The 143,798-nt window shown below is 41.8% G+C and overlaps 5 protein-coding genes and 3 long non-coding RNA genes across 10 annotated transcripts; 2 read left to right on the plus strand and 6 right to left on the minus strand.

Moving 5' to 3' along the window:
* The first annotated feature begins 386 nt into the window (after positions 1-386).
* Positions 387-16,079, plus strand: LOC309340845 (uncharacterized protein). The gene is made up of 10 exons (XM_081859936.1): positions 387-714; positions 1,997-2,251; positions 3,969-4,081; positions 6,021-6,240; positions 7,035-7,172; positions 8,119-8,253; positions 9,720-9,800; positions 10,566-10,678; positions 11,742-11,940; positions 14,352-16,079. Exons 1-10 carry the CDS (start codon positions 495-497, stop codon positions 14,564-14,566), a joined length of 1,689 nt encoding a protein of 562 aa, XP_081716062.1. The 5' UTR covers positions 387-494; the 3' UTR covers positions 14,567-16,079.
* A 15,141-nt stretch (positions 16,080-31,220) lies between these two features.
* ABCG1 (ATP binding cassette subfamily G member 1) lies at positions 31,221-79,871 on the plus strand. Of its 2 annotated transcripts, none has more exons than XM_081859208.1 (15): positions 31,221-31,463; positions 34,510-34,753; positions 57,810-57,927; positions 59,478-59,610; positions 62,196-62,246; positions 63,307-63,452; positions 64,586-64,709; positions 65,927-66,041; positions 68,075-68,223; positions 69,383-69,484; positions 69,711-69,879; positions 70,737-70,837; positions 71,655-71,813; positions 72,317-72,435; positions 73,668-79,871. In XM_081859208.1, the coding sequence occupies exons 1-15, from the start codon at positions 31,422-31,424 to the stop codon at positions 73,894-73,896; spliced, it is 2,001 nt and encodes a 666-aa protein (XP_081715334.1). In that variant the 5' UTR covers positions 31,221-31,421; the 3' UTR covers positions 73,897-79,871. The 2 variants fall into 2 exon arrangements, with proteins under 2 accessions (XP_081715334.1, XP_081715335.1); XM_081859209.1 differs by lacking the exon at positions 31,221-31,463 and adding an exon at positions 31,739-32,222.
* Positions 79,872-83,927: 4,056 nt separating this feature from the next.
* Positions 83,928-87,883, minus strand: LOC309340208 (trefoil factor 3-like). Its single transcript, XM_081858824.1, has 4 exons — positions 87,722-87,883; positions 85,661-85,807; positions 84,559-84,641; positions 83,928-84,124 (listed from the first exon to the last, which is right to left on the minus strand). The coding sequence occupies exons 1-3, from the start codon at positions 87,804-87,806 to the stop codon at positions 84,601-84,603; spliced, it is 273 nt and encodes a 90-aa protein (XP_081714950.1). The 5' UTR covers positions 87,807-87,883; the 3' UTR covers positions 83,928-84,124; positions 84,559-84,600.
* A 3,739-nt stretch (positions 87,884-91,622) lies between these two features.
* Positions 91,623-94,728, minus strand: LOC309340442. Its single transcript, XR_014155994.1, has 3 exons — positions 94,705-94,728; positions 93,288-93,488; positions 91,623-92,076 (listed from the first exon to the last, which is right to left on the minus strand). It is a non-coding gene; the product is annotated as an uncharacterized lncRNA (long non-coding RNA).
* A 4,034-nt stretch (positions 94,729-98,762) lies between these two features.
* On the minus strand, positions 98,763-101,302 carry LOC309340441. The gene is made up of 3 exons (XR_014155993.1): positions 101,267-101,302; positions 100,448-100,654; positions 98,763-99,097 (listed from the first exon to the last, which is right to left on the minus strand). It is a non-coding gene; the product is annotated as an uncharacterized lncRNA (long non-coding RNA).
* Positions 101,303-107,549: 6,247 nt separating this feature from the next.
* On the minus strand, positions 107,550-111,100 carry LOC309340440. Of its 2 annotated transcripts, none has more exons than XR_014155991.1 (4): positions 111,073-111,100; positions 109,964-110,098; positions 108,464-108,589; positions 107,550-107,885 (listed from the first exon to the last, which is right to left on the minus strand). It is a non-coding gene; the product is annotated as an uncharacterized lncRNA (long non-coding RNA). The 2 variants fall into 2 exon arrangements; XR_014155992.1 differs by having other exon boundaries at positions 111,068-111,100.
* A 14,661-nt stretch (positions 111,101-125,761) lies between these two features.
* On the minus strand, positions 125,762-129,925 carry LOC309340108 (trefoil factor 3-like). Its single transcript, XM_081858645.1, has 4 exons — positions 129,780-129,925; positions 128,094-128,240; positions 126,804-126,953; positions 125,762-126,005 (listed from the first exon to the last, which is right to left on the minus strand). Exons 1-4 carry the CDS (start codon positions 129,859-129,861, stop codon positions 125,998-126,000), a joined length of 387 nt encoding a protein of 128 aa, XP_081714771.1. The 5' UTR covers positions 129,862-129,925; the 3' UTR covers positions 125,762-125,997.
* Positions 129,926-133,336: 3,411 nt separating this feature from the next.
* Positions 133,337-141,445, minus strand: LOC309340102 (uncharacterized protein). The gene is made up of 6 exons (XM_081858636.1): positions 141,271-141,445; positions 138,400-138,527; positions 137,509-137,661; positions 136,799-136,954; positions 135,135-135,281; positions 133,337-133,680 (listed from the first exon to the last, which is right to left on the minus strand). The coding sequence occupies exons 2-6, from the start codon at positions 138,479-138,481 to the stop codon at positions 133,508-133,510; spliced, it is 711 nt and encodes a 236-aa protein (XP_081714762.1). The 5' UTR covers positions 138,482-138,527; positions 141,271-141,445; the 3' UTR covers positions 133,337-133,507.
* Positions 141,446-143,798: the final 2,353 nt, after the last annotated feature.

Genomic DNA, 143,798 nt, shown 5'->3' on the forward strand with positions numbered 1-143,798 from the left:
TGGAAGTCTCCTCTTCTTCCACGACAGAGTCTGCCATATCATCTGGACCCTCCGGGAGCACGGCACCCTCCAGCTCTGAAGCGCTACCTCAGGTGACCACCACGGAGCAAGTTTCTTCAGAAACATCTCCCGGGATCTCAGGGACAAGCGTGTTCTCGGCCACAACCCACACTGCTGACAACAGCTCCGCAGCTCCAGTGGCAACAGAGAGCCCGGCTACCACTTGGACGGCAGGCCCAGCATCCAGTGCCTCCATCATGGCTTCATCCAGCGCGTCTTCGGAAAGCAGGCAGACCTCTCCTAGCGGAGTGCGGGACACCTCCGTGGAATCCAGCTCAGCCGCCACAGCTCACGTCACCTCTCCACTAGCACCAACGCCTGCTGCATCGTTGAGGAGCACCACCCACACTGCTGACAACAGCTCTGCAACACCAGTGGCAACAGGGAGCCCGGCTACCACTTGGCCCGGAGGCCCAGCATCCATTTCTTCTGTTATGGCTTCATCCAGCACATCTTTGGGAAGTGCACAGACCTCCTCTGCATCCTCTCCGCACACTATTAGTAATGATTCTCTCATAGAAAGTACAGCAGTTTCCAGAACTTTGGCCAGAACTTCTCTAAGTGACTTTTCAGTGACAACCCATAAGCCAGAGGCATTCTCTTCTGTGATAACACCCCACCCAGTACCCTCTACCAAAATGCCTGAAGAATGCTGTGAGTGTAATTAGATTTCTTTATAATATTTGATGTTCTTTCTAACTGTGTATCAAATTTGCACTACCATTTTTTGTCTTTACAAATTATATTTTAATTTACAGTTCCCCTTAATTTCTTGTCTTTGCCCAATTAGAATATGCATTTAACATTCTTCCCCCCCCCCTTTCATATATAGAAAGATCACTCTTTTTTTCTGCCCCCAGCCCTTATATGGGTCAGACTGCACCATCCTCAGGGATGCTCAATTTCTTGTCTCACTTTGTTTAATCTCCTAATTTGCATATGCTGTGGAATAGAAGATCCCCAGAGCACAATATTAAATTGGGTGAAGAATGCTTCCTGGTCATGGAATGCTTACTTACTTTCATAGGTGGATGGTAGAAAAATAGTGAAGGAGGGAATGCAATGCACTGGAATGGAATAGTCTACAAGGCTCTATTCCATACCATAATATTTTGTTGTAAGTCCCACCTGGTTATGCTATGCTATTTTGTTATTTTACATTGTGAGTGCAGTGTGACATATTGAGTAACTTCTATCCAAGAGGAGCAGTACATGTGGTCAACAGTGGGTTCGGCCGCCTTACAATCCTAAACACACCCACCCACCCACCCACCCATATTTTTGCATGCCCTTATAAGAAAAGCCAGAAGCGCGCACACACACACACACACACACACACATACATACATGCACACACAGACTCACTCAGGTGTGCACACATACATGGACACAAATGGCTTCTCTTTTCTCCAATCCATGAAAATCCTCTGAGGAGTGGGTTTATCAATCCCTCCCTGCTCCTCAGATGATTGATGTGATGTGTGAAGTTTTAGGGACATCTTTGCAAATCTATCATGGCATTGGCAGACTGGGTTAAATCTCTACATTCACCTGAGCAGTATGTCACTTTGATATTTATAGCAACAAAACCAGGGGTTTTTAGAAAAAGTTGTTTGAGGGCTTGATTATACCCTGTTGCTGCAAATTTCCCACCCTCTCATATACATATTGTGCTATGGCGCCCCAGAATCTCTTTATATTCCTTATTTTTTTCCTTCTTGTTTATGTTGTTTTTGGAAGGCTTATTAAAGCTAGAATTTACCATTTATTCACTGAATTTACTTTTATGAAGTGGGAGTAAGAATTCAACCATAGCAGAAACTCAGCAAACTAACATATTCTCCCCCCATCATATTTAACATTTTGTGAATATTTCCAGAGTTGTTGAAATGCACCTTTGACATCAGATGTGTATTTTTGTTTTTGTTTTGTTTAGCTGTAGATGCTTTCTACATTCAACTTGAAAAAGTAACTAGCCAAGTGATACAATTCCGTTGGTTTCTTCAGAGTGTGAGAAGGGACAGCCCTTATACTGTGTCTCTCATGGCAGATAACACAGTTATAAATAACACTGTCACAAATGACACCAGGATGGTATTTGGAAACCTTTCTCCAGGTGGTTTGTATACAGTAACTGTGGAGGTGTGGAGTTGCAGTAAGAAGTTCAGTTCCTCCGTGATGGTTCGGACAGGTATTATCTCAATCATCCATCTACACTTGCTTTATTGTAGTAATGCATACAGTACCAGACAGTATTCTGATAAATTTTGCTCAGCGCTGGCCTTCATTCAAACGGTGTCCCCAAAGGAAAACCCAAAATATGTATAGGGAATTAATCTCCAGCCATTTGTGAATTTCCCTTTTCTGTCTCTTTGGTGCATTAGGTGGGTTAGCTCATGTAATGGGACAACCCAGGATATCTCTCATTGCTCACCGCTTTCTTCATGGGAATCCCTGACATCCCAATGTTGCACACAGCTTTTGCAAGAAGACTGAGCCTAGTGAGCAAGTTGATGGCTTTTTGGCTGCTGTGTGAAGCAGTCCTATGCACATAAAGATGCATCATGAGGTGGACTCATAACTAGCCCTAGATTTTCCCCTGTGAGAAGGAATCTTGTGCATGTACATCAGAATTTTAAATTTTTTTATTTACATTTTTCTTCCAAGAAGTTTAGAGAGACATAAAGGGTAGGGGTTTGAACTCTGGTCTCCCAGGTCCTAGTTCAACACTCTAAGTACTACACCACCCTGGCTCTCACATTGGACCACTTCCTATGGCTTCTGAATGTATGGCCAACAGGGGGCTGGGGAGGATGGTCTGAAGTTTTCCATATAAGTTTTCTATTTGCAAAATCCTTGATCTATGTGGATGTCCATGTACTTTTATATGATGATGATGATGATGATGATTAGTAGTTTTATTATTATTATTATTATTATTATTATTATTATTATTATTATTAAAATTTGTATGCCACCCTTCATTCAAAGATCACAGGACAGTTCACAACATAAAAATACAAAACAAAAACATAAAATACATAACAAAACAAAAACAATAGCCCCCTTCCACAATTATATCCCTGTAGTATGGGGATTAACGACAGGACAACAAAAGAGGATTTTGCAAGCCTTCAGTCACCAAGAGACTCATACTTTGATCCTGGAAGGATAAACATAAGCCTATTATGAAATGCTCTGCAGAGCTTACCCCCCCCCTTGCTATATTTGAATATGCTTCTTATCAACTCCATGTGAATATCTGGACATTTGGATGGCACACACTGATTTCTATGTTTAAATTAAGATGGATGCATTAATGGTTAATGTATTTTAATGTTGTTTCTTAATTAAATGTGTTATAAAAATCAGTTTAAAAAATCCAATGGAGTTTTATGGATAAGGCTTATTCCTAGGTAAGTGGAATAGGGCTGCAGCCTTAAGAAACTAATGTCCCATTACCTTCTGGGCAGACATTTGGCTTTCCTGGCATATGGAATCTTTTAAAAAGCTATTTTATATGCCATTTCTGTCCTTTTTGGTGCTTTTAATTTATTTGTATTTTCATATTTTAATCAGCCTTGAACATTTTGTTGGGAAGGTGGAATATGAATATTTTAAATAAGTAAGTAAACAGACAAATAATACATCCTATGCATGTTTATTTGGACATAAGTCCCACTATGTTCAATGGGATTTGCTCTCAAGTAAATGTGCATTTTCAGTCTAAATAAGAAAAGATCGTTTCATTTGTTTCACATTGTTCTTAAGGACCTCAAACTAATAAATATTAGTTTATCTATCTGGAACAGCAGCAGCAGCAACAACAGCATAAGTATTCTAAACTAAACTAAAAACTAAAAATGTTACCTATACTATTAACTAAATGGTTCTCTTATTCCTTATAGAAGCCACAGCCTATCGTGGAACAGCCAGGATTACAAATAAAAAGTACATACCTCAGTTCAGCAACAAATCAAGTACAGAGTTTCAGGAGCTTCAAAAAAATGTCACCGAAGAGGTATCATCTACAGCATTTTAAAAAATGAAAAGTAATTAGTTAAAAGCACTGAGCATAACCCAAGACAAGCATTTTTAAGCCCCATTGATTTCAGTGAAACTGACTTCAAAATGAGCTTAGAATCCAGTGGGACTTAAAATGTTCACATTTGCCTCGGCCAGGGTTTGTGCAGGCCAGATAGTGAATTTAGGCCCCATTTCAATAATTGTTACCAACGGGCAGGCCCCCTCAAAATTGCAGGCCCTCTGTTCTGTTCTGGCCTGGGCTGGAGTATGCCCATATTTTCAGTGCTCTCTTACTTATCCTCAGCAGAGTAACGTTAAGTCCCCCTTTCCATGGCACAGCTATGACTATGTGCTTCCCTGAGTCAAAGACCGACGACAGATTGGGCAGACTTGATCCCTTTCGGCCACTTCCCACCACACCCTTGCAATTGCATGGAAGGCAAACTGGGCCCTGCTAGCCTCGCCTCTTCACATGCAAAGTTGGGGTGAGCTTGCACATATTCAGCCGGCACCCCTTTACATAAGTTATCTCCAGCAGGGCTGGCAGGGACAACATTAACAGACATGGCTCCTCCCCGCCACATGATTACCATTTCATGGAAGAGAATGTTTGAAACAAGGTGATACTTTCTGTCAGCTTCCCAACCTTCTGTCAATCACAATCCTGAGGTACTTCTAGCAGTATAACAGACCCAGGGAATCGCCACACACCTCTTAACTGGTTTGGCAGTCTTCTCTTTCTAGATCTCTCCCCTCCTGACTGAAATGAGACCCAAACAGACTGTATCGTCACAGCTTCTCCCTCTCCTTGCTCAAACTCAGCCCTCCAGTTAACTCGTGTCTGAATATTCTCACAAGACACTAAGCACTGTCTTTCTATCTTTAGCTCAGAGGCTCCCTTCTCTTGCTGTAGATAATTTCCTCAGAGTGGATGTTATACACACAGAACCAACTCCCCTCTCTCCCCTTCCTGTTCTCTCTATCACCACACTCTCTTAGAAACGGCTCTTTTTATTTTCCCTCCCAAAGTAGTGTCTCCACCCACTTCTGGCTCGCTGTCTTGGTAGCCAATCAGAGAAAGGGTCCAGCACTCTGGTAGAGTTCTGGGGTACTGCATCACCAGATCGGTCCGGTCTAGCTCAGCGGTCTGTCACAGCTGTCAATAATAGTTTGTGGCTTTTGGAGGTTGGCTTGGTTTTGTAATGTTATAATGTTTGTTATTTATGGTTATTGTTTTCAATTTTTGGATGTGTAGTAAGTTACCTAGATGCCATTTGGTATTAGATGGCTAATAAAACAATTATTATTATTATTATTAGTAGTAGTAGTAGTAGTAGTAGTAGTAGTAGTAATAACAGCAACAACATAATGTCTAATCAGAAGTGAGGGCCAGGAAGCTTGATTTTATGTTTGCTGCCTGAGATAAGGAAGCCTCAGACAACAGGAAAGAAAAAGACGCTTGGGAGGAGTCTAGTGGGCTGTGAGAGATGTGGTGCGGGACTCACGAGAACAAAAGTCAGCAGCTCCTTAGATTCAAGGATGTTGCACCAAACTGGAGCATCCAGCAGAATCTGGATAATTTTTCAAAAAGTAGAGTGGTAGGGAACTTGCAAATTTTAGGCCTGTGTTGAATTTTGGCCCTTCAGACAGTGTTCACATTCAGCCCCCATCACCCCTTACCATGGCCATGCCGTCTGGGGATGATGGAAATTGAAGTCCAACAAACTCCAGAGGCCCACCTGTGCAATCCATTCTCCGTTGTGAGGCCAGAAAGAATGCTTTTATTTTCTGTTCTCTGGTACAAACCTGCCTAAGGCCAGACTTTTGGCTGTTGACAGTCTGAGATCCAACATTTATTGGAAGAAATGATAAACAAATTATTCTGAATATTATGCAAAACAAAGAAAATAATCTCAAATCTGCCACTTTTACAGATAATAAACAACTTGCCGCCTTCGTTGAGAGCATTAATAGATTCTGGGAAAATGCGTATAACCATAACTGAGATTACAAGCGGCAGTGTGATTGTGACCTTCATCATCGAGATGGTTCCAGATAGAAATATAGCACACAGTGAGGTTGAAAGGGCTGTAATCGAAGCCTTAAACAAAAGCAGACATCTGGATGTAGACCTCACTCGGACTTCCATAGAAGGTATGGTCTTTCTATTATATGGTAGGAACATAGGAAGCTTCCTCGTATCAAGTCATAATATTGGTTCACCTTACTCTGTAGTATCCATACTGACTGACAGGGGCTCTCTAGGGTTCAGACGGGAGCCTATTCCAGGGAGATGCCAGAGACTAAACCTGGGACTGTCTAAACGCAAACGTGTGCTGCCTATCCCCACTTAGCCATGGCTCTTCAGTCAGTTTATGTGTGATTCAGCCAGTGCAGATAGGCCAAGTCTGCATTGCCTTTCCTGGCCTTCTTCACAATTAATCTGTGCTCATACAGTGGACAAGACGTGCCTATTTGAACATTTATATTCTGCCTTTTTAAGCAAATAAAACATCCTATGTGGTTAACAACAGTGAGAAAATAGTAGCAAAAATAGTGATAAAATCATGATGCTACTCCAGAAGCAACTGTTAAGTGGGGCTGGGGGACCTGTGGTCCTGCAGATCCTCCTAGACACTAGCTCCCATCAGCCCTAGCAAGTGACAGACATTAAAGGATCCATTTGGTAGCATAGTTATGTGCGTAGCTGTCAACTTTTCCCTTTTCTTGCGAGGAATCCTATTCGGAATAAGAGAATTTCCCTTTAAAAAAAAGGGAAACGTTGACAGCTATGGTTCTGTGTGTGTAAATAAATTACGGATTATATTGTATGCCAATGAAAGTGCTTTCTCTTTAAAAATGACAGCATGCATATAAGCGCTTGTGGTGCCTTTTATGTTGACCTTCGTGCATTAATTTTGTTGCTCTTTTATTGAAATTTGTCATAGTAATCCCTGCCTGTCAGCCAGACAACAATGGCTGTTCTGAATTTGCCTACTGCATCCCCCAGAGCACAAATTATTCATGTAAATGTAAGCCGGGATTTTTTGATCTGAGTCCCCAGGTGCCAGGAAGACAATGCGAAGGTAAGAACGGGGGTTTCTTCAGAGGGTCTGCTTATTCAGCATTCATCCTGATTTGCTTGCCCAAAGATTACACAATGGCTAGGCTATATCCGGTCTATACTGTCATTTTCATTTGCTTATGGCACAGCTGTATGCTAATGAACATTCATCCTAATTTGTTTGCAGGGTGTTTATATGTCCCCCATTCAACCTTCATTCACCGCATACTTTTCAATGCATCTCCCTGTCACTTTCCAAACTGGAAAAAGTCCAGATTTTTAAAAAAGTGGATTTGTTGCTCTAGGGGTACAGAGTGCTTTAATTCATTTTAAATGCATAAACCTATGAATCCCTCCTACAAAATTCTGACTGTCTGGAGGTGTTTTAAAAAAAATAAATGACAAAGAGGGAAGAAAGTGATGCTGGTCTGCCTTGATTCAATAGTAAAGAGATGAGAGAAGTGCAATTTTAGTGTTGTTGGGCTGAAGATGGGACTAAAGTTTGTCTAGCATCCAGTTTTATTGTGGGCTGGTAGGCTCACTGGGCTGTAAAACTGTGTCTCTGGATAGTCTGCATGTGTACAAACTATACAGATTTTAATGAGAATTGCCTCTAAATACCAATAAACCATCCTGTGTTTTAATCTGTAAAAGCGCTGATTCCCAACCCACTTGTTCTGCATACTTCTTACTTCAAGAGAGCTTTCCCAAAAACAAGTGCTTTGAGGGTCTCCAGTGAAGAGGAAACTGAAGTCTCACTGTGTCCCAACTGCAGAGGGAAAGGTGTCTTTCACAGTCAGGCCCATCTAAAGATAGGGAAGGGTTGCAAGAGTTTTGAAAGTTTCCCCAGGAGGATTACGACTACTTTTCCACATGTATAGAACATGAAATTCCTTATTTGCTTCAATACTAGAATTTATTACTATAGCAGAATATTGCAATTGTATCTCACACCATCCCTCTTCCAGATATAAATGAATGCAAGGAAAATAACGCCTGTTCCAAGTTGGCTGCATGCGAGAACACTATTGGCAGCTATAAATGTCAATGTTATCCAGGCATAATGGATCCGAATACAAGTAATCCTGGAACAGAGTGTCAAGGTTAGTGAATATGACCTTCCCATGATATGATAATTAAAATTATAAAGCTGTAGGGCTAATTAAATGATTAAGGTTTAAGCTTCGCCGCTTCGTCATGGGATGCACATGTGCACATCTCACTGCTGTCAGGAATCCCTTTTTTCAAAAGCCCTTCTATTCCTGATTTTAGCACAATGCAGGCTAAATTTCTCCAGCTGCAGTGGTTCATTCAAGGCACATTAGAGTTACATGAAGTGTAATGGAGCGCACGGTGAGTTTGTTGTGCAACAGTTTTAGTAGGTAGAGCCATGACTTTACAGTGGTGCCCCGCAAGACGAATGCCTCGCAAGACGAAAAACTCGCTAGATGAAAGGGTTTTCCGTTTTTCGAGGTGCTTCGCAAGACGAATTTCCCTATGGGCTTGCTTCGCAAGACGAAAACGTCTTGCGAGTTCTTGCGAGTTTTTTCCCTTTTTCCAAGCCGCTAAGCCGCTAATAGCTGCTAAGCCGCTAAGCCGCTAATAGCCGCTAAGCCGCTAATAGCGCTAATCCGCTAAACTGCTAATAGCCGTGCTTCGCAAGACGAAAAACCCGCAAGACGAAGAGACTCGCAGAACGAATTAATTTCGTCTTGCAAGGCACCACTGTATTTAAAGCTAGTTCAAGGAAGGTCTGTTTGATAGAAAAATCACCCCTGGTGTTGACCTTCATAATGCCAGATAAATGATAGGAGGTACTTCCAAAAGCATACTGTACTCCCTTGCGAATTTAATCCAGATTCCAGCACTGCTTCTGAATCACTAGCACTACTTAGATTTTTCCTGAGTTGGTGCCAAGAGGCTATAGCCCCCACTTCACATGTTGCTCAGCCGAAAGGGGTTTCCTGAGTTGAAGTGGCTGGGGGACCATGCTGCTGCCCCTACCCCGTATGTCCTCTGAAGGGAAACCTATGCATGTAAAGGTTGACAAGTTTAGGCTTTTCTTTTGCAGATGTCCTCACTTAATGTGTGGACATTGGCGTAGGGAAGCTGTACAACGCCAGAGGGAAGGCATTCCTTGGTGTCTCTTCAATTAGTATAGCCGATTTTGCATGAGTAATATGTGAGGGTGGCTATATAGGATTTGTTACGTCAGTACAAACTACTGTCAATGTGGGTTTGGGCTAGTGTGCTAAAAGCATATTCCTGTAAGCAGTGATGCTTAGGGCTATTGCACATGGATTTCCAGTGACTGCCATGTGTCCGATGTACATACACATCATCTCTAAATTGCTATTTCCAAAAATGGGTGTATTTGGGACTGAAATTAGGATATGCAACAAACCTTTTGGTATTATTCTTCAAAATCAGGCAGGGAGTACAACTTTCATAAGCTGCATTTCATATTTTGAAGTTTATATTTCAGTTACATAAATGGCAGTTCAGCAAGAGGAGGAATCTTATCTTTCACATGTCTACTGATTAATTTGGTTTTGTGCTTCTTTTATAGACCCCATCTTGTGTCTGAACACGCCTGATATTTGCTTGCAATCCACTGTATGTCTTTCCTTACAACATGACATTTGTTCAAGTATGTTGTAAATATGTATTATGAATTTTGTTAGCCACTGTAAGATTAGATTGCTGAAATACCTAACTACAAATGACGTTTTGTAGAGCAGGACTGGGAAACCTGTGAACTTCTAGATGCCATTGGACACCAACTCCCATCAGCCCCAGCCAGCGTGGCCAATGGCCAGGGAGGCTGGCAGTTATAGACCAACATCCTTTGGAGGGCCATGGGTTCACCATCCCTCCTGAATAAGTTGGGTGCTCTTCTGACAGTTTTACAATGATTTTTTTTCTTAGCGAGTGTTAAGACCATATTTCTTTGAGCACACCAACATTTTTTAGCACATGAGCAAAAATAAAATGTTTATTTATCATTGTTAAGCATATAAACAAAGAGCTCACTTTTCAGTCCTTTTAGCTGGTTCACAACCATCATTTAAAAAAATCTAATAAAAGCATAAGAATGTATTCTGGAGTTGCATATCCAGTCGTAATATATCTAGACTGGAAGGCTGTTCATGCTGACCTAATAAGCAAGTAACACTAAGTCAAGCCATGGCTTAGTGTCGGTATTGAGGGGTTCTCATAGAGATGATTGTAGCTGCTGCACTCCCCTGAACCTGCTGATTCTGCCCCAACACAGTTTGGCACAGAGTTACATCCAAACCTGGGGTTGTGGTTTGTCTTGTTCCAGACAGGCAGGAGCTGTAACCAATGAAATATGGAAAACGAGTTCTGAGATGGAACTGATTGAGGTGTTAATTATGTTGCATTTCTTTTTCAGGCAGACAAGCATTTGCTTGCAGAATTTTATTCAAAAACCAGAGTTTTACACCTGACCTTTATAATCCAGAAAGTGAGATCTATAAGAATATGTCTAACAAAATCAGAACAACTGTGAGTTCTTTAACATTATCCCTTGTTGCAGTCATTATCTTTTGAAGAAGCATTCTCAACACAATGTGCAAATCTATTTCAAACCAGTATACACAATTGCAGCAATAGAATGTGCCCCCCTATCTGAGAGTATCAGATTGGGAATATTTAAAATCATACCCTAAAAGCATAACAAACAACATGCTGCAATATTTAGAACCTTTGGGGATCAGTAAAAAGCACCATGGAATAAAAGTCTCAAATTAGAAAAGCCATAGTAATAATAAAAAAATGGATGTCTATGCCTTTATGCTTCTTGCCCAAGGGTACCCAACCCAAAATCAGCAACATACCCTAATATTTCCAGTCCAGATAGCAAATCCTTATACTTCCACACATGTTGTGTGTCTTTCATCAGTGTTGACCTATCCCACAGGACAGTGGTAACTGGGGCTCACTGAGTTCTGTGAACTGGGGTGGGATGGGGGGTGCATGAGCAAAATGTGACAGGAGTCCAGCAGGAGACCTGGAACCAACAGCAGGAGTGGAGTTCTTGGATATCTATGGGAAGAAGCCTAGAACAAGGTCAGCTTTTAGACTGCTAGATGATTTGCAGTCAGACAAGGGTTTCTGACTCCCAATTGTTTAATCATAGTAATAACAAAAAGGCCCTGCCACTCCACAAACTATTAGGCTATTAGAAACTCTGTTCAGTAGTAACTCAATATAGATTTGTTCTTGTATATGTAGATAATATATACCTGCATATATATGTATATGCAGGAGTGCAGTAGGAAATTGACTACAGTCCCTGAGCCACTATTTCCCATCTGACTTTGGGGAGCAGACCTTGGTACAGTATGGCAAAGAACTGCTGTCACATATGAAACTTTAGGCTATTTATTGCACAACATTTTGGAAATGCTAAATACATTTTGTTTAGACCAATCTCATGGTGTCTTTTATTTATTCTTTTAAAAGAAGTCCGGTAAAAGTGAAAAGAGTTAAAGTTTGGGGGAATGGTGATGGTGTCTTGCCCGTTTCTTACGTATTGACAGTTTGGAACAAATATAAATGTTTTCAGGTTTCTAAAGGAATGATAATGAAGCTCGGAGATGACAACTTTAATATCAAAATGGTGGGATACCAAGCTGGAAGTGTGGGTGCATATTTTGCATTTCTCCTGCAAGGACAACAGTGGATTGGAACAAAAAATTTTACAGACTATTTAACAGAAGTAGTAACAAAAATGCTTGATAACAAGACTGCTGTAACAGTAACAGGTAATCTTCTTGTTCATGGCACTACAAATATCTCTTGATCTAGTCAAAAATTGTCCATTGTGACAAGTTCCATCATGACTTTCCTCCCAAAGGACTGGAAGTTGAATTCCCAGATCAAAGGATGTATTCCCTTGGAGGCTTCCTTCAGATCAGTTCAGCAGCAAGGAGGGAAAGCTTTTCCTGTTTAAAAGATTATTTGGGAAGCGTGACTGAGGCTTGGAGGACACATACTACAAAACATATCTTATCGGGGGCTAGTTTGCCCTATACTTTCAGTGGTGAAGGGGCAATCCCCCCCTCACCCAAGAATCCTTTAAGTGGTGAAGAGGGAGCCCGTCTCACCACAGAAAGGAACCTTTGTATCCTTTCATGGGTGTCCTTCAAGGTCAATTCCACCCAAGCTTTCCGCAGCAGAGGGGGAGTCCTCCTTGCCATGGAGTGAATCTTCAACGGGGATGTAACCAGAACTGGAGGACACACTCCCTTGTGTCCTCTGAACCTAGTTCCTCTCCATCCTTTCAGTACAAAGAATAATTCACCCTCTGTTTCCAACTGGATTGTTTGTGGTGTGGCTGTGTTAAGAAAACCAAACGTTGAGGATGCATCCACAGGGCATAGGTCCCTCTTCCTTTTAGGCTCCAAACAGGACATAAATAAATGCCTCTTAAGCCCTAACTAAAGGGAAGATTCTAAAACTGCCCAGCTCCAGTTGGCCAACAGGTTATACGTGCAAATATTTGCTGGCAACCTGAGAGGGGCATACAGGAAGCACTGCTGTCATCCTCACCTGGTTTGGGGAGTGTTGAGGAAAAGTGGAATGTTGCTGCACTCTCAGGTTGCCTGCATACATCACTCCTGCTTTACCAACAGAAGGAGTGGTCTTTGCATTGTTTGATACTACACAAACTGCTGTTTCTAAGAAGCAATGGGAAATCCAGGGACTGTAGCTTTCCATGGCTACTTGGATTTTAGTCCATCATTCTCATATGTACTTGCATTCTTTCTCTATTAGCAGTGAGTCCAGTCATGTGAAGGATCCATCCTTTGTTCAGGGAGATTAGGCAAGAAATAATATCCCATTTTTTGTACTGCTTCAAATGTCTGGGCTTTGTCTTGCTTGCATATTCAAAATCACAAGGTATGCAGGAAGTGGGTTTCCCTCCCCCTTTGGGCAGGATGTCCAGTTGAAGCCAAAGTAAATGTTCAGACCTTTTGAAACCTCAGTACATAAGACAGATTCAGACTTGCACAGGTGTTTACCTAGATAACAGACTGATGACGTTAGAATTCCTCATGCAAAACCAGCTTTGGCCATTTGCCACATTATGCTGTGCATGTAATTAACAAATGTGGTCCTTCTTTTTCTGTGCTAAATAGGAGGTGAATGGGAGGGAAGAAGATCCCAAGTGGTGGATTTTAATCTTTTGACCCTACTGCAATCCTGATCCAGATCAGGCCATCCTACCTGGGCAAACAGTAGGTGCAGGAATGGGGCAGAAATCTAGATCAGGACTGTAGCAAGAGCAGTCACCTACTGTTTAGCAAAGAAAATACTGGCAAAAGTGGATAATTGCATGCTCACTGTAAAATGAAGGACGTGCTGGCAGGGAGGGCCAGTGTGTCAGTTGCACTGGCAAATGTAATGCAAAACAACCCAAACCTCCCTCCTCACCATCCCAGTTCACAGCAGCAGTGCCACTTGCTGGGGCCGGGGGCAGGTCTGCAGTGGAACATCTCCTTACCACCCACTCCTGGTCACATGTAGCTTAGTTTGGCTGTTTCATGGCAAATTAATTTCCAGAGACTTTGCCAGCTCTGTAGCTTTTCAAGAATCCACCAGCTTAGAAAAACCTTCCCCAAACATAGGGCCTAAACGTTGTGCTATCTTTTCCATATTCATTGTAGCATGTTCAGTCTGATTGAAAGCTGATTACTCTTGTCTATAAGTAGTTAAAAATATCTGCCTGCAGGCCTAATAAAATAAAGTAACACTTGAGGTGTCACGAGTAAAAAGTTAGTATTAACAAGGCCTAGTGCTCCCTGAGAAAATTTCCTATGATGCTGTGGAAAAAATAGTATCCAGTGACTTGTGCTAATTTGGGCCAGCCCTACCATGAAGTAATGTGTGGCAGCCACCTATGACAGCTGACTTTTACGAAAGAGCAGCCAACTGTTATTTATTTATTATTGCTTCAAGGGAGAGGCACATGTAGGATTGAATGCCTCAAGTACCAAAAGGACTTGACTGCCTTAGATTCCATACACCTTGACTTTTTGGTGGTGGGGCACCGTTTACTGTTTGGCCTCAGGCAGCAAAATGTCTTGGACCCGCTCTGCTAGTTTCAGCACTTTTTAAAGGTTGCAGTACTTTAAGCTAAGCTAATTTTTTTGTTTCCACAATATACTTTCAGCAATTGCCACATCCCAGCAAGTGGAAGATCTGAAGCCAATGGAAGACAATTCAACCTGGAAAACAGGAGTCATTGTCCTTGCAGTGCTCTTTAGCATTGCGTTGATATCAATTGTGGTGATGGTCACAGTATGGCTTTATATGAAGAAAAAAATGGGCAAATATATTATTGAACCTCAAGGACCCATGGGAAAGTTTGCCTTTCAGAACTTGTGAGTGTCTCAGTTGCCTCCCAACTGTGGCATATTTTAACTCTGAAGTTTGCATAGTTATTAGAAAACAGACTAACCAGAACAGAAGAGGAATGCCAGTAGAATCTGTAGGTTATTTACATAAGTCTGAGTAGAACTTAGAACTGATGTGACTCAGTGGAATTCCCCTGTTTGTTTGAGGGAATAGGGCAAGACATGAAGAAACAGAACTCAGCATTGCATCAAAGGGACACTTCATCAGGACTAGAAATCTCACAGGGGACTTCAAGATAAAAGATATTGGATATTTTCAAGCATTTCTTTTCAGCTTACTTTTGCATGCAACGGAATCTTCGAGAAATGGTTTTGGACTCCAGAATGCCTTTCAGTGTTTGCATTGAAAAACTTGCCTTGTACTTTCATTTCTTCTTTCTAGTTCTGCAAAGCAGGAGCAATTCTGTTGTGACATGTTGGTGCAAAACCTTGCCATTGTAAACCAAGCGTTAAGCTTAAGGGAAAAGTACTAGAACAATGAGAAGGGCTTTTGATTCATATTCTATAGGGCTATGCTGTGATTGCTTCTGTGAAAAATCTATGGACCCATATTTGCTGGACCCCATATTTGCTGGAAAATCATGTCATCCTTATGCTCAGCTGTGGGCTGCATGCATACCTTGCATGTGAAGGTTTTTCCAGACTGTCACTATTTTCAGGTGGCATCCAGTCACACACTGGAAAATTTGGATTGCAAATTATAATTGATTGGGATGCCTTGCCCAACAAACTTGCTTCCCCCCAAAACCGGAAAGTGACAGGAAAATGCACTGGGAACACTTGCTTTGATGCAGTGTCATGTAGCCCACTGGTCAGGACCCACTCATGAGGCATGGCCTGATCGAAGGTGGGTTGCAAGAGGAGCACTACCACCATGCAAATATATGGTAAATATAAGAAATAGGTCTGTAGATGCATGTTGGGGTTAAAAGTGAAAGGTTGAAGATAGCCAATTCAAACAAATCAGAATGAATGCTCGTTAAATAGCTGATACAACCTAGCCTCCCCTGAAAATAATCAGAATGAATGCTCAGTAAACATGTTCCCTGGAAGTGCCCCCCCCCCCCCGATTCCCTTCTAGGACGGTTGGTAAATACTGTCAGCTTGGGCAGGATTGATCAGATGGAAGGGTATGGCTGGGGTCACCCACTGTGTGAGAGAGAATGTGCCAACTTCGTTCCCCTACCTGCAAAACAAGGCAGTCAGAGTGGACAGCTCCAGCTAGCAGCTTGGTGAGTTCCTGCATGGCTCCAGCCCAGCAGAAGGGCACTGCGAGTCATGGATGTGGGCATTCCCATTTCATATGGCATCCTTTGTCATGCATGAACCCCAGTCAGGAATAAGTTGCCAATATCTCCATGGAAGCCTGTGCAGCTAATGAAACTTGAAAATAGGTAAGCAATAGTCCCGATATTCAAATAAACTTAATTATTCGACAATAAATGGAATTAGCACAGGCAAACAGGCAATATTAATATGCTTGCATTATACATTTTTAATCATTTGAACTTTTGAACATGGTTAAATTAGCTCAGTGAACACAGACTTAATTATTGTACACTGCATATGAAGATTAATAGTAATTTATATGGAGGCTGCTTTTTAATGGGATTTGAAAATAGATTGAAGTAAAATAAGCAATGTGCTGCTATATATGCTGCATCAGACTTGAATTTGTATAATAATATTTATTTTGAGCCTACCTTAGACACATTTCTTTTACATGTTTCTCCAAAAAAATAAAAAAGTTTAGTAAATATAGACTTGCTTGAAACCTGCATATTGCACATGGAGATTAAAATGTAATGTTAATAGCAATGTCAATGGCTGTTGCTTGTTAAGTGTTCTTTGAAACCAGATTGAGGTTAAATTCAGCAAAATACCCTATTTTATAATATACCAAACTTGAATTTGTATAATAATATTTATTTTAAGGCTGCTAGAGACATATTTCTTTTCATGAAACTGTGGCAAATAAATATATTATTTTTACTATAGTGTTTAGTCGGGACTTAATTTTTGACTGTGTAAATGTACATACAAAGACCCATGGTTTTACTATCCTACCTCTATGCCTGAAGTATATGGCAGCCTCATTACAGGTTCTTTTTTTTAGTAGGAACTCGGGGAAATTTAGTAGGAACTCGGGGAATTCCCTTACCTCTTTTAAATTAAATAATTGGGTTGTTTTTTTGTCTGGTAATGAACAAAGTTGTGGCCACTTCTGATCCAGATCATTGTTTGCTTGAGTTTATTAATCACACCTCACATTTAGCCACTGCCCATGTGGCGTGTGTGTGTGTGTGTGTGTGTGTGTGTGTGTGTTTGGCACTGCAACTGGGCTCTCAACAAACAAATAAACAAAAAACTTTGTTGTGAGTTCCCCCACCTTCCCCCCCCAGAAAAAACACTGCTCTTTATCTACCTATAGTAACCAAACAATTAAACCCCTGTGTTGCAAACAATTATCAGAAATATCCAAGACAACATAATGACCAAGTACAAACAATGCAATGTCACTATAAACTCTTTATATAATCTATACAGAACCTTGAACAGTATGAAATATATGAAATATGCACTCTCTGCAAAACCAAATTAAAAAAATCTTATAAATCTCTGAAAGTTGCAAAATATGCACTCTTGATGGATTCTCTTGAAAAAATAGAACCAAATAAACATAAGTCTTATAAGTCTCTTAAAGTCTTTGTAGACTATGCAAGTCTCTTTTAAGTCTCTGAAAGAAGCAATGGGTCAGATTCTTATCTGGTGAAAACAAGCTGTAAAGCTTTGTTTTATGACGTCCAACGCTGCCGAAGTGGTCCGCAAACAGACGTAGTGAACAGTGATTCCAGATATACCCACTGTTTCGTGGAATTCTTCTTCAGCACAGCAGAGGGATACAGAAATGCTTCATAAACCCATCTAAATGGTGAATGAAATTGTATAACAACAATTGCTATGGAGCAGTGGTCATAAAGTTATCTACCTATGGCTTGGTTCACATGACACAGGAAGACAAACTATACATTGTTTTTATTCAGTTTGCTTAGTAAAGTGTTATCAGGACTTTTTTCTCTGGATTCCATCTGTGTTATTTAAGCGACTTTGAAAACAATAATAGGATTGGAAACCAGAGATATTCAGGCATACAGCTATTTGGCCAATGGTGACTCATAGTAGCCATTATCCTATATGGATCATATTCTGCACTTGCAAGATATGATGTAAAGAACTAAGATCATCATATCTTTTAATTTATTTTCATTATTTCAATTTGTATACTGCATTTCCCCATAAATGTGCCCTAGTGGCTCAGAACACGACAGCAATAAATTCAAATTGATGCACCATTACAGTAACAGTCTAAATACTAATTCATTTCAAAACATAACAGCTGAAATACATATTTCATTTTGCTAATATGGCCATTATAACATTTTAAATGCATTATAAAATAAACTCAATTTAAAACATATCAATTTACATAGCTGTCAACGTTTCCCTTTTTTTAAGGGAAATTCCCTTATTCCAAATAGGATTCCTTGCAAGAAAAGTTGACAGCTATGTCAATTTATAACAGTTGGTTAAAATATGATATCTTCATTCAGCACACACACTTGTATTCCTTATCCCACACACTCTGTTTAGTGCTCATTTTTAAAGCTTTTTAAAAATCATAGTTCATTACATTTCGTTGTCATATTTTTAAGCAGAGATAGTAGCATTCCGATGTCATAGGTTTGGCGGCAATAATGTGAACTATTCGCCACTAGGTGTCTCTGTTTGCACTCCTTTTATAGACAATGTATAAGCGGTTGAGTCATTAGAGCAGTGTTTTTCAACCTTTTTTGGGCAAAGGCACACTTGTTTCATGAAAAAAATCACGAGGCACACCACCATTAGAAAATGTTTAATATTTTTTTCTTTAATGGCAAACAAAAACGTTGCGGACCGTTCTCTGCTCAGCGGGGATCGATCCGCTGATCCCCGCTGAGCCGGCGGATGACAGCTCCGTCTCTGCACTATGTGCGGAGAGGGAGATGTCAGAGCCCCGCTGCTCTCTATGGGGAATCAGATGAGAGCGGACCGCCTGTCCACTCCCATCCGATCTGATCCCCACCCAGGACGGATGGAAAATAGGGTGGACACAGTCCGGCGCCCGCCTAGTGGGCGAAAATTTGACATTTTTTTAAAAAAAAATCTTTCGAATTTTTCAATTTTTCCCACAGCACACCAGGCAACATCTAGTGTGCCGCGGAACAGTGGTTGAAAAACACTGCATTAGAGACTTAGCATGGCAGGCAGGCTTTGTTTGTCGCAACACGTGAAGAAACTCTGGCAGGGAAAGGCAAAACCTGCCTTGCTCACCTAAAATTAATTCCTTGAGCCAATGCAAAGCTTATCTTACATGTAAAGCTAAAGAGGATTAGCCGGGATTAATTGCTATGTACAAAAGGTGTGCATTTAGATCCATTTTTTAAATACCCCCCCCCTTTGAAAAACCCTATTCCCATTTACAACCATTGTAAAAAAGCAGAGTTGTCCAACATGGTTCCCTCCAGGTGCTCGTGCCCAACAACTCCCAGCAGATTTAGCCATCACGGTGACTGGAAGAGGGTGAAGGGAGCTGCAGGCACCTGTTTTGGCTACCTGCATTGTAAAGCTAAGCAGCCAACAGCTTGGAAGATCAAAATTAAAGTAAGGGAAACTCTGTGCCTCTACAAGTATATCTCCTTTGGTGTGTTCTGAAATAAAAGATAGCCTATGGAGCTATGAAATTTCAGAATAAGGAGAGGCGGAAATGAAAAGTAAGAGCAGGGAATGTATCGTAACACATGTACGTTTCTTTAAAACAAAGGGTAGCTGGCAAATCAATGTACTTTTTTGGCACAGCAAGCCAGGACATGAACAGAATGTAAAGGATGAGAGCCAGAGAGAGGGAGGTCTGGACAGGATCAGGTGTTAATATAGTTGGGAGCCAGGAAGACTGTGAACATAATAGCACACAGGCAAGTGGACAAGTTGGGTGGGGAAGCAGGGGGAGGCCAGAGATTCACATTACCCCAGTTCATGCATTTTTATGGACGTTACTTGCATGGCGTGCAGAAAGTGGACAGAAAAGAGGCTCTCCCCCCCCCCCCTCATAACACTAGAACTCAGGGACAATCAATGAAGCTGAATGTTGGAAGATTTGGGACAGATAAAAGAAAGTACCTCTTTGCACAGCACACAGTTACTCGCACAAGAGGCAGCAATGGCCACCAACTCAGACGGCTCTAAAAGAGGGTTTGGTAAATTCATGGACCATCAGGCTATCTTTGGCTTCTGAATGCCAGTTACTGGAAGCCACAGGAGGATAGAGTGCTGTTGTGCTCATGTCCAGCTTGCAGGCTTCCCACAGGCATCTGGCTGGCCTTGTGAGAACAGGACATTGGTCTACTTAGGCCCAGCAGACTCTTCTCATGTTCTTACAATCTAGGCTGCAGAATCGTATTGCGAAATTCGGAGAAATTTGGTGAATTTCAAGGATGCCTGTGTTTCCATCTGTGTCATGTTTTGGAAAGTGAAAATTAGGTATGTTCACTGCTAAATGCGGGACGCGGGTGGCGCTGTGGGTTAAACCACAGAGCCTAGGACTTGCCGATCAGAAGGTCGGCGGTTCAAATCCCCGCGACGGGGTGAGCTCCCGTTGCTCGGTCCCTGCTCCTGCCAACCTAGCAGTTCAAAAGCACGTCAAAGTGCAAGTAGATAAATAGGTACCACTCCAGCGGAAAGGTAAACGGCATTTCCGTGCGCTGCTCTGGTTTGCCAGAAGTGGCTTAGTCATGCTGGCCACATGACCTGAAAGCTGTCTGCGGACAAATGCCGGCTCCCTCGGCCAATAAATCGAGATGTGCGCCGCAACCCCAGAGTCGGTCACGACTGGACCTAATGGTCAGGGGTCCCTTTACCTTTACCTTTTTACCGCTAAATGCATGCTGAATTGAATTTCTTCCCCATCCTGACCACCAAGGCTTCTGAGAAGACTGAGGAAAAGGGTGGTGGTGAAGCAGGAGGCCAAGTCTGGAGTTCCCTGCACACCCTGTTTATGAGAGTTCTGAGCAAAACTCTAGCAGGATTCCAAAACTGATAACTTGGTGACTCTGGTAAATGTATTAATTACTGGTATTCCTTCCTTTTAAGTTGCAGGCAGCTGTGTTAACTACTGGAGTCACACAATTTCCAATGGATGGCTGTGCCAGATCTTCACTGCTGTTTTCCAATAATTTTAAACATCATACGACTTTTCGCAGACACCTGAAGGCTGTTTCAGGAAGCTTTCAATGTTTGATGTTTTGATGTTAATACTTTGTTGGATGTGGGTTGTTTACACTCCTGAATCATCAGCCCACTTGCCTTGCCGTGTCTCGAATCTGGTGAACTGGGTTCGCGTCTCTGCTCCTCCACATGCAGCTGCTGGGTGACCTTGGGCTAGTCACACTTCTTTGAAGTCTCTCAGCCTCACTCACCTCACAGAGTGTTTGTTGTGGGGGAAGAGGGGAAAGGAGATTGTTAGCCGCTTTGAGACTCCTTCAGGTAGTGATAAAGCAGGACATCAAATCCAAACTCCTCCTCCTCCTCCTCTTCTTCTTCTTCTTTGTTGGAAGCCATCCAGAGTGGCTGGGGCAACCCGATCAGATGAGCAGGATGCCAGAAATTGATGATGATGGTTTTATGGCTCGATTTGGATGTAGCACTGTAGCTGGTGCTGCCTTCTCCAATCTTTGGCCTTCAGATGTTTTGTACTACAAACATTCCTTCTAATAGCGAACTCAGGTGGTGAGTACTGCCAAGACTGTAACTAAAATAGGACAAATCAGCAGAAGTATAAAGGGGGGGGGGATTGGGAGGGGACTAAGGGAATGTGTCCCAAAACATCTCAAGAGGACTGAGCGTGATCAGTGGTCACAGAATGATAAATGCCTGTTGACAGGCGTAGAATGAAAAAGGGGTTGGGGTGAGGCAATGGAATGCTGGGACATGGGAAGCTGCCTCATATCATGTCAGACCAATGGTCCATCTACACTGACTTGCAGGGGCTCTCCAGGGATTCAGGCAGGGGACATTCTCAGCCTGATCTGGAGATTCCAGGGATTGAACCTTGTACCTTCTGCATGCAAAGCAGAGGCTCTGCCACTGGGCATGGTTGTCTGTCTGCCTGGCACACAGAAAAGGAAGTCCTCTACACTACAACATTCTGATGCAAGTCTCATCTGTCTGTTTAAAGTGCTGAACTGTTAAAGAGCGTCAGGAGCACAGGGAAAGAGGAGGCAATCAATGGATGTAAGGAAATTCACAAGAAGATCAAGCAAAGATCATTAGAGGGCCAGGAGTCTGTTATAAAATGTGTGTCTTCATTTTAAGTGGTGGTGGTCCATGCAGAACATGGGTGGGTGCAGCGTTCTCACAGAACTATTTACAAACGGCTGAACCCATCCTTAGTTTATATGGAGGATGGTGGATTGGATGACAATGTGAACCTATTTAGGTAGGTTCATTTGGGAACTCGCAGTATTTCCACTGCTGTGTTAGGAAAGCTCCATAAATAACATGCTGCTGCTGCTATATCCTAATAGCGTGCCTCTTGAAGACTGAGCTATATTTCTTTTCCAAACTCTTTGCATCATGTATCACGCAGAGAAAGTTGCTTTCAACTGCTTTGAGAAGTTTCCATTGTATTGTTTTAGTATTGACATGCTGGTTGCCTTGGGTGCCTTTGGAGGAACGGTGGAATATAAATAATATTCATTAAAGTACTCTTGTATGAGGTATATTTGAACTGATATGCTTCTGTCTGATTTACATTGTAAATAAGCTTTACTTGGATAAATGGTAGTGTTAAGGGGGGAGGGGCTGAACCAGTCGCAAAATAGAATCTGAACACTTTAGCATATTGTTCTTCTCCAAGGACCTGCTTTTCACTTGTTAAATAAGGAAAGAAGTGGTACTTTCAAAAGCATAATCCCCTCCATTTTGGCCTGGAGTCTTGCTCTCACCCTGACTCAGAAGAAAGCATGCTGCCTCCTGAATCATCAGCCCACTCGCCTTGCCGTGTCTCGAATCAAAAGCCAGGCCATCTGGTTTGCATTGTTCTCACAAACTTTTATTCAACTCATTTCAACAATCAGCACTGCACACTTGAGGTTGGCAGGTCAATACAGTGGTACCTCTGTTTACATACTTAATTCGTTCCGGAGGTCCGTTCTTAACCTGAAACACCACTTTAGCTAATGGGGCCTCCCACTGCTGCCACTGCACGATTTCTGTTTTCATCCTGAAGCAAAGTTCTTAACCCAAGGTACTATTTCTGGGTTAGCTGTGTCTGTAACCTGAAGTGTATGTAACCCGAGGAACCACTGTATTATACAAAACAGTATTAGTGATACATCATTAAAATTATTGATGTGCTTAAAATGTTAATTTATCTTTATGTTCTTATAGGCATTATACAAATATTTGGATTGCTGATCATTATTACAGTAGCTTGTGGTCATTTCTTACTTGGAGATATTGAATCAGCAACTAGTGATGATGATAGATGTTGCAGAGCCTTTTTTTAAAAAAATTAGCCTGATTTATTGAAAATACTCAATAATTTAAAAAAGTATTTTAAATGCATTCTCTATGTTAATTAGACTGCTTGATTTTTGTCATTCCCTTTTATCATTCAAGAAATCTTATGTTGAATTATTTCCCTGTTGTGCATCTCTACTCATTATTAGCTCTACTGATCTCTGGGAGAATCCTGTGGGTTTTAGTCAGAGTCATCCATCTTCTGTGCCTTTATGACGTATGAAGGAAAAATTAGAGTTGAGCCACTCTGCTCAATAGTGCAGCCTAGTTATTGTGCATTAAGCTTTGCATTCCGACTACTTCTTAAGAGGAGAATGGTGAAGTCTGAAATACACTGCATTTGGCTCTAACAATATCAGTAACTTCAGAAAAGTCAATAATACTCAGAAAGGGCTTCCAAAATATCCGAAGTCCAAAGCTTCCTTTATGAAAACAAAATCAATCACACACCTCTTAACCCAACCTTTTAGTTTTTAAATTAGAAGTCACTTGGCGTGGGCAGGAAAAATCCTTGGAAGGTTCCCATGCCTTTTATCTTACTTGGACAGCAAAACAGTAGACTATGTATGCAGTTAGTGTCCTCATTGGCTTGTCTCGGTGGAGGGCAGAATTCTCCCTATTTTCTGGACCTATATTTGCAGGGCTGGCCCAATTATTTAGTTGCCTGAGGCAAAAGGCAACACCAGCAATGGGACAGTATCTTTCACAAAAGCCAGCAGGCTGACTTAGTGGATACAGAGCAGATTGCATGGCCCTCATAGCTCTGTCCTTCAGCACCTTCTCATTGCTTCACAACTCCAAGTAATTTCTGCCTGAGGCAGCTGCCTCACTGCCTAATGATAGAGCCGACCATACACACCGAAAATCTCCCCTGAGCACAGCTTTGAGGCTTCTAGATCTAGGAGGACTTTAACTAGACTGTGAGTGGATAATTCTGAACAACAAAACATTGTTCAGCAATAGAGCTCATCCTTTATATGTATAAGGTCTGAGGTTATCTCTCTGGCATATCCAGTTAAACATTTTCAGGCAACAGGTCTAGAGTCCTTGGCCCTAGACCTTTAAGAGCTGCTGCCACTCACTGTACATTGTACTGGACTAGACAGGCCAAAGATCTGATACTCTGTAAGGAAGCTTCTAATGGGCTGGCCCAAAAATTCACCACATCTGAGCCAATCCCATTGAATAGCCTTGATTTACCCATCCACTTTCTCTTGATTGACTGCTATGGTCCTATGCAGTGCTGATTTGAACACGGGGAATGTTGGACTCCCATTAAGCTCATACCCATCATTTGACCGACTTGTAGAATGGAAATTAAACTATAAGTAGTTTATGACCACTTCTAAAGCTTTCTTCTTCACAAAAGTGGTGTCATGTTAAGAGCGGTAGTCTCGTAATCTGGTGAACCGGGTTCGCATCTCTGCTCCTCCACATGCAGCTGCTGGGTGACCTTGGGCGAGTCACACTTCTTTGAAGTCTCTCAGCACCACTCACCTCACAGAGTGTTTGTTGTGGGGGAGGAAGGGAAAGGAGATTGTTAGCCGCTTTGAGACTCCTGAAGGGGAGTGAAAGGCGGGATCAAATCCAAACTCCTCCTCTTCTTCTTCTTTGTCTACACCAGGGTTCCCCAAACTTCAGTCTCTGACTGCTGTTCGACTACAACACCCATTATCGCTAGCTAGCAGGACTAATGGTCAGGGAAGATGGGAATTGTAGTCCAAAACAGCTGGAGACCCAAGTTTGGGAAACTCTGGTCTACACCATTGAACTTGTCTATCGTTTTCTCTAATGGGCTTGTTTGTCTGCTTGACTGATCAGCTGATCATTTTAATGAGCAAAAGCTATTTTCCCTTCCTCTGCTGGCAAAGATGAGGCATATATACATAAAACAATACATTTTGCATCTTGCCAGCTAAGGAAAAGAAAAAAGTCTTTGCTCCTTATGAGACTTCTCTCTCTACTTGAAAGGTTTTCTCTCCTCTTGATAGCTAAGCTAAATCAATGTCTTAATTAGAATGCTATTTTATTATTCTTTTTGATACCACAGACTTCGTGTGGTGATGCTAAATAAATCTAACTTTTATTTAACACTGCCTTCTTGTTATTAGATCCCAGATGATTCCGCTGTTTTCAGGCTGTGATGACACCTCATTTCAGTGGGAGAATCTAGCCTAATTTATCACAGGAATCAGGAACCTGCGACCTTTCAGATCTGCGGGACTCAAACTCCCATTAGTCCCAGTCAACACAGGGATGATGGGAGTTATAGTCAAATTTCTGAGGGGTCAGTTTCCCACCGCTTCCTTATAACTAGAAATGCTTAAATATAAATAGAATTGTAAAGAAATTATTTTCTTATTTGAAAAAATAGCACAGCAATGTGAAAACTGTTAGCAGGACTACATCCTTATAAATGCACAAACCTGAATTTCATTAATTTCATAGCCCTTTTTTGTACACTGATTTGACATTTCAAGTGTGATAAGGCATTGTTACATCCATACCTTAGTGGTTCTATGGAAAACACTGCCTAGACAGATAAACCAGAAGTGAAAATATAGTGTAAAAAAGAAATGGACAGAGTTCATGGTTGACCTAAGATATTTCACTTCCTGAGGTGGACAAGATTCTTCTCCTGCCCATTTGATGCACAGAAACTAAGGAGGCTGGAGGTGGATAAATCTTACTTCAATGCTGGAACAAGGGAGGCATTTACTGTGAGTTTCGGCACCTCTTTTTCTTGAAAAACAGCACTGATCATGACGGCAGTCTTAAACACACAGACTAGGGACTGAGAGCCATTGGACACAGTGGAATTTACATCTGAGTAAATATGCATAGGATTGCCCTTCATGAGACCAAATCAAACCCGGCCCTGTTATGTCTATGAATTTCAATGGATAAGTTAAACAAATTTTCAAGTGTGAAACAGATTCATTATTTTGAACAAGAACCTGGGAGTAGAAAGAATAATCTAAGAATTGGAAATAATAAAAAATGTGTTTCCCCCCAGAAATGTGTTGCCATGGTAGTTAATTTATTTGTATTTTCCCCAAGCCTTTACCCCCTTTTCACTTTTGGCAATATATTATGCACTCTGCACTTCTTTCATAATGGCTTAAGTAATTACTTTCCCTATGTTTTCATTGTTAAAATATCAAAGCATCGTTTACAATACTCACTTGGAACACAAATTGTAAAAAGCATTTAGACCTTGGAAGAGAAATGGGTGCAGATTCACTTTAGAAGCCTAAACTGCCATGCAATTATCAGAAGCATAGAGAGGAGCTTTTAGCTTTCTATCTTTTTCTATTGCTGCTTTTTGGAAGGGGTACTCAAGAAGTTTGTGATTTATTTTTTTAAATGAAATTCAGTGAAAACATAAACAACAAACATTAAAATGTGTGGTTTTTTTTAAAAAAAACAACAACACTGAGAACAATCTCAGATGTCCCCTCAAAAAAATGGCTTGTGTGAGGATCCAGATGTATAATATTTTAAATGTGCAAATAAATGCCTCTGAAGAACAAGGAACAAAATGAAATAAAAAAATTCCTTCCAGTAGCACCTTAAAGACCAACTGAGTTAGTTCTAGGTATGAGCTTTCGTGTGCATGCACACTTCTTCAGATACACTGAAACAGAAGTCACCGGACCTTTCTATATAGTGAGAAGGTGGGGAGGGGTATTACTCAGAAGGGTGGTGGGAATGGGTGATTGGCAGATAGCTGCGATGAGCCTGTTGACGACTCTTAACGACTGCAATAGGTCTAACAGGAAAAAGCAAGGGGTGAGAAGGTGAAAAATGGCTTTGTCATGTATAATGAGATAAGAATCCAATGTCTTTATTCAAACCAGGTCTCTCCATAGTTTTAAGTTTGGTGATAAGTTGCAATTCAGCAGCTTCTCTTTCCAGTCTATTTCTGAAATTCCTTTGTAATAGAACAGCTACTTTGAGATCTTGTATAGAATGTCCTGGGAGATTGAAGTGTTCTCCTACTGGTTTTTCTGTCTTGTGGTTCCTGATGTCGGATTTATGTCCATTAATTCTTTGGCGTAAGGTCTGGCCTGTTTGTCCAATATAGAGAGCTGAAGGACACTGTTGGCATTTTATGGCATACACAATGTTAGACGATGAGCAATTAAATAGTCCCGAGATGGTATGTGTGATGTTGTTGGGGCCAGTAATGGTGTTGTCCGGGTGTATGTGGCAGCAAAGTTGGCATCTGGGTTTATTGCAGGCTCTGGTGCCAGTGTCCGTGTTAAGTCTGGTTATAGTATTATTGTGGGTTAGGAGTTGTTTAAGATTGGGGGGCTGTCTGGAGGATGGTAAGATGGGTAGATAATCCTCCTAATCGCTTACCTGAAATCCATAGCCCCAACAAACAGAACTTACTGCAAGAGATGTCCTTTCACAATGGTAACTGTCATATCCATTGCTTCATCCACTTTTTGCCTCTTGCCCCACCCACCTGCATACAGTCCCACTGGGCTTGCCCATCAGCTCCATCCCTGCTTCCTTTGTAATTAGTTGTTTCCTGTTCATTTGCATGTCGAGGGCATTCCTGAACTAGCCTCTACTTAGTTGCTGTGTGTGCTGTGTAGGAAATGGGATAACCTATCAATTTTTGTCCTCTCTGTTTCCCGTTTTCCAAAACTTAAATTAAGCTCTCCAAGTTTATTCAGCAATTTGCAAATTTCTTTTTACAGGTCCTCTTAAAATTGCTGTGGCCAATTACTCCTAATAAACACACAATCCTCTGCATCCCCCATTGACAAGATCTTGGGTGGTAAAGACGGGGGGGGGGGGTTCTTTTGGAGAACATATAACAGCTGGAATAGACATACTGGGCTAGACAATGTTCTGACCTGGTGTGAGGCAGTTCCATATGTTTACATTTCAGGTGGATATGGCACAACAAGGGTGAAGAACCATTTTTAGCCCACAGGCTGAATTCCTATGTGGACAATCTCCCAAGTGTCACATGGGTATGGGTCAGAGCTAAAAGTGGGTGGAACAATGAGTGCAAACATTACCTTTGTAGGATACTTCCTACAGACACTCTCTTACACCCCTCTATCCAGGCAAGCAGGAGGCATTCTGAGAGTTGAAGGACACATTCATTTCTAAAAATTCCTTCCAGTAGCACCTTAAAGACCAACTAAGTTAACTTGCTAAGTTAACTTAGTTGGTCTTTAAGGTGCTACTGGAAGGAATTTTTTGTTTTTTGTTTTGACTATGGCAGACCAACACGGCTACCTATCTGTAACATTCATTTCTGCTAGGCAAAAGCATTCAGAGTGCAAAGCAGCGCCAGTTAGAGGGTGGGTGCTGCAGAGAGATCCAAAGGTGTGAGAAGCATGGAAGACTTCATTTGGCCCTTGGGTCTGAAGTTCCCCAACCCTGTGGCAGAAAATGATTTGAAGTTGCTTCTTGTAGTTTCCTCTCTAGCTCAAGCCAGGAGGCTGCATATTATTGCAGTGGTGATGGGGCAGAACAAACAGGTATCAAATGAATATATGCAAGCACACAGGAACATGCAAGGGTAAAAGATTAAATGGTAATTGTAATACTGTAGCAATAAGAACATGTCACTTGCTAGCATCACAGGGAGAGCATACACCAGGGCTGTATGCAACTTTTGCACCTATTCACTGCCAGACCAATATTTTAAGGGCAGCATGCCAGCTTTAATTTTTCATTATGGTAATGTCTACTAATTGTCCCATATCCCATTTGCAAAGTTAATGCAAGAGTTGGAACGCAGGAGAGTCTTTGCTATTTTTAGGTTGTGGATTACGTAATTTCATTGCAATATCCCTAAGTGCAGTTTGGTAGCAGTTAGCATCCTTGACACTTCACAGGGGTTTACACAGAGATGAATCACTTATCGATCTGTCAGAGGTTCTGTGGAAAAGTGAATCATCTAATAGGAACCCCAAATTCTGTTGTCAAGGAAATCCTTTTGAAACTTAAAGGGACTTTTGAGATCACATGTTTCGAAGGAGTGCTGGGAAAATAGGGAAGTGAGAATTTCCTGAGATTCTGCAGGAGATGAGTTGTGAAGGGCAGTTGCACTCCTATTGTCTTTTAAACACCAGTCTTCCTTTGGAACGCAATAGGGAAATTTAGATTATTCAGGCAGATAAAAGAGAGGGGGGAACTTCCTTTCTTGCTAAGGCTTGCATTGCTTCTAAACATGGTTTTAATGGATTTTTTAAAAAAGCAAACTGAGTTAAATACTATCCAACCACCACCACCAACCCCAGATAAAGGAAGTTAGGTTTAACAGCAATTCCCTTCAATCAGTATATTGTGATGGTACCATAATTCTTTATTCAGTAGATTCAAGAAATGGCAGAAAGGCAAATCAGGTATTAACACTTTTTTCATTCTTTGTTTCACCTGCCTGACAAGTGAGTTTGTGCCTTATCTCTCAAACTTTCTTGTCCACACACACTGTACAAGGCATGATGCTTTGATTTGAAAGCCTGTGTTATTTTTAACTGCTAAAAGCAGAAGCAAAATAAATAAAAAATAATAATTTTCATACTTTAGTGGGCTGAGTAATTGTTATCCAAAATGTGTAAGAGAAGTGATTCAGGATATTTTTCTATAGCGCAATGGAAAGCTTTGTCACATTTGGATAGTTGTGCTATGAGTTTGTGTGTGTGGCGGTGGGCAGGCTGTATGCCTGAACTCCCTTCTAATTCCTGGATCCAGCACAGATTCCATCCTGGGAATAACCAGGTTATGGGAATAACCAGGTTAGTTTCCTGGTAACGGCCCATGGGCTGTTAAGATAACAAAGGAAGTGGATTGGCTCCAGAGGGCAACTGGTGGCCCCCCTCCCTCAACTCACTGGTAGTCAGAAAGACAAAGGCCAGAGCTGAGAGAGGCAGAAGCTGGAAGCAAAGCTGCAATCTGGGCAGCTGAGAGACAGAGCCATGCCTGATTTCTGCTGGAATCAAAGGCGGTGGCTATGAGAGAAGCAAGACCCTCTTGCTGCTGTGAACCCCTCCAGCATAGGCTTAGGTTGTAAATAAACCATATCTCACAAACACACCACAATCTCCACTGGCTTCATTCCATTGGAAACACAAACGCTGGGTTAAAGTGCCTAGAACTCCTGGAATCTTGCACTGCTCAGAGATTAGGGTGGCATCCAACAGTACAGTATCAATATATTTTCCAGAAGCTTGAACTACAGAACAATCACACCAAGCACCAGTCCATCCCAGTCACAAAGTGCGAATGGGGAGCAGGGACAAGCTTCTACCTGTGAATGCATTCAGAAGATATAGGGCTGCTTCTTTATTGTTAACGAAGCTTGGCACGATAGGAAAGTGTGCTTCTGAGCATCTGCAAAGTGCCCTTTAGTACTGGGTAACCGCAGCACAACCTCTGGCACTGGAGTCAGTAACACTGAGGGGATAGACAGCAGAAATCTCTTTGAGCCCCAGCACCTTTTCTTCTGGAATCTAAGCCCCAGCAGCAGAGAGAGCTTCCTTGCTCCATTAGACTTGACATCAGGAATAACTTTCTGACAGTAGGACCTGTTCCAACAGTGCAGTGGACTCCCTTGGGAGGTTCTGGACTCTCCTTCCTTGGAGGTTTTGAAGCAGAGGTTGCATCCAAGACAGATGTCTTGGATACTTTCGCTGAGAATCCTGCATTGCAGGGGGTTGGACTAGATGGCCCTTGAGGGTCCCTTGCCACTCTCTAGTTCTATTATCCTTCTGTCCACCCCAAGTGCCCGTGTCTCTCTGGTCTGGAAACGGCAGTAAGGGGGCACCAGAAGCCCGTCAGGGCCCCTCCAACGCCACGCAACGCCGCTCAGGGCAGAAGGAAAACAAGAGCACGTTTACGGGCAAGAGGCAAGCCACGCCCCCGGCTGCCCCTCAGCCAATCGGGAACGAGGGAGAGCCGAGGGAGAGCCAGTGGGACGCCGAGAGAGGGCAGGCTAAGTAAACAAGCAGCCGGTACCCAGAGAGGCCCCGCCTCCTCTCTCTCTCTTTCGTGCTTTCCCCCTTTCTTTTAGGTGCTGCTTCCAGTCGATCTTGCCCCAGCCGCGACGCCTCCCTCTCAGGCTGCTGCAGCTGCTCTGGATCTCCTTCTCTCTCCTTTTTTTTGCGGTTTGTTTTGTGTGTGCTTCTCCTCCTGCTGCTGATCTTTTCTCCTGCGCTGGTTGCAGCCTCCGGGGGCACATGGCATGCCTGATGGCCGCTTTCTCAGTGGGCACCGCTTTGGTAAGTTGGGCGCCCCTTCGCTTCCGTAGGAGTGGGACAAGCACAGCTGCGCAGAGCGATCTTGACCCTGCGCCCCTTCCCCGGTCATGACAGGACCTTTGACTTGCTTGCATATACCATCTGCTCTGAATGACCCACGGACAAGACGGCGAGAGGGAGAGTCCTGGGTGGGCATTTGTGTGTGTGTGTGAAGGCAAGGAGGTGGAATCGGAGAACCTGAGCTTAGTATGCGACTTTGAAGGGACAGCACCCCCCCCCCAAATCCCCCACACTTGAACTGTTACAGTATGTCTGTCTTTGACGTCGCTCTCGCCTTGTCCTCTTTGGGGGCTGGTGGCTTGCTCTCTGTGTTGTTGTGTGTTGTGTTGAAAACAAACGAAACGGGGGTCAAGAGCAACCCATTATCTAGATCAAACGTAGCCCAGCTGTTGGCCGGCTCCTCCTAAGCAGAAACGCTTAAAGAGCGAAAGAGATAATACCAAGCGGGTCAAAAGCGACGAGTTAATTCATTACAGCTAGAGCGGCGGGGGCGGGGGGACGAGGAGGAGGAGGGACACTTCTGCAAAAGTGACCCAGAGCCGGCGCTAAAGCTGGGTCAGTGGTTGCCTCTTTTAATCGGAGCTTTGCTGGGGTGGATCAACCCTCGCTTTAATTAGTTGCGTGTTGATCCACCGAATGGGAAGGAAAAGGGGACCCGGAGTTTGGTTTCTCAGGAATTAATCAATCTTGATTGGCAGCCTCAGCATTTCCTTTGCTTTGGTAAGGAATCTCTCTGTTGTTTTATTGCTTTCCGTTTCGAATGGATGCCTCTGGTGGGGTTTATTTCTATATTTATAGACAGCTGACCTGCAGAGGTTGTTTTTCATATAGCGTGGCAACTTACTTGTATGCATCTTTCCCCGCAAGCTTCAGTGACAATTTCTCTTCCCTTTGGGGGCTGTTAGTTGCTGTGGCTTCAATGTTGTCATCTTGCAGGTACAGGCTGGTTAGAACTGCGGGGTTTATTTTGTTTTTGTCATGTACATCATTCTGGATTTGAAGTCATCTGGGTTTGACCGAAAGTTACCTCTCTGCCTCGAGCTTATAAAAAAAGATGGAGCTGGAGGAGGGGAGGGGGGAAATGAGATGGGTTTTCTGAGCATGCTCAGACTTTTCGCGACTGCATCCTATGATTTGGAAACAGATTTACTGAGGCACAGGTAACCTTTCGAGCTCATTATATAATGGATTTTGTGTAAACTTGGAGCCAAATAGTGGGTTTTCTCAAAAGTAAGTTTCATGGGTAAAGGATGCAAATTGTTCCCCCACCCCCACGGCCAGTGTCCTTCTTTTTTTGCAAGGGAACGCAACAAATTTATTTCTCAGCTCCTGGTTGTGTAACATGATGTAATTAAAAATCTTCAAAAGTGAAATGGGAATGTAGAACCCCACAGGAAAAGGATGCAGCTTTACAGCAGAGGAAATAGGTTACATAAACTGGATTTCAGAACCTAAGTCTGCTGCAAGGCATCAGTACTAGACATACATTATTTGCAATTTGTTGTAAATATTAATTGTTATAAAATATTAAGTGACTTGGCTCATTCAGAAAGAGAAGCATATCTGAGATTTAGGTATTTGTTTTCCTCTATGCATTTCCACTCTCCACCAAATTATAAACCTCTTGACTTAACTAGGACAGTCTTGAATCTTACCGGGATAAGATCAACTATTATTTCATATCATGTGATGCCATTTCTCATCTTACCAAATTCCAAAAAAGTTGGCAGTGGTGGGAAGATGTTTGCTCACAGGAAATAATCCCCACAGGAAGAATCCCTGAGTCAACGTCATCATCTGACATTTTTAAATCTCAGGTCTGGTGTTTATCTTGCCTATTGGGAGACCTCGGGTCTCAAATTTTGGTGGTGCCCTGTGCAACACCAAATTTGGGTGTACCCCCCGCCTTCCATTCTACACCATAGTTGCGTTACCCCCCAAAGCTCAACACCCTGTGTGACTGAACCGCTTGCGCTCCCCTAAATCTGCCTCTGTCTTGGCCCCCATGCATATCTTTTTGTACCACAATGCCAGATGAACATGTAAACAAGAGAAAATATCAAAAGTGTCTTGTGTGTGTAAATTCTCAATACTTTTAAAGTAAAATCAGTTGAAATCAGTTCAGGGCTTGGACCATGAGGGTGAATGGAGCCCTATCCAGCTAACCTCAGCCAGCACCCCATCTGCCTGCTTTCTTACATCCATCCAGTCCAGGGGATAGTACAAGCTGTTTGCTTCCTCCTCCTTAGTCTCAGTGTTGCCATTGTGGAACATAGTAGAGAGGAGGATGGGAAAAAACGATAATCAGCTGTCTCTGTGTCATCCTCTCTGGCACCTCGTCTTCTGCACTACCAGTTCCAGTGGTCATCACTCACCATCTCTTGAAGCTACACCATGCAGAGTATTCAAACACTATGACACCCAATTTTTTGCATCGTTCTGCAAAGTCCATGCCTTTTAAAGCCAATTGCAGAAGCAGCACTAGGTGGATTTCCTTACCAGATCTACTGCCTTTGCCTCACCAGCTGGCACTGGGTGCTTTACTTGTTAATGTTTGTCCACACGGATGTAGCACAGGAATCCCCTGGGCTGCTTGGGAAGAGGAAGAACATGTCGTGTGAGCCACTTCTTATAGCATAGCTTCTCAGGGGCGGGGGAGTGGTTAATGTAGTCATCGCTGGGTTGCCCTAGTCAAATATTGGAGTGTGAACATTTCTCCCTATATGCTGTTTTATCATGCAGTTGTGTAGATCAGCCTTTTCTAGCCTGGTGCCTTCTAGATGTTTTGGACTACAACTCCCATGAGCCCCAGCCTGCATGTGCTGATAGGAGTTGTAGTTAAAAACATCTGGAGGGCAGAAGGTTGGTGAAGGCTGGTGAAGATGTAACATGAACAGAGCTGAACCTAGGTTTGTTTCTTCTTCTTCTTTGACATTACAGTGGGAACAAATGACTAGCAGATGCATTTTCCTGTGTGGAAACTATTTTCTCCCTTTTTGTATTCCAGAATGCCAGCAATTCTGCATCTGCTATGCCTGAACCAAAGTCTGTATGCGTTTCAGTAGATGAAGTGGTCTCCAATGGAACCGACACCCAAGAAGTCCACCTACTCAATGGCCATTTAAAAAAGGTGGACAATGCATTGACAGAAGCCCATCGCTTCTCCTACCTTCCGCGGAGACCGGCTGTGAACATTGAGTTTAAAGAACTCTCTTACTCGATCCAAGAAGGACCATGGTGGAGGAAGAAGGGTAAGTCTGTGAGAAAGTTTCCTGTTCTGTTCTTGTTGGAAGGGAAGCAAATGTTCTCATCCTGACATGGTTCTGAAGGGGAACAATGGAAATTAGATGATAGCAAAGGCAGTCAGTGATATGTACTGAAGTTAAAGATTTCTATTTTTGTCTTGCTGAGGCATTGTGATAATCTTCTGCTGTAGTCATGCTTTCTTTCTTGTTTGTCTACATGGACTTAATGTATACTAAATATAAATGATTTTTAAAAAAGGACTAATGGGCAAGTTGTGCCCCTCTTCTTGGTTGTCAGTATGACAACCACTGCCCCCAGTGTCTTGCTGAATATTGGGTTCAGTTTCTAGAGGAGCTAAGCTCATTGTCCACCTTTGGTGATGAATCTTGCCAAGAGAGAAGACATTATGTATTGGATTCCTTTGGTTAGTTGTGAAAGTGTGCTTGAAGAAGGAGAAACAAGAAGACAAAGTTCAATCAGGTGGCTCAATAAATTGGGATGGATCCTTTGATAAAGGATGGATTGAATTTAGATGGTCACCACTTCCAAATAAGTCCTTGTTCATAGAATTGTAGAGTTGGAAGGGATCCAAGGGTCATCTAGTCCAACCCTTTTGCAATGCAGGAATTTCAGCTAAAGCATCCATGACAGATGGCCATCTAACCTTTGGTCAAAAACCTCCAAGGAAGGAGGTGCCTTAGCAGAGCCTGCCCTATCATCATCATCATCATCACCACCACCACATTTATTTATACTTCACTAGGTAGTTCCATGGTGGGTTACAACAATTTACAATGCAGTATTTAAAACAGTTAAAGCTAAATTACAATTTTAGGAACAGGGTGGCTACTGAACAGAAACATCACCAAAAGTTGTATTGAGTAGGTGGCCAGAACCAGGTGGGCAATTTAGGGGCTGCCTTGGAGAATGCTCCCTTCCAGGTCACTTCCATGAACTTCTGAGGACAGCAGAACTACTCATAGATTCCCTGCTCTGCTGCTCTTAACACCCAATAGGTTCTGTAGGAAAGGAGGCAGCCTCTCAGAAATTTGGGGCCCAAGTCACTTTAGGGCTTTAAACACCAGTGTGAGCATCTTTTAATTGGGCCCAGAAACAAACTGGCTGCCACTGTAGCTGTTTTATATGAGTGCTATATGCGGGGTTATATGAGTGCTAAAGGCAACCCCAGCTAATAATCTGGCCATTGCATTTTTGACCAGTTGAAGTTTCTGAGTCAACAAGGGCAACTCCATGTGTTGAGCACATTGCAGTGATCGAAACTGGAAGTTGACAGAGCATGAAGGTACCATGGCACATTAGTACACATTAGGCAGAGACAGCTGTCTTAGGCACCAGAAGCTCAGGGCAGCAAGTGATGGTGAGATGTTGGAGGTATTGAAGCTGGCCAAGCCAACTGTTTGCCTTCATGTGTGTTGGAGGGTGCTATCTCTTCATGAGTGATTCATCTGTCAGTCCAGTTGGCAGGGGAAGGGGGGTGCCATCTTGCTTGTTTTGCACAGCAAAATGCCTTACTGAGCTGTAGTTCCAACAATGTGAAATGTGTGATCTTGTTTTAAAGGAATTAATATGCATCTTAGATAGCATAACACTCCTTGGCCTTCAGAGAGACTGTAGTGTGTGTTTCTATGCCCAAACTGCTTACTCCTGAATAAATCTAATGAAGTCAAGGGCAAACATTGGTTCTCTTGGTTGTCTTCAGTGTGCTGATTCCCTTCAAAGCCTATAGGTTCAGCATGTGCAATAGGTGCTCATGTCTCCAAATTCAAGCCAAACATGTCAAACATGAGACTTGGATCAAATGAGGCTCCTGTGTTTGTTTCAAGTTCCTTTCTCAATAAAAGAATCAAGAAAACATAAACATAACAGGGTTTACAGAGTTCTTGATCTGTGTGGGTGGATTTATTGCTCCATAGCAGTCCCTTATTGGCAGCAGGATGCAGTGCAAGATGAACCACAATGGTCTGACTCTGTATAAGGCAGCTTTCTATGTTCCTAAGCTCATTTCATGTGGGTTTACTGGTAGAGGACCATTCTTTATTACATTTTAAACACTGTCATAAGAAAAACTCTAATGAATCTGATTCATAATTTGGGGGGGATTTTCTATTTTACTGTATCTTTTTATATCTAAAATGGATAGTGTTCATATCTGCTGAAATGATAAAATTGGGGGCAACTTGTACTTAAAGGTGAGGGGAAACAAAGGCTCACAGATGAGTATGATAAATAAAACAGCTGTCTCCCAACCAGAAACGGGTCTCGTGAACCAGGAGGAAAGAAAGAAATAGTATCTGGGCCCAACTGTGAATGACTGAGTGCTGCTACTAGTTATATAACATAACTGAATGTGTTTATTGCTGTGACAAACAAACAGACCCCAGAAATGTAAAGTTGTAAGTCATAAGGCTTAGCTATGCTATTTCAGAAATAAAATATAAATATTTTGCTCATTACTTGCCATGTTTCTTTGAATGGAATGAGCTATGATCTGCATTAGGGCCTGATAACCTATAGAAATGTTACATTTGTCTATAACTGCTGCACTTTAAGTATTGTTTAAATATCATCTAATAATGTCACATTTGTGAAGATTTGTTTTAAGAAGAAGGTTGTTGCAGTCTATAAAATAGCCCCAACCCCCAATAAACTAGTAATGTCTTCTTAATTTGGGGACTTTGCAGTTCTATGGAGGTGTCTGAGAAAGCTTCTAGCGAAAGATCAACAGGACTTGTAATCGGTCTTTAACACCCGGAAGGCACTCAGGGACCGGGAGTTCTTATCAAAGTTGCCCAGAGCACTTTTTTTCTTTTCTTACTATGACCAAGTTTATGAAGAAAACTTTTTCAGACTATTGGAAAAAACCAGTGTTGATTGTTAAAAAGTCTTTTTGTGCTGATTGTGACTTTTCCTTTCCTCAGTCTATGCAAAACTAAAATCCCATCAGAAGATCAGTTCTGGCTTGGGGTAATACTGACTCAAAACACTCCCTTAATTAGAGCATGGACAGAGGAGCATTTTCTGCTTGATCCATAACCTAGAACCTGTAACAATGGATATAATAGTTTGGGCCCAGATCCAGGGTGCTCCCTCTGCATACAACAAAGATGGAGGAGCACTGTCCCATCTGTTCCATAATTCAAGATCTGTAGTAAGTTACATGGCTTCTAACAACATTGACTTGTGTGCGAGTATTTTGTCAACACAGAATGAAAAATGCTGTCAGTCAGAATGATAACATTTGGCAGATACCATTATGGTTTTCTGCAAGCACCAACAGCAGAATAAGTCAAGTATACACTTAGTTTGAAGTCTTGTTTTCTTCAAGTGACGTGTGTCCTCCATGAAAGGACTAGAGGACGTATGTGGGATTCCCAGCAGCAAATACTTCCGAAGAGAAAATTACCCAAGAGAGAAATGCAGCTCTTGAGGCTGGTGTCACATGTTTTAATGAAGTAATTACAGTTCCACGTGGGATTGTCTTCTATTGTCTAAACTGCCATGACTGCATGTTGCCAATTGTGTTACCTTTGACTCGATCTATTTTAGATGTGTAATTACCAATGTTTGTTTGAATGTGCACAGAAAATTCTGCCCTTGATTCACCAACTGCTACTTTGTGGGAAAATAAAAGTAGAAATTCTTCTAGTTTGTTTTAAGTACTGTTCCCTGCTCCCTTTTCCACACACAGCTAGTTAAGAGAAACTCAGCATGCTGGATGAATTGTTTAGTGAGTCCAGACCCTCCAAGTGTCCCTATTTTCCAGGGATGTCCCTGATTTAGTGAGGCCGTCCTGGTTTTTCATTTGATCCTGGATCATCCCTCTTTTACTTAGGATGTCCCTGTTTTCATTGGAGAAATGTTGGAGCCCTACCCATTGCCACTCCATCACCGCACTTACCTGACCTGGGGATTCTGGTTCGTGGGCTCCACTAGTCAAAACAGGAGCATCAGTGATCGCCCTCTCACACCGGAAACAAACCAGGACCGCTCCAAGAATACACACTGGCGAGCCACTCCCTTACCCGCTTGTGATTGGCCAAGTGGATAGCCAGCTGATCAGGGGGTTTTTAAAAACAAAATTGATTCCCCCCCTTCACTTCTCACTTCCTTCTGTGGCCCCCTAGCCTCAAGCTGTTGCCCTCCCATTAATGCAATTTTCACCTGTCACCCCTTAGAATATCTTGGGGGCCCCCGGTTGGAAAACACTGCTCTAAACTACTTCAAATATGAAACTAGATACCCAAATGAATATTTAATGTCCAAGCTTCACGTTTTGAAAAATAACTGTTTTCTTAAAATCTGATTTGCATTGAGAGAGAAAATATATGACCATGTTTGCACCTACCCTGCTCAATTCTTTGCCAGAGGATGGGACGGATTTCTTTATTTATTACAGATTTCTCGGAAAGAAGTGCATTGATACAAACTAGTTCTTGAATTTCAGAATGCATTGTCTTCCTGTCAACCGCAGTACATTTTTAACTGCCCGAATCTAGACAGGAAATTTAATTTAGGAGTTTTCCACATAAAGCTTTTATTGGCACATAAAAAATAGAAACTGGATTTGTTGAGGCTATATAGCCAGGTCACATAGAAATATCACATAAAATGAATCAATAGCCAGCTTCTCTTGCTGTTAAAAAACAAAAGACAAGTGTCTGTCCCTTCGCACAGAAGGGGTATGGACAGAAGACGAAAAGCTGCAGATACAGTTAGAGGTGGCATTGTGCAGTGTGTTTCAAATAAAGTTCTTTGTGAAGATGATAACTTACATTTATTAAGTTGGGTGAAGGGTGGTATATAGATTAAATAAAGAAATAATGAAGTGTGATGCCGGAAGCCCTGAACATATTAATTTCTGCCTCAAGTTAAAGCGCTGGTCATGATTCAGGTTCCATGAGAGAATGATGGACTCAAAGAAGGAGGACCTGGCCCATCAGATTCATTTTTAGCATATTCTGTGAACAGATATGAAGAGTACTAAAGAGATGAGCTGTATTTGTTCTTACATAGCTCTGTGCGTATATTGACATCACTGCATGTGCACCAGAATTACCATATTGAGATTAAGATGGGTTTTTTTTATATTTAAGAACTAACTCTAGTTTGTGTCTGTGTCTGCAAGATTTCTAATGGCACTTTAGTTGTTCCTTAGTTACATGTAATGGAGCAAACATTGAAACATAATTTAATGCCTGACAACTCATGCAGGGAAAAGGATGAACACAGGCAACTTTTATCATCAAAATATAACTTATAATGGTGTCTACGACCATTCAGTAAGGTAGTTTGCAGTGTCCTGCTGTGTGACGAGGAAACCTTGACCACTTTACTCTGACCACATATTTATGATCATGTGTGGACATGTAGTGAAATTCTCTGTACTACTTGGCAGGATATTCCAGACTTAATGGAAAACTACATTTGGTAAATCATTCCTACTCAAAACCATAAGGTCTGTTCTACCAGGAAGTTCTCGTGTGTAAGCTCCCTTAAAGTGAATGAGAGCAGGATAACCCAACATTTTAATGGGGCTTACGCCAAATAACTTCTTGAGTGATTTTTACATTTTCTAGACCAAACATGGCAATTCTGCTCTCTTCTCTCAGAGGAATAGTATGTGTCTGGTAACTTCAGCTGGGGTCATAAATACTTTTCTTATCTTGTTCCATTAACTTGTTTCCCCATAAGCAAAGGACTAGAATAACACCAGCCTTTGGCAAGAAAATACCTGTTGCCCCCTTGCTACCAGCATGTACGTAATATGCTCATCCAGAAGTTCAACAAGTCAGCCTACTATAGGCTTAACAGTTGATACTGTGATGAATATGTCTTTGTATCCTTCATTCTGACTCCATCCTCTGCCACCCAGTCATCTATAAGAAATATATGTTCCCACATGCAATCTTGTGGGGGCCGGGGAATGACATCCATGTCTTTCTGGCTTGATGATTTGAGACATCTTAACAAAAGCAAACCACATCCCTGTATCTATCTTCAGGGTAACATAGACACATATGATGGCATTGCTGAAAAGTCCCTCCAGTAATAATAATTCAAAGGAGATAATGAATCCCTTATTCCCATTCAGTTCAAGAAGTGCTTTGCTTTTGTATAAGTGAATACAGAAGGCTTATTCATCCTGGGGTACCTAATTTCAGCTTTATTGATGTGTTTGCGGTGAATGTGTGTAATCTTAAAGTGGGATGAGGACATGGAGGTGCATTAGTTGCAAAAGAGGCTCAGTCAGGTAGGTGGAATGCACCATTAAAGAATCCAGCATACGCATGCTCATTGTGGCACGGGGCCAACTTCCCCCTAATGTACCTTGATTTGAAAAGGAAAGCCTGAAAAGGAATCTATTGCTTTCATTATTAATGAAATGGCTGGTACTGTAGATCCATCCATTTGACAGGCCATTTCCACCAGAGGTTTAGTTTTCTAAAGGAAGTTGCACTTCAAGATGTCCCTTACTTCAGGGATAGACCATCTGCTTCGCGTGCAGAATGCCCCATGTTCAATTCCTGCCATCTTCAGGGAGGGCTGGGAATGTTTGATGTCTGAAACTCAGGAGTGCAGCTTTCAGTCGGTGTAAACAATACTGAGCAAGATGGACCTGACTCTGCATAAAGCAGCTTCCTCTGTTCCTTCTTGAGTCCTCAAGATTTAAAGTGGCAATTGGAGATGGGGTGAATTGTGAGTCGTTCAAGATGTAGGAATCCCTTCCTGATCATTGGTTTGTGTATCGCTGAGAAGGAATATTGAATTTAACTTTCATCATATTGCAAAATAATCATATATTTTAAGGATATTTTAAATTATTTCCTTGCAAAAGTTCAGTCTCACAATTACATCATTCCCAGAGGATATAAATTCTGCTTTTCAGTAGTAGTGTAACTGTCACAGGGAGCAGCTGAAGACTGAGATAAATAGGCAGAACTAGCACAGGATGTGCTCAGGTTTATCTTGTTCCATGCACCGCCATTCTGTCTAGGGGCCCTAGATCTATATAATGGAGACACTAGAAGTGTAAAATTTTCCAAAGTGTTGAAGCCGCAGACAAATTCGCTATCTTGTATTGCTTTTACTGATGCAATAATCAGTTTAATATTTATTAGGATAGTGCATAGTAGTACTTTCACAAAAGAATTCTCTGTTACTGAGATACACATTCTTAGTTATACAGTATGTTTCTTTTGATTTGGTGTTATTTAACACCCCTCAATATCTTTCTTGCATATTTAACAATATGCCCTTTGAATTGTGTGATAGTGTTAATCCAGAAAAGTAATAAAACCATGATAAAACCACCATAATTTGTTTGATATTTCAATGGAGGCAGAGGAATGAGAATTGAGTTTAGATGTGGAAGAAACAGATTTAAATCCCTATTACCTGTGTTGGTTACCCTACAACTGGGAGGCAGATAGTGATGTTCCCCGAGAACACTGTAGTGGTGATGGTTGTAATGAGGCAATGAGTTTTAGGCCATTTTATACAAGGATGCTAACTATGCAGGCTGTTGGTACATGACTTGACCACAAATTAATCATGGATTTCTGAGGAGAGTACCATTTTTGTACACATTTCCAAACATGTTTACATTACATGTTTAGGCCTGAATTATGCCTGTAAAATCACAGATATTCACCTCACAACAGAATGTGTGAACCAGTCTTATTTGGTGATTGGTAGAATGCTTCTAGTACAATCCATTGGAATGTTTCGTATGCAAGCCCCACTGAAATGACAATACTTAACTTTTCCCTCCTTCAATACAGCAACCTCTGAGAAGATGATTCTGAAACATTCTTCTCATGTTTTTGTTTATATTAGTAGAAAGTACATAGAGATCCAGAATTGGCCTCCACAGTCACCTATGGACACACTGCTAAGACCATATTCATGGAAGACAATCTTACTCAGCTATGACTGATTGCAAAAGAAGACGACATATAGATAAAAATATAAATTCAATCACATTTAATCAAAATTTGCTCCTTATTGGATATGAAGGAGCACAAATTTTGGCTGGCCACCAAACTGTTAAAACCTTCCCAAAAGCAATGTTTCAAATTAATGCCATCAGGTAATTTACATCTTACGTCTTAACTAAAATATCTTCAAACTGAAAACAGTGTTTAAAAACAGTTAGGGAAAGCAGACTTCACAATAGAGTTGTTGACAAGATCCAGTTTAAACTCACCAGGTTTTTCTGTGTGGTGTTTTGTTTGGTTTGGAGGTACTGTTACAAATTCATTCTGACACATTCATTGAAACAAGTGCATATTTTGTTCTGCAAGAATCTATACCCTGAGCCTTTTAAAGATGCAAACGATCAAAAATAGGATTTGCTCTAAATTATTTGCTGATCCTGGTTAGAGGAGTCAAGAAAAGCCTGTCCTTATCATAGCAGGTGCATTGCAGCACAGGCGGCGCATGAGCCAGCTCTCTCTCACTCATGCTCGGTTACTGTCGGTCAATGCACGATAGTAACCTTGGATTGTGATGCTTGAGCAGCGAGGAAGCAGATGTTGGATTGGCTGCACTGTGGCTGTTGCTAAGATGAGAAAGAAAAAGAATGGGGAATATTAAGGACCGAAATCATTGCTGGGGGAAAGATGCATAGTTCTATTCTGTAAAAAGCATGTGAATTACGTAATCCACAAGTCGCCTTGGAGCCTGCGTTTTCAAACACAGCAGAAGTATTCGTTTCGTATACCCACATTTTAAAAAGGGAAATAAGCAGCTAGTCTGAACTAACTGCAGGAAGTAGAAACCCAGTACAGAGACACAATTTTAAAGCCACTCTTTCTGAATGGCACTTGATTAGTTTAATGGTTTTTTCTTCTTGTTATTGTTCTCGGAAAAACCACAAGATGCACCTTGTCTAAGAAAATTATTTTTCTTTGGTAAAAGGGGCACATGGTATTTTTAGCATCTGACCTGTAAAAACTGTGAGTCAGTGACTTAATTGGACATCATATTCTATCAGGGAGAGATGGAACGAGGGCTATATATTTCACAGATGCCTGTTCAGGTGCATTTCAGGCATGTGCAAATAGACATATTGTACTACATGGGTTTGTGGGTTTGAACCCTACATTGGACAAAAGATTCCTGCATTGCAGGGGTTTGGACTAGATGATCCTTGGGATCCCTTTCAACTTCACAATTCTGTTACAGTGGTACCTCAGGTTACATACGCTTCAGGTTACATACACTTCAGGTTACAGACTCTGCTAACCCAGAAATAGTGCTTCAGGTTAAGAACTTTGCTTCAAGATGAGAACAGAAATCGTGCTCTGGCAGTGCAGCAGCAGCAGGAGGCCCCATTAGCTAAAGTGGTGCTTCAGGTTAAGAACAGTTTCAGGTTAAGTACGGACCTCCGGAACGAATTAAGTACTTAACCCGAGGTACCACTGTATTCTATCCTATTCTATTATTCTATAGTTGTCTCAAAGTATAAGGACCTCCTTCACCTAGCCCTACTCCTGAAGATAAGACTTTACATAGGCCCTGCCATGATCTTGAGCAAACTTTTTCAGCAGGAAGCTGGTCCACTGTCCCTCAGACCTTGTGGGGGGCCAAACTATTTTTTTTTTGGGGGGGAGAACGAATTCCTATGCCCCACAAATAACCCAGAGATGCATTTTAAATAAAAGGACACATTTTACTCATGTACAAACATGCTGATTCCCGGACCATCTGCGGGCCTGATTTAGAAGGTGATTGGGCCGGATCTGGCCCCCGGACCTTACTTTGCCTATCTATGATCTTGAGTCTCCACTAATATTTAAGAAGGGGTAGGACTGCAGAGTCTCCCACAACAACCCTCAACTTCTCTCTTGCGAGTGCAGCATCTATCCTGCCCAGTCTCTTGTTCCTTGCCTTACCTCCCCTATGGGCTGCTCTTCTGCTATTTTACTAATTGTGGCCTAGACTCTGGCTCTAGCCCTCCTGAATGAACTGCACCCCGCTTCTCCCTTCCAAGTGGGACTGATGGGGCTGGAGTTGATGGGAATGGGATGGCGGGGAAGGACTTCGCCTCCACCACGGTAGGTTTCTTAAGGACATACTTTGCATTGCCCTGGAGTGAATGAAAGCTACTCTGTGGTGCAGAAGTGAAGAAAGAGGCCTGTTTCTTAGGTACACAGCAGGTTTTACTGTTCCCCATTGGTCTTGCAAACTGGCAAGAATTGAATGGATGTGTGTGCCTTGCGAAGGTAGTAAAAGTGTGTAGAAATGTAAACATGGAGGGAATCGCATCTGCCCCCCCCCCACTCCCAGCCTCCTGGTTTTTTAAGTTCCACCTACAATGGGATCTACATGCATATCTGACTGTGTGCACAGTCTCTGAACACATCCTCTAAACCAGGCATAGGCAAACTTGGCCCTCCAGATGTTTTTGGGACTACAACTCCCATCATCCCTGACCACTGGTCCTGTTAGCTAGGGATGATGGGAGTTGTAGTCCCAAAACATCTGGAGGGCCAAGTTTGCCTATTCCTGCTCTAAACCCTACAAAAGGTACGACTTTAGTTGTATTTTCTCATAACCATTGGGTTGTTGCAAAATAAAAGGAAATACAAACCGTACTATATACAGCCAACAAAGTGGGGGACAGGACAGGACTTCAGCCTATCAACTAACAAAATCATCATTAAATAACGCTCCCCTCAAACAGTGTCAGACTGAATGGTCCCTCATTAGTCAATTGTGGTTTGTGTGGGAAATGTTCTTCTGATTTATTTTATGCAGCAAATGTAAGAATAGTTACTTTACCTGTCACATATTTGTCAGAATCTGAAAGAAATAACACATTTTAATTCCATTAAGATTTTCAGGCAAAAATCTTCATTGCAGTGAAGTATATTTTTGGCAGTACAATAAATAATTATAGTCTACTTGACCACATTTACACAAAACAACTCTCTCAATAAGCGTGTGTCATTGTTTGTAAGAGGAGGACTGCAAATTCCTTCTTTAAAGAAACACACACCTGTAGAGACATCATGTCTGTGTTCCTTGCTGAAATGCTGGCACTTGAATCCAACCCTGGATGCTTGTGTTGTACGAATTAGCTGCAGAGTATAAACAGAGTGCAAACAAAATAAATAAGTAAATTAAGGCCAACAATGCCCCTTGGGGGTGAGGTGGAATACATACATTTTTATACTACAGCTCAGACCCACTGCTGTTCATTCACAGTACATTCAACTGGGGATATAAGCTCATTTATTTCATAAATGCAGAGGAAGAAACAATTATTTGGCGTACTTCAGAAAATTATGCATCATTTTCACCTCCAGCTAATTCTTCCCTTTCTCTTCACTCAGTTCTGCGAGTATAACTTAGGAACATTCAGGATTGTCTTACTCCAGAATCCAAGGAACCATTCTTTTAAATCAGAAACATTTGTTTCTAGTATTTCATAGCATTAATTTTTTTTCAAAAGTCCTGAATTCCTAAAATCATGGCAATAAAATTGTTGCCGTTTTTGTTATAATAAAAGAGGTTCTAGTGGCAAGGACAGCAATTACTTTGTACTCAGGTTGTTGTATTTGAAAACAGCAATTGGAGGAAGAAAGTGGCAATTTAACACCTTTTGGAGCATTAGTCTTTCAGCTAGATACCAGAGGAAGCAATTGAGAAAAGTTCAAGATTGAGACTATTACAAAATCAGAACAAACAGCATCTCTTGTGGTGTATCATTACATAACTGAATGTTTATCCCTGTACACAGGTCCTATCGAAAAGCATCCACAGCAAGTTTGGTGATTTTTAAGTCCATGGCATGAAAGGAACAGATATATTTCTATTTGTGGTAAAATATAAAACACAGAGTTTGCCTGATAAGGGCAACAGCTATGACTCCTTTAACTTTCAGATCTTCAGTGTCGGATCACTAGGAATGAGCTCAATCCATTTGTGTGGGTGCTTGATGTTTGTAGGAGACATGAATAGTGCATAGGGAAGTCACAGCTTGTGTACCAGTCAGGGTACACAAAGTCAATTCACTGTAGATGAGGCCAGATCAAGCAGCTAAAATCTAGGCAGAAGCTCTCTTCTATAGAAAACAGATAAAAACAGGACCTTGGATAGCTCCAAATGAGCCATACTGAGTGAAGCACAAGGAAGTGGAATATAGATGTTGTTCTAGCAGCAAGATAGTCATCTGAAGGTTTTTATAGGTTGACACCCCTGGCACCCTCTTGCATCCAAGAGTCAGGGTCATAAAAGGTTGCATCTAGTTCTTTGAGATCTTCCGGCTCATAGGGGAGGCCAGCAGTTTCCAGTCAAGCAACAGGACCTTGACCAATTCCAAGGGCCCCTGCTAAAACAGTTATGAAAGATAATTGTCCCTCCAGGTAGCTGGAGCCAACTGAAGTCTTATGTAGGCTGACCAGTCGTGTAGCAAGTAGGCTCTGTCTCTCTGGAGGAGCTGACTGGCTGGTTAAAGGGCCCTCACTTTGTTTCGTAGCCTTTGATTTCTGCACGGCTGGGGAGATAGAGGGACTAATCCTTGAGTTAGTGGCAGAGCCATGCCCTCTGGCTGGGAGAACTCTGAATAAGGTAATCATGGTTCTTCTCCTGAGGACATAGCCTGAACCTCATCAGAAGCCTATGGAGTACACTGCAAGGTGCTCGGATTGTAATCCAAGACAGGCTGGGACTTTGCCTTTGATTATTTGGGCATGATTGTCTTGGGATAAGTTCATTTACAGGACAAAACCATATATGAGTTCAGAGGGGTCTAGAACACGGAAAGTTTAGCCAACTGCCTCCCATGTTGCAGCAATCAGATGGATGATGTTTCTTACAGCTAGGAGACTAGAGTTCTGTTTGCTGCCTGGGGAAGAAAAGTAGAGCTTTTCCTGTTATCAACCCACTGGGCTTGAGTGAAATGGACTGAAACAGTGTATTTATGGGAACACTCAGAAGGAACTTCTTCTTGACAGAGCTCCAAAAAGTATCTACAGAGTTACATTAAAAAATCCTCAAGTCTGCCTTGCTTATCCAAAGAAATTCATTAGTGTTTTCTATCTTTGCGAACATGTACAAATACACCACATGGAGATCATTTGGTGCAATTAATTGCAGGGTCTATCATGCAAACTAGGAAGCCGCTTTACAAATGAGAATCAAGTAACATAATCTACCAGGACAGGACAGGCTGATTTGGAGGTGAGCCAGAAATGAATCTTCTCTCAGTTTTAACCTAAACTAACCTGACCTGGATTTAGACATACCCCATGAGGCAGAATTTCAGTAGTCAATGTGCTCTGGGTAGAAAATGTATGAATATTGTGATTATATACTTTTAGTTGTAGAGCTTTTTATTGTGTAATTCAATATCTTGCCTATGTGTGGAGTTTTTGTTGTTCTTTTGTACTGGAAGTATGAAAGAACATCTGTTTCTGGAAATTATTCAGTTCTTTGTTGCCATTCAGTTAGCCCTTGTAATAACTTAAAAAGAAAGGAGCGTGGAAAGTGTAAAGGGGAAGCTGAAAGTCCTCTCTGAAAAGGATGGGAATTTGGAAAAAGCAGTGCATTTTAATAATGGCCCTCAACCACAGTTTAATGTGTTTGGACAAAATTAATTTCTTGGATACAATTTGTCATGGACAAGATATTAATCTTAACTTGACAGACCCTTCAGAAGTTAATTGGCAACAGGTATGGGTAAAAATTCATCAGATCAAGTTATGAAGATACCAACCATTCACAAAATAGTGAAGACCAGCTTAAAGAAGTAAAGTGCATACTTTGGGATAACATTTTGCTTATGTTTGTTCAGATAAAATAGCATATTTGCAGTTCTAACAGGGAGAATTTTAAGCGAACTCAAAAGTTAAAAGGCAAAGGTTTTTGTGAATTTATAAACTATTGTGTAATATGCTGGGGAATAAAACTGATTATGTGGAAAGAATGACAATATGATGGAGGTCTAGGTCACTATGGTGGTAAAATAGCCACCCAGCCTTTTAAAAATGAATGCCATCTAAATAGTTTTGTGGTCCTCCTGGTCTGTTTGTTCTTCAGCTATTCCTACTACAGTATTAGCAAGAGAATTTTTTTCCTGATACCCAACAGGGAGGTAGCTCAGCAGCAATGTGTGATGGGCAGCAGTGATAGCTTTGTCTTCCTGGAACCTGATCATATGTCTGAAACAGGGGATATGAAAACTTCCCCTTTGAGATAAACTTAGTCATGTACTGTATTAGTTACCATGGGTTAAAGCTGTAATGCTGCTATTATTATTTACTAAATTTCTATATTGCACTTCATCCAAATATCACAGGGCAATTTACAATATAACCCCCCCCTCAAAATACATAACATAATAACAAACAAAAACAACACCTGCGCACACACAGTTTAAAATGCCATAGATTGTTTAATTAGCCAAAGGCTTGGGAGAAAAGGAATATTTTTGCCTGGTGCTTAAAGATATGTAACAAAGGCGCCAGATGACCTTCCTGGGGAGTGCATTCCACTTTAGACAGGTACTATATTCTCAAAAAAGTACAGTGGTACCTTGGAAATCAAATGGAATCTGTTCTGAAAGTCTGTTCGACTTCCAAAATGTTCAGAAACCAAGGTGCAGCTTCCGATTGTGGAAGCTGTGTCCGACGTTTGGGTTCCAAAGAACGTTTGCAAACCGGAACACTCACTTCCAGATTTACTTCATATTACTTTATCTACTTTATCAGTTGATATTAAACCAACATACTGAATGTAGGTTGTCTAGGATTTGAAAACAGATGAAAGTTCAGTATTCTCATGGTTGCTCAGTTTTTCAGTTTCCGAACTGCAGGAACAGTAAAAACCATCCTTCTAAAATCCACTTAATGCATTTTCTTTCTGCTAGCATTGATGTGTTCACTGTGTAGTGGGTTTCTGTTTAATGCTTCTACACATTTCAGAAGAAATTATGATGGCTAATTAGAATAGTTCAGGGATGTTTTAGCAGGTTCTGTGTTTAGTGTGTTGGCAGTGAAAATATTTTCATTCTGAGACTTCATTAATGCAAATAATCCAGAGGAGAGCTAAAAACGCTGTTGTCAATGCTCCAGGCATAAACAAAAAATCTGGAAGAAATCCAGATTGTTTCCACATTCATGGGAGGAATATTATTATTATTTTAGCATTCAGGAACACAGATGCTACTGTTACACTAAATTTTAGAGAAATTGTGCAAATTTGCCAGTTTCACCAGGCCTCTAGATTTTTTGTGTGTGTCTCTAGGCTAGGGATGAGTGAAAATATCAGTGTTGGTTTCTCTCAGTTTTCCCAATCACATTTTGATATGAGTCTGCAGTTTTCTTTTAAAATCCTCATGAAAACTACTCAGCATTTTAGTCTGGATATACACATTTTTGTATGCCGTTTAGCCTAGTATACATATTTTTGCAAAGCAATGCATTTTTGGATGCTATTTCCCCTGATCCATGAATTTTTATGATATATAATTGTGCATTGTTTCAGCAACTGCAAACTGAATTGAAGTTATTCCACTTCCCTACTCGAGGCCATTAGAAATGTTTTAGTGGTATTGTTACTAGTTGTAAAGGAAATAGTGTTAAGATGATAGTTGGATGGATGGATGGGTTTTCCATTGCTCCTCCCTGTAGCCCCATCCTCCCAGATGTTCTCCAGCAGGTTCCCCAAACCCTCCAGAACTGATTTGTGGGCACACAGGGAGCTGCAGAGAATGAGAGTGGAATGGGAAACCCCATTTCATTCATGGAAATCTATCCTGTTGGCAGGTTAGCACCATTGGATGTCAGCCTCTCTCTCTCTCTCTCTGTGTGTGTGTGTGTGTGTGTGTGTGTGTGTGCGTGTGTATGTATGTATGTATATATATATGTGTGTGTGTGTGTGTATGTGTGTGTGTATGTGTGTGTGTATGTGTATATGTATATGTATATGTATATGTATATGTATATGTATATGTATATGTATATGTATATGTAGTTTTGATTGGTGTGTGGCCTTGTTATGAACCCTTGAATATTTGGGCTTTAGCTCATAACAGAATCACAAAATCTAATCGGTGGCAGCTTGATTGGCATAGGCATATCTTTCTCCAGCCCCAGTATGTGTTCTACTGTTGTGTTTGTGAGTCATCCTTATGACCACAGGTGCCTGCCTTGTCTCTTTGTGTTAAGAGAGAGAGATCCTTCCAGGAAAGACTCCTATTCAAAAGCAAACGCAAGATCTTTTTTCTAACAATAATAACCTGCCAAATGTTTACATAAGGCTTGAATTGCTTGAAAAGAAGCTATTCTGTAAATTCACAGAAAAGATTAAAACAGTAAATCATGTAACTTCACCTCATCACTTTCCCCCTTATTTGGAGGCAAACAAACGCACAGAGCAAGACACATTCTGACTCATAATTCCTCAAACCTGTAGACCTGAAGCTTGCCATGTGGAATACATCCTTGAGTCACTTGCATGAAGCCTGGTGGGAGCAGGGTTATTATCGTTCATTGACCCATTTAAGAGGCTCTCTCTCTGCTCTGGATTGCAGGCACGTGGCTGTATCTACTTATATCTAGCTTTATGTTGCTTCTCACACAATGCCAGCACCTGCTTTTAAGAACCAGATCCTGACAAAGTTGTCTTATTGAAAAATTCATTTTCACAATCTTTTAAGACAACATTTAATGAAAATTATATCTGTGTAGGAGAATGGATCATTTTATTTTTTTAAAGCATGAAAGCTCGCTAATAATATTAAGAAGAATTTCAGTGTTATAGCTTTTTCTACGTCAAGCTTTCTTCTCCAACCACACAAGTCCAAGCCTACCAACTGGTTGTCTTTCTTCTGTAATGTTGGCATTAAAGAAACAAACCTTGGCAGTAGCTCATAGGAAACAAAGGATTGGTAGTATCAGAATTTATTTACACTTTACAAAGAAATGCATTGTGCTGAAATATAGACAACGTGCACTTTTTGTTTGCCACTTCAGGGGCAATGTGTGAAGTAGAGACTTGTGGATCTTAGTGTGGCAGTTTGCCTATCATAGTTACTCACAACCAAGACCCCAAACCATCTTTTGATCCTCATTTACAAGCAGACTTTGGTTTGAGAAAACCATAGTTTGCACCATTTGAACACCAGTTGGAAACAGACGTTACTCTTCACGTGTGGCGGAGTGGGGGGAGGAAATGTATGAGCTCAGCATTAACTCATTCATGATCTTCCAAATTAGGGTTTGGAGTGTTGTGCAATTGTGGCTGTTGTGTCAAGAGCATGTTGGTGACTTTTGGAAGGTTCCAGTTTGCCGTTGTTTGGTTTCTTTTCATTCTAATTGGTGAAGTTGTTGATAGTAGACTTTAGCTCCAAGTCAGAGGAGCTGGCTTATGAGAAGACTGAGGTGAAGGGAGATGGTCTCTGCTATCTCACCAAGAGGAATACCTGCACTGGGATAGATGGAGGTAGTCAAAAAGGTTAATGTACTGTTTAGCTCAGTGTTTCCCAACCTTGGGTCTCCAGCTGTTTTGGGACTTCAACTCCCATCATACTTAGCGAGCAAGACCAGTGGTCAGGGATGATGGGAAGTGTAGTCCAAACAAGCTAGAGACCAAAGGTTGGGAAACACTGGTTTAGCCGCAAATCCCTTAAGAGAGGAGTCAACAACCTTTTTGGACCAGGGGGTACATTTCAAATTTTGAATGTGTGCTGAGGGCTCCAGTTAGACTGTCATATTGTAGCTATTTATTTGGGATCAAGTCCCGTCAAACACAAAAGACTTCTGAACTTTTTGCTTCATAACATTTTTTCTAGGACTAGAGACTTAGTCTGCAGCGCTTTGCTGAGGGCACCAGTGAAAACCTTTGTAGGCACCCTGGCACCCTCAGATGGTGGGCTGGTGGCCCCTCTTTTAAATGGCTTAAGAAATAGTACCAGTAAAGTTATGGCCCGCTAGCCCCAAATTATGTGGTATTTTCTCTTCCTTTTGGGCTCAATCTGTGCTCTTACTAGTTTGTTGATTTTTGGATAACGTCAGCAAGATTACTGCTAAGAGAGAATTGCTGTAAAGAGAAGTTTAAAGAACTTCACACTTCCTAAGGAAATCTAAGTTGACGTACATACAACATACTAATACGGCAGTGATGAATTTGTGGTAAACGACTTGTAGTTGGGCAGGAAGCATGAGGTCACACCATCTGCTAAATGGCCAGCCACAAATGCTATAGTGTTAGGGGTCCAACTGCCTAGTGGGTTGTCACGTCTCATTAGTTTCTCTGAAGAAAAGCATTATCCAGTTATTAAATTTATACAATGAATAGGCTGCTGCTGGGGGGGGGGGGAGAGTACGGCATGCACAGCTTTAGAAAGATCCATAAACCTTACTTTGTAAAGACTTCCTTCTGTTTAACAACACAATGCAGTCTGTCAGATCTAATGCCTAGCTGAAATTTAATCCATGGCTCTGAGAGAACAATAAAGTTAAAGGGGTATATGAGAGTTTCTGGAATCTATATTTTAGTTAAATTAACAATTTAACTGCTTTCCCCCCCCCCCAGTTCATGCCATAGTTTCTTACCTGACTGATTCCTGCTTTTAGACAATGGTTCATATAAGTGCCTTGTGCTGTTATGCCAGAGATTTAGTTAAGAGATCAGTGCTTATAATCTCTCTCTAACTCCTTAGGCCACAGTTTTACAATAATAGTGTTTATCCCTTTGGAAATCGTATTTACTTCCTACACTTTTTGAGGAAACTTTCTCACAAGTTCCACATGTTTTTTATATTTTGGGACTCCATGATGGTGTCTTGAGATAGGATTGTTTTGTATACACATCATTTGATTAGGTTTTTCATTAACTGGTGAAGGCATTTTTGTAAAAGAGCATATATTGTGGAGGAAAGAAGGGCATCTCTTGGTGTCTCTTCTAGATCACAAATGGTGACTTGGTCAGCATAATTCCATTCCGCTACTGTTGTTTTGTTTTTAGCAATGCAAGGTATTCATTTTGTGCAGGTCTTAGACTTTTGCCCGAAAATTCTACCCCGACAGCACAGTGTTTATAATCGCAGGAAGCATGCAGTGCCAATATAGAATTTATGGGTCAACAGATTCTAAATCAGATTAGCCTCGAAATGTTCTGCAGCAGAGAAAGGCTCTAGTTCTTTCTGTGTCTGAATATTTTTAATCCTCTATGAGGGATTATAAGGGGCACAATGCTGGTATTACATAGATAACTAGTCTCTACTTGGTTGACCTTCATAGGCAACAAGACCTTTCAGCCATTTCCAGAAAAGAATAATGCATGCCATTGTGTTTTAGGGTCTCAGTAGCCTGAAATGCTCGTTAACAAAATCCAGTTCTTTAATTCATTTTGTACTCTTCCCCTTTAAAAACAATAAAATAAATGTTTTTACGCTTGGGTTAAATACTGTGGGGAGGCAGCAGTGTATACATTGCTTAATGTGGCTAGACCAGTTGTGAAATCCTGGGAAAATACAGTTACTTAATGTGGTAAGGCCAGTTGTGAAACACAGTGATGCAGGCAAAGGGAACCTGTGACCTACCAGAGGATGTTGCACTTCAGTTCCCATCATCCCTAGCAAGCATAGCCAATAGCCCAGGGATGATGGAAGTTGTAGTTTGTCTGTCTTTTTGTAACTTCCTTTCTCTCGAACTGGGATTCAAGACAGCTTACAACATTTTAAAAACATCAGTATAAAAGACAAGGTCATGAAAGCAAACTAGTTAAACACAATAGTTAAAAAATAAAGCACAATTAAAACTGGCACTGAGTTACTGATTGCCCTGATACCAGCCCAGTGGTCAATATCACTGGCACCTAGTTTTCAGTGGCCTACCTGAAAAAGAAGGTCTTAGCCTGCCAGTGGAGAGATAACAAGGAGAGAGCCCGTCAAACCTCTCTTGGGAGGGAATTTCACAGTATGGGAGCCGCCACAGAAAAGTCTGTCTCTTGTATCACCACCAGCTGTGCCTCTGATATTGATGGGACCGAGAAAAGATGCTGTGCTGGTCCCGGGGGGGAGGTTACCGTGGGGCGAGGTCCAGGACCTGGGTCGAGGGTCGGTAGTCTGTCCTCCACGGGCGAGGCGGGGTCCAAAGCGAGGAGCCGGGCAAGGACAGGAACTCTGGAGGAACAGGACTGGGTGCTGGCCAAAACAGCTCTTCAACGACGTTGCTCCCGCAACCTGGGACCGGGCTGACTAGCCTTTATCTTCTCTGAGGCCAGGGGCGGTCCTGGCCCCCAGGTGACCCACCCGCCTCTCCTGGCCTTAAGGCGAGCACTCCTCCTGGGAGAAACCAGTTCCCTCCACCTCTCTGCCCTGAGCCTCTGCAGCTCAGGAGAGGCCGAAGGGTTACTGGACCCAGGGGAAGACTCACCTTCCCCCGACAGGGCTGGGAGAGGCGCACCTGTAGGCAATGCGTCCTCTATCGCCTCTGGAGCCAGAGTGGATTCACCTGGTGCCTGCTCCTGAGGATCCGGCACAGGTGCAGGCGCTTCAGAATCAAGGCCCTGCCCCAGCTCAGATGGCCCTGGAGGCGGGGACTCCTGTGCAGGCTGGGATTCCTCCGGTTCAGCCTCTGAATCGGATTCCCAGGCCATCACAGATGCTCAGCTGAGGATCATAGCACTTGGACAGATTAGTAAAGGGAGATACAGATCTTTCGGGTATCCTGTGCCCCAGCCACATACGGCTTTATAGGTGATAACCATCACTTTGAATTCTGACCAGAAACAGACCAGTGGCCAGTTCTTTTCACAAGGAAGTAACATGCTCCCTGCAACTAGCCCCAGTGAGCAGTCTGGCTGCAGCATTCTGGGCCAGCTGAAACTTCCAAACATTTTTCAAAGGCACCTGCACAGAGAGCAATTTGCAGTAGTCCAACAGAGATGTAACTATGGCATACATCACCGTGGCCAGGTCTGACATGTCAGTAGTTTAGCAACATCTGGAGCACAGGTTCCCGCATACCTGCAGTACTGCCTGGATCCAAATTTCTATTTTTCTTTTTCTGCAGTTAAGTCATTTCCATCAAGCTAGTGACGTTTCCTGAACAATTGCTACATGTTCTCACCCAGCACACATTATTCTTGTTCGGAGGTGGACATCTCTGACAGCATTCATTGTAAACCTTCTTTCACACTGGCAGCTTAAACGCAGCTTGCGGGATGCACTTAAAGTTGCACCTTGACAAATAATTTATGATGAGCGCTTTTCAGTATGCAGTTGGTATTTTTTGAAAGGCGTGGATACGGAGTGACATTTTATCTTGCTTTCAACTCCTTTTCATACTGTGAAGATTCCTGGAAATCAGTGAGGCTTGCGTTTTGAACACTGTTCAAGAGACAAGTACATTGGAAACCTCTTACATGTTTGTCAAAATGTCTGTATAAACACAAATGATGGGGGTATAGCAGCTGGAGCAGTCTGCTAAAATCAATGCAGAAATTACAAGCAAACTCTAGGCCTTTTCTTTCAAATCTGGCTTTTCAATGGCTGATGAAGATGAAAAGGATTGACTTATTGAATGTCAAACTTGCTTTCTCACATTCACTTCCTGCGGTTCTGTGACCATAGCAGAGTCGTGCTGGATGAGACCAAGGGCCCATCTAGTTCAGCATCCTAGCCTGGATCTAGACACATCAAAGAAGTGTTTCAGTTTAAGTGTTGTATATTTAAACAGGGAAAACAGGTAGAAAAAAAACAAGACTCCATGTCGCCATCTGGTGGCACAGTGTAATACCACACATACCACACACATAAATCGCTTTTTCTTTACCAGTCTAGCTGAGCCTCTGTTCTCACAGCAGCAACTCAGTGCCATTGAGAAGCCCACAATCATAAGGACAGGAGTGCAATTGCATTCCCCCACTCATATTTTCCAGCAACTGGAATCCAGAGGCAACCTGCCTCTGATCCTGGAAGTTAAGAAGTAGCCATTGGTAGTATTCTCACCCATCAATTCGTCTAATCCCATTTTTAAAGCCATTTTAGATGATGGGCATCACTATATCCTGTGAATATCTTAGTTTCACTGTTTTATTTATTTATCATGTCATAAAATTTATGCACCACTTGATTGTAAAAACAAACAAAACTTACAGCGGTTTACAAAAAAAGAGACAAGGCAATACATTTTATCAATAAGAAGAATTAGAAACAATGATTTGAGACTTTCAAAAAGTTGAAATAATAAACTAAAAAGAGGTTAAAGCTCGCATCAACTTTCTAAATATCTGGGTAAGGTAAAGGGACCCCTGACCATTAGGTCCAGTCGTGGCCGACTCTGGGGTTGCTGCGCTCATCTCGCTTTATTGGCCGAGGGAGCCGGCGTTTGTCCTCAGACAGCTTCTGGGTCATGTGGCCAGCATGACTAAGCCACTTCTGAACCAGAGCAGCGCACAGAAATGCCGTTTACCTTCCCGCCAGAGTGCTACCTATTTATCTACTTGCACTTTGACGTGCTTTTGAACTGCTAGGTGGGCAGGAACATATCTGGGTAGGCTTGCCTAAATAAAGATGCTTTTAGCAGGCGCCAAAAGGAGTACGGTGAAGGCACTTGCCTGATGTCATCAGGCAGGGAGTTGCAAAGTGTAGGTGCTGCAACAACCTAATTTCTGCCTCTTAAACTACGAAGAAATAGATAAACAAAACCCAGAAAGGTGTAGCGTGCTTGAAATACCATGCTAAGACAACTCTACTAGGGAAAAGATCGTAGGTAATAAAATGGTAAAGAGCTTTTATTTACAACAAATAAATGTTCACTGTTTATGTTTTCCTTGTAAGATTTTTTCAAGAAAATGGAAAAATACAGAGAAGATCTCTCCGCAGTGCATAGTTTTATTACATATTGAATATCAAACCAAGCACTTAAATTGAGGCTACCTGACAAGGGCTAGCTTGTGTAGAGACTAGCGACATCTTGAGTCTTAAATCAATCTTGGGATGCAAGTACTTCAGATTCTAATCGGCTAGAATGACTAGGAAGACGTGGGGTAAACTTCTAAACATTGCACCACCTTCTTTTGCAGGTTTCAAGACCTTGTTGAAAGGAATTTCAGGAAAGTTCAGCAGTGGAGAACTTGTGGCCATTATGGGTCCTTCTGGAGCTGGAAAGTCAACTCTCATGAACATCCTGGCAGGATACAGGTGAGTGAGGGCAACGGTCAATTCCCACATTATGTTGTTTAGATATAACTAATTTTAAGTGTGCAGCTAAACTTGTAATATGTGAGATGACAAACATGTGCTTGTAAACGTATGTAGAATGCATTTATGCCCACTGGAAAACCAGAATTGGCTGCACCTTCTTTGTCATATTTATTCACTGTCACAAACTTGCATTTGCTGCCAGGGACACTGGTGGCACTGTGGGTTAAACCACAGAGCCTAGGACTTGCCGATCAGAAGGTCGGCAGTTCAAATCCCCGCGACGCGGTGAGCTCCCGTTGTTCAGTCCCAGCTTCTGCCAACCTAACAGTTTGAAAGCACGTCAAAGTGCAAGTAGATAAATAGGTACCGCTCCGGCGGGAAGGTAAATGGCATTTCCGTGCGCTGCTCTGGTTCAGAAATGGCTTAGTCATGCTACCCACATGACCCAGAAGCTGTCTGAGGACAAACGCCGGCTCCCTCGGCCAATAAAGCGAGATGAGCGCAGCAACCCCAGAGTCGGCCACGACTGGACCTAATGGTTAAGGGTCCCTTTACCTTTACCTTATAATACATAGAAGAACCTTAGGTCTAATCCTTGTTCTTAAGCAAATATTTCACCTTGTATTTATAAAACATATTTTTTTAAAAAAAGCCTTAATACATATCAGCAACACTGTTGCTCAAACCTGCTCCTGCAGATTTGGATTCCCTGGTTTAAAGTCTACAAGTGTTTTGATAAGACAAATATTTTCACTCATTGTGCTGCATGATTGAGAGAACTCCAGAGATTTAGAAGTAAATACTATGCCACCTGCTCCGAGGGCTGATTTGCTCATTGCAGTCTTCTGAATGTAGGACTTGTCTACAATCTTATGATTTACAAAACAGCCTTGGAGCTCTCGGTGAGTCAGATGAGTGAGTGAGATCACTTCACACATTGTGTTTACTTGCATCTGCAGAAGCATAATTGACTTGCATGTCTTTTTTAAAAAAATGTAAAGTGCACATAGGGGTAGGAAACAAATTTGGTTCAGTTCACCTTTAAAGGCAAACCTGCCTAATTCACACTTTAAGAACCAAAGAATAGCTATCCTTCAAAATTTACACGTCTCCTAATTTGGGAATGGAATTTTCTAGCCAAGCAATGTTTACAAAAATGTAGAGTGCATAATCATTAACATGATAGTGAGAATACCATAACAATGCATTGTATTAGGGGAAATCACTTGCAAAAGTGAGTGCATTAGTCAAATCTGCATACTTACATAAGGCTAAATTTGCATCAAAATGCAGATGAACTTCCATGAGGATTTTTTTTAATGAAAATTGATCATTTTACTACAAATTCATAAAATATTATATGCATAAAACTGGCAAATTTGTGCAGAAATGTGGAGAACAGAATTCAAGACTGAAAAATGGGAAACAGAGAACTGTATTTGACAAATAAGTCAGTCCCTAAGTGCAAGCCAGCCCTTAGCTTTGTCTCCCCCTAAAGGATGTGAAGGAAAGTTTCATGCTCTTTTTCTTTTCTTGACCAATTTCAGAGAGACTGGGATGAAAGGAGAGATCCTCATCAATGGACAACCCCGTGATCTGCGCTCTTTCCGCAAAGTGTCCTGTTACATAATGCAAGATGACATGCTACTTCCACATCTTACTGTCCAAGAAGCCATGATGGTAATTGAACCATATTCCACCTGAACTTCCCCATGACTGTGGCTTCAGGACTGCTTGATCCTTTATAAGGCTTAACCCTGTGTGCTGTTACCCTGACAAACCTCTTTGCAGGCTTAAGTGCCGCAAAGTGAAGCAGTCTGTAGACTTGATCACTGTGCTCTTGCCTTGGAGCAGGCAATGAGAAGTTTGTTTTATAGCTCAAAGGAAGAAGTCCCATTTTATTCATTATTTACCGTACTTCTAAACTGTCCTTCTTCAAAATAATTCCCAGAGCGCAAGCATTAAATAAGCAATCAATAAAACACGTCTGAAATGATAAAACCTTGATCAAGACTTTCCAGAGTGGTTAACAAACATTAAATAATTAAAGAAATACAATTAAGATTATAAAACCTAGGGAAAAGGTCATCAATCAACATGTCTAAAAACCCTCATGAACAGTAAAACAATAAAAAACAGCAGGCTTTCATCAAACAAACAAACAACCCTAGGACCAGTGCTTTTTTTCTGTGGGGACGCAGGGGTATGCATACCCCTAAACATTTTATGAATCTTTGTACTTTTGTCCATTTACTGTATTTATTTCCCCCGAATTGAACTATAAAATGGAGGTTTTATTGAGTCAAAATGAGAGTACCCCTAAACATTTTTTAAGGGGGGGGGACACTGTCTGGGACATTGTGCATTGGTAGAATTTAATTGGATTTTCCAAAGGCCTGGGTACCAGAAGCCCAGTAATGTGATGACTGTCCACGCCTATAGGGAACCACTATTGTGACTATAGGTGCAGGCTGATGATCAGAGCAACACTGCAAAGAAGGCCTTCTCCTTCCACTACCATCCACAACAGGGCAATGAGAAGCGCCTCACTTGCCTTTTTCACTTCGTGGAGGGGATTCAGAAGAGAATTTGTGAGGAAAAATAGATAGATACCGTATCCATATTTCTTTTTTTAAGAAAAGAGCCTGAGTTACAAATCTGTATTATTAAAGGGCTGGCCATCCATTACTCTGCACCCCTGCTTTTCAATTCTGGAAGTCACTTGTTTACACACAGAAGATACAGCTGCAGTATATAAAGCAAAAACACATTAATACTCTAATGTGCATAGAAAGTGTGGCTCCCTGTATAGAAGAGCCTGTCTTGCCAGTGGCAGGTCTTTGAAATATCCTTTCCAGCCTGATGCATCTAACTAAAGCTTATCTCCCTGTGATTTCAGTTTAATGATAGTCCAAGGTCTTTGGGAACGACCAAAATACACGCTCCTTGCCTCTTCCTTCACTTCCCTCTCAACAAGGCTGCTTGTTCCATAAACAAACACTGGGCTAGGAGGCAAAGCCAGCCGCCTTTGGCCTAGTGCCAGAGAGGCTGATCTGAGCTGACAAATCTAAAAATGTCCGCTGTCCAGGCTTCTGTGAAATCCACTTGGCAGTTTTGTGCAGAGACCTGAAGAGCGTTCAGTTACAGGGTCAACTGCTCTGGGATGGCCTGGTCAAATACAAGCTACTCATTTTTCCAGCGAATAAATGCATTATTATATTGAGGACCTTTTGGGAAAATATTTATTTAAATGTTATTTAAACATACCTTCTAGGATCAAAAGATTCAGAGTAGTTCTTTTTTTAATTGCAGCTGCCCAAAGGAAAAAAATAAATAAAACAAATCTGCTGCTATTGGCCACTGTTTTTGCTTTGTCAACACCTTCATGTGTTCTTTGCTATGTCAGAGGCAGTAGGTCTCTGAATACCATTTGCTGGGAATCACAGGTGGGAAGAGTGCAGTTGTGTTCTGGTCCTGCTTGCAGGCTTCCCAGAAGGCATCTGGGTGGCCACACTGAGAACAGGATGCTAGATCCAGCAGGCTCTTAAGTCCAAGTGTCTTTGTGTGATTACCCACCCACTGTTTATTCAGAAAGCAATTCATTGACTCAAAGATCAGAACTCTGAAACTTCCTGGTTCTTAGAGAGACCAGGAAATTGCAGGGAGGGAGACATAAAGAGGGTCTTCTCGTTGAATAAAAATATGGACTTCCTCCTTAAGTTTAAATACAATGGGGGCCTATGTAAGATGTTTACATGAGTAAACCTTACCTTTCCATAGCAACTTGAGTCAAGCTGAACCAAGTTATAGTCTGGAGGGATGAGAGGTGTACATGGTGTGTTATCAATTTGTTCTCCTCTCTCATCAAACTGATTTCCAATCTTCCCAAGTGTGCCATTCGTGCAACTCTCTTCTTCCTAAGGTTTGTCTGATCATGAGAAACGATTTAAATACAGAGTCAAGGAGGAAAAGAGGTGGTAAAGGACTCTTGCTGGATTGCACTTCCTCAAGACAGAAGCATTGCTTGTTTGAAAAGCATTCTAATCTCAAAGGCATCCTGTGTATAGGAGCTTCAATTATCTAAGAGAAGGCTCCGAATTAAGCCACATCTGCACTATACATTTAAAGCAGTATCATGTCACTTTAAACAGTCATGGCATCCCCCAAAGCATCCTGGGAACTGTAGTTAGTCAATCATGTTGATAGTTGATGGAGTCTTCAGAGATGAGTGTCTAACAAGGAATATGTTTGGCCTAATATTTCAGGTATCTGCTCATCTGAAACTTCAGGAAAAAGATGAAGGCAGGAGGGAAATGGTATGTATAGTACTTTGCTCAAGGAATAAATGAAACATACTGAATATTTTTAATGTAATTGTGAAAACTGAGCTAAAAATTAGTTCCTCCTTGCTTGTGGGGGGATGAAATATGTATGCAGCACTCTTTATATCAGTAACAAAGGAATTTAGGATATACTATTGGAATTTTGTGCTTTTTGGGGTGAGGGCAGATTGAAGACATGCTTATTAAAAAGAAGCCCCAGCTGCTTGCCTACCATTTATAGGACCAGAAGTTAATGGTTAAATTTCACTCAATGTAAGAATAAAAGAGGAAAGAAAAATATGTTGAAAGTACTCATAGGAATGTTCAGACAATTATAAGGATACTTCATTTAACAGCTGGATATTATATTTTAGCTAGATTTGCAGCTCAGCTTTTGATCTTGTATAGACAGCAGTATAAATAGTTGTTTGGGGTATGTGGCTGAAAGGAAATTCCTTGTTGTAGAGACCGTCGCAAACAGTGAGTTAAAGAGATTGCACTGATGAACGTTCCCAAATCGAGCAGGACTGAACTCTCCACACATCAACTAATGGGTGGGAGGGGTTCAATCCTGCTTGCTGCAGGGATTGGCTCATGCAGCTGATCCAGACACATCTCTACCTGCCCCACACCTGACATCAGATATGACATCTGCTTTTTTTGGTTTTTGAAAATTGCCCCAGCGGACCAAACAGGGGGTCCTGATTTGGTCTGCAGGCTGGAGTCTCCCCGCCCTGTTGAATGTGGACAGCACTTGTGAAGACCCTTTGAAATACCGTATTTTTTGCTCTATAACTCACTTTTTCCCTCCAAAAAAGTAAGGGGAAATGTGTGTGCGTCTTATGGAGCGAATGCAGGCTTCGCAGCTATCACAGAAGCCAGAACAGCAAGAGGGATTGCTGCTTTCGCTGCACAGCAATCCCTCTTGCTGTTCTGGCTTCTGGGATTCAGAATATTTTTTTCTTGTTTTCCTCCTCCCAAAACTAGGTGCATCTTATGGTCTGGTGCGTCTTATAGAGCAAAAAATACGGTACTTTGTTGTCCCTCATTTCAGGTAAAGGAGATCCTGACAGCTCTGGGTTTGCTGTCCTGTGCCACTACGAGGACCGGAAGTCTTTCAGGGGGGCAGAGAAAGCGTCTCGCTATTGCTTTGGAGCTGGTGAACAACCCGCCAGTTATGTTTTTTGATGAACCTACCAGGTAATTTGTATTCCAACCTAAAGATGGTATCATCATCATCATCATCATCATTATTTAGTGCATGGCTTGCAGTACCACATTGATCCATGGCCCACCCTCCAAGGGTCATGTGGTAAAGTGCATGGGGCCAAGGCAGAAAACCAATACTTTAAAAAAATTAAATACTTGATTGCTAGAATGCATGTAGTAGATTATTATTTCCTCTTATTCTTTCATCTTTTATCCAAAGCCAATCCCTTCCCTTCATTAATCCCCACAACCCATTCTGGTTTTAGTTTATTTAAAACTGATTATCATTCAATCTAATTATTCCTTCTTCCATCCAAAGGTAGTTCCTTCGCTTCCTTAATCTCCCCACTCCTGAACTCTTTCTGTTTTTATTTTATTTCATGTTTTGCTTTGTTTATATGGTTCCAGTTCTACTTCCTCCATTCCACCCCCACCCCCCAAACTCCTAACAAGGAATTTTATGTGCTCACCAGTACCTTTTAAAGTAGAGGTCTATCATGGATGCTTTAGTTAAGATTCCTGCATTTCAGGGGGTTTCAACCAGATGACTGACCTTACAATTCTATGGTTCAATATACAATATGATGCTGACTTCACTAGTTCTGATTCTGCTGATTGCTGACAGTTGGTGCCATTGTCTCTGGCTGCCAGTGCATTACAGGGAACTTCCAAGCAGTGCTGTTAATAGGGCACACAGAAGTTGCAATGCAGAACCAAAAATGTGGTTTCCCAGGGCTTGGGAACCCTGAGCATATAAAACAGAAGCTCACAGTGGCAGCCATAAGTGTACTGAGATGTGCAAGGTCCCAGATCCTTTGAAAACTAGGACGTATATTGTTGGCCAACAGGTGCAAGATACGAAAAGCTGAAAGTGAGATGGAGCGAGAAGGATGCTTTAGGGAACAGAAGTCATTAAGATGTTAAGAGCAATCTTGTAGCTGCTAAACTAAAATGTGAAAAACCAGGGAGAGCCAATGGTGGTAGCCAGTGCAGCTCATTGGAAATGTCTCCTCCTACCCAAACCCTGTTGGGATTGTGGAGCTTCTGTTCTTTTAATTCAAAGGGGCTATTATGAACATCAGCGAGTGAAAAAAACAAGCCTGACAAACTCCTTTTCTTCCTAGCGGCCTGGACAGTGCATCCTGCTTTCAAGTCGTCTCCTTGATGAAGGCTTTAGCACAGGGTGGTCGGTCCATTATCTGCACTATACACCAGCCCAGTGCCAAACTCTTTGAGCAATTTGACCAGGTACTTACTTTGATTTCTTTTTTGCCACACGCATGGATGTATAAAGAGTGCACTCACAGCTGCATCTAATTTCCTAGGCCACAATACTGTATCTGAGATCTCATTGCACTGACATACAGATAGAATAGCTTCCCAGTCTCGCTTCATGGCCAAGAGTATGTATTTTTCCTCTCTCTTTTCCTCACTGCATAAGCTTCATGTGAGGCTGATGCTGCACATCAATCTCAGTGGTATCTATGCTGACTGGCAGTGGCATTCCAGAGTCATTCAGAGAGGGGGCTTCCCCACCCCTATCTGGATGGAAAGAAGATGCACTCCCACAGAACCATGGCTATTCTGTGCTGAGGTGGCCTTAAAGGCAGTTCCACTCCACATATACTCACGAAATTTTGCTACCTCAGAAGTTCCTCTGGGAGGCTGCTTGTTTGAAAATGCCTGCATGTCGACACCCCCTTTTTATATGGAAACCTTGTGTGTCACAGAGAAGTCAATGGACTGATAGGCTGGATCTTGATGGTTCCTGGGGATCTATTCACACAGAGAACCTAACGTACACCACCCTGGAGGTGATTTTCATGATCACGGCAGCACATTTTTCAGTCATTCCAGTTGGGAAAAATTGCTTCCAAGGAGCCACAGCTGGGATTGGGTGACACTTTAAAGTGCTCTGAGGGCCTCATTAAACATTATCTGCCAATGCATGCAAATAAACCCCAACATGACTGCAACTCCTTTGCAAGGGAGGGAGCAGTTTACAGCAGAGTCCCTGGCAGAGGGATCCATTGTATCAGGACTGTGCTGCAGAATGCACCTACAATGAAGTATTAGTCTGGAGGGGCCCTCAGCGGAAAGCAAGAGAAGAATGACAATTATAGAATCAATTTGCTCGGTTACTCCTCTTTCTTTGATGGTTTCATGTTCAGCCTGTTTTCCACTATGTGTCTGAAGACAGAGTTTAGTAGATAAAAACCCTTCATGTGTTTTCCAGAAGTGAAGGCCTCAGAGTTGAGACTACTTACTTCTGAGAAATCACATTGCTTCCTGATAAGTATACTAAAATCCCTCGGACGTTGCTGTGTCGCAGTGTCCTTTGATTTAGACTCTTAGCAAGGAATCTTGCTACTTTCCCCTCTGATCAGATAGTGGTTTACTGAATAGGTTTACAAGGCAGCCAGTCTCGAGTATTATTTATCATTTGTTCTTTTTCTTTCTTTCAGCTCTATGTCTTGAGCCAAGGGCAGTGCATTTACCGTGGGAAAGTGTTAAACCTAGTCCCTTACTTGAGAGATTTGGGTTTAAATTGTCCAACGTACCACAATCCAGCAGATTTTGGTGAGCAAATGGAATGATTTCTTGGTTGTGCTTATTTGTTTTTGTTTTGAACAAGCTATTGAGAGCAAAACGGAAATTTATTTTTAATATATGTCATAAAATGATAAACTCTTTCTTGTTAAATCACACCCTCTAGTGGTAGGCAAGCATGCTGAACTCAGCACATGAATAAGTTCTTAGAAATGAAAAATTGGGGTGCAGGCAATGCCATGTCTTGTTTCCTACCATCATTTCCCCAGAACAACTGAAATGATTTTAAAAATCTGAATTACCTGAAGTTCTTCCTTCTGTTCAATAGAAAAATCCAAGAAGTCCAGTTTTATTTGAATTTTGAAACCGTAGTGGCTGGACTTGCTAATAAATTTGGTATTTTAAAAGTTTCAAACTGATTTACCATATTTCAAAAAGTGAAAATCCGGAGATTTTTTTGGGCAAAGTTGTTGAGGTGGGGTTGTTTTTTTTGGGGGGGGGGGACATTTTTTAACTATTTCTGAGGAAAATCATCAAAAATGACACTACCGACATGGGCGACCATATGTCCAGATTTTCCCAGACATTTCACCAATTTACACCTGTTTGCAACTGCAGTATTCCGGACGTATGGCAACCCTACATTTCATCAACGTATAAAGTAAAGGTAACCAAATAAATGTCAGGGGGTGTTCAATGATAATTATTTAATTAGTGGACAACCCTATACAGTAGTACTTCGGGTTACATATGCTTCAGGTTACATACGCTTCAGGTTACAGACTCCGCTAACCCAGAAATAATACCTCGGGTTAAGAACTTTGCTTCAGGATGAGAACAGAAATTGTGCTCCGGCGGCACGGAGGCAGCAGGAGGCCCCATTAGCTAAAGTGGTGTTTCAGGTTAAGAACAGTTTCAGGTTAAGAACGGACCTCCGGAACAAATTAAGTACGTAACCAGAGGTACCACTGTATATTACAATCATATGGGTCTGGTCTTACAAGGTGTTACACTTACTTAGTCCTGCGATTAAGCCTATAACATATTTCGAAGCTGTTACAATCACTGTCCTGACTTCTGCAACCTGTTGCACCTGGATGTTTTGGACTACAGGATAATGGCAACTGTAGTCCAAAACATTCGGCGGGCACCACACTGGGGAAGGAGGCAACATGCTTTAAGCTACTTCTATAGTCCAGCTTTCATCTAAAGTGCCAGTATAGTGTGTACTGCATGTCTGAAGAGCAGGTGACCTTCTGCAGGAACTGTCTAATAATCTTAGTTTGCCCTATGATGTTGCACATGGAGTGAACATACTGGGGTGTGTAGCTTACAGAGTTGCAACCCCTGCCCCTATCATGCGTTCATCATAACTTATGAACAGGCTGCATTGTATTCATATTGTATCTCTGCATGCAACCCGTGACCTGCATTTCTTCAGAAGTAAAATATCACGGGTTTAGATGCTACAAGCATTTCCATGTCCCAGAAACCTGCTATGACCATGGAATTGTTGAATTTCTTAGATTTCCATGGCTGGATTTTGTTCCAAAATTTTGTACTCTCTGAAATAATTTCAGGATGCAGTTTCTGCGTCCCAGATGCAATTGTCTTTCATAGTGCTTTAATAGCAATAGCAGGGGTTAATATCTCTTAAGATGTTGAACTTCAACTCCCACCAATCAGCAGTGGTCAGGAATGATGGGATTTGTAGTTCCAACAACATCTGAAAGAGCACAGGTTCCCTATTTCTGCTGTACAGTTTTGTTCCCCCCTGTGGAACACAGTTTACCATCCTCAGAGGTCCAGTAGGATAGAAGCCTCATCTAAAATAATCCTGAGTTCAGTATCTGTTGTAATCTAGAGCCCACTTTCTCAAATGCATGGAGTATTGAGATAGCTATTGCTAGCCTTTGAACTTTAGGGCCCACCATTTACACAAATGTGCAAAAATATCTCTGCACCCACTTCTGAATATACCTGCCAGCTGAGATTGTTTTGTGCCTTTTCCATGACTATTTCACATGGAGGTGGATAGAATGATTCTTTTCTGTTCTGTTTAGTGATGGAAGTTGCCTCCGGAGAGTATGGAGACCAGAACAGTCGTCTAGTAAGGGCAGTCCGAGAGGGAATGTGCGATGCCGATTTCAAGAGAAACTCTGGGGGAGAAAGTGAACTTAACCCTTTCCTATGGCACAGACCATCTGAAGAGGTAATTTAGATGAAAATTGTTACTTTAAGTGGCTGCAGAAAGGGGATCAAGCTAATTGCTACAGCCCTTCAAACGCCTTGGGGGGGGGGCTCAATGCTACTGACATAAGCCAGAAATAAGCAATTCAAGAATGGCAATTCTGCATCATGGTTGGTGCCATTGCGTCAAGGTTACACAAACCAGACATTTGAGGACACATTTGATTGGAAATGAACTTTGTTATTAATGTTTTATACAGCCAAGACCTCTAAGCAAGCTTGTTAAGCAAATTCTCCTAACTTGGGATTATATCGAATGTTAATTCTACTCAGGGTAGTTCTGTTAAATTCAGTGGGCATGACTAACTGAAGTCCGTTTGTTTCAGTGGGTCCTCTCTGAACAAAACTTAGTTTTATACAACCCTTGAATTTGTTTGAAAGCATTCATATTCACATTCTCCTTAATTGATTTCTTCTAATATTCTCAATGCTATGGGATTTTTGGGGAGGGAGGGAGTCAAAACAAAATCTCAATTTGATGAGCTGATGCTTATCATTCTTGCCTTATCATTGTGCCTTTATTCTTGTAAACTGCTTGGAGGGTTATTTATTTATTTACACTCAAACAGTATATAAATTTTATGAAATAAACAACAAAAATAAAAGGTCGATAACATTCATATTTGAGTTTTGTTTTTTAAAAAATCTGAGCTGTGTTTAAAAAAAGTTAAAGCCTGAAACGTCATGTTCACGTGAAGCACTTCATCCAGAGTTATTTGCAAGTGCTTAACATTCTTCCTCATCATCTGAAACTGAAGGGAAACTCAGGTAGAAAGCACTTGTTCCCCCAACCCGCCATTAAGTTATGGACTTCACCTCAACAAGGTGTGGCAACGGGCACTGGTTTTTCAACAGGGATTAAATGCATTCACGGGTGATAAATCCAACAGTGGTGACAATGGCTGAATGGGGGAACAACCAGCTCTAGTGTACAACCATATACTGGTTGCTGGGAGACGGCATCTCAGAAGCATATGCTTGGCTACTGTTGCAAAGAGGATGTTTGACTAGATGGGTCCTTCATTTCATTCAACAGAGTTCTTCTTGCATTCATTGATCCAGAACTAATGACTGTCCTGAGTGGTACATTTAACTACCTTTTTGTTTGTCTATTCCTTCAGGATTCTTCATCAACAGAAGGCTGTCACAGCTTCTCAGCCAGCTGCCTTACTCAGTTTTGCATTCTGTTTAAAAGAACATTTCTCACCATAATGAGGGATTCGGTAAGGCTGGTTTCAATGCTTAAAAAAAACACAACTCCTCCCTTTGGGAATGTCCAAACGATGATGAGAGTTGCAGTCCCAAACATGCATTAGCTTGGTATGGAATGTGGATAGCCTGTTGTACGGTGCACAAATGATAGATCCATATCTACCAAATTGAGCTATGTTACAGCACTTGTCAACTCAAAACATTCTTAACACAAGCATATCTTTTCCTTCCTACCAGGTTTTGACGCATCTGCGGATCACATCACACATTGGCATTGGACTCCTCATAGGATTGCTGTACTTGGGGATTGGAAATGAAGCCAAAAAAGTCCTGAGCAACTCTGGCTTCCTCTTCTTTTCCATGTTGTTTCTCATGTTTGCTGCTCTCATGCCGACAGTCCTTACATGTGAGTCATGACCTATGCAAGAGGCATTTTTTAAGGATTTCTGTGATGCTGTTGAAATCTGTGAGAATTTTGCCAGTGACTTGGCTTCCACCCTCTTGAATATTTAATTGATTTTAATCAAGCAAGGAAATGTAATGGCCTTTACAACTATTATTATTATTATTATTGAAATCCCAAAATGGTGTGTTGTCTTTGTTCATTGCCCACAAATTGTTGCGACCCAGAAGTAAATCACTATTCAGCCTTTTGTGATTCTGTATTTTCTGTGTCTACAGCTAGTAGGTTGATAGGCCACCTACAGGATTTTTAAAATTCATATATAAATATATACATAGGTTGATATAAGATCCTGCTTTTCCTCTAAAAGGAATACATGCTTACAGTGCTGACCAGTGCATGCATGTAAAATCACCCCCCAACTGGTGAGGCAGGAGCAGTTATGGCCAGGGCAGTGGAGGTCTATGTGGGCACTTGCAGCCCATGGGCCAAATTAGGCCCACTCGTCACTCACCTCATATTGCAGGAAGTTAGCTGTGGAATTGGTAAGCTGTAGCTGCAAACCTAGGACCTCTTCCACTTTATCTGCTCCTTTATGCTGACTGAATGCAAGGAACACCACCTTGTAAAGCCCAGCTATCACATTTGAATCATAATGTTATAATCTACAATTGCAATCAGTTTCATTTTATAATGAAATGGTTTTGGAATGTTGTATTATTTTATTGTTCTTAGCCGCCCTGAGCCCGGCTTCGGCTGGGGAGGGTGGGATATAAATAAAATTTATTATTATTATTATTATTATTATTATTATTATTATTATTATTAATCTATTGTTGTTTTTTAATTGTTCAACATAGTTCCCCTAGAGATGGGCGTATTTCTTAGAGAACATCTGAATTACTGGTACAGTCTGAAGGCCTACTACTTGGCTAAAACGATGGCTGACGTCCCTTTTCAGGTAGATCTGTCTTTTCACATCTCTCTCTGTAATTTTGTAAAACAGCAAAACAGGAGGAATCCAGAACGCACTCAGTTATCTTTTCCATATAAATGAATGGGTGCATGTGGGGCAGCTTTGCAGTGGAGAAAAACAGGGGCAGAGGAAGGGGGCGGTGGGGACGGACCAACCCAGGTGCCTTCACTGAGGGGGGTGACATTTGGCAGTCATGGGCGAGCGGCTTGTTCCGCTCCTGGCTGCAGAGGCCGCGCTGTTCCGTGCACCCAAGTGGGTATCCCGTGCCTGGGAGGGCACCCTCTGCACCCCACACCCCTTGGGAGCACGCCCTGCCTACCTTGGGAGCGTGCCCACCCTGGGCAGCGCGGGCATGTGCTCCGCCGCTGGGGACAACGCATACCATGACTGTTGGTGGCCTGGCCTCCCTTGGAGCAGTCTGGGGGTAGGGGCAGTATGCAGGGAGTTTAGACAAACATTCTGCACACCACTATGTGATATATTTTCTAAAAACAACAAAAGTGAATTTCAAAATATGTTAGCGCTCTTCTGAAAGGTGCTGGTGGACACTGGTTGAAGTTCAGTTACTAAACCAATGTGGCTTACATGATAAGATGAAGAAAATGTATTCTCCCTCTTCATTTGTGTTCCATCACGATGTGGAAAGGAAAGATGCCAACCTACAGTGATACCATAAAGAGCTGATGTAGCAGGAAGCTCCCATTCTTCCCTCCCTTAAGCAAAAAACAGTGCCGATTATTTATATCAAATAAGAAAAGTTGTATAATGCCATATTCCTTAAAAGATGTCTGTCTCTTTGCAGATTATGTTTCCTGTAGCATATTGCAGCATTGTGTACTGGATGACCTCGCAACCCTCTGATGCGCTCCGATTCGTCCTGTTTGCAGCACTGGGGACAATGACATCACTCGTGGCTCAGTCACTGGGGCTTCTGATTGGGGCAGCATCCACTTCACTCCAGGTCTTGGCTCTTGCTTTTTTTGTGATATTACACCAGCCTTGGCCAAGCTGCTGCTGCCTTCCACATGTGTTGGACTACAACTCCCATCAGCCTATGCTGGTGGGCACTGATGAGATCATAGAATCATAGTAGTATGGAGTTGGAAGAGACCACGAGGGTCATCTAGTCCAACCCCCTGCAATGCAGGAATCTTTTGCCCAATGTGGGGCTCAAACCGTTGACCCTGAGATTAAAAGTCACATGCTCTACCAACTGAGCTGAAGATCAGATATGTAGTCCAAGAGCTCTGAAGGTCACCGACTTGGCGAAGGCTGTATTACACATCCCTGTTCCTTTCGGCAGTTGTAGCTTCAGTTTACTTGGCATGCTTAAGGATGGTGCATGTCTTCCAACAAATGCCATTGGCACTGAAAAGCCTTCTGTTAGTGATGGTCTGGCAAAAATGCAACCCTCATTTTGCTTTAGTTTTTAATCTAGATATCTGCCTGTTTTTTTTGTTTTAGGTGGCAACATTTGTAGGCCCTGTTACAGCCATCCCCGTTCTCCTCTTCTCAGGATTTTTTGTCAGCTTTGATACCATTCCAGCTTACCTCCAATGGTTGTCCTACATCTCATATGTCAGGTAAATGTGAAGGGTGCTGATTGGCACTTCAAGTGCAATTCTACTAAAGTTTCACCATTGATTAATGCATCCTCTTAGTTTAGAGAGTTAGCACATTTTAAAAATGAGAGCATGTGCATGAAATGGATGGGTGTGGTTTGTGTTTAAAGGGACCATGTTTGCCTAAGTCTGATCAACTTGATAGCATATAGGACTTGAGCCAGAGAATCCTGCTTTCAAAGCTTAGTTCAGAGAGCGTTAGCACATACTCCCTGTGTGACCACAGCTAGGCAATACACTTTTCTGCCTTTCTCTACTGAAGAAATGGAAGTTTTAGCCTTGTGTCATTATACAGAGATGTGGAAGTGCCCCACTTTACAGATCCTTGCAGGTTTACTTCAATTAATCGCCCTCGCCAGCTTCCCAGCAGGTGACCAGTCTGCAGAAACTGGAATTTATTTAGTTATTTAAAGCATTTGTGCACCCCCCTTCACCTGAAGGTCCCAGGACAGAAATACACAGACAGCAAAATCTAATGAAGAATCTAAGCCAAAACACAACACAAGAAGTTATACAATAAAATTGCAAGTCAGTGAAACAGCAAAAAAAGGGAAGATGATCTCATCTCCCAGTGCACCTTCTCCTTTACCAAAGGCTGGGGCATCCCTTTTCCCCTGCTGATAAAGCCAAAACAGTGATATGGTGAGAGGTGCCATCTGTTTGATGGTTTCATACATGGCTACAATCTAGCAAGATTTAGTTTGCGTTCATATATGGGAAACTGCTTCTGCAGTTAGGATTGTTCTTACCTAATCTGGGTATCCAATAATATTTGTTTAGGGATTTTTTCTTTTCTCAGTTGGCTTGTTTTCTGATGTATGCCCCCTATTTTACCTTCACAACAACTCTGTCAATTAGGTTAGTAAGATCTTATGATTTGTCCGGAGTTTCATAGCGAATTTTATGACTGAGCAGTGGTTCAGAACTGCGTTCAGATCTAGCATCATATTCCCACTGTGCAACACATAACAATCACAAGCAGAAACTAAAGCTACTGATATTGTCATTATTGCTTTTATGGCTTAGCTTTGGGACTGTACGTGGATCATCATGGATGTAAATATGGTGATTAAAATGGCCAACCCCTTAAGCAATAATTAATTCAATTGCTGTTGTTTTAAGGTACTTGATTATTATTTTTTGTCTGATAGATTTGATTCCGCTTTGACCTTGCAAACTATTATTTTCTCTAGATACGGATTTGAAGGTGTCATTCTATCCATCTATGGTTTGGACCGGGAAGATCTCCACTGCGACAAAGATGATACTTGCCATTTTCAAAAATCAGAGGCCATCCTCAAAGAGCTGGATGTAGAAAATGCTAAACTTTATTTAGACTTCATCGTGCTAGGAATTTTCTTCATCTCCTTACGCCTCATTGCCTACTTTGTCCTCAGATACAAGATTCGAGCAGAGAGGTAGAGAGGAAGCAGATGCAACAAACAACATGCAGTTGTAGACTGTTGTTATTGTCTGATTGTGGCAGACAAGTCTCCAGTGCCGAGTTGCAAGTGGAATTGTGATCTAGCCCATAGAAAACCATGTCCTGATGGATTAATGGATGCATAGTTAACCGTGATTGTGAACTGACTGGGTCTGGTCATATTTCTTTTATGCTTTCTAGCTTTAACTAGGAAGACAAACTAGAAGGGAATCTTGTTTCACATCTGGGAGACATCGCTGCTGATCACAGGAATTTTTTCTCATGGAAGCTGTGTTTTCTTGTAAGGTAGCTGTAGTCATGTGGCAACAAGGTAAAAAAAAATGGCTGGGGATCTTTCTTCTATGTCCTGCAGAAATGTGAGGAATATATTATCTCATCCTGTTGCATCACTGCAAGTTTCCTGAACTTTTGCACGTATTTTCCCCACAAGAAATCCCCCATGAAAACAGATGTCTGCAAATTCGTCAAACCTTTATAAAATGAATGGGTTTTTTTCTTAAAAGAAAGGATATATAAGTAATTTGATATCTGATGTCCTCTTTACATACAGATTTCTGGAGCTTTATTCTCATGAGCTGGTCTCATACTCCCAAATCACAATATTACAATGAAATGTCAAATTCCATGAACTCTGTAAAAAAAATTCTAGGGTGCAAAAAGTGCATTTTATCTATAAATGATTCCACAAATGATTCCTTTTAGCATTTTTCTTTCAGGATATTCTTTCAATCCATGTTTCTTATGGTGTTTGAAATATTCATTGTCCACATTTAACTACCTCCCGTGGATGCAAAAGCTTGAGTGTTCCTGCACTGGGAATCTGAGGCAGTCTAAGCAAAATAGAATCAGATCTAAACACGTGTTTGAATGTTCTAAAATATTTTAATAACACAGATATTGACAGAAGGGAGAATTGCCAATGGTGCAATGTCATGACTCCTTATGGAATAGTAAAACCTTTCTCTGGTGTATATGTAGTTCTTCTGGTTTTTGCAAGGCCAGCATGTATAGCAAAAGTCATCGGTTCTGTTTTTCATGAGTTTCATCATACATTTCTTGCAAAACATTTTGATACATACTTCCATCATAACCCAACACAGCGATTCGGTGGCTCTAACCCAGTAGCAGGCAGCATGGGAACTCCCAACAGCTGAGTCATTGCTACTTTCAGGAGGGAAAGGCTGAAGGGAAATATGACCGAGAGGTCAGCATGGTGCAAACGCATCAGCAGGACTGCTGGATTGGCTCATCTGCTGCATTTGCATCATGTCAACCTCCCCACTGCCTTGCTGTTCTCCTTCTGGTAAGCAGCAGCTCCTCAGTTGTCAGGAGGTCAAGTGGGCATCACTGCCCCACTATACCATTCTCTACTGTCCCAACCCTATTGAAATAAAATGGCTTAAGTTTGCTGGATTGCTTGGTTGCTAGATTGCAACCAAGTGGTCTAAGCAGAGGCAGCCAACATGGTGCTGTCCAAATTCTGTTAGACTCCATCACCATTGACCATTGGCTGCAGCTGATGGGAGTTGGAACCCAATAAGTCTGGAGAGCACAACGTTGACTATCCCAAGTCTTAAACAATAATTAACCAATTTTTGCCATCCATTAACATTTTGCTTTCTTTTCGGACCAAGTCAGCCTCGTAAAATGAATGAAGGGTAATTGGAAGGGAGTTGGCTCTGCTCTGCATTCCTGATTTCTGCCAAGCCAATGTGCTTCTGTATATTGGCAGAATTTTGTATAGTAATTGTGGGTTTACCCAACAGTTTAAAGGGCGATATGGAATATTAACAGAGTAGGAAGTCAGTAAAGCACCCTAGATCTGGAAGAGATCCAAATGTCATGCCAAGTTCAGCCCAGTGCACTCAGGTTGGGAAATTGAATGAATGGCATTATGTTGACTTTATGAGCAAATCAAATAAGGCTGTTTTCAGGCCAGAAGTGGTTTTGTTTCAGCAGCTCATTCAGCAACTAGATAAAATGGCCCACTCAGAGAAATTGGATCACAGTGAGATTCCCTTTTGTGCGTGTAATCTAGAAGAGCCATTGTTCAACAGACTATTTTAAGCACTTCAAAGAGATCTTTGTTAAACCAAAACTGCTAGAATAAGCCACAGCTTCTGGGTGTCTCTCCCTCTCCACAATTTGGAAGACTGAAGGAGAGGTATTTACGGTACTTCTAGAGTGATAAATGGCACATTTTAATACAATTTAGATTGTTTTGTGAACAGATTTATATTGCTAGAGATAATAAGTTCTTTCCTTTTTACATATGGCAGGATTCAAATCTGTACCACTAACTAGAGACCCAAAGTGCAGGCAGGCTTCCAGTAACCCATAAGGTCTACCTTACCCAAAAGCAGCAGTAATCTGATGTGACAGTGTATGCCTGTCATTGTAATCTGGGAGCTGTTCAAATAACCAGACTTCTTATCTAGTTGAGTGTCCTCAAATTCATTATTGTAATTCAGGTTAAACAGGTTTCTGTTTTTAAAAAAGTTACAAAAACCCGTATTAAAGGCACAACTCTTTCAACTTGAGATCATTAAATCATAATACAATGAGCAGATCATTCTGATGTGATGCCCCATCCCCCCACCTCCAAGTTTTAAGACACTTCACTTTTCAGTGAAAGAATGCTGCAAGAGAACCTTCCAATTTGCATGTGGTGGTAATCTGTTGGGTTGGGTTTTATTCTGGTGCCTCTTTTATCAGAAAGCTGTCACAGCTTTCAGAATAAGTCAGTGATGGGTTTTCAATGCAACAGTTGTGTTCGATTGAAATTGAGGTGAGTGTGTAAACCTTTCCCTCACGCACAAAATTTGATTAAAAACGGAACAGGTGCACAACAGGAAGTTGATGGAAGACGAAATGAAAATTCAAGACACCTCTTTGTGTTCTTATGTTCCAAGCTGACGTTAGAATGTTCTCCTTTATATCAGTTCTGTACTTGGGACAACATACCTCCTGCTGGTGGCAGGAGACCCCCAGCTGTCCACTTTGTCCATGCATCAAATCAGACATGATTGACCATAATAATCCATCTTCCATATATTGCCATGAAGAGGCAAAGGGCTAAAACTGCCTAGAGCAGGTGAATGTCACAAAATGTCATCTGATTGTAGGATATAGCCACATTCAGCCTTCCACAGTTTGCGATTGATGAATTAGATGTCATGGATTTACTTAAGATGAAACAGAACTTGATTGGGCAGGAAGAACTGGCTTCTTGATGCTTTCCATAATAGCCTCAAATTACTTTGCCAATATGTCCATTTTGTATTTTCAGTTTTGGGAATTTAAAGTTGGATTGTTTTCTTTTTGCCACAAACATTTATAATATTCTTATTCCTACTCAGTTGCTCCACGGCATACTTTCTCATAAATAAATGAACAAATCTGCCACCATGGGACGAAGCTAAAGTGGTGCAGCTTGGAAAATGAAATTTTAACAAGGAAATGAGTCAATCCAGAAATAAATTGAACAATTTACCTTAATACAGCAAGCATGACACTAGTCATTATATATTTAAGTTTCAATTATCACAATGTTAGTGGGTGCTTTAGGGAATTTTGTTTTCTATTGGTTGTGGGATTGGTATGACCTGTCACTAGCTGCTTTTATAGAGGCTGTGCCCCATAATTATAGAGAAATGTCAAATTCTATTACCGGTGGCTTATGATAATTCTTATAGCTCCTTTTCAGTGTGATGAATTGTATACCGCAGCCCATGCCAACCTTGTGTCCTCTGGCTGTTGTTGGACTACAACTCCCATGATGACTAGCCCGCACAGCAGGTGGATGAAGGCTGGTTATTTACTCTGTGAATCAGGCACTGAAAAAAACATGTTCCTGGCTTAGTATCTAGCAGATTTGAATAATTCCACTTGTATTGGTGCATTCCATTACAAAACTAAAACATGAGAATTATTTTTTTTTTTTGGCAAGGAATGAAAAAAAAAAAACTGTGAAAGAATTGCACCTGTGGCCTATTGTTTCTTTTCAATCATTTATGTATTCATAGCTACAGCAATTATCTTCTGCTTCTGCGGCTGGAGATAATTCCACAGGAGTTACAATTGTGCATGCTGTTGTTCTTGCTTGTGGAAGCGCTTGGCAATGGCCATGTTTGCTACAGCATGTGAGCCATCTGCTATCATAGCAATGGGTGAGACACCTGACCTCAAAGCAATCGTGGAATGTTCATAATGCCTCTGGTATTCCAACTAAGTACTGAATCCTGCCCAAACGATGTTTTTCCATTTAAAAAGGACACTCAAGTGGATCTTAAAATGGCAAAGGAAATGCTGCCTTTGAAATGACATTTGTGTAAAAGTTAAAAAGGGAAACTGCACAGTTCCTATCAATTTATTCCAACATCGGGGTCTCCTTTCTTGCTTTCTTAGAAACTCATTTCACGAATGCATGGGGTGGGGGGACGACTCAGGATTGTGCCCACTGTTCCCCCTCCTATGTACAAATAGGCCCTATGTGCTTGCAGATTGCATGTGTATGGACTATGCGCAGTCAGGAACCAGCAAAAGGCAGGGTCCCATATCACACATACACCTGGCATGTGCATAGACTTGGCTCAGGCTGAACATGCAAGCATTGGCGTCAGCAACAGTAGCCACAATCTTCCTCCTCTTCCTTCTCTCTCTACACATTCAACACACCTGCAGTTTTCTTGTGAAAAGGGCTCAAGGTGTTTGCTTTTCAAAAACATGAAATCAAAAGTAGGAAATGGCAGTTTTATAGGTCTATATATTCATTTATTAGATCTCAGTGTTGACATGAAGTCTAACCCCAGTTACTCAAGAGTAAGTACCACTGAATTCAATAGGACTTACGTCTGAGTAGACAGGATTAGGTTTGTGCTTGCACTGTAAGTGTATTTTCCAGAGGATTATCTTTCCTTTTATTTTTGTGATCTGTTAGAAACCTGGAAGTACTAAATAGTCTGTGGAGCTCCTTCTCTTCCTCAGGTTTTGCCGAAATTTTAGTAGCCTGATAGTCTAAAAAGAATCCAACAATATTTGTCCTTGTAGCTTTAAATGAAACATTGAATTGTTCTTTTTTTTAATGATCATGAGACATCCATCTTAAAAAAAAATGATTTTCTGTATGTGAGTTGTAGTGTATGGTATTGCTGACGGTGGGTTTAAACTATTTGTACAATACTGGCTCTCAGATGCAGCGAGCTGTTGCCCTTAAACCTTATTTAGTTATTTAAGATACTTAATGTGTGTATGTATGTGGGTGGGGTTTTTTTAAAAAAGAAAAATAATAAATAAAAACAAAACGCAAAAGTCAATGCAAGTAAAATGTCAAAAACTCAGCGTGCTGAAGTGTGCATATACTGTATGATATCCTTCACTAAGCTGATGCTGTCCAGATGTTTTGAACTATAACACCCATCAGTCCCATCAACAGCTGTGTTGGCTGGGGCTGATGGGAGTTGTGGCCCAACTAGAGGACACCAGTTTAGTCAAGGTTGCTGTCTGTCAACTAGCTCTCCTTTATTGGATGTGTAATGCACCCCTGCATTACTTTGGATTCCTTTTGGTTTTGCTGTTTTAGAGACTATTGCTGCTTGCACGCTGTGATACATTTGCACTGTTGTAGATATATGTAAACATTGTCTTCTTTCTACCCCCTGCTCCTCCTCCTCCCCCAGGTGACTTGTTCATATTTTGAAGTTTAGACAATGTTAGTGAACGACATGTACCTGATTCATGTACCTAATCAAAAGATTAGGATGTTGGTATTCTAACTCGGTACTTTAAAGATACTAACATGAAAAGGCTTTGTATATTTCTGTATAGTAAATTCCTAGAGGATCTTTGTATGTGCATTATTTTCCAAATTAGAGCTCTTGTTTTCTGAAAATGGAGAACACTTAACAATGTAACAAACAGAGAATAAAATAAAAGTATTGCTATTTTCAGATTATCAGCTTGGTCGCTCTTTAATGGCCTGATTCAACCAACCTTCAGCTTTTCAGTTCAAGGATCAGTCTTTAACCGCAAACAGTAGGGCATGTTGGAGAATTCCAACAAAAATGGGAACAGAAGCAGAAACTGCCAATGTTTGCTTATTCATGCCATGCCCAGAATGGCAATCAATCCAATGGGTTGTGTGGAAATAATTACATCATTGTGTTAAGTTTGTAATTTAAGTAACTTATGTAACTAATTGCATAAATTACATTAAATAGTAGACAGCAAGATAAATAACACAATATTTAGTGGAAACCAAATGGCAGCAGAAAGGAAACACTGCTGATTGTGAGAAATACAGTTGGAACAGAAATTGGTTGCCTTCTTGCATCCCTAAACACAGGACCCACTTTTTTGTTTTTAGGCCATATATGTCTGCTTTTCTCTTTTTTCTGTCTACTCACTCCCAAGCCTGCCTCTTTTTAGTCCCTTTTTAGTCACATTAAAACAAATTGGCTCTCTCTGCTAATTCACAGAAACCTCATTCTATGAGGCATACTGTGCAATTGCACTTACGTAAGTGGGACCCAGTAACCAAAATACCCTTTCCTATTTTCCTTGTCTAGAAGGTAAATGGAGAACATGGTATATCTCATTATGCATGGTGTGGAGAGAATGGCGAGAGAGATGCTAATAGTAGAACTCAGGGACATCCAATGTAGCTGAACAATGGAAGATTCAGGGACATCAAAAAAAAAGTACTTCACCAAACAGTTAAACTATGGGATTCATTCTTTCAAATGATGGTCACCAACTTGGATGGCTTAAAAAGAGGACTGTCATAGGTTTCTCTTTGGCTATTGTGACAACAGGATGCTAGGCTAGATGGACTAAGGGGTTCTTCTTACATTTCTCCTCTTTATGCTGATTTGTATTCTACTTTTGGGCATGTAGTCAAAGACTGTACACTAGAGGGCGCTGTGAGATTTCCTCATTGCAGAGTGAGACTAGAAATGGTCCTTGCTCAAAAATATTTTTACTGAATACAATTCTGTAAAAGACATTAGAACATCATGGTTTATACTTGTGTATACACATCTGCTAAACTATGCTTTACAGTAAGGTAAAGATATTATTGGAAAATAAAACTCCAAGGTGGCTTTCACCATTGGAAGCTAAGGCCCGAAAAAGACTCAGTATGGAGGCCAATTGGCCAAAGTATTGGGAAATACTAGAAAAAGATGGAGATAATTGGAAATTGCAGAGTATGGAGAAAATGAAAGATAAAGTGCGAGATTGGTTACACTACGCTCAGATTAAGGAAGTTTTTAAACTTGACAAAAAGTTAGGGTTTCAGGTGGAAAAATCGAAGCTGGAAACGGAATTGTTAGAGCCTAAGACTAAGGTACTTTCAAGAATGTATAACTTGCTGTTAAAATGGAACACACAAGATGAAACGGTAAAATCGGTTATGATAAAGGTTGTGGACCACTGGGCTGAACTTCACTGCATGTAATGCTTTGAAAGAAAATGTTATGAAAATGATATACAGATGGTACATGACCCCAGTCAAACTTGCAAAAATATACCATTTGTCCGATAACAAATGTTGGAAATGTAAAGTAAGCGATGGAAAGTTCTTTCACCTCTGGTGGACCTGCCCTAGAGTGAAGGCTTTCTGGGAAATGATATATAATGAGCTGAAAAAGGTATTTAAGTATACCTTCCCTAAGAAACCAGAGGCCTTCCTTCTGGGTATTGTTGGCCAGAGGGTGTTAAAGAAGGACCGAACATTTTTTTTTGTATGCAACAACGGCAGCAAGGATACTCGTCGCTAAGCACGGGAAAACCCAAGATTTACCCACACTGGAAGAATGGCAGATGCAACTGATAGACTATATGGAACTGGCCGAGATGACCGGCAGAATCCGAGACCTGCGAGAAGAGACGGTTGAAGAAGACTGGAAGAAATTCAAGATTTATTTACAAAAATATTGTAAATTGTATGAATGTTAAGAAGGATGCTAGATCATAAATAATTTGGCACCACTAAGTTAGATGGTGTTATGAAGATAAGTGAGATTTAAGAAAAGATAAATTTTTGGATAATTATTAGATTACATTTAAATTTTTAGGATTTGAATAAAGGATACCTAAAATTAGAGAAACAACATGGGAAAATTAGATAATAAGATTGGAAACAAGGTGATAAATTGTTGGAATTTTTTTTTTTTTTTGTGAGGAACGCAGGAGCGGGAGATGTGAGGAAGTCCAAAGAAGTCAAGAAATTATGTTAAGATACATGTTATATTGTTTCTTTTTTTTGTATTGTATTCAAAAATTGTTAATTAATATTTATATATATAAAAAAAATACAGTAAGGTAAAGATAAAGGTACCCCTGCCCGTACGGGCCAGTCTTGCCAGACTCTAGGGTTGTGCGCTCATCTCACTCTATAGGCCAGGAGCCAGCCCTGTCCGCAGACATGTCCGGGTCACGTGGCCAGCATGACAAGCTGCATCTGGCGAGCCAGCGCAGCACACGGAACGCTGTTTACTTTCCCGCTGGTAAGCGGTCCCTATTTATCTACTTGCACCCGTGGGTGCTTTCGAACTGCTAGGTGGGCAGGAGCTGGGACCGAACGACGGGAGTGCACCCCGCCGCGGGGATTCGAACCACCTACCATGTGATCGGCAAGTCCTAGGCGCTGAGGTTTGACCCACAGCGCCACCCGCGTCCGTATACTTTACAGTACTTAATATTAATTTCTTCCATATACTTCTGATATCTCAAATGGGTCTGCACTTTATGTAAAATTGTTTGGGAACCTGTGCTCCAAGGATCACATACAGCTCTCAAGCTACTTTAATGTGGGGGTAGGAAAGGGTGAAAAGAAAGAGGGTGAAAATGGGTGGGGAGTTAAAAATGGAAAAATTCAAGGCTATGAATGGCTAGCAGCAAGGATGGCTGTGTATTATACTTGAAGGAGTGTCTCCACCCCCATCATTCAGCCCAGACACTGAGGTCCAGTGCTGAGGGCCTTCTGGCAGTTTCCTCACTGCGAAAAGTGAGGTTGCACGGAACCAGGCAGAGGGCCTTCTCAGTAGTGGTGCCTGCCCTGTGGAACTCCCTCCCATCAGATGTCAAGGAAATAAACAACTATCTGACTTTTAGAAGACATCTGAAGGCAGTCCTTCAGGGAGGTTTTAAATGTTCGATGTTTTATTGTGCTTTTAATTCTGTTTTAATTCTGGGGAAACCCAGCCAGATGGGCGGGGTATAAATTAATTGTTGTTGATGTTGTTGTTGTTGTTGTTGTTGTTTTCCAGTAATGGGGACAGGATGCTTCTGAATACCAGATGCTGCAAAGCACAGAAGTAATTGCTGTTGTGCTCATGTCCAGTTTGTCGGTTTCTCATAGACAACGGCTTGGCCATTGTGGGAACAGGTGGGACAAGATCAGTAGGAAGTATGAGCTGGTAAGGCAGGGGGGCCTGAGGCAGACCTGCCAGCTTGCCCACAGGACCACGGGTGCCTAGGGCCACACATGCTATTGGCATGCCCATCCGACCTCAGTATGCCTGCTGATGTAATTGCCTGATGTCAGCATGCCCCATGCCAGCGTGCAAAAATTTGTGGGTGCCCGACCCCTTCATGGGGAATGTTGTGGGGGCTGGAGCACTCAGGGACCCGTGCACCTGGCGCCCATGGCCTGGGGAGATTCCCAAAAGCCCAGAGAGAGAGGCTGCCAGGCCTGAGGTTCTCCACATCTGGTTTATATCTCTGGCAAGGAGGGGGGAAATGGAGGAGAGATGAAATTAAGGAGTGGGGCAAGCAGTCGGTCTAGACCGCAGGCAAGAAAAATCTGTACAACCCAAGATAGCCTGTTGGAGCAGGAGGAAGAAAGAGGGGGAAAGGGAAACAGGAGGGAGAGTCACAGAAGGATGAAATGAGGATGCACCACCCAGTCCTTATAAGTCTGTTAAAAGGCCATGAGTGTCCCTTTCCCTCCGCCCCCTCACACACCACACCAAGTGCTAGTGGGCATAGATCGGAGAAACGACCATAATATTTCTGTATGCTCCTTTTATTATTATTTTAAGGTGCAGTAGAGTGTTGAAAAACATGCATCACTGGCAGCAGAGTTCCGTTTCATCCACAGGAGATCACATGCAGATGCATGTAGTTTCACTTTATTTTTCTTCCAGAAGATCATCAGAGCAGAAAGGCAGATTTGTGGCTTATTTTGATTTTAAGAGATGCATTCTGAAAACAAAATAGGATTTTTTAAAAAATGATATTAACTGGGCTAAGTGGGAAATATGTACACAATAGGGCTGCCATTTGGAAATCAATTTATTTCATTATTTGGCAATGTCAACAGACCACTCCTAAACATGTTTACCTGATCCATTAAGCCCCATCGTGGGTCAGAGGCCCACATGAAATAACTACTTCTCGAGGCAGTCCTGTTTAGGGAAGTTTTTAATGCTTGATGTTTTATTCTGTTCTAATATTCTGAGTGGCCGGGGAAACCCAGCCAGTTGGACGGGGCATAAATTATTATCATTACTACTACTATTATTATAATTACATAAAAACAGAAAATCAGCTTTTAACAAAAGTGCTCCGGCTGGCTGTTCCAGAAATCCTTCTATGAGCCCATGGGATGGATAACTAAACTAGTTCACTGCTTGTACCTCAGAGATCATGGAAGTTGCTGCGCAGCTGAGATCTGTGAGCTACTGACTCACGTCAGGTTTCGGGCCTGAATGGATGAGTCCTGTGAGTGAAAAGAAGTGACCTAATGTAACACATGAACCGTCTTGGAAAAGCATGAGGCCTTACTGCCTGATCTCCCTTCATCCTGTAGGCACACATGGAAGGGCATGCTGGTCACTCTGTATCATTTTTAGAGCGTTGCCTTCTTTTTGTATTTCCTTTTGTATTATTTTGGCTTAAATGTATTCTACTGAAGTAGTAGCTGCCATGGGCAGCAAAAAAAGTAAAAAGTAAAAAAGAGAGGAGTACCATCACAAAAAAGCCATTGCTAATAAGTCACTAGAACTATGATGAAAAGTAAGACTCTAATAAAGTATAGAGGGAGATGGTCTTGCCTCATCCTCAACTGTATTTGCAATGCACATATGCATTCCTGAACTTTAGAAATATCTCAAGACAGGACATACCCTCCAACATGTCCCAGAGGAAAACCAGGATGTACGTCTTTCGAGGCTGTGTTCCCATGCAAGTCACATGACCCATTGAAGAGCACTGCACCCCAAAGCACAGTCTTTTGGACCACGATTTTATGGGAGTCAGGTGACTCACACAAGACCAGCCCCCCAATAGGATATCCCTATTTAATTAGGACAGTTGGGGGGGGGGTTGACACAGAGTATGGTGTCCAATGTGGTGCCCTCGATATGTTCCAACTCCCAAAAGTCCCATTCAGCATGGCCAAATGTCGGGGTTGTGGGAGTTGTAGTTCAACAATATCTAGAGGCTGCCACATTGACCATCACTGCTGTACAAGTTTTTCTTCTGCTGAATTAATCTGTACGAGGTAAGAAATTAAAACTAGTGTAATTGGTGCCATTGAGAAACTTGAGCAAGTAGATCTTGTATTGTTATTTTACTACCATTGCTGTTCTTGTTTGTATTATACTGTTGTATTAATGGGAGATTGTGTCGGGGGGGAGGCGGTATTTGTTGCTTGTGGTGTTGTTGTTTTGCTATATATTTTTATGTCTATCAAAGCTGACTTGCCCTGGAAGGTAGTACAAATAACTATATACATACCTGAATCACTTCCAGGAAAGAAGCACCAGATGACTCCAGGAATACTTGAATCAAAACAGCATCCTCTGCTGTGGCATGTCTGAGCACTGATGTATGGGTAGCCACAGTTCACTCTTGCTTTGGGCTGCACTGCACATTGTTGTGTGGCTGTTAAAGACAAAGTTCAATTGATTCTGTCATGTGGCACTTCCTTTATGAAGGAAGTGCAGCCCATCATGCTGCAGTCTGATTTCGAAAATTCTGAATTCATTGATTTCCTCTGATTCTGATGTTGTCTCATAACAACGGCTAATTACTCTCTGGAAACAGCCACCTGTTTTGATTCTATGGGAAAGGTTCTATGGCAGGGGTAGTCAATGTGGTGTCGCCCAGATATTATTGGCTTGTAGCTCCCATAAACTCATCGCAGTGATGACTGAAGTTGTAATCTAACCCCAGAAGGGCACCACATTGGCTACCCCTGTTTTATGGCATGATTTGTTTTGGATGTTTCTTTCTGCTTTCAGTTTGCCAGACACAATATTACGCTACACCAAGCACTGTTAATCAACACAGAGAATATATTTCTGTTGTATGACTTGATTCATGAACAAGCCTATTTCTTTCTAGATGAGGAAAAAACCTTATAAAAACAAACACATCTCACCAGCACATCTCAGCCAACATCAGGCCAAAGGAAAAGAGTAAATCCCATTACAGTTGCAGTTAACAGATCAGCGGAAGGTGTGTGTGTCAGTAATGAAAGTAAGCAACAGCCAAGGCAGCTACTCTGTACATGCTTTCTCTTCTTGACCAAATCTGATCTTGACCAAATTCCCTAGTGCAGCAAGCCTATAAATTCCAGTAATCCACTTTACACCACTAGGGATGGTTGATCTGCCAAGTTCAGTTCCTTTCAGTTTTTCACTTTCCTAATCATAAAATTCAGTTCTCCATATTTCCGCATCAGTTTGCAATTTCTTTTTTTAAGTCCTCAACAGTGTTTCAGTGTGAATTTCTCCTAATATACATGTTTGTATGTAATTTTGCCTAATTTACACAATTTTGCAAAGCGGTTTCCTCTAATGTAAAGAACTACCTCTTTTATTTTCACTAATAAGTAGAATTATTTTTGCACACTTAATCCCACTATATATACATTTTTGCACACATTACTTGGTTGGAGAACTGCACTACACAATGCAGAAAATGATGGCTTTCAAAGGATGGCTCTTTATAGCATTTTGAAAAGAGTGAATTATGCAGGTTTGCCTTTAAATGTGAACAGAATGGAATATCTCCCCTATCCCAAAGCACAACCATTTTCACCACAGCTTCAGGCTTCCATGCATGCACCTTTGCTGAGAAAGTCCTCTGCATGTGCAAGCAGCTGCTCTATTTGCAATTCCTCTACTACTATTTCATCTACTATCCTGGACTATGGCCTTAGCCTCGGTTAGACAGTCTAACTGGGCTCTATCCATAGCTTTGGACTGAAAGCAGCAGAGTGGGCTGAACTTTTCTCAATTGTCCCCTCTCTGCTAAACAGCTACTTGGTACTATTCAAGGGTCTCTGTCCCAGGTGAGCATGTGCAAAATACCAGAATGGGCCATACAATATCCAACTGCATCCCCCAGACACTTAGGGATGGGGAGGATGCATTGGGTGACCCTCAACTGGCTGTGGCTCTCTGCCAGATGCCCCCTGCATATTTGAACCTAAGAAGAGCCCTGTCGGATCACACCAAGGTTCCATCAAGTCCAGCACCCCATTTTCCACAGCAGGCAACCAGATGCTTAAGGGAAGCCCACAAGCAAGACATGAGAGCCACAACACTCTCCAGCTTGTGTTCTCCAGCAACTGGTGTCCTGAGCCATAGAGCCTCTGAGCCTAGAGGCTTTGGAGTCTTGTGCCTTCAAACAGACTTGTGTCTTCTTTTCACAGCAAACATTGGCGTGACACTAGTGGTACCCACGGCAAGAAGGCCACTGGCATAAAGTGTGAAGTGGGTAGCTCTTATTTAATGTTTCAAGGAGCTGGTTTAGTATTCCCCAAGAAAAAAATGAAACAGTTCCACTCACGTCTTTGGAGAGTAAATCCATTAGTCAGGCTGCTGAGTCCTAGAATCAGGACAATAGCGAATAACAAGAAGCTCTTGTGCACCATGGCAGCTCACCGTCCTCTGTCCTGAACCTTCAGGTCTCCTCCAGAAAACAAACAACAATGTTAAGGTCTAGGCAAAAGATTTGCAGAAAACAATTTTTATAGTGGCCAGTTTGCTCAACATTTTCAGATAATTTTTATCTTGGGAGGCAAATGTCTTTGTCATCACGACTCCACCTGTGTTTTGATTTTGATTAAAGATTTCTACATATGTTCCAGATACATTATCAAATGGCAGAAATGATGATTCGATCGGTAAACTTAGTGGGAGGGATCTGTGGCAAAGATCGGCCTCAGATTCTTTCCTCATGAATCACCCCCAGCCACCCTTAAATCGATCCACATCATGTTAGTGCAGCACTTCAGGCAACAACGGTACCCATCACTTGACTGGGAAAGAAATAGTAAAGGTAAAAGGACCCCTGACCATTAGGTCCAGTCGCGACCAACTCTGGGGTTGTGGCGCTTATCTCGCTTTATTGCCAGGTCATGTGGCCAGCATGACTAAGCCGCTTCTGTCGAACCAGAGCAGCGCACGGAAACACCGTTTACCTTCCCGTTGGAGCGGTACCTATTTATCTACTTGCACTTTGACGTGCTTTCGGACTGCTAGGTTGGCAGGAGCAGGTTGACCGAGCAACGGGAGCTCACCCCGTCGCGGGGATTTGAACTGCCGACCTTCTGATCGGCAAGTCCTAGGCTCTGTGGTTTAACCCACAGCGCCACCCACATCCCGGGAAAGAAATAGGACATGCCAAATTGTGTCAGTTCACAGATGTATGTGAATGTGCAATAGTCTGTTGAGGACTCTATGCATTTGGAAAAAAATGTTGAGTTTTGGGGAAATTTCTGTCTTATACAGGTGTCTGGAAAAAAATTCAGAAGAAGACAGAAAAAGACAATCCCACTTCCATCATTTGCATTTATATAAAAAGCAAAATGCTGTTTCTAATTGAATACGTGCACTAGTAGAAGGATGATTTTATGGTTTACTTTGTTTAGGGTTGCCAGACGTATGGCAGCCCTAACTTTGTTAGCAAGAAACAGCTGTTCCTAAGATTGCTCTCTGTTCCAGTACTGATGTAGGGCAAACGTATATTTTCACATAAACAATTTCCTGCTTGGTAAGAACCTATGTTATCTTAATTTGCCAATATTAGCTCCATTATGACAGTCTTAGCTGTTAGAGTCATGCCTATGTAAAAAATAAATCTCTCTCTCTCTCTCTCTCTCTCTCTCTCTCTCTCTCTCTCTCATTTTTATAACTGTACATGAAAATAAAATTTGAAAGCTGAGTAATGCATTGACCAAAGGTGTAACTGATGGGGAAGGGTTACTGTGATTAATAGCACCAAAGTCACCCAGCACGGCACAAATGTGCTAATCAGCTGATAAGTCTCCCCACAGATAAGCAAGACCAGTATTGCTTCATCTGTGATCCTCCCTAATTTGTGATTAAGTATTTGAAACTCCCCAACAATGTCAAAAGTAGAACTACCTGGTTTACCAATCCTGCCCTGAGAGCAGGTCAAATGGTTACTTACAACAATGACCAAAAATGAGAAAACGTATCACCAAAAAGGGGACTAATGGTTCTATGCATAATGTTTGCAGGTGCCAATAGATATGTAAAGGTACACATTTATAAATAATCTCTGGAATTTAAACAGAAATACACTGCATCTCATTATAATATGGAAGACCACATGACCCGTAGGCCTGCTCAGTCTACAGTCCTGGTGATAACTATTGCTTGGCATCTTCAAGGTCCCTGCTTCTCTCCATTATTGTGCTTCTTCATCTTTAAATCATACTTTGAAAAGGCCACTTCTTCAAATATAGGACTCTCCTCTCACAGCCCTTCAATTAGATGGCTGCCCATGGCAAGGCAGGACTTATGGTCATTCTAAGAAAATGGCTTTTGGAGTATGAAGCTTTCAATTTGCACATGCAGTAGAAAGAGAGAAAGCAAAAGTATACGGACATGCATTTCTGGTTTCGCTGCTTCTACTGTAAAACAAATATCAGTTTTCCATGAATTAGTTTAGGCAGTGCTTCTTTTCTAAAAAAAAATGTTTAGGGGTACTTTCATCTTACTACCCATATTGAAATAATGCCTCTCAATAAGGCCAAACTTAGATTCACAAACTGTTTAGGGGTATGCGTACCCCTGCGTACCTCCCAGAAAAAAGCACTGAGTTTAGGTTTGTTATGGATGGGGAAAGGTCAATGGTGCGATCACTTAAAGTGTATTTCTTCCCACTGAGGAATGCACACAGTGTATGCATGAGACATCCTTTATCAAACTCTGATAGCACACACAGGTGGACAGTACTAGCTAATACAGTGGTGGTGCCTCGGGTTACATATGCCTCACGTTTACAGACTCTGCTAAGCCAGAAATAGTACCTCGGGTTAAGAACTTTGCTTCAGGATGAGAACAGAAATCGTGCAGTAGCGGCGCGGCAGCAGCGGGAGGCCCCATTAGCTAAAGTGGTGCTTCAGGTTAAGAACAGTTTCAGGTTAAGAACGGACCTCCGGAACAAATTAAGTACGTAACCAGAGGTACCACTGTAGTTGCCAAAACAAGGTCACTGGGAATAAGGACTGTGTTAGAGGTTTGTAGACTATTTTTTTAAAAAGCTTCTTCAAATTTTGCATAATGGTGGAAGAATGTACAAAATACAGTCAATACATGTACATTCCTGGTTGTAAGTAGGAAGGCACAAAGATAAAGGCTGGCTGGGGGCAGAATGGGATTAGTGTGGCAGTATCCTTTCCCCCCAGTGGACTAGCCTCCACAGCTCCCAGGATAATGTTGTCCTGTGTAAATATTAGCAGCAGTATAGACTCCCACAAAAGAACCCAAAACTGAAATAACTGTGTATGTAAACACTTAGTGGTACACAAGACCCGTAATTGGAATGCTGGGTGTCTTTTACTTTCCTTAAAAGCAGCCACGCAGACCCATGGACACCCCGAGTGGTGCTGGGGAGAGCACTAACTATCTCTTGGTGCTATTACATGCACTTAAATCACCCCCCCCAAAAAAAGCTGCATTAACCACAGGGAGAGGCGAGCAGGTACCATACTGGATAAAGGACTGGATCTGCTGCTGATGCAATCTATTTCAAGCTCACACTGACACATCTTGAGAAAGGATGATGGAATTGTGTCCCATACGATTACCTCTTTGGATTTCACAGTGAGTGGATTGGATGATGCTCTGAGTCTGAATGATTGTCATAACATGGAATGGACCAGATTTCCCATAGGTCCACCACAGCTCCCCCTGCCCCCTTTGCCTCTCCACATCATGGAGTGTGGCTCAACTGCTTTAACTCACTTGAAACCATTTATCACACAGGCCCCTTTCTTCAGTGCACCTCTCCTTTGAGTTAAAGGTTGATGGATGGATGGGAGATATACCTAGAAGGAGTATAGGCCTGCTTGGCTGGATCTAGACACATCAAAAAACATCTCAGGAAAACACTTTGTAAATCTCACATTGGACAAAAGACAGAACTCTACATTGCCATCTGGTGTCACAGTGTTATAACACATTTAAAATGCCTTTTTCTTTACTAATGTAGCTGAATTCCTAGTTTATGATTCTGTGAGTGTGGCCAAAAATAATCTCAAGCTCTAGACTGTATTCTTGTTGTAAAATATGTTGCTAGATATCCAGCCTACTTGGATAATAGACTTGTGTCACTTTGCACTGCTGTGACATAAGAGCTTAAAGGTGAAAAAATGTCAAGTGCATCAAAAAGAGAAACACATCATCGTTATTTTTTTGCAATGCTTTAATATGCTGAATGCGCAAGAAAGTTTCATAAAGATAAAGCAAATAGTGGGAAATAAAATGCATTTCTACATTCTCAAGAGTAATAGCCAAGGTTGGCAAAAAATACTGTGGATCTGAGACTAATTAGCTACATTTATAGCAGACATAGGCAAACTCAGCCGTCCCGATGTTTTGGTCATTATCCCTGACCACTGGTCCTGTTAGCTGGGGATGATGGGAGTTGTAGTCCCAAAACATATGGGGGGCCGAGTTTGGAGATGCCTGGTTTATAGCTTTTGGGGGAGATGATTTGCAGTTGTTGTGTGCAGACTGACCTCCCTGGCAAGGAAAGAAGCAGAAAACTGGGGTAGAGAGCAGGAAATTTTGAAAGCAACTGCTATGCCAGTATTTTGTTTTCTGTTTTTGTCTTGGAGGGATGCCGTTGTCAGACGTTCCTGGGCTGTGCCTTCATTTCGTTCTAATTTGCTGAAATGAAAAGAAGAGAAAGCTGCTTTATAGGGTGAACATTCCTGTTTCAAATTCCTGGACTCTGAATAGGGCTTGGGAGGAACTTCATTGTTATGGATAAGTTGGGGGTTATCCTTGGTCTTGTATGGATGGCTTCCTGATTGGGTTGTCAACTAAGGGTTGTAGACCCAAAGAAATCAATGGACTGAAGTTAGTTATGACTTAGTCCATCTTTATTGCATCCCTATAGCCTTTGCCCTCTCTGGATTGTATCCCATGTTGTGGGAGAAAAGATTTTTCCAAATAGGAGGTTGTGTGTTGAGAGAGATCAACCTCTCTGATGCAAAACACGAAAGAAAAGGGGAAGGAAGACTACACTTGTCATGCAAAATGGTAGAAAGAGGGGAGGAGACAGGGTTCTTAAGCCTGCCAGTTCTAGTAACACTCACCAGTTATAAAGTGTCGTGTGTGTGTGTGTGTGTGTGTGTTGGACCAAGGTAAGTCAGGATTATTCTTTTCTCAGAAACTGCAGGTGTTTGATAATATCTGGAGAGAACCCACAATGAAGTGCTGCTCAAAATGAGATAAATGTTGATGGGGGCCAAGATGGGGAGACTTCCGAGCTCTCAGTCCTTTACATTATGCTTCCTAAAGCAGGAACATAGTGTGGGTTGCTGGCACCTGGGATGGTAGACTGGGCAGCAGTCAGTCCCTTTACTAAGCGACATCTAATCGTGGGAGTCTCTCCTTGCAAACTAGCCCTGACCGGTAGCAGAGATAAGGCAGAGAAACCCAAAGCCGCTGTGTCCCCTCACTCTCCTGTCCTTGCAGTGAGGCGCAACACACATGGCTCTGGCAGTGCTTTCCTGCCTTTCTACGCCTGGCCCAGGGGCAGGGCACGCACAGGCATACCTTTGCCTACCGCAAGAAAGAGGCACTGCCACTGCATTAGCCTCGAAGGCCTCAATGAGGGAGCCTGACGTGGGGCAGCTGGTTGCGCCCCCTTAGAAATTTGTGCTCAGGGCCCCACCGTCACTGTCCAGAAGCAGAGCACAAGTGCTTCACCTTGAACTTGGCTAGGACCAGCACTTTAAAAAAAAAAAAACCCAGACGTATTACCAAATGTATGGCCTATCCCCCCATTCCCCAGGAACAGCTGTAGGATAAGCTCTTGATATCTATTAGTTTTTGGGGTTTTTTAATGAAAACAAATAAAAGCTGTCGCTTACCTCCTCAGCCTCGGCCCCAGCGGCGGCCCCAGCGCCAACCTCGGCGAAAGCCTCGGCGAAAGCCACCTCGGCGGCCTCGTCCACTTCCCAATTCACGCCTGGCATCCGCCACACTAGCCAATCCTACGATCAGGAGGATTGCCAGCAGCCAGATCCATTTGAAGTTCATTTTTATTTGAAATCTTCACAGAATCTTCAAACCTGTTAAAGCATTTCATATCAAAAGTGTGACTCAACAGAGGTTCAATCTGCATTTTTTCCATAAAGAAAATGGCAGTGTTTGGTTTGACATTTGTATAGCATTTCTGGTGTCCAAAAGTGCTGTTATGATGACATCATTCCTCTAAGGTGAATCAGTATTATTATCTCCCACATTGTGAGGGCTGAGACTGAAAATGACTTGCTCAAGTGAATTCATAGCCGTGGCAAGATTCAAACCAATGAAAATTCACATCTGAGTAGGTGCATGTACTCCTAGGGTATCACTAACACACACACACACACACACACACACACCCCCATGTTTCAAAGCTTAGGAATGTGTCATGTGTTATGATGCTGGACTTGATAAAGTTTGGGTTTGATCCAGCCAGGCAATCCTAACTAATAAAGTTCTGAGTTTAGATTCTCAGAAACTGAACTCTCAGTTTCCTGCTGCATCACAGAGGAGAAAGAGGTAAATATTAATGAACTTGAGCAGCAGAAGTTACTCAAATAAAGGGAAGGAAACAGGTAGAAATACAAGATAAATGTACTTGAATGGAAGAATAAACTACAAGATAAAAATTCATCAACAGGCACAAACACTCAAGCAGCTGTGTCTTATCAGCACAGATATCATAGCAAGCAAAGCAAAGCAAAGTGTGAGGAAACGTGGCTCTCCCAGGCTCTTTCTGCAGGCCACAACTCAATTCAACTGGCTCATGGAAATCAAAAGACTCCAACTCCATTCATGTGAATTCACACTCTCACACACCAGTTAGAGATGGATGAACCTGTCAGTTTCAGAGTCTCTCAATTTCTCATTTTGACAATCTCAGATTCAGTTTGCTGTATTTTGCCATCAGCTTCGAAATTTCTTATATGTTTGCATGAAGATTCATCAGAATTTCTCCTAACACCCCCCCCTTCTTATATGCAACTTTGCCTCACATACACATTTTTGCTGGCAATATTCCCTAAGAATGCATTTTGGTCTACTATTTTCACCATTATCTGCCTTTCTAAGCCCCTTATGTGCACTTTCCGTACATCTTCTCTTGGTTGGAGAGGGTAACACAAAATTCGCAGAAGTTTGAATTTTGAACAAAAGCCTCATTTCAGTTTGTGTATTGCGAAGTGGGTAGAGTTGCATTAAAATGAAAATCAAACCAAATCCCTTGCCTCCCAGTTGCTAGAACCACTTGACTTACCCCACCTGAATGAGTTGCTGAACAGCTCGATGAGAAACAGCAGGATATCAAAACTTAGAAGGGCAAGGCTAATTTATATGGTTCAAGAAGACCTCCTCCTTCCTGTGGCAGCCCCTTGAGGTGAAACAGCTATCAATAATTGGGCCAATGAAATAACCGTTAGTAAACCCAAAAGCCAAGAACTGGACATTGGGTTCAGGAAACAATGCAAGGCAACAGACTTTTGTAGCAACATTTCAGTTGATTTCTTATATCTTTTATGTCAAAAAAATCCAACCGTTTTGTGGTCACAAGAAGCTGCTGCTTCCATGTGTTGCATTTTCCTATCTTGAGCAACAGGTAAATGAGACTTAGGACATTTTAACTGGCAATCTCGTTTATCTGGCAATGTTTCTTTTTTTTTTTTACCTGCAACTTTCTCATGCAAGGAGGAACACAACTTTAGCAGATTCATTGTGTATCCCCCTCATATATGCTCATTTTTAAAGGTATCACCCTCATATATGCTCATTTTTAAAGGCAATGATTCCACAAAACCAACATTTGAATATCTACTTGAGAAGGCTTTTGATGGTGCTGGGCAAGGTTTTTATTTCAGACTGGGCTTTTTTTTTTTTTAGTCTATAATTTTTCTGTAGTCACTACAAGTAAGAGATTTTTTTAGGAGCTCAGTAATTTCTGTTCCTTTAGAACAGAATATACGTATTTATTATATTTATTTGTCACTACGTACAAGTGTCTCAATGTGATTGACATAAGAAAAGTAAGAAATAACCCAAAACATTAGACCGAAAGATAAAAGTATCAATTAAACAAGACCTCAAGTGCTACACACACACACACACCTCACTTAAAAGAATGAGGACAATAAAAGTGGTCCTAGACATGAATAATTGCCCTCCCAATATGGTAGAGTAGGGTACTCAATATGGAGGGCTACCACAAATCATGCAGTTGAGTTTCCTGCATTTGGGAAAATCGCAGGGGTCAGCACACTCACAGTGAAATGGATGAGCCTCAACATTGGAAAACCTCCTTCATGGTTCATTCAAAGTTGATGTATTGATATGTCACTGAATATTTATTCCTGTCATTGTTTCATGATTCATATTGCTTCTGTGGTGATGACTTGTTTTGATAGGAGGTATGGTCTATATACAGGAAGGAGAGGGATGAGGAAGCAGTATCAGTGGATTCTACTTCAGACCTGTTCAAAACTGCTTAAAATCTGAAATGCAGATGTGCACCTTCTGGTCCTCAGGACAATGGGAACATGTCCTTTTCTCAGACTATGGCCAAGTGTGTATGCTAACTTCATTATTTCCTCCCAAATGAGAAAAAGCAGCTTCTAGCTCAAGGGGAGTACTTGGTGCATTAATATCTAATTTCTGAGCAATTGAGTTGCACATATGCCAAGTGCATAACAAACTTATCTTTTGTATTTGAATGTGTGCACCTCAGTCAGAGAGAATGGAACCAACTGATATATCAAGAAGGAGGTTTCATTTTTGAGCTCCATTTCTGCTCTTTTCCTTTTTGTGATGGTGTCAGGAGGGTAACTGATATCCATTGAGTCTCCATCAACTCTCATAATTTATTTATCTATTTCATTAATTTGTACACCGCCCATCATCCGAAGTTCACTGCATAAAAATACAAAATGGGAACACAAAATACAGCATGAAGCAAAAACAAACCATTAACCCCCCCCCTTTACTGGGATGTAGAAGGATGTAGAATTTTAATCAGGAAAGGCCTGGTTATGGAGAAAACTTTTTGCCTGGCTCCTAAAGATATATAAGGAAGGCACCAGGTGAGCCTCCCTAGGGAGAGCATTGCACAGACAGAGAGCCACAGCTACGCCCATTCTAAGAAAAGGGCTGTTGGAGGAAGAAGCATTTTTGATCTGTGTTGACATTCAGAAAAGCATATTGAAGCCACTGAAGACAATACTTTGCTGGATATCACAATTCATTATGAACTGGTGGACAAATGGCTACCTATGTTGTGCCTCATCAGCACTCGATTTTGAGTGGTTCCCCCGCACAGGGGCACCGAACCAAGGGGGTGCAAAATAATTATAATACTTAGATTTATACAGATACCTAATCAAAATTAGAAATATTAAGTTGGGGGAGTGCTATGCTCAGGGTGTCGTATTACCAAAGTTCACCTTGCCCTCATTAAGAGAGTGCAGGCCAGGAGATGAGATAAAGATGTACAAGCTCCCAAGATGCATATGCCGTAGAAGCAAAGAAAGTAAAAATATACTAATATGCATTTCTGGTTTCCCTCCTTCTGCTGTAATATAGATATCAGTTCTCTGTGAATTAGTTTAAAGTGTTGTAGGGTAGGATTAATGGTGTGATCATGTAAAGTATATTTCCCCCCACTAAGGAGAGCACACCATATATTCGTGGGTGATCCTTTACAGAACTCTAATAGCAAATGCAAACTGAGAATACCAGCAAATGGTTACTAAAACAGGGTCACTGGGAAACATGAAGGAGTCATTAGCATGTTCAGAGATCACTAGAATTACAAAGATTGTTTTTTTAAAAGCCTGTTGGGGATTATTCATAACAGTAGGAGAATGGGCAAAATTTAGTTGATATATGCACATTACCCAAGTCTTGTGGGAGATTAGGTATATTGACCTCTTCCTGAAAGGATTATGTGCATGTTTTCCAAGAGGCCTGCTTAATGTGCACAGCTGTCAGTCGTGATGCACAGTAACCTCTCAACGTCCATTTTTCATATGATAGATAGCCTAAAAAGCCCCAGAATGTTCCCTATAGCCATGGTACATACAGTTCGGTTTCAGTCGGGAAATAAAAACAGAAAACTGAGGGGGTGGGGGGTGGCAGTGGTATGTCCTGGTTGGAGAGTATAGCTGGCTGGAACCCTGAACAACAGTTCTTCTGTTAGAAGGTGAGGATATGCTGTAGCATCTTGTTGTGGCTCCTATTATCCTATCTTGGGCAGTGGGCTCTTAAGTTAAAATATTTCTGAAAATGTTTGACAGCCCTGCCCCATGGTATGAGAAGCCCACTTGCCCTTTTTCATGTGGCTGCATTGAGGGACGGAGGATGCTTCAGTGGGGCCCCAATGGGGGAATTCAAACTGTCTGGGCCCTTCCTGGTGGGCGGAGAGGACATAAGCCTGCTTCCTGCTCCGGCAAATGGGGATGCAAGCTGGGACTTGGGCTGTGTGGAAGGCGAAGCCAATGGAGTCGATGGTGGGTTTTCCTCAGATTGCCCATTTAAGCAGCCAGCCCCCTGACCCCTGGTATGAGAATAGGATGCTTTGACTCTGAAATCATCCCCACAAAGCTGCATTAGCCACAGGGAGAGATGAGTAGGTACCATACTGGATAAAGGACTGGATCTGTAGCTGATGCAATCCATTTCAATCTCACACTGACAAAAGGATGGACACTCTCACACTTGATGATGAGGATGATGGAATTGTGTCTTTTCAGATTTCACAGTGAATGGATTGGAGGATGCTCTGAGTCTGAATGATTCTCATAACTTGGAATGGACCGATTTCCCATAGGTCCACCACATCTCCCCCTGCCCCCTTTACCTCTCCACATCATGTGATGTGGCCCAACAGCTTTAAGTCACCTGAAGCCATTTCTCCCACAGGCACCTTTCTGCCATGTACCTTTGAGTTAAAGGTTGATGGATGGATGTCTACTCTTGGATGAAGAACTTGTAACACCAGCTAACCCAGGAGAAAAATAATCTCAAGATCTATACCAGGCATAGGCAAACTCGGCCCTCTAGTTGTTTTTGTCCTACAACTCTTTTGATCCCTAGCTAGCAGGACCAGTGGTCAGGGATGATGGGAAGTGTAGCCCCAAAACACCTGGAGGGCCGAGTTTGCCTATCCCTGCTCTAGACTGTATTCTTGTTGTAAAATATATTGCTAGATATCCAGCCTACTTGGAAAATAGACTTGTGTCACTTTGCACAGCTATGAGATAAGAGCTTAAAGGTGAAAAAATGTCAAGAGCATCAAAAAGAGAAACACGTCATCATTATTATTTTTGCAATGCTTTAATATGCTGAATGCGCAAGAAAGTTTGATAAAGATAATGCAAACAGGGAAATAAAATGCATTTCTACATTCTCAAGAGAAATAGCAAAGGTTGGCAAAAAATACTATGGAGCTGAGACTAATTAGCTACGTTTATAGATTTTGGGGGGAGATGATTTGCAGTTGTTGTGTGCAGACTGACCTCCCTGGAAAGGAAAGAAGCAGAAAATCGGGCTGGAGAGCAGGAAATGTTGAAAAGCGACTGCTACGCTAGCATTTTGTTTTCTGGTTTTGTCTTGGAGGGATGCCGTTGTCGGATGTTCCTGGGCTGTGCCTTCATTTCGCTCTAATTTGCTGAAATGAAAAGAAGAGAAAGCTGCTTAGAGGGTGAACATTCCTGTTTCAACTTCCTGGAATCTGAATAGGACTTGGGAGGAACTTCATTGGTTATGGATAAGTTGGGGATTATCCTTCCTCTTTTCTGGATGGCTTCCTACTTGGGTTGTCAACTAAGGGTTGTAGACCCAAAGAAATCAATGGACTGAAGTTAGTTATGACTTAGTCCATCTTTATTGATTTCTTGTGTCATTGCATCTGCTGTTTCTTTCTCTTCCATTCCCTTTCCTTGCTATCTCCTTGCTATCCCTATAGCCTTTGCCCTCTCTGGATTGTATCCCATGTTGTGGGAGTAAAGTTGGCCAAAATGATTTAGGGAACCTTCCTTTACCCAGGGATTAAGTTAAACGCATCCATACGATTGTAAACACCATAGATTTTTCCAAATGGGAGGTTGTGGGTTGAGAGAGATCAACCTCTCTGATGCAAAACACGAAAGCAAAGGGGAAGGAAGACTACATTTGTCATGCAAAATGGTAGAAAGAGGGGAAGAGACAGGGTTCTTAAGCCTGCCAGTTCTAGTAACACTCAGCAGTTATAAAGTGTCGTGTGTGTGTGTGTGTGTGTGTGTGTGTGTGTGTGTGTGTGTGTTGGACCAAGGTAGGTCAGGATTATTCTTTTCTCAGAAATTGCAGGTGTTTGATAATATCTGGAGAGAACCCACAACAAAGTGCTGCTCAAAATGAGATAAATCTTGATGGGGGCTGAGATGGGGAGACTTCCGAGCTCTCAGTCCTTTACATTATGCTTCCTAAAGCAGGGGCATAGCGTGGGTTGCCGGCGCCTGGGATGGTAGACTGGGCAGCAGTCAGTCCCTTTGCTAAGCGACATCTAATCGTGGGAGTCTCTCCTTGCAAACTAGCCCCGACCGGCAGCAGAGATAAGGCAGAGAAACCCAAAGCCAGGACTGCTGCTGTGTCACCTCACTCTCCTGTCCTTGCAGCAAGACGCAACACACATGACTCTGGCAGTGTTTTCAAGCCATCCTCCTCCTCCCTCCCTTACCCCTGGCCCAAGGGCAGGGCACACACACACACACAAGGCATCCCTTCACCTGCCGCAAGAAGGAGGCACTGCCACTGCATTAGCCTTGAAGGCCTCTATGAAGGCCTCCGTCACTGTCTAGAAGCAGAGCACAAGTGCTTCACCTTGAACTTGGCTAGGGCAGCACTTTTTAAAAAAAAACAAGACGTATTACCAAATGTATGGCATATCCCCCCATTCCTCAGGAACAGCTGTAGTATAAGCTCTTGATATCTATTAGTTGTTTCTTTTTTAAAATGAAAACAAATTAAATCTGTCGCTTACCTCTTCAGCCTCGGCCCCAGCGGCGACCCCAGCGACGGCCCCAGCGAAAACCGGGTCGGCCATCACGTCGACCACCTCGGCTGCCGCCTCGGCGACGGCCACGCCTGGCATCCGCCACACTAGCCAATCCTATGATCAGGATAAGTGCCAGCAGCCAGATCCATTTGAAGTTCATTTTTATCTGAAATCTTCACAGAATCTTCAGACCTGTTAAAGCATTTCATATCAAAGGTGTGACTCAACAGAGGTTCAATCTGCTTTTTTCCATAAAGAAAGGCCAAAAAAAGGCAGTTATTGGTTTGACATTTGTATAGCATTTCTAGTGTCCAAAAGTGCGGTTATGATGACACCATTCCTCTAAGGTGAATCAGTATTATTATCTCCCACATTGCGAGGGCTGAGACTGAAAATGTCTTGCTCAAGTGGCAAGATTCAAACCAATGAAAATTCACATCTCAGTAGGGAGGGGAAGGAGTGCATGTACTCCTGGGGTATCACTAACACACACATACACCCCACAACATGTTTTGAAGCTTAAGAATGTGCAATGTGCCATGATGCTGGACTTGATAAACTTTGGGTTTGATCCAGCAATGCAATCCTAACTAAGAATGCATTTGGTCTGCCTTTCTAAGCTCCTTATGTGCACTTTTCGTACACCTTCTTTTGGTTGGAGAGAGTAACACAAAACTCGTAGAAGTCTGAATTTTGAACAATAGTCTCATTTCAGTTTGTGTATTGCCAAGTGGGTAGAGTTGCATCAAAATGAAAATCAAACCAAATCCCTTGCCTCCCAGTCACTAGGACCACTTCACTTACCCCACCTGAATGAGTTGCTGAACAGCTTGATGAGAAGCAGCAGGATATCAAAACTCAAAAGGGCAAGGCTAATTTATATGGTTCAAGAAGACCTCCTCCTTCCTGTTGCATCCCCTTGAGGTGAAACTGCTATCAATAATTGGGCCAATGAAATAACTGTTAGTAAACCCAAAAGCCAAGAACTGGACGTTGGGTTCAAGAAACAACGCAAGTCAACGGACTTTTGTAACAACATTTCAGTTGATTTCTTATATCTTTTATGTCAAAAAAATCCAACCGTTTTGTGGTCACAAGAAGCTGCTGTTTCCATGTGTTGCATTTTCCTATCTTGAGCAACAGGTAAATGAGACTCAGGACATTCTAACTGGCAACCTCGTTTATTTGGCAATGTTTCTTTCCTTTTTTACCTGCAACTTTCTCATGCAAGGAGGAGCACAACTTTAGCAGATTCATTGGCCTAGGTATCCCCCTCATATATGCTCATTTTTAAAGGCAATGATTCCAAAAATTCCACACTCACAGTGAAATGGATGGGAAAACCTCCTTCGTGATTCATTCAAAGTTGATGTATTGATATGTCACTGAATATTTATTCCTGTCATTGTTTCATGGTTCATATTGCTTTTGTGTTAATGACTTGTTTTGATAGGAGGTAAGGTCCATATACAGGAAGGAGAGGGATGAGGAAGCAATATCAGTGGATTCTACTTCAGACCTGTTCAAAACTTCTTAAAATCTGAAATGCAGATGTGCTCCTTCTGGACAATGGGAAGATGTCCTTTTCTCAGACTATGACCAAGTGTGTATGCTAACTTCATTATCTCCTCCCAAATGAGAAAAAGCAGCTTCTACCTACTTAGTGCATTAATATCCGATTTCTGAGCAATTGAGTTGCACATATGCTAAGTGCATAACAAACTTCCCTGTTGTATTCTGACTGTGTGCTTTTCAGTCAGAGAGAATGGAACCAACTGATATGTCAAGAAGTAGGTTTCATTTTTGAGCTCCATTTCTGCTCTTTTCCTTTTTGTGATGGTGTCAGGAGGGTAACTGATATCCATTGAGTCTCAATCAACTCTCATGATTTATTTATCTATTTCATTAATTTGTATACCGCCCATCATCCGAAGTTTGCAGGCTGGTTCACTGCATAAAAATACAAAATGGGAACACAAAATACAGCATGAAACAAAAACAAACCATTAACCCCCCCCCCTTACTGGGATGTAGAAGGATGTAGAATTTTCATCAGGAAAGGCCTGGTTATGGAGAAAACTTTTTGCCTGGCCCCTAAAGATATATAAGGAAGGCACCAGGTGAGCCACCCTAGGGAGAGCATTGCACAGACATGGAGCCACAGCAGAAAAGGCTTATTGTCATATTGCCGCTCTCCAGACCTCTTGTGGAGGGGACACACGAAGAAGGGCCTCCCATGATTATCATAAGTACCAGTGACAGCAGTCGGCTCCCGCTCCTCTTGTCCTGGAGTCTCAAAGCAGTTCTGGGCCAGAAACATAGTAGGTCATGCCATGGATCATGACACAGGGTCTTTTCAGTTGTGCTGCCCCAACTCCAGGGCCGGATTAATACCTTTGAGACCTGAAGCACTTAAAAGATTTTGGTTTGCCCATATATATCTCATTCAAAAGATAACCAATAATAAACCGGAGAATAAAACTTTATTTTTCAAAACGAAACAGAATCTACAGCAAGATGGAAAACAATGTTTATTTTTCTATACTTGTTTAAATAATGTTGGGGGGGGGGTTTGTTCAGCTGCACCATATTGTCCATGGTAAATCTGGCAATGGAAAATTTCTGTTGTGCACCCCTTCCCTTATTCCATAAGCACATGGTTATTTTGCTTATTGGATATTCCAGCCCTGCCCAACTTTCAAACGCTGTCCCCAGGGGGAGTCCCCTAATGCTGAGAGTGATGTATCTCCAGGCCTCCCTATTCACCATCCCATGGGCTCAGAGAAGGATTTCTGCAAATGCTGGAACACTTTTGTTAAATACTGGTTTTCTGTTTTTATATTACTACTACTACTACTACTACTACTACTATTACTATTACTATTACTACTACATACATGCATACATACATACATACATATCCCGCCCATCTGGCTGAGTTTCCCCTGCCAATCTGGTCGGCTCCCAACAGAATATTAGAACAAAATAAAATATCAAACTTCCCTAAACAGGGCTGCCTTCAGATGTCTTCTAAAAGTCAGGTAGTTGTTTATTTCCTTGACATCTGATGGGATTCCACAGGGCGGGCGCCACCACCGAGAATGCTCTCCGCCTGGTTCCCTGTAACCTCACATTTCATAATGAGGGAACCGCCAGAAGGCGCTGGACCTCAGTGTCCAGGCTAAACCATGGGGGTGGAGACGCTCCTTCAGGTATACTGGGCCCAGGCCATTTAGGACTTTAAAGAGCAACACCAACACTTTGAATTGTGCTCAGAAGCATGCTGGGAGCCAATGTAGGTCTTTCAGGACCGGTGTTATATGGTCTTGGCTGAAGCATTCTTCTTCCTGTGTTCTTTGCTCTCCTCATGGAATCCTCCAACTTCTTACACTTTCCTCCTCATATTTCTGTGCTACACTCTTAGATCACTAGTCAATTTAAACTGGGGAATACCAAGTATGGCTTCTCTCCCTTTCTACCTGTTTAGCTTATTGCACTGAAATGACCGTACAGGGAGCTAGTTCTTGGAATCATAGAATCATAGAGTTGGAAGGGACCCTGAGGTTCATCTAGTCCAACCCCCGGCAATGCAGGAATCTAAAGCATCCATTACAGATGGCCATTCAATCTCTGCTTAAAAACCTCCAAGGAAGGAGAGTTCACAATCTTCCAAGAAGTCTTCTTCACTGTCAACAACTCTTACCATCAGAAAGTTATTCTAGATGTTTAGTTGGAATCTCCTTTCTTACAACTTGGATCCATTGGTTCGGTTTCTACCCTCTGGAGTAGGAGAAACAAACTTGCTCCATCTTCCATGTGACAGCCCTTGAGATATTTGAAGATGGCTATCATATCTCCTGGGATCCTGCAAGTTTAAGCTGTTTTAACCTGTGTGTGAATATGTGTAGCTCCTGAAATATAGAAACATATCCATGTACTGGAACATGCTGTGCTGGAACATGCTGTGGAATATGTTCCCTGTGGAATAATATGTGAACCACTCGCCAAGAGCTATGCATTCTGCCGGCATCTGGCCCGTTGTTCTCTCTTTCTGGCCCACTGAAATCTCCACTGTGCAGAACCATCTAGATGGGATCATATTGAGGAAGGACCTCACAGTTAAGCCAGATGGGTCTATCAGTTCTCTTCCATTGCAATATGCAAGCTGAAAAACAACAGTCCTTTGGAATTCACACTTCTCTGAATTTCGCAGTGCAGTTCTTCAGATAAGTAATGCATACAAAAGTACATATACTAGTGTATAGTGTACATAATAAAGAGTGCTTATATTGATGAAAATAATATTAAAAATGTATTTCATTGGGTGAAATGGTCTTGCAAAAATGTTTACATCAGGCAAAATTACATTAAAATGTGTATATTGGCAGCACTAATCAGTCACACTAAAATGCTGATTCAAAAGGACTTTTTAAAATAAATGCACAGTGATTTGGAAAGATAATCTGAACTTGAGAGATTTGGTCATCCCTAGCAATCTGCCACCTTTGTGAGGATGTGTGTGGAAGTGACTCTTCCGCACTGCATCCTGAAGGATTTCTCTTTCTAAGGCACTAGGGCATAAGCAGGACTTGAATTACCAGTGGAGGAGTAACATTTGCCCCATTTGCAATGCCTGCCTAAGGAGGTACTTAAAAGATTCAAGCACAGGCCCATCACACACATTTGCGTAAAATATGCATATCCTAATTTATATGTATAGAAGCAAATTTAGGTCTATGGGAAAACAAAGGTGGTAGCTAATTCTCACTGTGCTTTTCCTGAATTTCCTGCAGTCCTTATCCAGGGACAAGAATGAGGAAATGCATCTCGAAAAGGGAGACAAAGTGCATAACATTTGCACATTTATAAATAGCCACTTGAATGTAAATAGGAATACACTGCATTTCACCATATTAGGGAGGACTATGACCAGGTGACTTGTGTGCCTGCTCAGGCTGCTGTCTTGGTGGCAACAGTTGATGGGCATCTACAAGGCCCCAGACTGCTCTTCCTTCTTGTCATTTTTCATCTTTAAGCTGTACTACGACAAGGCCAGTTCTTCAGATATAGGACTGTTCTCCAACAACATCTGCCTGCTGTAAAAAAAAGGAGCTATGCCCATTCTAAGAAAAGGGCTTTTGGAGGAAGAAGCATTTTGTTCTGTGTTGACATTCAGAAAAGCATATTGAAGCCACTGAAGACATTACTTTGTTGGATATCACAATTCATTATAAACTGCTGGACAACCGGCCACCTATGTTGTCCACAGAGGCACTGAACCAAGGGGGTGCAAAATAATTATAATACTTAGATTTATACAGATACCTAATCAAAGTTAGAAATATGAAGTTGGGGGAGTGGCATGCTCAGGGTGTCGTATTACCAAAGAGAGTGCAGGCCAGGAGATGAGATGTACAAGTTCCCAAGATGCACATGCAGTAGAAGCAAAGAAAGTAAAAATATACTAATATGCATTTCTGGTTTCCCTGCTTCTGCTGTAATATAGGTATCAGTTGTCTGTGAATTAGTTTAGGGTGTTGTGGGGAGGGATTAAGGGTGTGAACACTTAAAGTATATTTTTCCCCCACTAGGGAGTGCACACTGTATATTTGTGAGCGATCCTTTGCTAAACTCTAATAGCAAATGCAAGTTGAGAATACCAGCAAATGGTTACTAAAACAGGGTAATAGGGAAACGTGAAGGAGTCATTAGCATGTTCAGAGATCACTAGAATTACAGATTGTTTTCTAAAAACCTGTTGGGGATTATTCATAACAGTAGGAGAATGTGCAAAATTTAGTTGGTATATGCACATTACCCAAGTCTTGTGGGAGATTAGGTATATTGACCTCTTCCTGAAAGGATTATGTGCATGTTTTCCAAGAGGCCTGCTTAATGTGCACAGCTGTCAGTCGTGATGCACAGTAACCTCTCAACGTCCATTTTTCATATGATAGATAGCCCAAACAGCCCCAGAATGTTCCCTATAGCCATGGTACATACAGTTCGGTTTCAGTCGGGAAATAAAAACAGAAAACTGAGGGGGTGGGGGGTGGCAGTGGTACATCCTGGTTGGAGAGGATAGCTGGCTGGAACCCTGAACAACAGTGCTTCTGTTAGAAGGTGAGGATATCCTGCAACATTTTGTTGTGGCTCCCATTGTCCTATCTTGGGCAGTGGGCTCTTAAGTTAAAATATTTCTGAAAATGTTTGACAGCCCTGCCCCATGGTATGAGAAGCCCACTCGCCCTTTTTCATGCGGCTGCATTGAGGGACAAAGGATGCTTCACTGGGGCCCCAACAGGGGAATTCAAACTGTCTGGGCCCTTCCTGGTGGGCGGAGAGGGCAGAAGCCTGCTCCCTGCTCCAGCAAATGGGGATGCAAGCTGGGACTTGGGCTGTGTGGAGGGCAAAGCCAATGGAGCCGATGGTGGGTTTTCCTCAGATTGCCCATTTAAGCTGCCAGCCCCCTGCCCCCTGGTATGAGAATAGGGTAGTGAATGGCTGATGCTTTGAGTCTGAAATCATCCCCGCAAAGCTGCACTAGCCACAGGGAGAGATGAGTAGGTACCATACTGGATAAAGGACTAGATCTGTAGCTGATGCAATCCATTTCAATATCACACTGACACGTCTTGATGGATATTCTCACACTCGAGAAAGAATTGTGTCTCTTTGGATTTCACAGTGAATGGATTGGAGGATGCTCTGAGTCTGAATGATTCCCATAACTTGGAATGGACCGATTTCCCATAGGTCCACCACAGCTCCCCCTGCCCCCTTTGCCTCTCCACATCATGTGGTGTGGGCCAACTGCTTTAAGTCACAGGCACCTTTCTGCAGTGCTCCTCTCCTTTGAGTTATAGGTTGATGGATGGATTTCCACTGTTGGATAGAGAGCTATTAAACACCAGCTGATTCTATGAGTGTGGCCATAAATAATCTCAAGCTCTAGACTGTATTCTTGTAAAATATAGCGCTAGATAACTAGCCTGCTTGGAAAATAGACTTGTGTCACTTTGCACGGCTGTGGGATAAGAGCTTAAAGGTGAAAAAAAGAGAAACACATCATTTTTTTTTGCAATGCTTTAATATGCTGAATGCACAAGAATGTTTCATAAAGATAATGCAAATGGGGAAATAAAATGCATTTCAACATTCACAAGAGTAATAGCGAAGCTTGGCAAAAAAATACTATGGAGCTGAGACTAATTAGCTACATTTATAACTTTGGGGGGAGATGATTTGCAGTTGTTGTGTGCAGACTGACCTCCCTGGCAAGGGAAGAAGCAGGAAATTAGGGTAGAGAGCAGGAAATGTAGAAAGCTACAGCTAAGCTAGCATTTTTCTTCTTCTGTGTTTGTCTTGAAGGGATATCATTGTCGGAGGTTCCTGATCTGTGCCTTCATTTCGTTCTAATTTGCTGAAATGAAAAGAAGAGAAAGCTGCTTTATAGGGTGAACATTCCTGTTTCAACTGTCTGGAAGCTGAATAGGGCTTGGGAGGAATTTCATTGGTTATGGATAAGTTGGGGGTTATCCTTGGTCTTGTCTGGATGGCTTCCTACTTGGGTTGTCAACTAAGGGATGGAGACGCAAAAAGTGACATTGCATCCTTTTTTGTCACCTGGTGCGCATCTGCTTGTGCACCAGGGAGGACCAGGGGTTGGGTGTGGAGGGTGAACATCATCATTCCACAGCATTGAGGGGAGGAGTGAGAAAGATACATAGTAGTGGTTTCCACAAAGAATGGTTAAGAATATTCTAAGAAAATTATGCAAGACTGACTTTTTGTAGTGGAGGGGATGAAAAAGGAAGAACCTCAGAAAAATATTTACTGTGAAATTTCTGCTTAGCTTTACATTATTCACACACATTGGTACCTCCTGGCATTTTCTTTTTCTACTGCAACATCACTGAATGGAAGGGAGTAAAAAAAAATATGTTTCAAAGTGGGGGAGGGGCCACACATGAGAATATTTGACTCAAATGTGCTACTTACGGAAGAAACACCATATCGTGTTCCTGATAGAATTGTTGAAACAGCACCCTCTTCTTAAGCATGTACTTCTAGGTATTCCAGAGTATCCACATTCTCTTCTCCGGTTAGGAGGTACATGGCAGTTGCCTATTTAATAAGTAAAGTTGAGAGTTCTTTATTCATTGAAGAATAGTTTAGTTTAGCTTCAAGTCAATATTAGCCATGAAGATTTCCAAGCAAAAGAGAAATAGGATGCAGCCTGATCACCAAAGTCCTTCAAAATTTCAAATGTAAAACAATGTTCTGTTTGTAGGTACACATGGAAAATAAGTATGCTCAGTGGTAACCTTTAGCTTCAAAGAATGAAGTCAATTACACACACAGCAAAACCTCAGCTCTGCCATTAGCTTTAGTCTATTGGTTGCCCAAGAGCCATAGGGGAGATACTCCCAAGGGTGATTTTTCAAGACAGCAGGAAGCTGGAGGTCTTCAGATCTTAAGAACTTGGAGCTGTGTGATGCCTGAACTGTTCTGAGCAGAGACAGAGAACCTCTCATATTCTTTCAGGCCTTCCTATTCACCTGAGACTTTCAATTTCTGAGGTCTTATGCATTGTTTCTGGCACACCGAAATCTCCAGAATGCAGAACAATCTACATGGGGTCGTATAGGGAAAAACAGCCCACTTATAGGGATGTGATTGTATTCTATGACTGACAACTTCCAAAAGAGGAGCCAATGCTTAGTTTGTCACCAGAAAAGCAACAAATAGATCTGTGACATGTAAAGACTAATACATTTACTGCAGCATCAGCTTTTCTGAATTACAAAAGCTGATGTTACAATAAATACCTTCAGGGGCAAAGTTCTCTTCTGATCACTTGGCTTATCAGCCATGACTCTTATAACCTTTTGTACGGCGGCAAATGAATAGCCATACAGAGGTGGAGAACCCCCAGTCCATGGGCCAATGAGTCCCACCAGGTGTTCCCATTTGACCCATGAGCCTATGCGGGTGAAGCTACACCCACCTGCACTTCTCCTTATCATTATCACATCACCTGATGAGGAGGGGTGAGATAACAATCTGACTTGCTGATCTAGAAGGCTCTGTAGCCCAAAGGAAACTGCAGAGTATGACCCACTGACATCAGCTAATTGTACTTTTAAGTAGACATGCATTGGATTGTGCTGAAAGACAGTAATGGAATGGATCCCCTAGGAATCATCCACCAATACAATTCAGGCCACTTCCCTTTTGGACACCTGCCTTTGGAGGCTGTTGAAATCAGTGGTCAGTAACTAGGTTGTCCAGGGAGCCAAACACTGGTCCCTTCCCACTGCTGCTACCCTGCTTTTTATGCACTGTAAAAAAATATGCCATCCAATCATGTTTTTCCAAATTTATGGCATTGTTCTCCCTCCCCCACTTCTAGGAACAGGGTCACAGCTGTAGAATAAACTAGTATTAGCTATTAAATAGTTTTCAAAAAAGTGAAAGTAATTTAAATTGCTGGCTTACGTCTTTGTCCTTTGCCACCTTGGCCATCTTGCTGGCCATTTGCGAAACTGGCGAATCCTAAAACCAGGACAATGGCCAGGAGCCAGAGCAACTTGAAGTTCATTTTTTTCTGAAATGTTCTCCAAATCTTCAAACCTGTTTGAAAGATTCCAGATCAAAATTGTGACCTAGTAGAGGTTTAATCTACTTCCTTTTCAATGAAAAAATACATAACAAATGGAGGCTTTCAGGCTGGGTTGGCAAATCATGAGTTCAGAATAGGTGACACTTAACATCTGTATAACACTTTTTAGTGTCCAAAGTGCTTTGCATGCATTCTGTAGCTGTTATCATGACATCAATCCTCTAAAGCAAACTATTATCTCTGACATTGCAGGGGAAACAGGTAGAAGGAGAAGGAAACAGGTAGGAATCCAAGATAAATGTTTCTGAAAGGGAAGATCAACAGCAATATTAAAATTTATCAATAGGCACAAAAATTAAGTGGTTGTATCTTATCTGCACAGATAAGTGTGACATATTTAGGAAGCTCCTTGCTTGATTCAAGACAGTTGAGATCTGAGGAAACCTGGTTGTACCAGGCTCTTTCTGCAGACCAAAGTTCAACTTAAAACTGGCTCATGGAAATCAAAATATTTCAACAACATTCATGTGCATATGTGTACACACATACACCAGTTAGAGATGGATGAATGTGTCAGTTTCAGTATATCTCAATTTCTCATGTTTACAATCTCAGATTCAGTTTGCTGTATTTTGGCATGAGCTTTGAATTTTCTTATAAATTTGCATGAAGATTCATCAGAATTTCTCCTAACACCCCCCCCCTTGTTGTATGCAACTTTGCCTCACTTACACATTTTTGCAGGCAATATTCCCTAAGAATGCATTTTGGTCTGCTATTTTCACCTTTATCTAAGCCCCTTATGTGCACTTTTCGTACACCTTCTTTTGGTTGGAGAGAGTAACACAAAACTCGTAGAAGTCTGAATTTTGAACAATAGTCTCATTTCAGTTTGTGTATTGCGAAGTCGGTAGAGTTGCATCAAAATGAAAATCAAACCAAATCCCTTGCCTCCCAGTTGCTAGGACCACTTGACTTACCCCACCTGAATGAGTTGCTGAACAGCTCAATGACAAACAGCAGGATATCAAAACTCAGAAGGGCAAGGCTAATTTATATGGTTCAAGAAGACCTCCCCCTTCCTGTTGCAGCCCCCTGAGGTGAAACAGCTATCAATAATTGGGCCAATGAAATAACCGTTAGTAAACCCAAAGCCAAGAACTGGATGTTGGGTTCAGGAAACAATGCAAGTCAACGGACTTTTGTAGCAACATTTCAGTTGATTTCTTATATCTTTTATGTCAAAAAAATCCAATCGTTTTGTGGTCACAAGAAGCTGATGTTTCCATGTGTTGCATTTTCCTATCTTGAGCAACAGGTAAATGAGACTTAGGACATTTTAATTGGCAACCTCTTTTATCTGGCAATCTTGCTTTTTTTTTAGCCTGCAACTTTCTCATGCGAGGAGGAACACAACTTTAGCAGATTTACTGGTCTCATATATGCTAACTTTTGAAGGCAATAATTTCACAAATTCAATATTTTTTATTTTTTTATTTTGCTTTTAAATTACCTTATTGAACTTAAAACAAATAACACAAAATCAAAATTATCCATAACAAATAAACATCAAAGAGTTGTCGATATTATTACAGTTCATCACAGTCTTCTTCCAGTTTCATTGACTTCCCGCCAACTCCATCTTGCTTTAAATGTATATTTATCTAGTGCACTGTTTGTGTCTATTTTGGATAATTGCTTAGCCAAAATATTGTACTTTCTTAAACCTGTTCAGTGTATAACAGAAGCTATTCAAAGGCTGCCACAGATTTTATATTGTTCCAATTTTTTATGTAACCTTTAAATAAACCCCATTTATTGAAAAATGCTTAATCTGCATGGTCTCTTATTCTTCCTATTAGCTTAGCTAGTTCTGTGTACTCCATTAATTTTTGTTGCCACTCCAATTTTGATGGTACTTTTTCTCCTTTCCAATTTGATGCTATTAAAATTCTCACGGCTGGTGTCGCATATAAGAATAATTCCCTTACACTTTTTGGAATATCGGAACCCATTATCCCAAGAAGGAAGGCCTCTTGTTTTTTTTTTGTTGTTTTTTTTGTAAACACAATCTTAAGCATTCTTTTAAAGTTCCATATATATTTCATCCCAAAATTCCTTAATTTTTCTGCAGCTTCACCACATGTGCAGCATCAATCCCACTGCTTCATTGCATCTCCAACATTTGTTTGATACATTCTTATACATTTTGAATAGTTTTAAGGGAGTAATGTACCAGCGGTACTGTATTTTCAGAAAGCTTTCTCTCAATGTGTAACAAGCAGTAAATTTCATATTTGTCCTCCAGAGGTTTTCCCAGTCCTTCATTAAGATTAATATCTTAATAGCCAAAGTCCTGTGACCATTTTATCATGATGGATTTTACCTCCTTTCCAGGTTTACCTGACTTCCCAGTCGAGGAGTCAGTACATTTTGGAAAGCATTTTAGTTTTTGAATTAATCAGATCATTCTCTAATCTAGATGGTTCTGTTGCAAATCCTTTTCTTATGTCTACTTTAAATGTCTCATTCAACTGATGGTATAGGAGCCAATCTGACAAGTGTTTTCTTATTTCCTCAAAATTTTTAAGTTTCAATTGATTATCTTCCTCCTTAACTAATATTTTGTATGCCATCCAGTTTTCTTTCATATTTTTCTTTTTTAAGAAAAGTGCTTCCAGGAGGAAATCCACCACAGTGCTTTGGGTTCCAAGAGTTCTTTATAGTTTGCCCAGACCATGTAAAGGGGCCTTCTTATGATGTGGGTTAGGAAGTTTGTATGGACCTTTACTTTGTCGTACCCTAGGTACACATGTCAACCATACTGGTTGTCATAGCCTTCCAGATCTAGTAGGTTTGAGTCCTGTAAAGTACACCACTCCTTAATCCAGGTTAGGCAGGCAGCCTCGTAATATAATGTCAGATCCGGCAACGAGAACTTCCCTCTTTCTTTTATGTCAATTAAAAACTGGTGTTTGATTCAGGGTCTTTTCCCTTGCCAGATGAACCTGGAAATATCTCTTTACCATTTTTTGAGGCTGTCTTTCCGTCCCATCACAGGTATTGTTTGGAATAAAAAGAGCATTTTCAGTAACACGTTCATTTTTATGGTTGAAATCTTTCCTAGAAAAGGAAAGTTTAAACTACTCCATATATCCAAATTCCTCTTAATTTCACTCCAAATTTTGACGTAATTATCTTGGAAAAGATTAATATTTTTTTTTGGGGGGGGGGTGATCCATGTACCAAAGTATTTTACTTTTTGGCAGATCTTCAGGTTTGAGGTGTTGAATGGTTTCTTTAAATGTAAAGGTTCATCATTGTTCCACCTAATGTGTATGTCTTTAAGGGGCCAGAGCAAGGGCCAGAGCAAGATAACGAGACCCAGCTTTACAGCTGTGAAACATAGCAGGTGCTGCTGAGTTGCATTGATTAAGGTGTGTCAGCATTTGCATGTAGTATATAAGGAGCAGCACCTAGCTCTCCCATTACCCTGGGGGTTGGGTTGGTGGTTGGGTCTGGTTTGTTGTTAATGTATTTAGTGTATAAGGAGTTTTTGTTTTTTGTAATTAAAACCTTGTTTAAGTTATTTTTGAGTCCCTTTCTTTTTAATGCATGGTCTCCCCAGCAAGCTCTCTGCAGCGCTACCATACTGCAAATAGCCAACATCTTTGGTTATGGGCCCAGCTGCTGAGTGGATGACTGCATATTTTTGGACTCTGAGAAAGGTTTGAAAACTCCTTCTCCTGTTAGTGTAGTTTTTGTGGGTCTGGAAGATTTCCAGAATGGTTGACCGGGTTCCTGAAGCTGAGAAGGCTCTGGTCTTCCCACAGCTAACAGATGAGAACTATAGTTTATGGTCTTTTCGGGTGGAGGCGCTTTTGACCTCTAGAGAAGTATGGACCTATGTAACTGAAGACCCTCCTGACCCTGTAACTAATGCTTGGTCGAAAGGAGATGCAAAAGCCAGGGCAATAATTAATTTGGCAGTCAGCGACCAGCAAGTAGTCTATATAAGGAATAAGAAAACTGCCAAAGAAATGTGGGACAGCAGTGCATGTTAGAAAAGAGTCAGCGTCTGCATTGACGTTTTTCAAGCAGCTGTACCAGACGAAGTTGCAGCCTGGTGGTGATTTGGCAGCACACTTGAGACGTCTGGAGGCAATACGCGGCGAATTAATTCGAAGGGACATGGACATACCTGATATTCAGTATGTTTTTATCATTCTTTGTTCCCTGAATGAGGACTTTGATGGTATAGCTAGCCAGATATCTGCCGTCCCACCAGCACAATTAACTGTGGAAGGGGTGACGGCAAGATTAATGGGCGAGTTGGATAGAAGGGAGGCTTGTGCCATAAGCACTCCTATTTCCAGAAGTAATGAGGAACGCCATATGCAAACTTGTGGTGATGCGACTGCATTTAAAGCTGCAAAGCGTTGTTGTTTCTGCAATAAGCAAGGACATTTTGCAAAGGACTGCAGAGCCAAAAGAAAGCAAAGTACTCCCAAGCCTGTTTCTGCTCGTCAGTCATGGTTGTCATCTCAGCAGCCAACATCGCACCGTAAAGACAAAAATGAGCCGCGAGCTTTTCATGCTCGGACAACAGATCGTAAAAGAATTAAAGGTGCCAAGTGGAATTCTTTTATTGTGGACTCAGGAGCTTCTCACCACGTTTGCAACAATCGAAGCTTGTTTATTTCTTTCGAAGAGGAAATTGGTAATGTACATTTAGCCAATTCACAAGTCTTGCAGTCACTTGGCAGAGGTACTGTTAAACTTGACTCTTTAAACATTACAATAGCGAACTGCATTTACTGCCCATCAGTGGACAATTTATTATCAGTAAGGTGTTTTGCTCGTCAAGGCATAAGTGTGCGTTTCTTAAATTCAATGTGTGAGTTTTTTGAGGGGAACAAACGTCTATTGTATGCCCGGGAATCTGATGGTTTATATAGACTGTATTTTCGCACCTATTCCAAATTGCCTATAAATTGCAGAGCAGCACAGTCAAGCCAGGGGTTGAGGAATGCAAGGCCTCATTCCGGGTGTCTCCACGAGTCGCACAGAATTCTGGGACACTTGAATTTTGCTGATGTAATTAGGACGAAGAATATTGTTAATGGCCTCAGCTTAAAGCCATGTAAATTCTTTATGCAATGTTTATCCTGTTGCAAGAATAAGATTAAGGTTGCACGCAAGGGTAGGTGCTCAGATAGGAAAGTAACTGAGCCATTTGAACGTGTACATTGTGATTTAGTTGGGCCACTCCCACCATCATTAGGAGGTTCTAAGTACTGGCTTACCTTGATAGACCAGTATAGTAGATACTGTTGGACTTATGCAATAGCTGAAAAGTCACAAGCATTTGAGAAGTACAAAGTTTTTTGCAACTGGGTAAAAACGCACTTTAACAAACCAATTAAGAACCTGTTTTCTGACCGGGGCGGGGAATTTGTTTCTGAGGATTTTGAGAAATTCCTGGAAGCGCAGGGGACTACTCATGAGTTATCTTGCCCCCGAAGTCCCTGGCAAAATGGGCTTGTTGAAGTTGTGCAGCGTGACCTGCAGGCAGGGGTTAAAACGTATCTGCACGATGCTAATCTGCCCAAAGACTTTTGGGCTGAAGCGCTTAATGCGTTTTGTTATGTCAGAAATCGCAGTTATCATTCTGGTTTAGATGTCACCCCCTATGAGAAGCTGTTTAAAAAAGGCCCTAATCTGAAATACCTACGCATTTGGGGTTCAGATATAATTATGCATTATCCCGCTAAGCAAAAATTGGGTCAGCGTAGTGTTCAGGGAAAATTAATGGGCTACCAGCAGGGGGCGTACAGAATTTACATACCAGCAACTGGCAAATTTCATATTACCAGAAGCATGATACAAACTGTAAATTGGAATGGAGTTGCTGTTTTCCAAGATACTGATGGTATAGATAATACTGAGGAAGAAGCAGCAGCAGCAGCAGCAGGAAATGGTGCTTCTGAATTAATGGAAAAAGACAAAAAGCCTGTTGAATCTGATAATTTGTTTGATGATTTAAAGTCACAGGCACCCGAGGGGAGGTTAGATTCTCTTGAGTTTTCTGACCGTGAGCTTAGCCTAAAGGCAACTCTTCAATCTGACAGTGATGATTTACAACCTGAAACTAGTGATTCACTTAGTCCCATTAAGTCTGAGGAGTCTGACTCCCCTTCTGGACTAAGACGTTCAGATAGAAAGAGGCAGAAGCCACAACGATTTGCAGATGAACATTTTAATACTGTGTATGCCAATAAGGTGGTTTTTGAGCCAAAAAGCTACAGTGACATTCAGAATTTACCTAAGCACCAAGCTGCAAATTGGTATAAAGCTATGAACTCTGAGATAGCTTCTTTAAAAGAGCATAACACTTGGTCTCTTGTACCACAAACCCCAGATATGAGACTTATTGATTCAAAATGGGTTTATAGAGTTAAAATGAATGACAAAAATGAAGTTGTAGGGTACAAAGCAAGATTAGTTGCTAGGGGTTTTCAACAAATTCCAGGCGAAGATTATGATTTGTGTTATTCACCAAGTGTAAAATATGAAACAGTTAAACTTTTGTTAAAAGATGCATCGCAATGTGGACATTCTGTTTATCACCTAGATATAAAAACTGCATATTTGTTTGCAGATTTAAAAGAACAAATTTTTATGCGTGTTCCTGAAGGCATAGACGCTGCTGAAGGTTTGGTATGCAAATTAAATAAATCCCTTTATGGTCTGCACCAAAGTGGAAGGAATTGGCACCAAACTTTAGCAAAAGAATTGCTGGATATTGGTTTTTCACAAGGAAAGGCAGACAATTGTGTATTTATAAAGGAAAGGGCAAACTCTGTGACAAAAATATGTGTGTATGTAGATGACGTGTTAATTTCTACAAAAACTAAACAGGAATATGAACAGGTAGTATCACAGTTACAGAAGAAATTTGATGTGGTGGAATTAGGCATAGCTAAAAATTACTTATCCATGCAAATTGAGAAAGGCAAAAATGGATCTTTTCTGGTTCATCAGACTGCAAAAATAGATGATCTTGTTGAAATGCTACATTTAGAAAGTGCAAATGGGAAGGAAACGCCTATGGTGTGTGGTTTCACCTTTACAGGTGAAGATAAGCCATTTCCTAACAAAACTTTGTATCATTCTGCTATAGGCAAGCTAAATTTCATTCAAAGAATCTCAAGACCAGATATAACTTATGCTTTTCACTTTCTGGCAAAATTTGTGGAAAAACCTACTACACAATGTTTCTCTGCTCTTAAGAGAGTGGTAATGTACCTTAAACATACCAAACATTGTCAAGTATTGACAAAGGTTTTGAAATTTTCTGCGATGCATCTCATGCAGTGGAACAAAATAATTGCAGGGGTGTGTCTGGTATGGTGTTTTGTTATAATGGTTGTCCGTTTGAATGGAAGTCCCAGACACAAACCATTATTTGTCTCTCCACAACAGAGAGTGAATTATGTGCATGCGTTCAGGCCACTCGTGATGTAGAATGGTATCTGCAAGTATTCGCAGACCTACAGATGCAAGTAACACTACCAGTAAAAGTTTACCTTGATTCCCAGAGTGGACTTGCTATGCTATGTTCAGAAACCAATACGCAGCGCACCAGAGTCTTAAGATTACGTTTGGAGTTTGTAAAGAAATTAATTGCTGACGAAATGATTGTATTTGAATATGTCCCAGGTGATAATCAAATTGCGGACATTTTTACAAAAGCACTTCCAAAGGTTACACATGAAAAACAAGTACAAAGTATGCTTTATGTTTTTGTTCCACAATGATGAACCGCAGGGGAAATGTTGAATGGTTTCTTTAAATGTAAAGGTTCATCATTGTTCCACCTAATGTGTATGTCTTTAAGGGGCCAGAGCAAGGGCCAGAGCAAGATAATGAGACCCAGCTTTACAGCTGTGAAATATAGCAGGTGCTGCTGAGTTGCATTGATTAAGGTGTGTCAGCATTTGCATGTAGTATATAAGGAGCAGCACCTAGCTCTCCCATTACCCTGGGGGTTGGGTTGGTGGTTGGGTCTGGTTTGTTGTTAATGTATTTAGTGTATAAGGAGTTTTTGTTTTTTGTAATTAAAACCTTGTTTAAGTTATTTTTGAGTCCCTTTCTTTTTAATGCATGGTCTCCCCAGCAAGCTCTCTGCAGCGCTACCATACTGCAAATAGCCAACATGAGGGGTTTTTCCAGATCTTGTCTGTCTTGTATTGTGAGGTTTTTAACTAGAAGCTTTGTTTTGGAACTGTTAAGTCTAAATTCCACTACTTGTCCGAAGTTCTTGATTATTTCTAGTGTCCTTAATTGTCAGGGAACTGCCATTGGCTCAGGGGTGAGAAATTGAAGGGCAGTTGTGGTACAGGGAGCCTCCGAAAATCTTGCGAAGCAGTTCCTCTTCCGGGGAGGAGGAAAGCCCCACCTCCAGTGGGGAAGAGGTGCAAGGACCAGAGGATGCTGGTGGGAGCCTTAACACCGCTCCTGGGCAAGCCGGACAGGAGGGAAACACACCCTTGCTATTGCCCATCCTGTGCAGTAGCCTAAGGCGCAAAGAGGGAGGGAGAAGGTTGGGGGTAACGAAACTCTTATGTTGGGGAAGGTAAATAGTTTGCACCAAAATAAAGCCTGTAAAACATGGGTTGGAGTCCTGCCTGGTTACTCTCAAGCAACCGCAACAGCCATCTGACATTAATAGACTTTCTTCAGGGTTTTCAGTCATTATAATAAGGTCATCTGCGAAGGTTTTCAGTTTGTACGCTTTCTCACCTAATGTAATTCCTTTTATCTCTTGGTCTTCTCTTATTTGATTGTTCAGCACTTCCATGCCCAAAATGAATATCAATGGGGATAGTGGACACACTTGTCTTATTCCTTTTCTTATTATACAATTCTCTGTGATGTTACTGTTGATAATTATTCTTGTTTGTTGATCTGAGTAGATCACCTTAGTTTGCCTCCCCATGCTCTAGGACCTGTCAGAGCCATCATGACTCCTTCTCAAAACCCAGCTCTTACTATGTTTTGGGAAGGAGGCAGGAAGACTCCCCCTCAGCTAGTCACGTAGTGTGAGGGAACCAGTTGCACCACTCCAAATCTGCCTTTGATGTAGTATTCTTTAACATGTAACAAAACCCTTTTGCTGTATATTTTGTGATAATAAGCAGAGCTACAAATGGCTATTTCCTCATCTTAATTCCCCCCCCCATATAATAGCAAATGAAAGTTGAGAATCCCAGCAAATGGTTACTAAAACAGGAACCACTGGGAAACATGAAGGAGTCATTAGCATATTCAGAGATCACTAGAATTACAAAGATTGTTTTTTAAAAGCCTGTTGGGGGTTATTCATAACAGTAGGAGAATGGGAAAAATTAAGTTGATATATGCACATTACCTTGTGGGCGATTAGGTATATTGACCTCTTCCTGAAAGGATTATGTGCATGTTTTCCATGAGGCCTGCTTAATGTGCACAGCAGTCAGTTGTTATGCACAGTAACCACTCAGTGTACATTTCTTTTAAGACAGATAGCCCTAACAGCCCCAGAATGTTCTCTATAGCCATAGTCAAGACAGTTCAGTGTCAGTCAACAGTTCGGTGTCAATCAGGAAAGAAAAACAGAAAACTGAGGGGGGTGGGGACGGTGGCAGTGGTACATCCTGGTTTGAGAGGATAGCTGGCTAGAACCCTGAACAACAGTGCTTCTGTTAGAAGGTGAGGATATCCTGCAACTTTTTGTTGTAGATCCTATGGCCCTATCTTGGGGAATGGGCTCTTAAGTTAAATCATCCCCATAAAGCTGCATTAGCCACAGGGAGAGATGAGCAGGTACCATACTGGATAAAAGACTGGATCTGTAGCTGATGCAAACCATTTCAATCTCACACTGACAAAGGGATGACACCCTCACACGCGAGAAAGCACGGTGGAATTGTGTCCCATATGATGATCTCTTTGGATTTCACAGTGAATGGATTGGATGATGCTCTGAGTCTGAATGATTGTCATAACTTGGAATGGACCGATTTCCCATAGGTCCACCACAGCTCCCCCTGCCCCCTTTACCTCTCCACATCATGTGATGTGGCCCAACAGCTTTAAGTCACCTGAAGCCATTTCTCCCACAGGCCCCTTTCTGCAGTGCACCTCTCCTTTGAGTTAAAGGTTGATGGATGGATGTCCACTGTTGGATAGAGAGCTATTAAACACCATGTGTGTGGCCATAAATAATCTCAAGTGCTAGACTGTATTCTTGTTGTAAAAAAATTGCTAGATATCTAGCCTGTTTGGAAAATAGACTTGTATCACTTTGAATGGCTGTGAGATAAGAGCTTAAAGGTGAAAATATGTCAAGAGCATTAAAAAGAGAAACACATCATTTTAACAATGCTTTAATATGCACAAAATGGTTTCATAAAGATAATGCAAACGGGGAAATAAAATGCATTTCAACATTCTCAAGAGTAGTAACCAAAGTTGGCAAAATGGAGCTGAGACTAATTAACCACGTTTATAGATTTTGGGGGAGAGGATTTGCAGTTGTTGTGCGCAGACAGATATGAACTGACCTCCCTGGCAAGGAAAGAAGCAGGAAATTGGGGTAGAGAGGAGGAAATATTGAAAGCTACAGCTATGCCAGTATTTTGTTTTCTGTTTTTGTCTTGGAGGGATGCCGTTGTTGGAGGTTCCTGATCTGTGCCTTCATTTCGTTCTAATTTGCTGAAATGAAAAGAAGAGAAAGCTGCTTATAGGGTGAACATTCCTGTTTCAACTGTCTGGAAGCTGAATAGGGATTGGGAGGAATTTCATTGGTTATGGATAAGTTGGGGGTTATCCTTGGTCTTGTCTGAATGGCTTCCTGCTTGGGTTGTCAACTAAGGGATGGAGACGCAAACAGTGACACTGCATCCTTTTTTGGCACCTGGGGAGCATCTGTGTGTGCACCAGGCAGGACCGGGGATTGGGCGTGGAGGGTGAACATCATCATTCTGCAGTATTGATGGGAGGAGTGAGAAGGTTTCTGGTGTGTTTACATAGTAGTGGTTTCCACACAAAAAATGGTGGAGAATATTCTAAGAAAACCATGCAAGATGGCCTTTTTATAGTGGATGGGATGAGAAAGGGAAAAACCTCAGAAAAGTATCTACTGCGAAATTTCTGATTAGCTTTACATTATTCGCACACACTGGGCTCCTCCTGGCATTCCCCCCCCCCATTGCAACTGGATGGGAGGGAGTAAAAGTTTGATGTTTCATAGTGGGGGGTGGGCCACACATGAGAATATTTTACTCAAGTGTGCTACTTACGGTAGAAACACCATTTTGAATTCTTGATAGCATTGCTGAAACAGCAGCTTCTTTTTAAACATGTACTTCTAGGTATTCCAGGGTATCCACAGTCTCTTCTCCGACTGGGAGGTACGTTACAGTTGCCTATTCAATAAGTAAAGTTGAGAATTCTTAATTAATTGAGGAATAGTTTAATTTATATTCAGGTCAACAATAGCCATGAAGATTTCCAAGCAAAAGAGAAATAGGATGCAGCCTGATCATCAAAGTCCTTCAAAATTCCAAATGTAACTCAGTATTCTGTTTTACTGAAAGCTGTTTGTAGGTACACATGGAAAATAAGTATATGCTCAGTGGTAACCTTTACCTTCAACGAGTGAAGGTAATTACACACACAGCGAAACCTCAGCTCTGCCATTAACTTTAGTCTATTGGTTGCCCAAGAGCTATGGGAGAGGAACTCCCAAGGGTGATTTTTCAAGACTGCAGGAAGCTGGATGTCTTCAGATCTTAAGAACTTGGAGTTGTGTGATGCCTCTGAGCAGAGACAAACAACCTCCCTGAACCAAATGAGCCTCTTTATATATGTTCTGGAAGCTTTCTCTGGCCTTGTCTCTAGTTTTTTTGTCATTGTTGTTATGTTAGGAAGTTGTCACATATCTAAAAGGTCTCACTGAGCTAAGCAAATAAATGGGCAGAAAATACAAAGGCTTATTTCTCTCTCTGAAAGTTGTGACCCATCAAGATGAATGGAGAACACCAGGCATTGTATTGTGGCCTGCTAGGTGCTCAACATCTGCAAGTATATAGCACAAGCAGGAAGTTTTCACATCTCTGATGGATCACCATATGTGGTTGGTATTTGACTTGGTGACCAACAGGATGCTCAGGCATGCTCTTAACTTTTTCCCACAGCATGCCATTACATTTTGCCTCCTGAAACAGACCTCAGGTGCTCCACCATGAACCTGGCTAGGGTCATCAAGTTGTTTGTTTGTTTGTTTGTTTATTATTATTAGTCTTGTTGAACATTCATATATCATTTCATGCCTTCATCTATTTCCTACATAAAGCCAGTCACTCCATCTTTCTGTATAGCAAAGTCAACCCTGACTTGAAAGTCCTCCTCTGGTCATTTGGCTTATCAGCCATGACTCTTGTAACCTTTTGTACAGGGGCAAATGAGTAGCCATACAGAGGCGGGGAACCCCTGGTCCATGGGCCAGTGAGTCCCACCAGGTGTTCCCATTTGAGCCTTGAGCCTATGTGGGTGAAGCTACACCCACCTGCACTCCTCCTGATGTCATCAGCTGATTGTCAGATCTTCAGAAGCCCCGTTCAATGGGTTGAGAAAAATTGGGCAAAAAAAGGTAATCTGAATTCTTAATGGTGTCAGATAATATTATTATCACATCACCTGATGGGGAGGGGGGAGATAACAATCTGACTTGCTGATCTAGAAGGGTCTGTAGCCCAAAGGAAACTGCAGAGTATGACCCATTGATATCAACAGATTGTACTTTTAAGTAGACATGCATTGGATTGTGCTGAAAGACGATAATAGACTGGATCCCCTCAGAATCAACCACCAACACAATTCAGGCCACCTGCCTTTTGGCCACCTGCCTTTGGAAGCAGTTGAAATCAGTGGTCAGTAACTAGGTTGTCCAGGGAGCCAAACACTGGTCCCTTCCCACTGCTGCTAGCCTGCTTTTTATGCACTGTAAAAAAATATGCCATCTAATCATGTTTTTCCAAATTTATGGCATGGTTCCCCCTCCCCCCCTTCTAGGAACAGGGTCACAGCTGTAGAATAAACTAGTATCAGCTATTAAATAGTTTTATAAAAAGTGAAAGTAATTTAAATTGGTGACTTACGTTTTTGTCCTTTGCCCCCACGGCCTCCTCGGCCACCTCTACCACCGCGGCCACCTCCACCACGGCCACCCCTGGCATCTGCGAAACTGGCGAATCCTAAGACCAGGACAATGGCCAGGAGCCAGAACCACTTGAAGTTCATTTCTATCTGATATGTTCACCAAATCTTCAAACCTGTTGAAAGATTCCAGATGAAAGTTGTGACCCAGTAGAGTTTTAATATACTTCCTTTTCAATGAAGAAAGGTATAACAAATGGAGGCTTTCAGGCTGGGATGGTAAATCATGAGTTCAGAATAGGTGACACTTAACATTTATATTATAACACTTTCTAGCGTCCAAAGCGCTTCACATGCATTCTGTAGCTGTTATCATGGCATCAATCCTCTAAAACAAACTATTATCTCTGACATTGCAGGGAAAACAGGTAGAAGGAGAAGGAAACAGGTAGAAATCCAAGATAAGTGTTTCTGAAAGGGAAGATCAACTGTGATATTAAAATTTATCAACAGGCACAAAAATGTAAGTGGCTGAATCTTATCTGCACAGATATCAAAGCAAGTGTGACATATTTAGAAAGCTCCCTGCTTGATTCAAGACAGTTGAGATCTGAATAACCTGGCTCTAGGAGCCTCTTTCTGCAGACCAAAGTTCACAGCAAAAATGGCTCATGGAAATCAAAATATTGCAACAACATTCATGTGCATATGTATACACACACACACCAGTTAAAGATGGATGAATGTGTCAATTTCAGTGTCTCTCAATTTCTCATGTTTACAATCTCAGATTCAGTTTGCTGTACTGCAGTATCAGCTTTGAATATTTTATTTAAGTTTGTGTGAAAATTCATTAGCATTTCTAACAGACTTGTTTTTTTGGTATGCCTCGCATACACATTTTTGCAGACAATATTCCCTAACACTGCATTTTAGTTTGCTATTTTTACCAATATTTGCATCTTTATGCCCCTTTTGTGTATACTGTATTCTGTACACCTTCTTTTGGTAGAGGAACCATTCCACAATATTCATAGGAATTTAAAAGGAAAGGCACATTTCAGTTTCTGTATTGTTTTGAGGGGTGGTAAATTGATAAAACTTGCATTAAAATGAAAATCAAACCAAATCCCTTGCCCCCGCAATCCCTGGATCCACTTGACTTACCCTACCTTAATGAGTTGTTGAACAGCTCAATGACAAACAGCAGTTGAACCAGCTATAAATAGTTGGACCAATCCCAACTGCTTCCAGCCCCAAAAGGCAAGAACTGGATGTTGAACTGGGGAAGCAATGCAAGTAAAGAGACTTCTGTGGCAACCTTTCCATTGATTTCGTAACCTTCTGTGTCAAAAATCCACCTGTTCTGTGGTTACAAGGACATTTCTTACCTAAATGAGACTTAGGACATTTTAACTGACCACTGCTTTCTTTACCTGCAACTTCCTCATGCAAGGAAGAACACGACTTTAGCAGATGCATTGGCCTAGCTATTCTCCACATTTGAGCTAGTTTTAAAAGGAAGTAGCTCTACAACATCAGTGTTTTAATACCTACTTGAAAAGGCTTTTGATGCTGTTGGGCCAAGGTTTATATTTTAGACTGGGCATTTTTTTTAAAGTCTAGAATATTTTCTCTAGTTGCTACAAGTAACTATGTATGTATGTATTATATTTATTAGTTGCTTTGCATGTCAAAGTGCCTCAGGGTGATCTACATAACATAAATAAGAAATAACAGTGAATATTAAACCCAAATATAGAAACAGCCATAATACAAACCTCAAGACCTCATCCATATGGAACAAATCCTACCCACCTCACTTAGAAAAAGGGCCACAGACATAATTAATTACCCTCCCAATATGGTACTTGACAGTCTATAATTCATCCATCTACTTTGATATGTCACTGAATCCCCCCCCCCTTTTAATGTTTCATGGTTCACTCTGTTTTTGTGGTAATGGTTTGGTTTCATAGAAGGTATGGTTCATGTAAAGTAAGGAGGGGGTTGAGGAAGCAATATCAGTGGGTTCTATTTCAGAGAAGTTTGAAACTCTGTAATGGAGATGTGCTCCTTCTGGGCCTCAGGACAATGGGAAGATGAACATGTCCTCTTGTCTTATTATAACTAAGTGTTTCTTATTTAATTTTTTTCCTCCCAAATGAGAAAAAGCAGCTTCTATCGCAAGGGGAGTACTTAACCAATTAATACCCAACATGGAGCAACTGTCTCACACGTATGCCGAGTGCATTGAAAATGATAAAGACCAGTAAGTAGCAAACTTCCCTGTTGTATGCAGAACCTTTGTATTCCAGCTACATGGGCTAGATGACTGTCAGAGTCCCCTTCAACTCTGCAATGCTATGTTTCCAGAAATAAAGTGATGCTTCAAGCAGCCTAATGCTTTAAAAAGAGGCAGATGTTGGCTGCATTAATATATACAGAAAAAAGTCCCACAAAATCAATAATTGAAGTTTATTATAACCTTTTATTGCTTTGAAAAGATGGCAAGCACTAATATTGTGAGCGGTGGGAGACAAAATATGTGATTAATTGTGTTATTGTGGGGATGCAAAGGCAAAGCAAAGTGTTGTGGAAGTCAGAATTACAAGAGCACAATGTGCATGATGACATGTTTTCCTTTTTGAATTGTTCCATTGGCAGAGATGCTCCTTGTGCAAATGTCCATTTCTGAAGCTTTGTTTTAACATTCTGAAAAGGCAATAAAAACAAAAAGTATAAGAACTGGGGTAGTTTAGCTCTCCCTTGTCCACCTCCATCAAATCAAGTGACAGCAGGGGTAATGTTCCGTGGTAGCTGTCTTTAATATTCTGCCCCCAAAAAATATGTTGTACTTAGTTACGCATGCTTATACAGACCACGGGCCTAATAATTTGCTCCCCTCATGCAAGAGAGGAAGCAGGGGCACTCTGCCTGACCACTCCCATCACATTCCTGTCGGTCTATTGCTGCACCCCTCCATGTGTTTGGGCTGACCCTTTGCAGCAGACAGCCTGCTTGACTTGGGTGGGCTTCCTGTGTGGTGTAGAATCTTAGAGAATCAGGGTTCTAGATCATTTAAAATTGCTGTACAAGTACAAAGGCTCCCTGCTGAAGACATCCAGCCCAAATGCATGGAAGGCTGCAGGGATAAGCCATCCGTAAGCAACAATGGGTGGGACCAACAAGACTGTCCCTATCCTCATCCCAGGACTAGAATTACTGCCCTCCCTGCTCATACTAATGGACTTGCATGAGGGGTAGTAACCAAATTTGGGGAAGGGTGTATGCAGTTATTCTAAAGCTTTTCACATCAGATTTCTTTCCATTTGCACTTGTCCTGTGCTACAGATTGCTTGGATGCTCACGCTGAAAGGCATTTACTATTGACTGGTAGTATAGTCTCTTGAAGATATAAGGTGCAACTAAATACAAGTAGTAGCACGTGCCTCAGTACAAAATTTTGTTCCATTTGTGCAAAGGGGGGGGGGGATATGTTTGTTACATTACCTTCTGCTACCTCAACATGGAAGAAACACCATGGAACTGCGGGGGGACGGGACTCAAAACAGCATCCTCTCTCTTCACATGCAGCAGCAGAGATTCCTGGGTATCCACAATTCTTCCTGACTTTCACCTCTGAAGGACATACCTTTTTATCTGTTTTGAATAGTTACCTGAAGATTAGTGGATCAAGGTCACAGTGTTGCTCGTAGTCTTTGTCTAGCTGATGCTGCTTTTGCCCTTGCTTTTCTGTTTTATTTGAGCTCAAGATACATGAACTATTTTGTGATTATATATATATATATATATATATATATATATATATATATATATAATTTAAATGTCCAGTAGCACCTTAGAGACCAACTAAGTTTGTTCTTGGTATAAGCTTTTGTGTGCATGCATACCAAGAACAAACTTAGTTGATCTCTAAGGTGCTACTAGACAATTTATTATATATATATATATATATATATATATATATCAACTGTGTCAGACCAACATGGCTACCTACCTGTATTTTGTGATTATTTCCTCTATGTGGGCTGTCATTAGTTTCATCTTACATGCCTGAACCAATTTGTGCACAAACTAGGATGAGCTTAGATACTAATCCACTAATCAACTCACATTTCTAGCAAAGCATAACAAAGGCTGAGGAAAGAAATATAATCCCTGTGGACAAATTGAATAGCATTGGATTGTATCTGATTAAATCATACTCAGAGTAAAACCATTGATTCCAAAAAGGTCTTCTCTTAGTATGACTTGATTGGGAGCAGCCCATCATCAGCTTGTACTTATATAACTACATTATCCTTAAGCAGCTGTGGGAATAGGCTATCTGGTGTACTGTACACAGCTTAGGTATTTTATTAATCCTTCATACCTAAAGGTTCATCATAAACAAAAATGGTGTGCTTGCTATCTACCTACCTACCTATCTATCATCTATCTATCTGTCTATCTATCTATCATCTATCTATCTATCTATCATCTATCTATCTATCTATCTATCTCTCTATCATCTATCTATCTATCTATCTATCTATCTATCTATCTATCTATCATCTATCTATCTGTCTACTTTCTCTCAGGCTCTGGCATGAAGTCTAACATCAGGCAGGGTTCCAGTGACTGAGAAACAGTGGTTTTTCATATTTCCTTGGACAGTTACTATGTTTGCCTATAAGACAAGACTAACTGAATGCCTGATAGCAGAATTCCATCCCTCTGGCCTGTGTATCATTTTTAGTATCTCAGAAAAGCCAGGTATACTTCAGAAAAATACATTACATTTTGGGGGGCTTGGAGCAAAGCACCAGGGCACTCCTGCAACTTCAGAACTGAAGCAGCACCCAGCATCCCGGCATTGCTGGGGAGTGATTCCAGGAGGTCCACAGTTAACTCTTGCTTTGGGATCAATGTGGCATCGGCATTCCGCTGTTGAGAACAGAAATCATGGTTAGCTCTTTCCTCATGAGAACATGGTAGTCTCTGGCAGGTCTCATTGACCTTTCAGTGGGAACTCCCTTCTGTTCAGATATTTGCCTAAATGTAGCCCTCAGTTGAATACCCAATGGCTAAAAGAGGGGAGGGGCACAGGTATGCATGCAAACCCCAGCCCTGTGAGCGCTGGGTTGAGCAGGAAAGTCTCTGGAGCTGAGCTGGCCTTTGTGAGGACAAGACTCGCCCCCCCCCCCGCCCCAATTTTCAGTCTCTGCAAGTTCAGGCTCAGTGGCTGTGAGGGCTCATGAATTTCCTATCTAATAAAAATGCAAATCCTTTGTTTAGATCTCCTCTCATAATAGTGATGCCAGGGGTTTAGCCTGTTGAAATCAAACAACACATGTTTCCAGTAATCTTAGAACACTTTATTATTTCATTATTCTTTTTATTTATTACATTTGTACATTGCCGTATACACACAGGTCTCAGGGTGGTTCACAACATAAAATCGCAATCTAAAACCACAAAATACATAATAAAAACAAAAACAACCCAATAATCACCCCCTCCCCAACACATTTTAAAAGGGCACCTTTGTGAACTTGTGTGTGATAGGTAATTTCCCTGCAGGTAATTCCTGTGGGATTTGGGGTTATATTTTATCCCTCTCTCTTAGGTACCAAATCATAAGCAGCACCTGTATGGGACAGCTCTTGTACCTTTGGCAATACCCCTCTAAGGAAGCAAATTGCTAGGTATTTTAAAGATTCTGAATGCAGGTTCATGATGCACATTTGCATTATGTACATATCCTAATGTATATGTAGAGATGCAATTTTAGATCTATGAGAAAATGAAGGTGGTAGGTGACTCAGGTCTCATTGGCAATATGCTTTTGCTGCATTCCCAGCAGCCCTGTAAGTTAAGTAAAGTTTTTTTAAAAGTTTTTTTTAGAAAAGAAAAGGCGCAGGAGATCTAAGACAGTGCTAACAGCTCAGGGCCTAGTTCCCCCTGGGCCACCCCTAAGAACACCACTGCCCTTAACCCCTGTTTTTGGAATGCTGTTAAGTGGGCATTATTTTGTTACCCTTAGGGGAGCTAAGGCTTGTGGATTTCACTAATGGTCTGCAACCTTTCCCTCCTGCAATTTGAGCTCTCGGACGTGGCTGGTTCCACTTTCTGAGTGACTTGGCTTAGCTTCAACTGTAAAGGTCATCGCTGATATCACTGAAATGAATTGAAATTTTTCTATTGCCCACGCAGCGGAATGTAACCCTTTACTTCCTTATGGGACAGGGAGAGAAACCTTCCATATTTTATAGCTGTTACCCAGTTTGATGTGCACTCTTACAAAATATATCTAATTGATTAAGGGACTTTGTTGTGCTTCTCTTAATGTTGATAAGAAATTGGCCTTAAAGTTTCTCAACAGCAGGGGCAAGTTCATCCAATTCCGAATATTGGCAACATATGCCTTCATTCCATTAATGCACTATAAGGAAGGATAATCTAAACAGCTCTTAAGGTACTTACGTGGAGCTTTCTTATCATCGGCCAATGCACCAAGTCCTAAAATTAAAATGAGTGAAAGTATCCAGACCCCCTTCTGCTCCATGGTAGCTTCCAGCTCTTGGTAAGCAAGCTTTAAAATCAAGGAAAGTGCCTCACAGTCCCTATGGGCCTTATTTTATACTGCAATTAATGTTTGTGTTCAACAGTCAGATAACAAGTTTCTAGCCATGCTCCACCTCAAGTATCTCTCTTCATTTGATTAGAAAATGTATCTAAGGGGTTTTGCATACGTGTGTGTGTGTGTGCATGTGAGTGTGTGTTTGGCAACTACCTGTTGTGTTTGGTGTGTGTTTGGTGCTACCTGGGTGGTAAGAATCAAATGAAAGTAGATAAACGATATTGGTCAGGCACTGTTGATTACCTCAGAGGAGACATTAGTCAGCATTCCAAACATCTGAGCAGCTTCACATGGCAACCATTTTAGAAAGCTAAATAGACATGCATAAAAGGAAGTGTTGCTTTTCAGCCATACCTGTAGTTTGTATTTCTGCATCAGATTTAGACCAGTACAAATAGCAATATTCAGCCCTAAATCAAAATTCATATGAAATTTTTGTGATCAAGGCAATTCTTTGGGACTTGCCCATGAAATTATCCAGGTTTTCATATTATTATTTTTTAAAAATAATAAAGATGCTAGAATAATGTTTAACATTATAAAAAATCAGAATATGATTTTAAGTTTCAGAATTTTGACCCTCGTCAAACTTTTTTCTTTCTTTACTCAAGTTCTATCTTTTGTTGATTCGTTTTAAGGCAATAGGGTAAAGTGCCAACTTGCTAAACATTTCTCTTCATTCGCTTCTTTGTTTGCTCCTGAATGTTCACTCTGCCATGTAGTTCCATTGCTCCTGAATTCCAGTTTAATTAGAGAATTTCTGAAATTGGTTCTAGAACTGGAACACAAACAGTTTGCTGCGCCTATCTATTTCTTCAATTTGTTTACATTCTTACTGATGTACATGTATGCTCTGGTTATGTGCTGCAAAAAAAACTGCAGTCTGGATGTGATCGTGCGCAGAACTGCACAAGAATTCTTTTTAATCCAATTGTGGGGGGGGGGGTTTACAGGTGCCCAAATGCACTCTGTCTCCTACACATTAAAGGTAGAAACAGAAAGAAGGAAGGAAGGTTGTGGTTGTGGGGGTGAATCAAAGGGACTAAAGGGCACAGCAGAAGCCCCAGGCACTTCCCTTGTCCCTTCTCCCAGTCTGTCTGTCCTTTCTCCTTCCCATTCTTTCGCTTCCTTCTCTCATACTGGCACAACCACTCTGTCTGTCTGTCTGTCTGTCTGTCTGTCTGTCTGTCTGTCTGCCATCTACAGTCATACCTCAGGAGTCGAACGGAATCCGTTCCAGAAATCCGTTCAACTTCCAAAACGTTTGGAACCCAAGGCACGGCTTCCTATTGGCTGCAGGAAACTCCTGCAGCCAATTGGAAGCTATGGAACCCGCGTTGGACATTCGGGTTCCAAAAGAACATTCACAAACCGGAACACTCACTTCCGGGTTTGCAGTGTTTGAGAACTAAGCTGTTCGAAAACCAAGGTACGACTGTATTTCATCTCTTTCCATTTCCTTTCTCCCCCTCTGACCCTGGCTATTGCCTCACTCTCTAACCAACTTCTGCCCCCATGTTCTGCATACGTTGGGAGTTGCCAGGCTCAGGCCATCCAAAAAGCTATATGACTGCTGTTGGGGGGTAGGCTGTACCACCAATGCACCCCCCCCCAGTCAGACTGAAACCCCAGTGTAAACTCTGGGACTGCAGCCCACAGTTTGAGAAATACTGCAGCATAAAATATATTTCAATGGAAAAAATGAAGATCTTTGCTCCTCGACTGGCAACAGGGCAGAAAATATCTGTGATTTGTGTCATAGCTCTGATACGCTATCAGTGGAGGTCACTGCTGTAGTCAATTGTTAACTATTCCTCTTATCTTTGACTTGGCACTTTGTATGCCTACACACCCCTTAGCATGTGAGGACTGCGCAACGGAGGTCACTGGATTTTGTAACTGTGTATGTAAATGCAAGTCTGGTACCTCCAACAAACAGTTTAATCTGATATGGGCTTTGATACGTTGTTTGAAACAGCTGCAACATAGAGCTGGTAACTCCTTACAAAAGTGATTATCTTTGTTACAACAGCTCCATTACATTTTTTTTCAACACTGTTTCAGTTAGAAAACTAGAGTTTGGGGATGATGTCCTCCTTAGAGCTGGTTTTCAGGCATAACGAGAAAGCTCAGTGTGCCATCTCTTTCCCTTTATGATTCCCTCTCCTTTCTTTTTTTATGGGGGCATATGTAGAAGGTGCTCTGTACCCTAACTTTCAGGCTTCCTTTCAATGTAGTAATGATGTCTATGACCAATATCTTGCTATCTGAGTGGCTTTGGACATTGGAAAAGAAGTGTTGTTAGCTAGATGTGCCTTTCAGCTGACAGCATGCAGCACTTCTTGAAACAGTTGAAGGGGAACTTGCACAGGGAAAGTTGTGCAAGAATTAGCTTCATCTGTCTACAGCCCATGACATTTCCCCTGGACAACTTCTCCTTCAGATGTATGCAAGGATCATTGAGAGTTGGATGTCAAAATGTCTTCATTGGTGGCACTTCTGAAGGTTACCTTCAGAAGGAATAGCTATTTCAGATGGCAAGGAATCTTTTTTAGTTCTCATAGACAACTCTCAAGCGAGCAGATTCCAGTGGCAGACAGTGTCCGAGAGAACAATGGGTGGAGTAACAGATGTGAATGTCTCTTATCTTTGTAGGCTACATTCCAACCCGCCAAATGTCAGAGGGTTCTGTTTCTATTTGCATATCTAATGAGGGTAAATTCAAGTTGCCATTCCAACCAGCACCAAACATGTGTTTGGAAGATGAGCGTGTAGGGATTTACATGCTCAGTCGCATGTGTACAGCTCACTGCTACATGTGAGGTTGTGTGGATTGATATATTAATCCAATGCTAGTGCTAGACAGAATGTCAGTTTTCTGAGAGTTAGAATCCCACTTTCTCTAAGAATACTTTTGTGCCTCTGAACCACCTTATCCTTGGCTAGTAGCAACACTGGGAGATGGGTGTGGGATTTGCTATCTGACTAAAAATTGGCTCCTGGTCATATAACCCCATGAGAGTTTGCTGGAAGATGATGCCTAACCTTCGCAGCCCACCATAGGTTGTTGAGGACTCAGCCCGCAGATATCTGCATATTTGTATCCTTCCACCACTCTACCACCACCCCCAGCTTATATTTTTGACAATTCCATTGTTTCATCTATTTTTCAACAGTTGTGGAAACAGGGTGTCTGGGGAAGCGATTGCACAACAAACTCCATATATGTCTATTTGATCCTCATTCCAAATGTATTAATTTAGTTGCATGAACTGGCTGATGCTGGGCTAATCTTAGTCTCTAGAGCCTGTTATTTATTATTATTTCTAGTACATATGCTCACATTCTTCCTACTGGAGAAATTAGAACTAGTGTCAGACAACCCAACAAAGATGAACACTGGATACTTTGATAGTTTAATATATTTTATCATAGCATATGAGGACTCCTTCTTGCTATTTATACATATGGGAATGGAAAAGGTGAGACAAAAATGTAGTGCAAGGGAAATCCTGTGGTCCCTTATTCTGCAGAGCATCCTCTTCAGCCACCCCAAACAACTTCCAGTTCTTCATAGTGAAAAATTCCCTTGCCTCGCCAAAGGTTCAAAGCACCAGGGAACATTTTGGGCATACTGGTAATGTTCAAAGCAGCATCCTTTCTTCAAGCATTCATCAGCAGAGATGCCAGGGTATCCACAACCCACCCTTTTGTTTGGTGCCATTCCACACATCCTGGGAGGTCCTTAAAATGAAAAAGAATGAGAAAGAAGAACTTTTGACTCAGAGTTTTTTTGTTTTTGTTTTGTTTTTTAAAAAAGTGAAGCTGCCCCACAATTCCTCTATGAATGTGAATCAGTTTTTGTCTATATTATATTATAGTACTCTCACACAAGCTGATGAGGTTCTGGACCATACAGCTTTACACTGCAGGGGGGGTTACTTTATACTGTGAAAGGCTCCAAAGGGAAGGAAGGAAGGAAGAAAGGAAGGAAGGAAGGATCCCTCTATACATGGATGGGAGAAGCTTTCCTAACTATTAAAGTAGATGCTGATCTACTTTAATAGCCAGGAAAGCTTCTGCACCATGCAGTGTAAATTTGTTCTTCTGCCTATTTCCTCCCAGTATTATTGGATATGTCTGAGTTCTAGAATGTATAAGATCCTGGTATGTTCTGAAGTAAAGGAAGAAGATACATTCAAATGAAAAATAAATGGGAAAGGCTTTTGATATAAAATACTCTGCAAACCTATTGGATCTTTAGTTTACTTCAATTACTTTCTACAATCATAACTTGTTGTTTTTACAAGATGTGCTATCAGGGCCAGCACTAGGATTTGGGGGGGGGGCAGAGCTTTGGCCGGGTGCCCTTCAGTTAGCTCCTCTTAGCATCACTCTGATACTCTCCCAAGCTTACCAGGAAACCGATGACAGTGGGTGTGAGTGGTTGGCAATAGCGGTGGGCCATGATGCTGAAAGCAGGGCAGCTCTACCTTTCTGGCTCTTCCTCAGACCAGAGTTGTTAAGAGCAGTACTAGATGAGAGAGTAGCAGCTGCTGCCATCTTAATCATTCCCAATGCCTCTGGGACTCACCCCGCTGTTTCTGTGATGGGGTGGGGTCCAGAGGCATTAAGGTGAATGAAGATGGCACCTGACCAGCACATCTCTTCAAAGTGCTTGTCCAAAAAGATTTCATTTTTTTACAAATAAAATAAAATAATTGAAGCTGGAATCAGCTGACACTGGTGCTGGAGACATGCTGTCATATCCTAAACACACAGAATTGAAGTGGTGGGGAGAAAAATGGGAAACTAAAAAAATTTAAAATGGCACAAGATGTAGTTGCAGCCCAGTGTCCTTGGAAACAGTTCCAGTAGCAACCAGACAATGCCCGTGCTAACACTGACTTGCCAAATACAATCAGAATATTCAAAATACAGAGGGCAAAATCCTCATAATTCCATTACTTTTATTTCTGGGAAATATGGATTTTGCAATAAAAATGTGATATCTCAACAACAAGTAAATGCAATATTATAGTCCTTCCAATATTTTGGTATTCTCATTCCTGATTTCAGGACAGAATCTCCAAGGACATGGATCAAGATGCTGTCCCTACACAGCTCTCTGTAGGCATACTTCATCCCTCTCTATTTCAGACACATCTGTTGTCACAAGCAAGTTGCTGCTCTGTTACCTGTTACGGATGTTGGGTAAAAACACCACCGAGTACTAACAACATATGAATTGAAACAGCATCCTCTTCCCTGGCATTCCTTGGCAGTGATGCCTGGGTATCCACAGTCTTCCCTTGCGCTCATGTCCATTACACAATGCTGGGAAACTGTTCAGAAGAATGAATCATGTTACTATGGTACCAAGCTTCTGTTACTTCTACCGATGTGCCTTTCATGTATTTATCTGTTTGGTTATTTTAACCATAGAATACATGAACCATTAAAAGACCATGACTTAGGCAGAAACAATTAACAACTGGTCAAAGGGTTGTGCCCAATTCTATTTTCTTACTATCATGTGGATAGGAGTCCTCTTCTACATTGGACTGGAATTTGGAGGAGGCAGAAATCTCTTCTGTCCACCAATGTTCTAAACAGAGATCATAGAATTGTAGAGTTGCAAGAGACCACAAAGGTTATCGAGTCCAATCCCTTGCAATGCAGGAATCCTTTCCCCAATGTAGGGATTGAACTCATGACCTTGAGATTAAGAGTCTCATGCACTACTGACTGAGCTATCCTCAGCCAGTGAGGCTTACTGTTGCCTGCTTTGTGCTCTCTTGGGGAAGAAACAGACAGTGGCACAGGAACTCTCCTTTTCCATTAACCAGTCCTCAATAGGTGCATGCCCTGGTTATCTCTCGCTTGGATACGTGTGGCTACCTTCGAAGGTGACTTGGAAACTACAACTAATCCAGAATGTGACAGCTAGACTGGTGACTGTGAGTGGCCACCAGGACCATATATAACACTGGTCCTAAAGGATCTTTACTGGCTTCCAGTACATTTCCAAGTACAATTCAAAATGTTGGTTCTGATCTTTAAAACCCAAAACAGCCTCGGCCCAGTATATCCGAAGGAGCCTCTCCATCCCCACTGCTCGGCCCAGACACTGAGGTCCTCCGTCAAGGGTCTTCTGCTGGTTCCCTCACTGTGAGAAGTGAAATTACAGGGAACCAGGCAGGAGGCCTTTTTAGTAGTGGTGCCCTCCCTTCCGATGTAAAGGAAATAAAGAACTACATAATTTTTGGAAGACATCTGAAGACAGCCCTGTATCAGGAAGTTTTTTTATGTTTGATATTTTACTATGTTTTACATGTGCTGTAAGCCACCCAGATTGACTGGGGAAACCCAGCCAGATGGACGGGGTGTAATAATAATAATAATAATAATAATAATAATAATAATAATAATACTACAGTGGTACCTCTGGTTACGTACTTAATTCGTTCCGGAGGTCCGTTATTAACCTGAAACTGTTCTTAACCCGAGGTACCACTTTAGCTAACGGGGCCTCCCACTGCTGCCGCGCCGCTGCCACTGCACGATTTCTGTTCTCATCCTGAAGCAAAGTTCTTAACCCGAGGTACTATTTCTGGGTTAGCGGTTACATCTCTGCTGTAACCTGAAGCGTATGTAACCTGAAGTGTATGTAACCCGAGGTACCACTGTAACAACAACAACAACAACAACAACAACAACAACAACAACAACAACATATTTGTGACAAAGCTATTGATTGTTTACGTGACACCAGGTTACATAAGAACTTAAAGGAACATGATTGTGAATGGGCTTATAGTTCCCCTCTTGAATTTGGAGAACATTAACACAATGTCATTACCCTCATTCACTGGGGGATAGAAGCACATTGATGTGTCAGAAGCCTTTCGGTCAAAACAGCATCCAATCCTTTTGCACCTCTTGCGCGTGATCCCTTGATAGCCACAGTCCACTCTTGCTTGTGGTTCAATCATTCTCTTTGCATATCGGAGTGAAGCTATTGGAAAACATATGCCATGTTTTAGGCAGCTTGTAATGTTGCTTTCAGCCTAGGTTGAGAAATAACTCCTTGTTGGCTTAAATGAAGCTCATCAAAACCAAAATCCAAGGACCTAAATCAAGGTCCTGGAGCTTAGACCCCACCCCCTGGCACAGAGCCCAAACAGGGCTGCCTCTTCCCACTGTAGCCTGTCCCATGTGTTAAGATGCAAAGCCCTGCTGCAAGTGCATTCTTTATTTGAAGTGTGCTGTAAAATGGCACAGGAGACCAGCTGCTCTGTGGTGGCAACCAGGCTCTGAAATGCCTCCCCCAGGAAGCATGATGAGCACATCTTTAGTTATTTTAGCTATTCCATTTCATGCCTGCCCTTCACTAAATTCATGAATCCAGAGTGAACAACTGGAGGAATTGTTTGCAAAATTTGGACAGCTGTGTTTTGGTTCTCATATTGTTGCAGGAAGTGCGGATTAGGTCATGTGATACGAATCTAATTTCTACCTTGTCCCTAGCTACTTCCCATTCCTCCCCCAAACCTTTCGTGTATCATTTACCTCTTTCTCCAGAAGGTTTGAAGCACCATGGGACATCAGGCACAGTTGCATCAAAGCAGCAGCCCTTTTCTGTGCATTGCTCTGCAGTGATGCCTGCAGAAGTGGAATCACACCTCTTTCTAGCCTGGACATCCATCAGACATTGGCATGCATCTGTTTGGAAGGAATTGCTACATTTGGAGCAATGATATTCACCACTCCATTGTAAAGTAACCAAATGTGGGGTGGACAGTTACTGTGTCACGTTGTGAGCTGGGTTTACAGAAAATAAATCATGTGGTCCCTTAATACTTTGCATTTCTTCATGGATTCAAAATATCTCAACCAATTCACAAGGCTCCTATCTCCTATTGTGAAGAGTCCATCTGGCTGTAACTGGTTGAGCTTTAATGTGAGAGTTTGGGATAAGCAAATGCAGCCTATAAGTAACAGGAGCTTAACATTATAACAAGCAAGAAGTCTGCTGCACATCCATAAGATATCTGCCTCACAGGGGCTGGTACAGTCTCCTTGTCTTTGGTGCCAACATTATCATTTTATACAAACCAATGTTTGATCAGCAAGTGTGGATTGTCTTCTGTTCTCTTTGTCAACTGTAATGGCGACAGTGGTTGGGTGGGTGTCTATAGGACATGGCACTGTAGCATGGGTTTATGAAGCTATAATAAGAATGCCTAAAGCAATTTATGGACTACAACAGTGGCACTCAAGGTTATCCTCAGTTGACCTCACCTAGAGAGAAAGAAAATAATAATTTCTTCTATGGGAATTATTTTACTAACGATTTATAGATGACTGCATTTGCCTGTTGTTTTGTCACTTTGCTGTTCCTCACTAACTCGGCTTCTTTTGTTTATTAAGAAACAAATATTATATGCACTATATACTTACATGGTGGATGTCTTCTATTTTGGGAACAGACAGATCCTAAGCACAGGGCAGCAACCAATAATAACCCTTGCTTGCATTCCATTGCTATATCCAGCTTGTTCACTTTAATACTTTCCAAGAAAACTGATCTGAAATAACATATGTTTACATTACATTTATATCCCTAAATTAAAATAATACAAATACTTAAGCTGGTTCATTTATTGGTGAAAAAATGCTGTTCAGTGGCAGATTCACGGTCCACAGGGTCCTGTGCTCAGTCCTTTTGGGAGGATCCTGTTTGTCCACCTAAATAAACAAGACCATGTCCAAAGTTATGATGGAGCTAAATGCATAATAACTGTCAATTAATCTGTCATAACCTACATTTTGTAATGCAGACCTTTGTAATGCTAAAATGGTTGAGCTCGTTCAATGATCTTGAGTTATAGTTGAACGTTAGTAATGGACTCTTTTAAGGGTGTTGAACAATCTTTCACCAGTCACACTTGATATGGGTGAGGTTTAAAAATATTAATTGTCTCTGCATTTGGGAATGTGGTACTCAAACCAACGACAGGCTTGTAAAGTGCAGTGGGAGACTCTGATGATATGAAGTCCTCACTGTGACAAAATGCAGGAAGAATTGCAATTTAATTTATCTTTTATTTTTATTTAAAAAACAAAACAGGATCAGTTTCCTGAAAAGGAAAATGTGTGCGCAATATTCTACCCAATCAAAGCATGACACAGCCTACAGAGCTTAAACAGAGCAGGGGCAGATGTGATTTAGAATTACGAGCCTCAGAAATAAATGGTATGAGCATACACAGAGTGCACCTGTCTAGCCAATGAGGAATCACTGTTTGCACACCGATAGAAGCCTGCATAGGGACTTCTGCTAGTGCCTTAAGGTTTTCCTCCTCTCTACTCTCCATGGGCGTCCTCCACACATCACAAATTGGCTCTGGGGGGGTCAAGAGAAACCTTGGAAGAGCAGGCAGGAGAAGGCAAATGATTGTGTTGTTGGACTGATCTGCTCAGTGCTGCATTGAATTCCTCCCACTGTGACGTAAAGGGAATCAAGGCCGTGCTCTGTGTGTTCCACTTCACCAGAGCTTAGCACAATTCCAGTCCAGTACAAAAAGATTGCAAGCCACGCAGCATCCATTGCTGGCCAGGCCTCATACTATGGTGCACTTAGTCTAAATGCTAATGCTAATCCTTTTTTCTTCTCTTTTTTGTTACTCTAGGACCAGGGCTGGATTTAGGTTTGATGAGGCCCTAAGCTACTGAAGGTAATGGGGCCCTTTATATGTCCAGCTGTCCTTTGTCAACAACAAATTGTCACTGTTTTTTGTGTTGAATATATGCTATATGGTAATTTATGGACCTAATAGGTATCTAAAGCCATTTGCACATAACAAAATATGTATTTTATAAAAGCAATTGATATAGAAATGAGCAAACCAGTGATATTTTAGGGAGCAGGCTAGCAGGCGGGGCCCATTACACACAACACTGTTGTGTAGCTGCCTACACAACACACAACACTGTTGCTGTATGTAGGTTTTATTTTATTTGTTTTTTAGCTTATATTTTGGAAATGTACATCCAGGGTTTTTTTCCTTTAATCTTTTTTGGGGGCCCCCAAGACAGTGGGGCCCAAAGCTATAGCTTGTTTAGTATATACATAAATCCGGCACTGACTAGGACAACTAAAATTATAAGACTGCTGAGTTATATAGTTGCAGTCAATAATTGTTTAATACTTGCCACAAATGTTTCTGCCAGAAATTAGAACAGTATGGACTACAACAAAAAAGTGCAGTGTTTTTATAAACACAGCCAACAGGATAAATGAAAAATGTATTGATTCAGAGTATTCTGAGTAATTCTTGATGGATTGGGTCCTTGTGACATTCCTTTGAATCATAGAATCACATGTGGAAATTGAAAAGGAAAAAAGTTGCTGTGTATGTTCTATGTCCCTGCCAACAGACACTTAGCATTCTGTGGCCACTGAACATGTTGAGTCCATATCAGTCCAAGACTTTTTGTACTTTCTTGCTTTTTTGTACTTCTGCTGATGCCTCCTCCTTGTGTGTGGAATAATGTCATATTGGCTACCTAAGGATCACCACTTGGAGGATGCGTTTGCTGTAGTGTTGCCATCTATTTGGTGAATATAGGTGTACATGCCTCATAGCTATGTGCACAGGTCTGTGGAATGGGACTATAAACAATGATAACACTCCAGATCTTGCTCTTGAGAGTCAAAAAAATATTAAGCTAAAGATATTATTTCCAAAATAGTATAAAAAGTTTTTTGAGGCATACATTTTAAGCATCCTTTGAAACCATATGGCAATGATTTACTGTTAGGGTTCCAAGGAGTTGCTTAAGAGCAAGCAGGCCAATGCCTCCCTGCTCGGCTGTGAAGCCTTGCTTTTGATGCCAATATTAACTTTATCTGTCCAGAGCGCCACTCTCCCATGGCTGGCTCATTCACTGGCAGAATCCGTGAGTGGGCGGTCCTTAAACCTTTCCCATCAAAGCAGTTTCTTGACGCCCAATCTGTGCCTCCCCTCTTGGCGCGAAAGCTTACTGCGCAAGGAGGCCATGGGTAATGGAGGACCTCTCTGCTCCCCGCTTTGTCCAGGCAAAGTGTCCTGGCACCACCTCGCCTCCTCCGAGCCCTGAAGCTCCTCTCCACTGGAGGCATGGTTACTCTCCTCCGCTGAGGAGGAGCTGCTTCCCACAATCTTTGGGGGTTCTCTGTAATCCATCCGGCTTTTCCCCTCTCCCCCCTGAGCCGATGGCAGTTCCCTGACATTTACATAAAGTAATGAGCAGAGTAAGTAAAAGAAATACGTAGAAATTTTGGCTTACTTGAAATGGTGAGAAGCTAGACATAAGTGGCTTGATTCTGGTGCTGCTAGACCTAGATGTTAGATAACAGAAAATTTCCTGTCTTCTTCAGTTCGAAGGATTATTCTTTGAAAAATGGCTTTTAGTTTGCAGATCAGCGTCTAATAGCCGTGATGTCTGAACTGAGCATACAAGCTTCATTTTTTAAAAGGACAAAGGACAAAGGGCTTTTTCATATGTGATAGTTCAAGCTTTGGGCAGAAGGCCAAGCTTCCCAAATGTTTATCTGCTGTTCAGCTAGTTTACTGTCCTACGACCAGATCCTATGTGGAATCCGATCCAGAGGAACAATCAGTACCCAGATATCTCATGACCTCTGGAGCTGTACTGGCATCCAGAGTCCGCCCAGAAGGAAGCACTCTGTTTGGGAGGCAATAAACAGTCACCATCATCAGATGCAATGCTGAAGGGCAGCACAAAGTTGTTGCCAGGCAGATAATCATTTGGGCAGAGAACATAAGGCAAGGCACATACCAAATTCACTGCCTCCCAGAAGATACTTCATGCAGTGTTACAGGCAACTTTGTTTTCAGTGCCGCATTTATGTACAGGTTAAGTAGGCTGAAGCCTTGTGCCTCTATATCTAGGGGGCCTCGCCAGCCAGCCCGCTCCCCAGTGGGCATTCTCCCCTCTCCCCAAAATGCAAACCCAAGACTTCATGAGAGGGCAGGACAACTTGGGCCTCTAAATCTAGGGGGCTTGCCCACTCCACAGTCTCTCCTCTCCCAAAATTGCAAATCCAAGACTTCTTGCATGGGCAGAGCAACTCAGGCCCTTTGGGGTTTTTTAAGAATAACATTACAACTTCATTTTCCTAAAAAAATAATGCTTATTCCACATAAGGTTTACAAAGTTCAGTTATTGCATTTTATAAAATCACCATGGTATTTAACAATAATATCTTGTGTCCTTTAGAGGAGAAATTGTGAATTGCAGAATTTTAAATACCTGTTATCATCCTTGGCTTCATTTATAACACTCTTCCATTTTCTTCTAGTTGTGAGGGTGGAGGAGGGGGAGGGGGGCCTCACAAGTGGAGTAGCCTAGGGCCTCTCTTCATCTAAATCCGGCCCTGGTTGTTTTTGTTGGGAACCTTTGAAAATGGAACTGCAGCTGGTATCCATTGCAGCAAGATCAACTTGTCCTGCTGGTTCTGCATGGTCTATTATGGTCTGGCAGCACAAGCCACTCTACACTTCCATCACAAGATTAGGATGCATTTTCTGGTAGGTGATGATTTTGTATGGAGATACCAGACCAGATGCTAATGGTCCCTTACACTAGTATAGTCTATGTCAGGGAACTGCCATCGGAGCCCAGGGGGGTGGCAAGGCTCCCTGACGCTGGAGAGGGAACCAGCAGGGAGAGAGGGAGAGCTTCAGCTGAGGAAGTAGAGGAGGAGGAGGCGTCGGAGGGAAGACTCAGAGACGCTTCCAGCGAGACCAGCGGAGAGAGCTCAGGACCTCCCATTGGGACGCCCACTCTGCGCAGAAAGCTGTCGCGCGGGGAAGCTAGGCGGAGACTCACAGTCAAGGAGCTTTTATGCTGGAAGAAATTCAGGAAAAGCCCACTGACGGATTCTGCCAGCGATTAAGACAGCCACAAAGTAAGGGCTGTCTGGTCAGGGAAAGTTTTAGCCAACTACTCAGCTTGGAGCGGTGTGGCGCTTACGCCCAAGCAACCCCTTATCCCATTACAGCAATCCATCAGTCCTCGACGTTGTTTGTGCAGAGGAGGCATCATGAGCAAAACAGAAGGAGCCGGCGGCGGAGAGGGAGCCAGGGGAGGACCAACTCTGGAGGAGAGAAACAGAGATTTGGAACGACAGCTGGCTCTACTAGCGGCGCGGCTCGATGAGAGGCGGGCTCAGGATGCACAGGGGAAACCCACCCCCATTGCAAGGAAGGTACCGGGACTGGTGCATAAGTTCGGAGGCGATCCGAGGGACTACCAGGCATTTAAGACAGAGGTGCAGTATGCACTGGACCTGCAATATGATGACTTTGTAGACGAGGGGGCGAGAGTAGCCTTTGTGATCGGACACTTGGAGGCTGGAGCCAGAGAGTGGGTTAGACCACTGATGGAATCCAATAATGATGCCTTAAAAGACTTGAGGAAGTTTTTTTCAGCCATGGATCTGATGTTTTCCAGCCAAATTGAGCAGAGCGTTGTACGCAGGCAGTTGATGGCGTGCAAACAAGGGAACCAATCAGTCAGAGAGTACTGGTCGCGATTTGCCATGCTCATACACCGACTTGGGTGGGATCTGACTTCGGAACCGATTCAGATGTTATTTGAGGAAGGCCTGGCCCCCACAGTGAAGGACGAACTTTCCCGCGCACCCCGCCCGCAGTCGATGGATCAGCTGACCAAAGCTGTGCTTGCGATTGGAGCGCGGCAGGAAGCACGGGCTCTAGAGAAGCGGGAAGGCAGAGGAGAGCGTTGGAATGACTTCCGCATTCCTGAAATACCAGAGCAACCTTCCCCGC

This window comes from Podarcis erhardii (genome assembly GCF_964252035.2).
Source record: "Podarcis erhardii genome assembly, chromosome: 4".
In the NCBI taxonomy this organism is placed as follows: domain Eukaryota; kingdom Metazoa; phylum Chordata; class Lepidosauria; order Squamata; family Lacertidae; genus Podarcis; species Podarcis erhardii.

Coding starts and splice junctions, on each gene's coding strand:
- LOC309340845 (XM_081859936.1), top strand. CDS start 495: ATGGCTTCATCCAGCACATCTTTGGGAAGTGCACAGACCTCCTCTGCA. Junction 4,082..6,020: donor AAAAAAATGTCACCGAAGAG/GTATCATCTACA, acceptor CCACTTTTACAG/ATAATAAACAACTTGCCGCC. Junction 9,801..10,565: donor ACAACATGACATTTGTTCAA/GTATGTTGTAAA, acceptor TTTCTTTTTCAG/GCAGACAAGCATTTGCTTGC.
- ABCG1 (XM_081859208.1), top strand. CDS start 31,422: ATGGCATGCCTGATGGCCGCTTTCTCAGTGGGCACCGCTTTG. Junction 34,754..57,809: donor ACCATGGTGGAGGAAGAAGG/GTAAGTCTGTGA, acceptor CTTCTTTTGCAG/GTTTCAAGACCTTGTTGAAA. Junction 66,042..68,074: donor CCACAATCCAGCAGATTTTG/GTGAGCAAATGG, acceptor TGTTCTGTTTAG/TGATGGAAGTTGCCTCCGGA.
- LOC309340208 (XM_081858824.1), bottom strand. CDS start 87,806: ATGGTGCACAAGAGCTTCTTGTTATTCGCTATTGTCCTGATTCTAGGA. Junction 85,808..87,721: donor TGGATTTACTCTCCAAAGAC/GTGAGTGGAACT, acceptor TGTCTTTAACAG/CCACACAACAATGTGCAGTG. Junction 84,642..85,660: donor CTTTCCTGGAAGTGATTCAG/GTATGTATATAG, acceptor TTTCACTCACAG/GACTCATCCATTCAGGCCCG.
- LOC309340108 (XM_081858645.1), bottom strand. CDS start 129,861: ATGGAGCAGAAGGGGGTCTGGATACTTTCACTCATTTTAATTTTAGGA. Junction 128,241..129,779: donor CGATGATAAGAAAGCTCCAC/GTAAGTACCTTA, acceptor TGTTCTCAACAG/CGGAATGCCGATGCCACATT. Junction 126,954..128,093: donor TGCTCCAAGCCCCCCAAAAT/GTAATGTATTTT, acceptor TATTCAAAACAG/ATAAAAAGGTATGTCCTTCA.
- LOC309340102 (XM_081858636.1), bottom strand. CDS start 138,481: ATGGAATGCAAGCAAGGGTTATTATTGGTTGCTGCCCTGTGCTTAGGA. Junction 137,662..138,399: donor AAATAGAAGACATCCACCAT/GTAAGTATATAG, acceptor CCTTCCAAACAG/ATGCATGCCAATGTCTGATG. Junction 133,681..135,134: donor TTACCCAACATCCGTAACAG/GTAACAGAGCAG, acceptor TTTCATTTTAAG/GACCTCCCAGGATGTGTGGA.